This window comes from Nyctereutes procyonoides, unplaced genomic scaffold (assembly GCF_905146905.1).
Source record: "Nyctereutes procyonoides isolate TBG_1078 unplaced genomic scaffold, NYPRO_anot_genome, whole genome shotgun sequence".
NCBI classification, from domain to species: domain Eukaryota; kingdom Metazoa; phylum Chordata; class Mammalia; order Carnivora; family Canidae; genus Nyctereutes; species Nyctereutes procyonoides.
This window is the reverse complement of record NW_026575142.1, coordinates 72,976,179-73,120,357: the sequence shown is the minus strand read 5'-3', so window position 1 is coordinate 73,120,357 and position 144,179 is coordinate 72,976,179. Positions and strand designations below refer to the sequence as shown.

The 144,179-nt window shown below is 44.4% G+C and overlaps 1 protein-coding gene across 1 annotated transcript; it reads right to left on the bottom strand.

Moving 5' to 3' along the window:
- Positions 1–37,025: 37,025 nt before the first annotated feature.
- On the bottom strand, positions 37,026–127,712 carry KCNMB2 (potassium calcium-activated channel subfamily M regulatory beta subunit 2). The gene is made up of 5 exons (XM_055307696.1): positions 127,599–127,712; positions 66,034–66,156; positions 53,245–53,415; positions 50,703–50,898; positions 37,026–38,786 (listed from the first exon to the last, which is right to left on the bottom strand). The coding sequence occupies exons 2-5, from the start codon at positions 66,087–66,089 to the stop codon at positions 38,502–38,504; spliced, it is 708 nt and encodes a 235-aa protein (XP_055163671.1). The 5' UTR covers positions 66,090–66,156; positions 127,599–127,712; the 3' UTR covers positions 37,026–38,501.
- Between the last annotated feature and the right edge of the window lie 16,467 nt (positions 127,713–144,179).

The window sequence follows — 144,179 nt, the reverse complement described above, 5'->3', positions numbered from 1 at the left end:
CAGTTATTTATATGGCTGTATATAGGTGTACCAATTTTTAATTTGTTTACTGTCTGTCCCCTGTTTTCTATTTTTCTTTTCCTGACTTCGTTTGGATTATTTGAATTTTTTTTTTAATTTTTTTTTTAGTGCTTTCTTCAGTGATTACAATAGACAGGCTTACCTTTTCACAGTCTGCTTATAATTAATATTTAGCTGTGTGGTGGAAGTTGCCAAACAAATACTGGGGTTCCCTATTCTTCAAGAGACCTCTGCCCAGTCTGTAGGTGTGGGTGATAAAGAGCACACTTAGGAAGAGGTCTTTTATCCCCTCAAAACCATGGCTCTTCTAGCCCAGGGAGGCTGTGCCTCCAGGAAGCCCAGCGGTGAGCCCTTTGCTCCCCAGGTAGAGCAAATTCCTCCTTATATTTACTATAGTCTGGATCCCTTGTGAGGCCTGAAGACTAGAATCTCCTTATCCTGTTCTGAAAGCATGTCCAGAAGGAGTGTTTCTAAAATGTTCTAAGTAACTAGAAGGATTTTTAGAATAAGCAAATTGACTCCTAAGATGACAGCACTCATTTGCATGTAAATTTTCAGATCTATTTTTATTTTAAAGCCTCCTTACATCATAGTCATCAGGCATATGGCTCAGGGCTGCCTGTCATGCTTTTATTTTAGTCAGCTTAAGGAGGCTAATTGTCTCAATGTCTCTTACAACCTGTTATTTATTCAAAAGTGCATTTGCAATAATGCATTAAACGGTAGCCTGATGACCTGAAAGAGTTAATGCACCTCCCCTTTTGCTGAACTTCTACCTTAGAATCACTTAGGCACTTAGGGGATTTTATTCAGTGAATGTGAAATAATCATGTCTGACCCAGGTGCAGCAAGTATAAGCTTTTAAAACATGGTAAGACAGGGTTGTCTACTGACCTGTGACAAATATCAGAGAGTTACAGAATAACTGTGTGTTTTATCACAGCTGTGCTTGCCATCATGGAATATTTAAAGTCACATCAGAACCAAGGCTGGCGATGAACAAGTCAGGTATAAACAAGTAACAGAGTCAAGGCAGATTTAAAACTAACACACAAAATAAAGTTAAAAAACACAAACCGATCATGCCACTTTCCTGCTTAAAACCCTTCAATGGTTTAAGGATAAATCTTCAATTCCGCAGCATGACATCAAGATCCTTCACAAACTAGTTCCGGCCTGATTCTCTAGGCTCACTTCTTGTGTGTCCACACCTGTGTTAGTTTGCTGGGCTGCCATAACAAAGCACCACAGGCTGGGTGGTTTAAACAAGAGAAATTTTATTTTCTCACAATTCTGGAGGCCAGGAGTTCAAGAATGAAGTATCAGCAAGGTTGGTTTCTTCTGAGGCCCCTCTCCTTGGCCTGCAGATGGCTGTGTCTTCACCTGGTCTTCACTCTGTGTATTTAAATTTCCTCTTCTCATGAGGAAAGTTGTATTGGATTGAGGCCCACCTTAATGACCTCATTTTGCCTTAATTATCTCTTTAACGCCCTTATCTCTAAATACAATCCCATTCTGAGGTACTAGGGGTTAGAATGTCAACTTATGAATTTTGGGGGGACATAATTCAGCTCATGACAATCACACTAAACTTCTAGGCCTTGCTTGCTCTAACTTGACTGCACAGAATTGGGCCCTTTCCATATGTCCTTGCCTGGCCAGTGCCTATGTGGCTCAAGCATCACCTTTTTCACTGCTGGGCTGTGATCTAGACGGCTGACACTATGTCTCACTCATCCCTGCATTGATTAAAATCATGCTCAACAAACATCAACCTGAATTGACAATTATAGGACCTTAAAAAAGGAAATAAAGTGGAAATGTTATTGATACTTTTATCTGTCCCCTCCCCCATTTCCACATCTCTCCTCTTAATGACACTTGCCAATCCTGGCCCAATGAAGGCCACCTATCTGGGTCAACATATTAGAAAGGATGCCATGAGGACGTGAGGGTCCATGGAGTCATAAAAACTAATCTGCTTAATATGGTAGCAATTAGCTATATATGGTTAAATTTAAATAATTTAAAAGTAAGTAAAATGAAAAATTCAGTTCCTCAATTGTATTAGTTACATTTCAAGTGCCTGGTAGCCACATGTGGCTAGTGGCTACTGTACTGTAGCACAGATGTTCATTTCCATTATTGCAGAAAGGTCTATTGGGCATATCTGCGAGACCCCAAAAGGCCAGCTTGGTCTGTGTTTGTTCCTTCTCCCTCTACTCTGACCCATTTATCTGGGCTGAGGGCAATCCCAGGTGTACTGAAGTGAAATTTTTTGGCTCTCCTGAAGCAAATAAAATCTCGACCCCAGAATTTACTGGTTTTACTATGGTCCTTGTGTATGACTCACGGTTGATCTTCACACCCTGGTGCTACTTGGCAGCAAAATATATTTTTTGAACATAATTCTATTTATATCTATATCTAAAACTATAGATATGTTCAGAGCAAACTTGGGATAAAAGTGAAGGCTATCCTGGGTCCTCCAAGTTTCTTTTATATCTTTTTTTTTCTTTTATATCTTGAGACTAAACTACAGTCTACACTTATAGCCGCCAAATATTATTTCCTCTTTTATCCTATTAAGATGTAATCTTAGGGAAAAATGATATACAGTATTAGTCATTTCTTCCTTAGCATGGATTGATCACATCACCTTGCCCTACAGTGTAGGAGAAAGTTGCACAATAAATCTGGGATTAAGATCATTGATTCTATCCCTACCAGCTCTGTGAGCCTGGGAAAGCCTCCTGTCCCTTTGGAGCTTCCATTTCCTGTGCTGTACACTGAGGACAATGTACCTGCTCCCCACTGTTGTGAGGATTGCTATAGGAGGGTGTATGCTACCTTCCGCAGTATTCGCATACTGAACACTAGCCTTCTTTCATACTTTTTCTCTCTCAAAATTTTTTGTTATTGGCAAGAAGAAGCTTTTTTGGGGTGTGGTGGTATGTTGGGGGAGACATAACTCTCACAAAGCTCCTGATGAGTATTCCCAGGACCAGCCCTCTATTTTGCCTAAAGATTCCTTTGAGCCTGGGAGGGGTCATAAAAGGTGAAGCATTGTTTGGCCTCCTGGATTTCTTTTTTCCGCAGGTGGTACGGCTTTTGATCTAATTCCTCTTACAGTACTGTAGGGTTCTTCATCATGGACTGAAGCCTCACATCCTTTAAAAAGTGATTTCTGGAAGTTCAGGGAAAAGGTTCAGTGTGGCAGTTCATTATTTCCCGTGAGAACAAGTGGTGGTTTCCGCCCGGCAGCAGATTGCACCCACTGGATGGGCTCCGCACCTTTGCCTCTGGGAGAAAGCCCTACTGGCCTGGCCCAGTTACCTCAACGTCTGCTCACTGACCATGCTGCAGGGTCACGGGATAACAGGGCGAGGTGACAACTGCCTACTGCTGTTCAGTGAAGAGCACGGTACTGGTGAGACAAGTTTATTTTCTGAATTATGTTTGTTTGTTTGTTTGTTTGTAAGATTTTATTTACTTCATGAGGTTTTATTTGTCTTCATGAGAGACACAGAGAGAGACACACACACAGGCAGAGGGAGACACAGGCTCCACGCAGGGAGCCCGACATGGGACTCGATCCCAGGTCTCCAGGATCACGCCCTGGGTTGAAGGCAGGTGCCAAACCACTGAGCCACCCAGGGATCCCCTTAAAGTATGTTTTTGATGGATTTTTATAATTCTCAATTACTAGAAAGCAACTCCAGAAAGAAAATAGTTGGAATGCAGACTTCTAATTCCAGCATTCTGGATTTTAGCATTTAAAGGAATGCTTAACTTTTGAGGAGAATATTCCTCTTTTATAAGAACAAAATTTGTTTTTTAGAAGGGTCACCTGTTGTTGAAGGTCATCACTGCTAAAAAGAATGGAGTTCTTAGAAGTTATAAGATAAAGAGGTTTATCTTTTTCTGCTGAAAACAGAAGTTCTTCCTTTAATGACAAATCTTCTCCAACTTTCTCCCACACTGAACTAAATGTAATTGGTTCTACCAAAATTGCTTAAAATGGTTAAATTACTTTAGCTGTGTTTCTTTTCCATGTTGTATTTCAAGTTTGAAAAACGTATGAGAGTGTTACTATTGAAAGAGATTTACATGCCACTGTCTTGTTTATTTTTCTGTGTAGCAACTTCATCTATAATTAAAGACATTTTAGATCTGAGCTTTCTGACCTTGTGAGTAGCCATGGTGTCTGGGGTAGAATCAGGTCCTGAAGAGTTGACGGAGTTGGTACAGTAATGTGACAGTATTTTTACAGATTGCACAGTATTTAACTTATTTCTTGTATTCCCTAAGAGAAATGAGCCTTCCTTCCACTGCTTTTCTTTCCTTCCCTTCCTCCTTCCTTTTCCCCCCTCTTGCCTTTCTTCCTCCTTTTTCCTGATGAGTGCAAGGAGTCTCTAGTTTTATTACTTGTATGTAATATGAAACCTATGGAATCACTTTAACAGTATTTACTAAATACTCCTCTGTTCTAGGCATAGTTCTAGACATTAGGGGTACAGTGGATGAAAAAGGTATATAAATCTCTGTCTTCATGGAGCTTACATACTCGAAATAATTTCCAGATCTGTTTGGGGGTCCTCTGGAAATATTTTGGAGGATTTGTTATAAAGTGTAAAGGAGAATTCAGTTTCTCTGGTTTTCAGCAAACATTAAAAAGCCATTTCCACCTATTAAATGAATTCTAGATGGCCCATTACCTAAAATTTGGGATACTTGACCTTAAGGTTGCTATTATGGTCAAATACCTTCAATATCTCTATCCTTAAACCTCCCACTTAAATGAAACCCATCTGGAATATTCAATGGTTATAAGTCATTTATTAAAAATGAATATTGTTATTTTTACTTTTTCTCTTTTGTTTTTTAAATTAACCTTGATGGGTTGTCCTCTTTCCCTATTTCTACCGGAACATTTTCTTTTATATATATTTTTTTCTACTGGAACTTTTACAAGACAAATGCCACCCAGATATGAATTCATCTTATTCATTTAGTTTCTGAAATTTGCATCCCTTTTACTCTGACAAACAATAGATGGCAACATGTTCTGCATCAGGATCACAGCCTTATGCTTAACATATATTTGAATTCCTAAGCACGAACTCTCCAACTCTCAGACCATATGTTAACAAATTAGGTAGCGGGATTCAAAATACAAGCAAAAGAGAGAGCTCTCAGTGAGATCCATTTTACATAATCTAGCATTTTATGAATGAGAAAAGCCCGGCAAGTTTAAAACAATTCAGCTGAAGTGAATTGTTCTTTTCGAATTTTCTCCACTACATCACTCTCTACCGTAGCCTGCTGAACTACACCTGGCAATGCAAGCTGTGAATAAACTTAGCTAAGAACACACTCAAATGGTATCAGGAGAGGGGCCAATTTGTGTGGAAAGCCATTTTCATTTTTCGTACTCAATTTTCCCTTTCCCTAAAAAAGTGAGACAAATTATCCTTTAAGTTACATAAACTTGATTTCTGATACTCTAATTTAAATGATATTTCCTAAGTACAACCATTTTAAAGTTTGACTTCTCCTTCAGTGGGACTTATATTTTTGGAGGTAGTGTAGGGACTCTGGACTTAGTCATATTCCCTTTGTTTTAAAGATTGAGGTCTCAAAGTGGTGTCTGGTAGTACTTCTTTCCTGGAAAGTTTATATCTAAGGCAAGAAAAACCCTTGCTCCCTCTTCCCTCCTTTCTCCCCTTTCTCAAAATTTTATCTTCAAATATTTAATGAAATATTAGTTTGTATAAAGATAGGTTTTAGGGCAATATTCATGGGAGTAAGAATTAGTAGAAATAATATTATGTTGTTAATAATATCAGTAGATACCATTTAGTGCCTATTTTTGTTGTGTACTTTGCATAGTGTTTTCATGAATGTATTTCATAAACTCTGGCTTGGAACTCTAAAATTAGGAGCATAGTGTCCTGCTCATGACAGCGGGTGCATTGTAAATGTTAAATAGATTTAATCTCTACGTATTGTTAATAAGGAACTCCTTTCATTGTTCCCCTTTTATTTGACCTTGAAGCTTTATTTTTGAGGCGTATATTAAGTGGGTCCAAGGAAGTGATTTGGTCTCTGGCTTCAATAAGGGTATTTAGGAAGATGCTGATCAGTTGAAGTTCATGTCACCAGAAGACAGAAGCAGGAAGAAGGGCTTAAATTAAAAGAGATACATGAGATAAAGCAAGTGAAGGAATTGGCTCCTGGTGTGATGAAAAGATGGCGTGAGCTCCTTGAGGGGCTTGCGGTGTATTCTTTCCTGAGAAACCTTAAACAAAATAATTAATAATTGTCCACTTTTGTCACCAGAGACAAAAGGTCCATATATAATGATGAAAGGGTCAATCTACAGGAAGACATAGGAATTATAAATATACATGCACCCAACATCAGAACAGCTAAATATATAAGGTAAATATTGGCAGAAATGAAGGGAGAAATAACATAAAAATAGTAGAAGACTTCAAGACCTCACTTTCAATAAAGGATAAAACATCCAGGCAGAAGATCAGTAATGAAACAGAGGACTTGAACAACACTGTGGACTAAATGGCCCTAACAGACAGTACACGGAACATTCCACCCAACAACAGCATAGTACGCATTCTATTTAAACACACATGAATCTTTCTCTAGGATAGACCACGTGCTAGGTCAAAAAGCAAGTCTTTTAAAGAAGTTTTTAGTTCCAGTATCATTAATATACAGTCTTACATTAGTTTAGGTGTACAGTATAGTGACTCAACAATTCTGTACGTTACTCGGTGCTCATCATGATAAGTGCACTCTTCACCTATTTCACCCATCCCCTCACCCCTCTGGTAACCATCATTTTGTTCTCTACAGTTAAACATTTGTTTTTCGGTTTGTCTCTTTTTTCCTGTTTGTTTTGTTTCTTAAATTCCACATATGGGTGAAATTATTTGGTATTTCCCTTTCTCTGACTTATTTCCTTATACTCTCTAGATCCATCCATGTTGCTACAAATGGGAAGATTTCATTCTATTTATATGGCTGAGTAATATTTATATGGCTGAGTAATATAAATCACCTCTTCTTTGTCCATTCGTGGATTGATGGAGACCTGGGCTGCCCCCGTTACTTGGCTCTTGTAAATAACGCTGCAATAAACACGGGGGTGCATATGTCCCTTTGAATTAGTGCTTTCATATTCTTTGGTAAATACCCAGTAGAATTACTGGATCAAATGGTAATTCTCTTTTTGATTTTTTGAGGAACTTCCACACTATTTTCCAGACTGGCTGCTCCAGTTTGCATTCCCACTAGCAGTGCGTGAGGGTTCCTTCCCTCCTCATCCTTTTCTTGTGTTGTTGGTTTTGGCCATTCTGACAGGTGTGAGGTGATATTTCATTGGGGTTTTGAGTTGCATTTCCCTGATGATAAGTGATGATGAGCGTCTTTGCATGTGTCTGTTGGCCATCTGGACGTCTTCTTTGGAGAAATGTCTGTTCATGTCTTTTGCCTAATCTAAATTGGATTATTTGGATTTTGGTGTTGAGGTACTTAAGTTCATTATATATTTTGGGTACTAATGCTTTATTGCAAATACAGTCATTTACAATTATCTTCTTTCACTCAGTAGATTGTCTTTTAGTTTTGTTGTTTCCTTTACTGGGCAGAATTTTTATTTTGATGTGGTCCCAATAGTTCATTTTTGCTTTTGTTTCCCTTGCCTCAGGAGACACATTTAGAAAAATGTTGCTCTGGGGATGCCAGTGAAATTACTGCCTGTGTTCTTTTCTGGAATTTTCATGGTTTCAGGTCTCATTTAGATTCTTAATCCATTTTGAGTCTATTTTTGTGTATGTTGTAAGAAAGTGGTCAAGTTTCATTCTTTTGCATGTGGCTGCCAGTTTTCTCAACACCATTTGTTGAAGAGACTTTTTTCCGTTGTATATTTTTCCCTCCTTTCTTCTGGATTGATTGCGTATAAAAGCATGGGTTTATTTATACGCTTTCTATTCTGTTCCATTGATTCAACCATCTATTTTTGGGCTAATACTGTGCTGTTTCAATTACTGCAGCTTTGTAGTAAATCTTGAAATCTGAGATTGTGATACCTCCAGTTTTGTTCTTCTTTTAAAGTCTGCTTTGGCTTTTGGGGTCTTTTGTAATTCCATACAAATTTTAGCATTATTTGTTCCAGTTATGTGAAAAATGCTGTTGGTATTTTGGTAATGATTGCATCAAATATGTAGATTGCTTTGGGTAGTATAGAAATTTTAACACTATTTGTTCTTCCAATCCATGAGCATGGAATCTCTTCCCATTTGTTTGTGTCATCTTCAATTGCTTTTATCAGTGTTTTTTTTTTTTTAAAGATTTATTTATTTATTCATTCAGAGAGAGCAAGAGAGAGGCAGAGACATAGGCAGAGGGAGAAGCAGGCCCCATGCAGGAAGCCCGACGTGGGACTCGATCCCGAGGCTCCAGGGTCACACCCCAGGCTGCAGGCGGCACTAAACTGCTGCGCCACTGGGGCTGCCCTTTTCTCAGTGTTTTGTGGGATTCAGAGTATAGGTCTTATACCTCCTTGTTAAAATTTATTCCTAGATATTTTATTATTTTTGGTGCAATTGTAAATGGAATTGTTTCCCTTTACAATTCTCTTTTTGCTACCTCATTATTAGTGTATAGAAATGCAGATTTCTGTATACTGATTTTGTATCCTGTGAACTTACTGAATTCGTTTATCTGTTCTAGTAGTCTTTTGGTGTAATCTTTAGTTTTTTTTTTTTTTTTTTTTGGTATATAGTATCATGTCATCTGAAAATAGTGGAAGTTTTACTTCTTCCTTAACAATTTGGATGCCTTTTTTCCCCCATTGTCTGATTGCTAGCGGCTAGGATTTCTAGTACTATGTTGAATAAAAGTGGTGAGAGTGGACAGCCTTCTCTTGTTCCTGATTAATGGAAAAGCTCTCACGGTTTCCCCATTGAGGATGATATTAGTTGTGGGTTTTTCATAGATGGTCTATATTATGTTGAGCTGTGTTCCCTCTAAACCTACATTATTGAGGGCTTTTATAATGAATGGATGTTGTATTTTATTGGTTTTTCTGCATCTATTGAAATGATCATATGGTTTTTACCCTTTCTCTTATTAACATTATGTATAACATTCATTTGTGAATATTGAACCACCCTTGTATACTGAAAATAAATCCCACTTGATCATGGTGAATGATTTTTTAATCTATTGTTAGATTTTATTTATTAATATTTTGTTGAGGATTTTTGCATGTGTGTTCTTCAGAGATATTGGATCTAGTTCTCTTTCTGGTAGTATCTTTAGCTAGCTTTGGTATCAAAGTAATACTGGTCTCATAGAGTGAATTTGGAAGCTTTCCTTCCTCTTCTATTTTTTGGAATAGTTTGAGAAGAATAAGTATTTTTTAAAAAAACATCTTAGTTATTTATTCATGAGAGACACACAGAGAGAGAGGCAGAGACACAGGCAGAGGGAGAAGCAGGCTCCATGCAGGGAGCCCGACGTGGGACTCGATCCTAGGTCTCCAGGATCACACCCCAGGCTGCAGGTGGTGCTAAACTGCTGCACCACTGGGGCTACCTGAGAAGAATAGGTATTAACTCTTCTTTAAATGTTTGATAGAATTCATCTGTGAAGGCATCTGGTCCTGGATTTTTATTTCTTTGGAGCTTTTTGTTTACTAATTCAATTTAATTGCTGATAATCAGCCTCTTCAAATTTTCTATTTCTCCCTGATTCACTTTAGTGAGGTTATGTTTCTAGGGATGTATCCATTTCATCTAGGTTGTCCAATTTCTTGTCATATAATTTTTCATAATACTCTCTTATAATCTTCTGTATTTCTGTGGTGTTGGTTATTATTTCCCCTCTTTCATCTCTGATTTTGTTTGTTTGAGTCCTCTTTTTTTCTTGATGGGTCTGGCTAGAGGTTTATCAATTCTGTTGATCTTTTCAAAGAGTACCTGGTTTCATTGTTTTGTTCTATTTTTGTTTATTTGTTTGTATTTCATTTACTTCTTCTCTAATCTTTATCATTTCCTTCCTTCTGCTGGTTTTAGGTTTTGTTTGTTCTTCTTTTCCATCACCCTTAGGTGTAAGATTAGGTTGTTTGAGATTTTTCTTGCCTTTTGGAGTAGGCTTCTATTGTTCTCAACTTCCCTCTTACAACAGCTTTTGCTGCATCCCAAGATTTTGGATCATAGTGTTCATTTTCATTTGTCTTCATATATTTTTTTATTTCCTCTTAAGCAGGCTCCATGCAGGGAGCCTGACGTGGGACTCGAATCCCGGGTCTCCAGGATCACGCCCTGGGCTGAAGGTGGCGCTAAACCGCTGAGCCACCAGGGCTGCCCTCTTTCTTTCTTTCTTTTTTATTTTTTTAAGTCTATTTTGTCTGATAGACGTATTGCTACCCCTGTTTTTTTCACTCCCACTTGCATGACAAGTGTTTTTCCAAACCTTCACTTTCAATCTGCATGTGTCATTAGGTCTGAAATGAGCCTCTTGTATGCAGTATATAGATGGATTTTGTTCTTTATCCATTCCATCACTCTATATCTTTTTTTTTTAACATTTTATTTATTTATTCATGAGAGACACCCACAGAGAGAGGCAGAGACACAGTTAGCGGGAGAAGCAGGCTCCCTGCAGGGAGCCCAATGCGGGACTCGATCCCGGGACTCCAGGATCATGCCCTGGGCCAAAGGCAGGTGCTAAACCACTGAGCCACCCAGAGATCCCACTCTATGTCTTTTGATTGTACTCTGTAGTCCATTTACATTCAAAGTAATTAAAATAAGTATGTACTTATTGCCATTTTGGTACTTGTTTTGTGGTTGTTTTTGTAGTTCTTTTCTATTCCTTTCTTCTCTTGCTCTTTTTTCTCATAGTTTGCTGGCTTTCTTTAGTGATATACTTGGGTTCCTTTCTCTTTGTTTTTTTGCATATTAATGGCTAGTTTTTGATTTGTGGTTCCTATTGGGTTTGCATATAACATCTTATGTATATACTAGTCTATATTAAGTTGATGGTTGCTTAAGTTTGAACCGATTCTTTACTTCTTTCTTCCCCATGTTTTAGGTATATGGTGTCCTATTTTACATCCTTTTGTTTATCCTTTGACTGATTTTTACAGATATATTTAATTTTACTACTTCTGTGCTTTTCTTACTCCTACTTATGGTCTTTTCTTCCCATTCAAAGGGCTGGTTTAGTGGTCATGATTCCTTTAACTTTTGTTTGTCTGGGGAATTCTTTATCTCTCATGTATTTGAATGATAGCCTTTTCCCCACATCCCCTAGCATTTTGTATATATCATTCAACTCCCTTCCGGTCTGCTAAGTAGCTGCTGAAAAATCAGTTGCTAGCCTTATGGAGTTTCTCTTTCCCGTACCTGTTTTCTTGTCTCTTGCTGCTTTTAAGATTCTCTCTTAATCACTACTTTTTGCCATTTTAATTATTATGTGTCTTGGTTTAAACCTTTCTGGGTTGTGTTGGGGTCACTCTGTGCCTCCTGGATCTGGATTTCTGATTTATTCCCCAGGTTGGGGAAGGTTTCAGCTACTATTGCTTCAAATAAATTTTCAACCCCTTTTTTCTCTTCTACTTCTAGAATCCCTATAATTCAAATAATTATGATTCAAATCATAATTCAAATGTTCAAGCATAATTCAAATGTTATGCTTGATGGTGCTGCTGATTTCTCTCAGTCTATTTTCATTTTCATTTTTTTCTTTCTTATGTTTAACTTGATTGCTTTCCATTACTCTGTCCTCCGGGTCACTGACCCATTCTTCTAATATTTATTCCATCTAGTATTTTTAAATTTTAGTTATTGAGCTCTTCATCTCTGATTGGTCCCTTTTTATGTTTTCTATCTTTTTCTTAAGGGTCTCATTTTGTCCTTCCACTCTTTTCTCAAGTCCAAGGAGTACTTTGATGACCATTACTTTAAATTCTCTATCAGATATATTAACTATCTCCATTTCATTTATCTCTCATTGTGATTAGGCCTGTTCTTTCATTTGGGACATATTCATCTAATTCCTCATTTCATCTAACTCTCTGTGTCTGTTTCTGTGTGTTTGGAAAGTTAGCTATGTCTCCTGCTCTTGAAAGTAGTAGTGTTACAAAGAAGAGGTCCTGCAGTGCCCTACAATATAAAGTCTCCTGTTTGCCAGAACCTGGTGCTTCAAATTTGTCTCCTGTGCGTGTTGCGTGCATCCTACTTTAGTGGCTGAGATGTGTTTGCCTTGTCAGTCCAAACATCTACAATGGCTTTCTTTGCCTGTCATGGGCAGAATTGGTCTGTGTTGGTCTCTGTGTTGTTAGTGGGCTAGTCTGGGGCTGCCTTGGCTTGAGTTGAGTCAGAGAAGGCATTTGTCAGTGATACAGTAGCACTGAACTGTAGGGTGCTTTCCCAGTGTTTTGAGAAGCTTTTGTTGGTGATTAGGGCCTGCAGTCAGACCAGATATGTGCCCCCAACCCATTGCCCAGGGTGTAGTTGGACTGGTGTGCATTGTTATCTTCCCCTATCCCTGGGACATGAGTTATTTTCTAGTGGCGGTGGTCCCTGTTGATGCTGCTTGCACATTTTTCTGTTTGTGGAACCATTTGGGATGGGCTCTGATCAAGGTGTCTTGGAGGGGCAGGTCCACAGAATGTGGGGGTCTTGTGCCCAGTGCCAACAAGATCCATGCCAGGCTGCTGTGGAAGGGGACCTGCAGCTACCCAAAATCCTGCTGAGGCTGGCCAGGTTGGAGGGAACAGATCTGCAGAAATGTGCAGAGGCAGGGTGCACGATCAAACTAGATGGGAAGTTTTGGTGCTGCACTGGTTCCCACAAGTGACTGTGTATCTAGGCTAGGGGATCAGAGAGGGAAATCATGCTTGCCAGTTCTCTTGTTCTTGGGGAAGTCTCCCAATGATCCCTTCCCCTCCAGCACATGCTCTGAGATTAATAAATAAATCTTCCCTGCACCCTGGGCATTTTCCAAAGTGCTACTTTTATGCTGTATCTCACTGGGGCTGTTTGTTGTGCTTTCTCTAAGGGTGAGAACTCAGTTTCCTATTGCCTTCCTGACTCTGACCCCAGCCTGCTGATTTTTAAAGCTCCAGTTGCTAAGCCTCATGGATTATAAGACCTTGTGAATTCAGGCCCTTCTGGTTTACAAAACCAAATGTTATGGGGATTTCTCTTCATTGTGAGAGTTCCCTTGTGCCCAGGGTGTCTGGTGTGAGAGTTAGTTTCTTTGCTTTCTCCACACTCACAGTGTCCCTCCCTCCCATGGACAATTTCAGAAGTCTGTTTAGGTTTTTTTTTTTTTTCAGAGTCAATGATTATTTTTACTTTATTACTCATATGTCAGAATTAATCATTATATTAAATATTTATTTTTATAGTACTTTTATAGTGTACTTTTTAAAATTTAAATTCAATTAGCCTACATATAGTACATCATTAGTTTCAGATGTAGTGTTCAATAATTTATCAGTTGTGTATAACACCCAGTGTTCATCCCATCAAGTACCCTCCTTAATGCCTGTCATCTAATTACCCCATCCCCCCACATACCTCCCCTCCAGGAAGCCTCAGTTTGTTTCCCAGAGTTAAGAGTCTGTCATGGTTTTTCTCCTCTCTGATTTCTTCCCACTCAATTTCCCCTCCCTTCCCCTATAATCCTCTGCACTGTTTCTTATATTCCACATATGAGTGAAACCATGTGGTAGTTGCCTTTCTCCAATTGACTTATTTCAGTCAGCATAATACCCTCAGTTCCATCCATGTTGATGTAAATAGTAAGTATTCATCTTTTCTGATGGCTGAGCAATATTCCATTATATATATATAGTTTTGTTGACTGTTTCCTTTGCTGTGCAGGAGGGTTTTTTTTTTTCCTGTCTTTTTTTATCTTGATGAAGTCACAGTGATTCATTTTTGCCTTTATTTCTCTTGTCTTTTGAGATGTTTCTAACAAGAAGTTGCTGTGGCCAAGTTCAAAAAGGTTGCTGCCTGTGTTCTCCTCTAGAGTTTTGATAGATTCCTGTCTCACATTTAGGTCTTTCATCCCTTTTGAGTTTATCTATATGTAAGGGGTAAGAAAATGATCCAGTTTCATTCTTTTGCATGTGGCTGTCCAATTTTCACAGTACCATTTTTTAAAGAAACTGTCCTTTGCTTTGTTGAGTATTAGTTGATCATAGAGTTGAGGGTCTATTTATGGGTTCTCTATTCTGTTCCATTGATCTGTGTGTCTGTTTTTGAGCCAGGACCACACTGTTTTGATGATCACAGCTTTGCAGTATAGCTTAAAGTCAGGCATTGTGATGCCACTAGCTTTGGTTTTCTTTTTCAACATTCCGCTGGTTATTCAGGGTCTTTTCTGGTTCCATACAAATTCTGGAATTATTTGTTCCAGTTCTGTAAAAAATGTCAGTAGTATTTTGATAGGGGTTATATTGAATGTGTAGATTGCCCTAGGTAGCATAGTAATTTCAACAATATTTATTCTTCCAATCCATAAGCATGGAATGTTTTTTTCATCTCCTTGTATCTTCATCATTCTTTCATAAGTGTTCTGTAGTTTTTAGGGTATAGATCCTTTACCTCTTTGGTTAGGTTTATTCCTAGCTATCTTATGGGTTTTGGTGCAATTGGAAATGGGATCAATTTCTTAATTTCTCTTTCTTCTGTCTTAGTGTATAGAAATGCAACTGATTTCTGTGCATTGATTTTGTATCCTGACATGTTGCTTAATTCCTGTACGAGTTCTAGAAATTTTGCGGTGGAGTCTTTGGGTTTTCTACATAAATATCATGTTATCTGCAAAGAATGGAAGTTTTTCTTCTTCTTTGCCAATTTTGATGCCTTTTATTTATTTTTATTGTCTGATTGCTGAGACTAGAACTTCTAGTACTATGTTGAACAACAGTGGTGAGAATGGACATCATTGTCATGTTCCTGACCATAGGGGAGGTCTGTTTAGCTTTGATGCATCTCTGCCCTTCTTCTCTGATGTGACCTCTTCTCTACATTTATCTGTGGAGTCTGTTCTGCCAGTATTTTGGTAACTTTCTAGGTTATTTACACTGATGTGGATGTTATCTAGTTGTATCCATGAAAGGAGGTGAGTTTAGGATCCTCCTGATTCTCTGCCATCTTCCTCAGAAGTCCAAAAAGGAAGTCTTAATAAGTTTAAGAAGATTGACATTTTACCAACTATCTTTTCTGACTGCAACGGAACTAGAAATCAATAGCAGAGCAGAAGGAAAACTGGAACATTTGCAAACATGTGGAAATTAAAAACACACTCTTGAATAACTATTGGATCCAAGAAGAAATAACAATGAAATTAGAAAATACCTTAAGACAAATGAAAATTAAACCACAATATACCAAAATTTATGAAATGAAAAAAGCAGTTCAATTAACGCTACTAAAAAAGGAGAAAGATCTCAGATATACAACCTAACTTTACCCTTCAAAGAGCTAGAAAGAGAAGAACAAACTGAGACCAAAGTTAGTACAAAGAAGAACATAACAAAAGTTAGAGCAGAAATAAATAGAAAATAGAAAAACAATCAAGAAAAATCAATGGAACTTAAGAGTTGATATTTTAAAAAGATTTTTTTAAAGACACAAAATTGCCAAACACTTAGACTAAGAACAAAGGCTCAAGTAAATAAAATAAGAAATGAAAGATGTTACAAATTTTGCTACACAAATAAAAAGGATTTTGAATCCAAATGAACAATTACATGCCAATAAAAGGATAACCTAGAAGAAATGGATAAAAACTTCTAGAAATATACAACCTACCAAAACTAAATCATGAAAAAATATATAGTCTGAGCAGCCCTATAGTTGGTATGGAGATTAAATCAATAATCAAAAATCTCTCAAAACAGAAAATTTGGACCAGATGATTTTTCCTAAAGATTCAAGAAAGAATTAACAACAATCCTTCTCAAATGTTTCCCAAAAAATTGAAGAGGAGCGAATACTCCTAAACTCATTTTATAAGGCTAGCATTACTATGATCCCCAAACCAGACAAGGACACCACGAAACAAAACAAAACAAAACAAAACAAAACAAAACAAAACAAAAAACACCCCAGAGGCCAATATTCTTGAATAGATAGATGCAAAATCCTTAAGAAAATTCTAGAAAACTGAATCCAGTACTACATTAAAAAGATAATTCACCATGACCAAGTGGGATTTTATCTCTGGGATGCAAAGATGCTTCAACTTATGAAAATCAATCAATGTAATATACCTCATTAACAGAATAAAGGATAAAAATCACATGACCATCTTGGGCATCTGAGTGGCTTAGTCAGTTAACTGTCTGCCTTTGGCTCAGGTCATGATCCCAGGGTCCTGGGATTGAGCCTTGTGTGGGGTGGGGAGGGTCCCTGTTCAGTGGGGAGTCTCTCCTCCCTCTCCCTTTGCCCCTCCCCTCACTTGTGCTCTCTTGCTCACTCTCAGATAAATCTGTAAATAAGTAAAATCGTTTAAAAAAATCATATGACTATCTCAATAGACACAGAAAAGCATTTGTCAAAATTCAGCACATTTCATGATATAAACTTTTAACAAACTAGGAATAGAAGGAATTTACCTTTCAAAATAAGGGCCATGTATGAAAAACCTACAGCTGACATCACACTCAAAGGTGAAAACCAAAAGTTTTTCTTCTGGGATGAGGAACAAGACAAAGTTGCCCATTCTCATCACTTCTATTCAACTTTTAAAAAAGAATTACTTACTTACTTACTTAATTAATTAATTAATTAATGACAGAGAGAGTGAGGCAGAGACATAGGCAGAGGGAGGAGAAGCAGGATCCATGCAGGGAGCCCGACGTGGGACGCAATCCTGGGACTCTGAGATGCTCAGAGGTAGATGCTCAACCACTGAGCCACCCAGGTGTCCCAACTTCTATTCAACTTAATACTGATAGTCCATAGTCCTACCTAGAACAATTAGACAGGAAATAAAAGGTACCTGAATCAGAAAGGAAGAAGTAAAATTATCTGTTTGCAGATACATGATCTTATATGTAGAAAACTCTAAAGATTCTACCAACAAACTGCCAGAACTAACTCAGTAAAGTTGCAAGATTCAAAACCAGCTGTGAAAATCAGTTGCATTTCTGTATACTAACAATGAACTATCTGAAAAAGAAATTAGAAAACAATCCCATTTGTAATAAAACCAAAAAATATTTAGGAATCAATTCCTGAACAAGGATGATAGGCCTGTATACTGAAAACTACACAACATCGATTAAAGAATTAAGGAAGGCACAAACAAACGGAAAGACCTCTGTATTTAGGGATTGGAAGACTTATTATTGTCAAAGTGTCCATGCTACCTAAAGTGATCTATAGACTTGATGCAATCCCTATCAAAGTCCCAATGACATTCTTTATGAAATGGAAAAAAGAACTTCATAATCCATCTGGAACCACAGAAAATCACGGGTAGTCAAACAAATCCTGAGAAAGAAGAATAAAGCTGGTGGCATCACACTTCCTGGTTTCAAAGTACATTGTGATGTACCTTACAATATATGTTATAATATAGGGCACTAGCCAAAATTGTATGGTACTGGTAGGAAGAGAGACATACAGAACAGTGCAGCAGAATTGAGAGCCCAGGAATAAATCCACATATATGTGGTCAATTTAACTTTGACAAGTGGCTAAGAATACACAGTGGGGCAAGGATAGTCTATTCAACAAAAGATGCTATACAAACTGGGCATCTCTATGAAAAGAATGAAATTGGGGCCTTATGTTACACCATACTCAAAATGGTTAAAGGATTTGAGACCTGAAACTGTAAAACGCTGATATGAAAACAGGAGAAAAAGTTTATGATGTTGGTTGTGGCAAGGATTTAATGGACAGGACACTGACAACCCAGGGAAAAATAACACAGATAAACAAGTGGGACTACATCGAACCAAAAACTTCTGCACAGGAAAGGAGGAAACCAACAAAGTGAAAAGGCAACCAGTGGAATGGGTGAAATTATTTACAAACCATATATCTAATAAGGGGTTATTATCCAAAATATGTAAGGAAATCTTACAATTCAACAGCAAAAAACTTAAAAACCCAATTAAAGAAATAGGGTAAAGACTTAAATAGACACATTTCACCAGAGAAGACATAGAAATGACTAACGGCTCTATGAAATCTGCTCAATGTCACTAAGCATTTCAGAGAAATGCAGATCAAAGCCACAATGAGATATCACTTCACATCTGTCAAGACAGGTATTATCAAAAAACAAACAAACAAACAAACAAATGTTGGAGATGATGTGAAAAAATTGGAAATCGTGCAAACTGTTGGTGGAAATGCAAAATGGTGCAGCACTATGGGAAACAAAATGGAGGTTCATGAAGAAATTGAAAATGTCACTACTATGTGATCCAGCAATCTCCTTTCTGGGTATTTATCCAACAGAACTGCAATCAGGATCTTGGAGACAGCACTACAAGGTCACTTCAGTGTGACTCACAGAGCCAAGATGTGAAAACAAGCCAACGGTCCCACAGAATACTATTCAACCTTAAAGGACGTTCCATATTCCCAACGACGTGGATGAGCCTTGAGGACGTTTTGATGAGTGAAATGAGCCACTCACAGAAAGTCAAACAGCACGATCCTACTTATACAAGGTGACCAAATTCATGGAATCCGAGCATGTGGCTGCCAGGAACTACGGGGAAAGGGAAAAAAGAGTCACTAATCAACTGGCATGAAGTTTCTGTTAAGCAAAATGAATAAACTCTAGAGGTCTATTGTACATATGGTCTAAATAACGAATTATACCCTTAAAATTTTGTTAAAAATGTACTATATTAAGTGTTTTTACATCAATAAAATAAAACAAGAAAACTGATTTTCTTCAGATATTTTTGTGGTTCCATTTATTTTTTATTTTTATTTATTTTTATTTATTTTTTAAATTTTTATTTTTTTTTTAATTTATTTATGATAGTCACACACACACAGAGAGAGAGAGAGGCAGAGACAGGCAGAGGGAGAAGCAGGCTCCATGCACTGGGAGCCCGATGTGGGATTCGATCCCGGGTCTCCAGGATCGCGCCCTGGGCCAAAGGCAGGCTCCAAACCGCTGCACCACCCAGGGATCCCTTGTGGTTCCATTTAAATCATTGATTAATTTAAAATTTATTTAGATTTAAGTTTTGAAATAGTGATTTAACTATATTACCCTTCCAGAAATTGATAGCTAGTTATCCCAGTGCCATATGTTACACCCATTATTTTTCTGTTAATTTGAAACCCTCTCTTTGTCAAAGATTTGACATGTCTCAACTTTGTATTGCTTCAGTTTTTTATTTTTCTATTTCTGCCCTGGTGCTATGCTGGTTAATTGCTTTATCTTTATTATCTGGTAGGGCCAGCCGTCCTCTATTATTTCTTTTCAAATTTCTCTTGAATAGAATTTTAGTTTATTCTTTCAGAGGAAGCTCAGGATTATATTGTCAGATTCTCCAAAAGATTTTTTAATAGGTTGTTGGGAATTATATTAAATATATAGATTATTTTACTGGGACTTCTTTACAATATTAAGCCTTTTCATTCAGGGATGTGCTGTCTAACAAAATCTTTTGTGTCCTTTGGTTAAATTTTGTCATTTTCTTCATAGACATGGTATGCTTTTCTTTTTTACTACTGAGGAAGGTATTTTCCCCATTACATTTTATAACTAGATGTTGCTGGTATAAAATAAGCCATATCTTTTTGTTACATTTATTAGGTAATGGCCACTTACTAAACTTGCTTATTGTTTCTTATAGGTGAGATCATTGCTGGTATTTTTTTTTTTTTAAATGGTCAGGTTTGGTCGGTGTCAAATGACCTTTATTTATTTATTTTTTTAATTTTTATTTATTTATGATAGTCATCACAGAGAGAGAGGCAGAGGGAGAAGCAGGCTCCAAGCAGGGAGCCTGATGTGGGATTCGATCCTGGGTCTCCAGGATCGCGCCCGGGGCCAAAGGCAGGCGCCAAACCGATGCGCCACCCAGGGATCCCATTGCTGGTATTTTTAAGAGGAAAACAAGTGGCCTTGGATCCAGGGAGGGACAGGTAACGGGCCACTTTACGGGCCCCACAGATTGTGAATTTCAGGCTTGAAGTTAGAGAAACTGGACTTTCACCAATATACCCCATAGGTGGGGAAAAAACACACTAGGAGGGGACTAGATGGGTAAACCAGGATGGCAAGTTGGTTGTACACATGGAACGGGGTACGTTGTAGGAACGGCAGTGATATTATGCTTCAATCCAAGGCACTGTCATTTCTCATTATGAGGCTGGAGAATATACTAGACAACGCAAAGCTTGCTTGGGGAACAGGCTGATCAACGGTCTTGGAGTTCATTTCAGTGGGTCCTACTGGAATTGAATTTTCTCAAATCCTAAGCAGATGGTGAGTATTTCTTCAAGGTCTAGAATACAGGATTCTCCCAAAGCCGTCCTTGCTCTCCTGGCTAGTTCTGGGTGCGTGCTCCCAGGGGTTGCCTTCTGGACCCCGCATCTTTGTCTCGGCCACTGACTGCTGTTAGTACACTCTTTGTTTGGATGTGCTCTTACGACCAAAGAAGTTGCTGTTTTTATCTTTTTTAATTTTTACTTATTTATTTGAGAGTGAGTGAGTGTGTGAGACAGAGTGCGAGTGTGAGTGGGGGGAGGGGCAGAGGGACAGGGAGAGTCTCAAGCAGACTCCACCCTGAGCAGGGAGCCCAATGTGGGGCTCGATCTCACGACCAGAACGTAAACCCAGAGACTGATGCTTAACTGAATGAGTCACCCAGGTGGCCCAGAAAGTTGCTGTTTTTAGAAAAGTGAGACTTTCTATGGGATCAAAGACACTTTCTGTCTCTTACCATTATGTGTCTGTCAATTTAATTGGATTAGCTTTCAAAAGGTGGCCTTAATTTTCTGATCTCCAATTTAGAGAGAGTGTGGGGAAATTGCCTAAGAGGCCCTCCACCCCATGGTTCCCATAGCCATAGTGAAAAAACTGAAAGTTTTGTGGCCATGTTGGTTTCTGTAATTCTTTTGTGCAAATTAAGGTTACTACTGAGTGAGGAAAGGGTTAAGGTCTAGGCAGGGGAGCCAGGGGCCCCTGACTAGGCTCTGATACTTCCTGGCAGGCCAAAGCACTAGGCTGAAGGCAACAAGAGGGAAGGGAATGGACCAGACCACCTGGCCCTGATATCAGGGAGCAGTTTTCTTTGGTGGCTACAGTGTAATCACGGGAAATGACCTAAACCTCAAAGAGTTAAGTCATTAAGGGGGTGATCGATAGTCCTTGCTCAAACCAAGATGGCACAAGAATCTCAAGGCCACAGCTTGCCAGTCAGTGCTTGATAGAGACTGACACTGAAGGCCCTCAGGGGCGACCCACTCAGGACCCCTCACTCCTTTCTGTTCTCGCCTTCACTTAATAGACTTTACTCCCCTTCATCCCTTTATGTCAGCGAGTTTCATTCTTCGACTTCATGAGACAAGAACCCTGCCATCCTGTAACACTAATACACAAAGGTAAAGCTAAAAAACAAACAAACAAACAAACAAAAAAAAAAAAACAACAACAACAATTGATGACAGAGGGGACGTTGCCAAGCATGAGGAAGGATGGGGCGGACAAAGGTTGAATGTGCGAACCCGTGACCTGCCCCGGCTCCCTCCCCTGGCCAGCACCAGCTCCGCAGCTGCGGGCATCCCACCGACAGTTGAGGTAGGCCCTAGCGGAAAAAGCCTGGATACTTTTGAGAATGTTGTTGGATAATGGGCAAAGCTTCGCTTCCTGTCTGTGCCTCAGAAGAATTTGTTTTCTCTTGAACCAGAAGAAGGAGAATTAAGCCTCTTGGTAAAACAAAACAAAACACAACACAACACAAAAGCAAAACAACAACAAAACGGACAGATAAAACTGCTCACCAACTTAATAATCATCACCTCATTATAGTTTGGCTTAATACAGGTTTTTGGGGTCAGTCACTGGGTGTTGTCTGTAACATTTGCCAGAAAAAGTTTCCGCTAGGCCTGCTTTAGATGAAAAAGCACGCAGAGTGTCCACACACTCAGCAGAAATACAAAATGAAAGAGGAGCGGGATAGATAACAACACTTGGTGCCCAAGGAAGCTTATGACCAACGAAGACCTAATTGGCTTGAAAAGGTGCCCTTTTTTAAAATTAATTAATTAATTAATTAATTATAGACAGAGAGAGACAGAGAGAGGCAGAGGAGGAGGGAGAAGCAGGCTCCATGCAGGGAGCCCAATGCGGGACTCGATCCCGGATCTCCAGGATGGTGCCCTGGGCCAAAGGCAGGCGCCGAACCGCTAAGCCACTCGGGGATCCCGAAAGGGTGCCTTTAGTTGCTGTTTGAACTTATTGGTCCTTTGTTCCCTTTATGATTTACATGGTTGCTATTTATAAACCGGGCTCTGGTCTTCCCACATGCTGCCGAGATGGGTTGATGGTCTTGTTTCCACTTTACAAATAAAGAGGTTTCAGAGTGTGTCTTCCTCAATTGCAAGTGTAAAAGTGAGTCGCCTTCCCGGAGCCTTGCTTCATGAATCTTCTTTTCAGGCCCATCAAGCCTGTCACAGTGCATTTAGCTAGCGGACCTCCACCAGGTGGTGGTTGGCACCCGTAGCCATCTCCTGAAATAGCTTCCATGTCTCTCAGGATAAACATTTCAGGACTAGAAGAGGGAAAGCCTCAAAAAAAATCATTGAATTCCTAAAAGGAGCCCTGTAAATAGGGCTGATTCATTAATCTTCGGGATCGGCTGCCAGCCAAAGGTAAGCATCTACAGACTCAAGAGGAGAATCCGCGGAGCCCTGAGCGCCCGGAACCCAGCAGGGGCAGAGGAAGGGGAGTCAGAGAAGAAGGAAACACGACGTGCGGCGTCCCCGACAGCAAGAGAGAGTGACAGGGCCCTTGTGGGGGCACGTGGGAAAGGGCCACCGGACTTTGGACTCAGGAAGGAGTGGCCGTAGGGGGGCAGGCAGGGCGGGCTCAGGCTACGGGAGGCCGGAGGGCCGGGCACAGGGTCTGCAACTGGCCAGGGCGGCCACGTGTGCCTTCCCGACGGTCTAGCTCGGGCTTCTCAGCTCCCCAGGACAGGCTCCCCGGGGCGCAGGGGAGGTGAGGGCAGGGCCCACCCCAGGGCAATAAGCGGGAAAGTGCACACGAAGGCACGGGGCCCGCAGAGGCCTTTCCTAAGCATTGGTTGTCAGAAGAGGCAGAGGCAGGACATTCGGGTATTTTTGAGGAAGCTGGAAGGAAGAGAACAGGAGAGCTCGAGGATACTTGGTGCTGGAATAGAGGGTGGATAAGGCAGGTGTAGGGGTCAGGGGTCGGGGCCGAAGGCCGGGGCACGGCCAGGCTGGCAGAGGGGAAGGATGCTGGAGTGGGGCTGTGGGTAGGTGCAGGGCTGAGGGCGTGAGCTGTGGAGCGTGCCCAGCAGTGGGGGCCGAGTGTTGGGGCACCGCCACGCCCGGGCTGGCAAAAACTGTAACAAAAACGGGGGCCTCGGGCCTGGCCGCTGACCCTGCAACCTTGTGGTGGACCGGGCGTCAGAGGGGCCAGTCGCAGACCAGCTGGGCAGGCTGCGGCCGGGGCTGGGACAGGTAATAGGGCCCGGGACAGGCGCCAGGAGACAGGGCTTCCGGAGCAGCTGGGGGCAGCTGCTGAGCCACCAGAGGTCCAGGTGGAAAGAGGCCAAGCGATGCGTGAACTGAGCCGGCGGCCGAGGAGATGGGAGGGCAGCAGAGGCACAGGCTGCGAGCCGACGGTGTATCCCCGCACCTTCCTAGGGTTCACGATGCCTTGCATGCAGTTTGAGGGACACTGACTTCTTGGACAAAACTAAGGTAATTTTTACAATCAGGGAAGACTTGGCAAACCTTCACCAGAAAAACAAGCTTTGGGTCTGTCTCCTCTTGATAAAAACTAAGAACTGCATAGAGGTCATTCAGCTTCTTGGCCACATGCCGTCCTTACATGAGGACTTCAAGGTCAGGAAGCCAGGAAATTGAAGACTTCTCTCGAACACGTCTAATCCTATGGGGACACATGGGACGCATCCCACTCCACGTGTAGGGAACTGAATGCGAGAAATGAACTCTGTAGTTCAGACTTTTTGAAAATCTAAACAGTCGAAGAAAATATTTTTGGCTTACAGAGACAGTTTATGTATAGATGAGTCACATTTCAGAATATTTAAAAAACTAGCTGCTTCTAATAATAAGTATCATCACAATTGAGAGAACACTTTTAACCCTCCCAACAGCTCGGATGGGTTGGTTTATTCGCTTCCTACTGTTGCTGTAACAAATTATTACCTTCAGCGGCCCGAACAGCATAAATATCTTACCACGCTGGACGTCAGAAGAATGAAATGGGTTTAACTGGGCTGAAACCAAGGTGTTGGGTGGGGGGCTCCCCTCCTTGTGGACACCGTGGGGGAGAAGCCACGTCCCTGGCCTCCCGGGCTCCGAGGCTCGGGGCTGCCCGCCTTCCTGGCTGGCGCCCGCTCTTCCGTCTTTAGAGGCAGTAATACAGCATCTTCAAATCCGAGTCCCTCCCCCTGCCCTCTGTTTCCGTGGCCACTTAGCTCTCACCCTGACTCTTCTGTCTTCCTCTTCTAAGGAAGCTTGTGATTACTGGGCCAACCAGGAAAATCTAGAATAGTCATCCCATTTCAAGACCCTCCGTTTACTCCCCTGCAAAGTCCCCCTTGCCACCTATGGTAGCACATGCACAGGTTCTAGGGATTAGGACGTGGACATCTTTGGGGCCATCGCTTTGCCCACCACAGTGGGTGTTGTTACCTGATTTCAGGGATAAGGAAACAGACTCCGCATTTAAGAGGTTTTCCCAAAGCCATGTAGTTAGTGATGCAGCATGAATTAGGGCTCAAGCCTTTGCACTTGAAGACCCCATTCTTTCCATGACACCGTGGCTACTTCTCTGCTCATAAAAGGAACTTTGGATTTTTATGATTTTTAATACAAGTGCTACAGGAATACGTGCATGTTTTTGTCTCCCAGGAGCCATTGTAACACGTGACCAGAAACCTGATGGCTTAAAACAACCGACACACGTTTTTCTCACAGTTCTGGAGGCCAAAGGCTCAACAGCAGTGTCACTGGGACAAAATAAAAGTGTTGCAGGGTCATGTTCCCACTGGAGACTTCGGGGGTCACCTGTTTCTTGCCTCTTTCAGCCCCCTGTGGCTGCTGGTAGTCTTGGATTCGTGGCCACACAACTCCAGTCTCTGTCTGTGGGACGTGGCCGCCTTCTCTGTGGACACTGTCAAGGTTCCCTCTGCCTCTCCTGTGAGGACACTTGTGATGGCGTGTGGGGCCCAGCTGGATAATTCAGGGCGAGCTTCTTCTCTCAGATCCTTAATCACATCTGCAAAAGACCCCTTTTCCAAATAGGGTAATATTTATAGGTTCAGACAGTAGAATAAGCATCAGTGAGGGTTCTGCAGAGAAACAGAACCAATAGGACACCCCCCCCCTCAAGAAACTGGCTCAGGGGCGGGCTGGCTAATCAGAAATCTGTAAGTCAGGGGAGCAGGCTGGAAACTCAAGCAGATGCTCTTCTCCAGGAAACCTCAATTCTCACTATTAAGTCCTCTAAGTGATTAAAGAGGCCCACTTGCAGCCCTGAGGGCAACCCCGAGGGCAACCCCCTTTGCAGTCAACCATCCGGGGGCGCCTGGTGGCTCAGTCAGTTAGGGGTCCGCCCAGCGGGGACCCTGCTTCTCCCTCCGCCTCTGCCTACTGCTCCCCCAATGAATGAATGAAAATATCTTTAAAAAATAACAAAGTCAACCATCCAGATGTCAACTTCATCTAGAAAATATCTTCACAGCAACAACTAGATTAGCATAGAACTAAATATCTGAGTACTACAGTCTAGCCACCCCGACACCTAACACCTTCAAAAGGCACCCATCTTGGAGGGCGCTCCCTAGCGCAGTATACCATGTTCTAGAAATTAAGGTTTACGTGACAGAGAAGAACAGAGAGTAAAAGTGAAAGGCCCTCCCTCAATTTTTGTCCTTTATCCAAGTCTTCTCCCCAGAGGAAACCACCGTTAGCTGTTGGGTGTTTACCATTTCAGATCTGTAGAGTTGTATAATATACCTATCTGTGGTTTCATATATATCATATGGACTTTATATAAATCGTTGATATATATCATTGGACTTTTCGAATACTTGTCTTGCAAGTCTTTCTGCATCTGTACTTACAGGGCTACTTCAATTTTCGTAAACTACTATATAGATGGCCAAGGTATGGATGTGTGACATGTTTAACTACCTCCCCTGGTGATGCATCTTTCTTTTCTTTCTTTTTTTAATTTTTTAATTTTTGTTTTTGGTTACTATGAACAGGAGTATCGCAGTACACGATCCTTGACCATATATCCAAGTGCAATTACATCTGTAAGAGGTATTCTTAGATGTGGAATAGCTTTATCAGATGCGATTCACATTTTAGCATTTGATAATACTCTTAATTGTTCTCTATAAGGGCTATCATAATTTGTACTCACACAAACAGAAAGAGGACTTATCTTTACACAACGCTGATACGGGGAATCATACAGTTTTAATATTTTGCAATCTGAGAGGAAAGTGACACAAGAAGGTTTTAGTTTACTTTTTCTTGACTAAACATCTTTTCAAGCATTTACTGACCACTTTTATTTCCTTTTCTATGACTTGCTTAAGCCTATCTTTGCTCATCATCTGTTGCCATATCTTTTTCTTATTGATTTTTAGGAGGCTTTTGTTTATTAGACATATCATTTGAATGAATTATAAATATTTTACCTGTATCTTTTCACTTGCTTGTGAACTTCCTTTTTGTTTTGTTTTATGGATGTCTTTGAATTTGATATTTTCCTCTGGCTCCTAACATTTTGTTTGTTGCTTAGGAAAATCTTACCAATTTTCGATTAGCTATGAGTAGAAAACTTACTGATTTTATATTTTTGGCAGACTTTATATTTGACTGCCTAGCAAACCCAGATAACCGTACAGTGGCCTGAAAGTCGGCTACAGTTGTCATGATTTTCAATGGACTGTATATTCTTCAGGATGTTTGACGCACCTGAGTTCTAGATATCCTTTTTTAAAATAACTTTTTCATGTTTATTAACTAGCTGTTATTTTAATTAATTTCAATTTCTGAAAGCACCAGAAGCTAGTTTATTCATTTCTTTATTTCACACCTTGTAATTCACAGATATAGCATTTTTCTTACAATAAAATCAATGGCAAAGAAAGCAAGAAGTCAGTGGATAAACTCACAGTCTGATACCTCAGTGTCATGCTAGTGATGGGGCTGTTTCTTAGTTTCCTTGTGTATTATTTGTATATTAGCTTTTTATTTCTTGCCATTGGTGTTTTTATTCCTTGCCTTTGTATTGATGGAGAATTAGTTCAGTCTATCATAGTAAGGATCTGAACTGGAAGTGGTGTCTTATATGAATATTGTGTATTTTTTAAAAGATTTTATTTATTTATTTATGAGGGACACAGGCAGAGGGAGAAGCAGGCCCCCTGCAGGGGAGCCTGATGCAGGACTCGATCCCAAGACGCCAGGATCATGACCTGAGCTGAAGGCAGACGCTCAACCACTGAGCCACCTACGTGCTCCAAAAATATTTTACGTACAACACCAAGTTAACTAAAAATGCTCTCTATAGATGTTTATTTCCATTAATTCCCTTATCCTGCTCATGGCCCCAAAGTTTGGCAAATAGACTCTCTTGAACAACTTCAAACTCTCTTAAAACCATGTTGTCCATTGAAGCTTTCAAGGTGTAGTTAGTTTCTGAGTCACACTTTGAAACTTATGTGTTAAGAAGTTGACTGTGTTTCAGGTCAATCTACCTAAGAGGACATAGTTAAGACCTGAATATGTGGGAAAGGGGAGAGAAAGTCAGTGAGAATTAGAATTGCACTCTTTTAAAAAATTATATCTCTTTAAAGTAAAAAAAAAAAGCTTTTGAATAGGTGATAAATTCAAGTGGTTCAAAACTCAGGTGCTAAATGGTATAGAGTTAAAAATGTCTTTTGCTTTCCTATCTTCCAGCCACAAAATTTCTTCCCAGAAGGCATATAACCATACTGGTTGCTTGTGCATTTTGCAAAGATGGTCACGTGTAAGCAAGAGAAATCTATGTAGAGCAGGCTGTGGGGAGGGTCCAGCTGAAGGAGGGTCCCCCTCAGACACGGGCTATAGGTGCAGGCCATGGCAGCGTTTCTTCTTCAGGGAAACCTTGGTTCTGCTACAAAGGTCATCCTATTATAGAATCAGGCCCACTCAGATTATCTAGGAAAATATCCCTTATTTGGAGTCAATTGATTATAGACCCTAATCACACCTACAAAATACTTGAACTATAACATCTCCATTTGTTTGGATAAGTCTGTCCTATGGACTGTGTCCCAGCCAGGCCAGTACGTAAAAGTGACCCTTACAATCCATGGCTTGTCATCTTGGCCATCATGCTCATCTCCCTAAGCCATACCTAAATCTAAATTACAGTGATAGCCAAGTCATCCTTCCACCTGACATGACATAACTCTCCTGCACACAGCGGAAACATACTAATGAGGATACAAAGCCCTTGGGTGATGTTCACTCGTATTCTCAATGTTTTGTGACTTAACTGTTGTGATGTCCAGTTACCTATTACTGGTATATCTTATGTTAGATGATAAAGGGATAAGAAAGGGGAGAAAACAGATATATTTGTTTAAAATATATATAAACATTCCTAACAAAATAAGGAAGAAGTACCAATAATTATTATAGTCCTCATTTTTTTTAAGGATTTTATTTATTTATTCATGAGTGACAGAGAGAGAGAGAGAGGCAGAGACGCAGGCAGAGGGAGAAGCAGGCTCCATGCAGGGAGCCCGACATGGGACTCAGTCCTGGGTCTCCAGGATCAGGCCCTGGGCCGAAGGCAGGTGCTAGACCACTGAGCCACCCGGGCTGCCCTGTAGTCCTCATTTTTGCAACTGGTCAAGCAATCGTAGCTGGTATTTATAGCTACCTTCTTCCACTACCCATTTCATATTCTCTTTGCCCTCAGCAAGAACTTTAGCTTATTTTATTTCTTTGCTGACCCAAATTTCATTGCTGAGGGGTCTGTGCCATTAGCATTCCTGCCTGAACTGGGTTAGGGTACCTTTCCATTGACTCTAGTCAGAGGGGCATGGTAGTCCTAAGAGACACCCTAAGAGATCTCCTATATTCCAGACATACTGTTCCTTACCCTCATGGTGTAGCAACAATTCGGTTTCTCCCTGGTACTTAGGCTCAGTCTCCCCAGCCAGGAGAGTAACTCTCTCTTTACCTATTGATTCAGAGCCAGAAGGAGCAAGTAGCCGAGTGTCAGTCTTAACTTCCAGTTCAAAGGAATCATTGTTGTGTTTCCCGGTGAGAGTATTGCTCCTTGTGAAACTCAGACCTTGTGACTAGCAGAGCAGAGGTCTGCTGGGGATGGGAGGTAATGGGAATAAGAAGCAAAAATTTTGCTAGTGGAAAACTAGGGCTAACAGTGAGTGATGCCACTCCCACCTCCCTTCTCAGTTCCTGGACCCGTCAGTGCTGGCTCTGGGGGAAGAGAACCATATCCTGGGTGCTAAAGTAGAGCACAGATAGCCTCCTGGTGAACCTTGCCCCAGCCCTGCAAGGCACTGTGTCACGTAACTGCGTCTTCCAAAGGCAATTCCATTGCTCTATCAAATCAGATGCTTTAGGATGGTGGCAACTTGGTGAGACCAGTGAACTCCATGATCATGAGCCCATTGCTCAACCTCTTTTGCTGTGAAGTGAGTTCCTTCATGAGAAGCAAGTGGTGTGGAAGACCGTGGTGGTGGATACAGCATTCTAGAAGTGCAAGGGTGGAAGTTGGGCAGAAGCATCGCATGTGGGGATGGCAAGTCCATATCTAGGGTAAGCATCTGTTTCGGTAAGAACAAGTGCTGCCCCCTCCATTACGGACGGGGCCCGACGTACTCAACAGGCCCCTAGTTGGTTGATCTTTCTGGGGAATGGTGCCTGGTCAGGGTTCGTTGCTGGCTGCGGCTGCTGGCAGACTGGGTATCCAGCCGTGGTTAGAGCCAGGTCAGCCTTGGGGAGTGGGAGGCTGTGTTGCCGAGCCCGTGCGGGGCTGCCATCCTTGCCGCCACAGCCACTTTGTCCGTGAGCCCACTGGGTGATGATGGGGTGGCTGGGAGACGCGCGACCGGCATCCACAGAAGAGCTCTTCTTGTCTGCTTGAAGCACACCCTCCCCACCGGCCTCCCCCTTCCTTCCTTTCATTAAGTAAGTCCCTAACAGATATTCCTTATCAACGCACGAAGAGTCTTAAGAATATGCATCTTTCTAAGAGATTGTGTGTGTTTTTTTTTCTTTTGTTTTCTGTGGCCAGACTGGATTTACAGCGATGTGATTTAGTGGAAGTGAACGATGAGGAGCAAACTCCTTTCTAGACCCAAATTGTGTCGTATATCTGACGTGCTGAGTTGACCTCACAGAACTAAAAGTTCAGCAGGAAGCCAGGCCTGCAAGATGCCAGAGAAGTTCTCAGAGCTTCCGTGGAGACAAGTTTTGGGCATGACTGCTTAGCTTTGCGTAATGGCTAAAGAGCATTAACCTAAACTAGTGACTATTCTTGGCTATTGTCTCTTCCAAAGTTCTTTAACTTAATAATGTCTATTCCTTTTATTCATGAGTTTGTGTATCCCCTCTGCAATCTTTTTGTGCTCAGGGGCTTTGTTGTAATCATTGCTGAATTTCAAGTGCTTTGCATAATGCCTGATGCATAGCAGATACTCGTTTCATAATCACTTATTACTTTATTCAGCAAACATTAACTGAGTCCCTATTACTGATGCATCTTGAACTTACCGAAACAGAGCATGGAATGGAGGTTTTCAGGGGGTGAGGGGAATAGAGAGACACTGGTCAAAGGGCACAAACTTCCAGTTAAAAGATAAACAGCTTCTGGGGATCTGATGTACAGCAAGGCAACTACAGCTACCAGGAGTGTATCATATCGTTGACAATTTCCAGGAGAGTAGATCTTAAATACTCTCGCTACATACACACAAATGGTAATTACGTGAGGTGATGAGGCCGGTAACTATTGCGGTAACATTTCTCATTGCGCACAGGGTGAACTCCTTGCACCTACACCCTGTTATATGCCCGTTGTATCTAACAAAGCTAGAAGAGAACTGGGTGTTAGTAGCCCGGGAACCTTACCTCTCGGATGGGATGACTTGACGCAACAGCTGCTCAGTATTTCCCGGAGTTTCCCTGCGGGATGACACGTCTGCCACCCCCAGAGGTGGCTGCTTGGTGACGTTCTCTTTATTGGGTTCTCTCTTCCCTTTTTCACTTCCCGACTCCCCTGCTGGGATTTTCTGAACCTCCAGGTAAACTGCTGGCACTTGAATCCTTTTCTCAGGGTCTGCTTCTGTGTGAACCCAAACCAAGGCAAGTAACACACCAGGGTAGGGACAGGATTGGAACCCGGGCATTTAACCCCCGAGCCCATGGTGTTATCAGCTCCTCCACTGGCACGAGGAGGCAGGTCGGGTAAGAGCAGGGGAAAGACAGAGGCTTGAGAAAGTCGGGCGGGTCTGAAGGACTAGTCCAGCGCGGCCCGAACAGCAGGTGTGGGGGGGCCAGGAAGTGGGGGGCGGGGAGGCTGGGAGTGCAGCCCGGTGCGGCCACGGGCCAGTTAAGGCGCTTGAGCTCTCTCCCGAGGACGGGGGAAGCCGCTGTCCAGTTCTGTGCAGGCCGTGACAGCAGCACACATCGCTGGTCAAAGTTCCTTTTGGTACAAAGAGTGAGTCGAGGGTGAGAGGCAGTGCAGGGACTGGAGAGAAGATGGCTCTGAGCTGTAGGTCCTAGGAGGGTGACCGTGGGCAGAAAAGGAGGTGACGAGCAGACGCTTAGGGCAGGGGGCCCGCGCCACGTGGCTCTGGTGGTGCCAGGTACGGTTGCGGGTGTGTGCGGAGAACAGGAGGCTGCTTTTTCCCCCAGAGTGTGTCTCTGTGTGCATGTGTGCCTGTGTGCATATGTGTGTATCTGTGTGTGCGTGTGTGCCCCTGTGCATCTGTGTGCACATGTGTGTGCATGTCTGTGTGTGCCTGTGTGCATACGTGTCTGTGTGTGCCTGTGTGTTTCTGTGTGCATACAAGTGCACATATGTGCACATGTGTCTGTGTGTCTCTGTGCATGTATGTATATGTGCATATCTCCGTGTGTCTCTGTGTGTGCATGTGTGTGTGCGTATGTGTCAGTACACGTGTGTATCTCTGTGTGTGTGCATGTGTGTCTTTGTGTCTGTGTGTCTCCATGTATGAATGTGTATGTTGTGTGCACATTTGTGCCTGTGTGCATGTGTGTGTCTGTGTATGTGCATGTCTCCATGCATGCATGTGTATGTGTGTGTATGTGTGTGTCAGTGTGTCTGTCTGTGCGTGCATGTGTGTGTCTTGTGTGCACGTGCATGTCTGTGTGTATCCGTATGTGTACGTGTGTCTCTGTGTGCATGTGTGTGCATGCATGTCTGTGTGTGAATGTGTAAGCGTGTCTGTGCATGTGTGTGCATGTGTGTGCATGTGTCTGTGCATGTGTGTGCATGTGTACGTGTCTCCATGTGTGTATGTGTATGCATGTGTGTGTGCATGCCTGCGTGTGTGTGCCTGAGCATGCATGAGTGTATGTGTCTTCCTGTGTATACGTGTGTGTGCACATTTCTGTGTGTGCGTGTCCCCGTGTATGTGCATATGTGTATACATGTGTCCAGTTTGTGTCTGTGTGTATGTGTCTGTGTGCACACACGTATGTCTGTGTGTTTGCGTGTCTCCGTGCGCGTTTCTTCATGTGTGTGCGTGTGTCTCCGTGTGCGTGGGCACGTCTGTGTGCGCATGTCTCCATGCACGTGTCTCCGTGCATGTGCGTGTGTGCATGTGTGCACGTGTGTCCATGTCTCCATGCACGCTGGAGCCTGTGGGTCCCAGGGGCCCTGTAGCTGTGTGTCTGACGCAGGGCACCCCCCGCCGACGGCCGCCCTTCCCCACGGGACCGTGGAGCCGCTGGTGTGACGCTTTGGCCACTTGTGGGGTCATTTCCTCATTGCTCCTTCAGGCTCGGGGGCCGGGGCGGGGTGGCGGGGGTCGCCAGCCGGGTCTGCGGGGCGCTCGGGTGCGCAGCTGCCCGTCCTGGGCCCGCGTCCCCGTGCCCCCCCTCCCCACCCCCTGTGCCCGTGTCCCTCCCTCCGTGTCCCGTCAGTGACCACATAACAGCTTGAAGACAACAAAGTAGCACGTTTCCCCACCTCCCCCCTTGTGCTTCGCTGAAACCAGACTATCCCGCCCTCTCACTGAATCAAAATCAGAGACTTCTTTTTCTTTCAAATTTTATTAATAATGGGGAACCATAGAAAAGTCGCAGAGTGACTTCCGAGCACTAGTCCCCTCTCCGCCCTCTGAGCCCACGAGTCTCCTTGTCTCCGCAGCACTTGTCCTCGGGCCCAAATCCCGGTGCTGGAAGCCGGGGTGGGGGGCACCTGCTGCTCCTGTCGCCCAGCACCCTTTCTCCTCTTCTTTCACTCACACCCAGTTTCCTCCGGGGAATCACTTGACCCCCACCTCGTGGGGCTGCAAAGCACGTGCCCTGCATCGCTCGTGACAGGGGTGGCCCGGTCGGGGACAAGTGATACACAGACAGTTGGCATTTCTGAGGCTGAGAAGTGCTGGGTTGTTCTCCTCCTGCAAGTATAGACACAAGGGGTGTGGGGAACACGGGGCCATCTCCGCTGGTACATGAAGATGAAGGACACGACCAACAGGAGAAACAGCTGAGAGAGAGCGGGACTGCGAGAGAGACAGACAGACAGGCAAAGAGACGGAGGGAGACAGGAGATTTTTATAAAGAGAAATTGTGAATTCTACCAAAAGCAATTTCTAGCACTACGGCTCACAGTGCTAACAGGGGATGAGGCCGTGTAGAGCATCCTGAACCTCCTCCGTGTCCTGATGTCACTCCATGTCACACCACGTAGCAAGTACACTACAGGTTGTAGAGGCTTCGGGCCGTCAAGTGCCCCCCCTCAGTGCCTGTCACCCAGTCACCCCCTTTTAAAGCTGATGTCAGTCAGAAGTTCTCCTTTATGTCAATCCTGGCTGAACGTCTGACCTCCCTGTGGTTTTACACTTTAAACAAATGAAAGTGGGTCTTTTCCCATTCCCTCCTCTGTTTTTAAGTAAAAATAGCGCTACTAGGATAAGTTGGTGACCCAGGAGTACTGATGCGATTTGGTGTGGATTTAGTGTGTGGATCCTATGGGAGGCAGATTTCAAACCGGTATCAGCAGGGCTTCTCACGCTGCCTTGTTACCGGCGGCCTACCCCACCACCGGCAGGACGCCAGCAGCAGCCGTCCCCGTCACCGACTAACGACGCTGCAGGAAGGACTCAGGCTTTGCTGTGGATTCTGGGCAAAAAGGCGTTTTAGAGCTATTCTGGCTCCAGGAGGCCAGGTACTACTAGTGGTTGTCCTAAGACTGTTACTACTCCTTCTCCACTTTCTACTGATACTAATAAGTACCCCCCATAAGCAGCCGTTACCTGCTGTCTACGGTGCCGGGCGCCCCACACGTCGGACATCGCCCCTCCGAGGCCGTTGTGCTCCCGGCTCGGGCTCTCCGAGAGCTCTGCGTGCTCCATTGTTTTCTTCACGTGTGTCGTCTTGACCCCTGCAGTGCGCTACACACTCATGGTTGGGAGACCGGGCGGGGTCCCGCACTTTGCACTGTCCTGGCGGTTGCTGTACGGAAGCGAGGGACGGAGTCAACCTCACGGAGGCCTGCTCGGTTCTGTCGGACGTGTCACCCTGACAGGTTTTTCACAAGAGTCCTGACACTGCGTCCCTTGGGTCAGACTCCGAATGTGGTACAGACGTGGGGGGGGGGTCACTGCGGAACCGTGGGGTTGTTCTTACTGAACGTTTTACGAAGGGAAAGGGAAAAAAGCAGAAGTGGGGAAGAGAAGGAAGCATGTCCAAACTTTAACCACCTCCTCTTTCCCATCGGGGAAAAACATTCCCTTACTTGCTTGAACGTCGTTTACTGCCGTATTTTGGCCGAGTAGGGGAGGAAAATTTAATTATGTCTGTGAACAGCAGGTCATTGCTTTAAAATTATTGCTTTACCCCTCTTGGATCTGTCGCTCATGTTATCTTGCTGTCCTACACGTCTCTCTGTAACGTCAATGGAGTGATTATAGTGTCAGGATGCTTTGCCCACTGAAATGTGTTTATGGTTTGACATATTGAAAATAATATTTGCAGCAATGAGAAAAAGAGTAGCGTGCTGGATCGCTAACGTCATGTGGCGGACATGAGAGGTACTTTATGGTTGCCCGCTCCGTTATTACGACCGGTCAGCATTGCACCAGTGGCTTTCTACAGAATGAATTTGTTATTATGGCTATTTGCAAGCAATCATTGGTGTGTTTACTGTTGTCGGGGTTTTAATATAATTGTAACTCAGGGAATTTGAAATCAATAAGGTTTTAGATGGAATATGCCAATTGGCTACTGAAAGTGATTTGGAAGCACAGACACCCTGAGACAGAGACCGTCTTTGTGGAGTCATGTGGAGGTTCAGAGCTTTGCTTCTGGTGGGTGTAGATAAAGGTCTGCGTCCCGGAGAAGGGCACGTGGCCTATGGGGAGTATTAACAGGGAAGCCACTTTGTGATCCATGGACTAGTAGGTGTAGGTTCTGTTCGAGGATCAGACCTGTGCTGTGAAGGTTGGGGAGTGGTATTCATTCCTCCTTCCATATCTCTAGGATGAAAAGTTAACGTTAAAAAGGAGCTTAGTGGTCAACTCCCCTCATATTCTAATCTTACAATCAAAGAGGTCAAGAGACTAATCGAGAGGCCTGAAGGGCCCTAGTCACCATGTCTTGAATGACGTCCTTGACTTCTAGTTCAGCGGTCTTTCCTCTTTACCCTTTACCTCCATAATCCTTCCTAAACCGTAGCATTCCTCAGTGTTATCTTAAATACCCCAAAGCCACAGAGATGGTCACTACAGTGGAGAAGCCACAGGCTGGGTATTTTCTCACCCCTCTGCCATCTTGGTTTCTGTGTAGTCTTGGGGAAGTTAACACCTCTAAGCCTCAACATTCTCTTGTATAGAATGGGAAAATAATAGTGCTCTCTGCAATAGGGCTCTAATAAAAATTAAGTTAGTTAGCATGTGCAATGTATTTAAAACATTATCAATCCCAATTCATTTCCTTTAATAATGAGCATTTAATTGTCTATACATTTAAATTGCTTGAAGGGGCTGTTGCTTTACTGGAATTCAGAAAGTCACTAGTTAAGTTTTTTTGGGGGTTATTATTTTGAGATTTCTTAATTCTTTTTTTTGAGATTTCTTAAATCTTATTTGAAACAACAGTTGGGAATTTTTAAAGACAAATCTGAAAAAAAATAATAAGTAACTCATCTTCAGATTGCTTGAAGGGAAGCTCAAGGAACATTAAAGATCGCAGATTCTCAGCTCCCTAGTCACAAAGAGTTTTCTATCATCTTCAGAATTAGGTTTTTAAAGTAGGGTAGGAATCAAGCTTTCCATCATATTTTCAAACAATATTGTTTGAAAGTTATACATGTTTGGGTGTTAAAGGAACTTTCTTTATAATCTATTTAAATACCTTTAAAGATAGCGAATCCTAGGTTTTTGGATGACCATGGACTTGTTAGCTTAGAACGCAAGAAGTATATAAATCTTGCCGATGTAATGGATTTTGTTTTTTAAAGTTTTAATTACACATTTGAAGTCCCAATTACACCCTAAGAATTTACATCTTATGGAGAGTGAAACTATGAATTACAGTATTTCAGGAAACTCTCCACTTCATCAGATAAGTTTCACCATGCATTCCACAAATATGTTTTATAAAATTTCCCAATATCTAGAAAATTGCGATACTATGTTATAAAAGGATACTTAAATATAGATGAGAAAGATAGATGTTTGCCTTCTCCTTTTGATATTGATGTTAAGTAAAGGATGGAATGTTTTGTTTAAAACCAGTGCCTCATTCTTCCCCCTCCCCCCACAGGAGAAGCAAAGGGCAATGTGACAAAGTCTTCCTTTAGATCTGTTATTCATTTCGAGTGAGTGTTAGGAAAAAGGTCTGCTCTGTGTATAAAATCTAGCAGCAAAAAAGAGAATTGTAAATAGAAAAATAAAACATGTAGAGGAGACAAATATTCTGGGCATGTAGCTTTAAAATCCCAATGGGAACACTTGTCAGAAGGAGAGACTACACACTCATTAATTTAAACATAAATTCCCAAAGAGTAACATTCCAATACGTTAATTTGCCACAATCGATTTACCCATTGAAAAAGTCCACTTGTCTTTACTGGCAAGTAGGATCTTAATTTTACCCTCTAACAGTTCAGTTGAATAAAGATTTTCACATAAATATCTTGGTGACATAGACGTTCCTGGGTGGCCACGGTGCATCTACTCAACATTCAGTCAATTCACAGGTAATGAAACTCTTTGTAAGTGTTGTCTCCTCACACAGTAGCAGGGTCTTAAATGGAAAAGGGCTCTGTTCATTTTCTATTTAAATCACAGGAAGAGATTATAGAACTGGTTAATGAAAACAGCTTATTCTTGGAAATCAGTTAAAAAATCTTAAGTCATGAATAGAAAATAATAAAAGAGAAATAACTGTCTGGACGTCGCCCCCCCCCCTTCTTTACAGTGATATGGTAGAAATATAAGGAAAATGCTTAACATCCTTCAGTTAGGAAATCTGGTCCCTTCACCTGCTACAGGGCTCAGTTTTGAATAAGAAAAGAAAGAATATTTTTGGCTGCAGCTTTAGTAAACAATGAGTGATGAAAAATATTGCAGAAACATCTTCAAGATATCTGACAACTGAGAACACAGACGTTATCACGCTGATACCGTCTACGTCCCTCCCCAAAGCTTGGCAAATGAACAACTGAGCCCTGTCTTGGCGGAACGAGAGAAGGAAGTGCTAGTTCCAGCATCAAAACAAGATTGTGAAAACCAACCGACACAAAACAGTTATTTCTTCTCCTGAATAATAAAGACATCATGTTTGCATATAGAACAGCTTTTGCATTATTGCTCTACGTATAAGAATATATTAAGGAACTCATAACAGACTGCACGTTACAAACTTAAGGTTCTTTGGTGAGGAATGAAAGAAAACAGTATTTGAGCTTTAAAGAAAATGATCTCATCCATCTTGCTTTTATCTATTGATCCGCTGGATCCTCTCGCAGAGCAGGGAGAGGTACTGCGTGAGTTTCACCATGGCAACGATCACCACGCCCCCAGCCATCATGCACGTTGGCCAGAACAAGGAATGGAACAGCACGTTGGAACTGTAGAGCTTGGTTAGGATGACGCTCTTCTGGTTTCCCTCTGGGTCAGAGTAGCAAGAGAAGTGCTGGTACTTCCTGAAGTTTTCCATGACGACGTTCACCAGGGACATGGATTCTTCAAAATTTTTTCCACACTTAGGTATATAGGAGCACTGTGGGAAACGAGAGAAACCCATCAGGAGATCTTTTTGTTTGTGTGTGTGTGTGTCTGGTACTAGGAGGGGGTGGGATAGCAGGGTCACCTTCACGGTCTGTGAAATAACCTGGATGCTTATTCTTTTTTTTTTTTTTTAAGATTTTATTTATTTATTCATGAGAGAGAGACACAGAGAGAGAGAGAGAGAGAGAGAGAGAGAGAGGCAGAGACACAGGCGGAGGGAGAAGCAGGCTCCATGCAGGGAACCTGACGTGGGATTCGATCCCGGGTCTCCAGGATCACGTCCTGAGCCGAAGGCAGGCACTAAACCACTGGGCCACCCGGGCGTCCCTTATTCTTTCCATATTCAAACCAGAGTCTTCAGAAACCCTAAGACCTCACACGGCAATAAAAATAATGCTGATCTGCCCCACGTGTACCTACACAGGTCACCCGCGTACAACTTCATTATTGATTAGAATCGGAAGACTCAAGTGGAATCTTTTCACCACACCTAAGCACGGCGAGCTTTGATCATTCCCTCCTGAACACACTTTACCGTGGAACCGTGTCAGTCTTTCTGTCTTTGGTCTGCCCACAGCTGTCCACGTGACACCAGAAGCTACCGGTTCTCTCAGGGCAAGTAGTTTATTCTTCTCTTTTTGGCTTCCCTTCACTCGTTCAGCCACGTCACTGAGGTGACCTCGCTGCTGGAGTCGAGGGAACAGCGGTACCTCTGGTGAGTCGCTAGGAAAGAGTCCTGGGCGGTGTAGAGACACTGAGTACAGAGCTGCGATGAGCTGTTCACGCCCAGTGAGCGTGACAAAGTAGCTTTTTCCATAAACCAAGGAAAATAAAACAGAACCAAATGAGTTTCCACTCAACCAGCACTCGTCTGACAATTCACGCTATCTTTCCTTTGATCTTTTCCCCTCTTCTCCGTCTTGCTGTATCTCTTCCGTATGTGTCTCCTTTCTTCCTACTAAGTCCTTGGGTTTCTCTCTTTGTCTCTCTTTTCCCTCCTTGCCCTGCCCCAACCCCTCACCTCACTTTATATTTCCGCCCCTGTCCCTCTTCCTGTCCTTTCTCCTCCCCCTGCCCTCTCTTTTCTGGATACGGATGGGATCAAAGTTTTTGTTTGTTACTTATTGCATATCCTTTTGAATACATTTTTTTTCCCTAATTTAAAACGCGGTCTTTAAGGAGACGAGATCTTTGTGACCCTTTTTCCTTGGTCTGTAAATGGGCAGGGGCAAAACTGATTTTTTAAAAATGTTAGTTAGGGAGAAAGTGATATAAGTTGCTTTCCAGGGAGATGTGTGGGTCCTCAGCTGTTTCCCTTCTTTATGATAACTGACTCCCAGCAGGAAAAAGAAAATCCCTGTCCAGCGTTATACACATTATGAAATGGTTAATTTAACAGATTTATCTGAATCAAATTGGTTTGTGACGAGATCACTGCTGATCTATGTAATATTTTAGTATAAATTAGAAAACTATGCCCCCCTCCCTAGGACACTTATTTTCTGTTGAAAAATTATCACACAGGTTTTAGGAGAAAACCCACATATTTCACTGCTATTACCAATTTATAAGTTGTGCTTATAAATATTCACAGCTGTGACTTTTACCATGTGACTGGCACCCAAAAGTTGTGCAGTGCACAACTCCCACAACTGTTATGCGGAAACACAAATGAGGTGGGCTATTGTCGGACTTTGGGTACCTTGATGGAAGCTTTGGGGGTAAGATCCTGGAAGACCTGTAGATTCCACAGGAAGAAAATACATGAGTTTTGCTAGTGGAGTATGTTTGGGATTACTCTTTTCTGTGACTTTATTAGTGGCACGCAGGCACCTGCTCTAATCATTGGATTCTTGGGCTCTAAACAGCAGGAGGACCCTTACTTAGTTAAGAGTGGAGACTGAGCGTGCTGGTATTTATCATAAACGGGGCGTCAGTCATGTTCTATGGCAGGGCTGGTTGACACCCTCAGGTTTAATCAGCGGAGAGCGAATGTGAGCACGCTCGCAAATACGAGCGCGGCCGAGAGCTGGCACTGGCACAACAGTAAGGCCTGAAAGTATCTCCAAACGAGCAGAGTTTCTCAGGGAGTTACAACTTAGTATAAAATCAGCCTATGACTCCGTGAAATAAATTCTCTACCGGTTGGATATCTTTGGGATCAAAAGGGTTAAAAGCTTTCCTTTTTTCAAAGCTGTCTCATATCGTTTCACTTTTTTTTTTTTTAAAACTTTTATTTATGATAGTCACACACAGAGAGAGAGAGTGAGAGAGGCAGAGACACAGGCAGAGGGAGAAGCAGGCAGGCTCCATGCACCGGGAGCCCGACGTGGGACCCGATCCCGGGTCTCCAGGATCGCGCCCTGGGCCAAAGGCGGGCGCCCAACCACTGCACCACCCAGGGATCCCTCGTTTCACTTTTTAAAAATACTTTCTGAAGCAAAGCCCTGAAGAAACCACAGGCCAGCCGTCTGCGGCTGAGTTCCAATGGAGCCGGTTTAGGTCACAAAGGCACCGGGCTTCTGTATATTTTTGGGCCAAGACAGTTTATAGTAGTAGTTTCCGTGGCAAACAGTACTAAGTTACTGAAATGATCTCGATAAAGAGGACGTTCCATTAAAAATGGAGTGTTTTCTTCTCTTACGCTCTTGTGAACGGATCTGCCTTCCATATATTTTGGAGAAATGTTTGTCAAATGACAATAATTCTGCATTTGCTGAGTAAAATGAGCTAGAAAGTACGTCTGAGACTGTAGCAGCTCACAGGGCCGGGTCAGGGCTGCTTGTTAAGGTCTCAGGCCACCAGCGTGTCAAGTGTGTGCGTTGACTTGGCCGGGAGGGACCGAGCCCTGCACGACAGGATGGGCTGACTCGGGGCCCAGGGTGGGCGCTCGGGGTCGGGCCAGGCCAGGCGGGCTCAGGAGACCCCCTGCGGGTCCAGAGGGCGGCCTCCGGGGCTCCCCAGCACCCGCTTCCTTATGCCCGTGGCAGGGTTTGTGTGGAGGTTAACGGCTATTCACGAGGCCCCACAAATTCCCACTTCCACATTTTCTTCTTGGACTATCACGTCGTCCCTAGGATCTTCCAAAGTCGTTAACCTAAGCGCCACGTACAAGACTCGGGAACCTCTCCGGAGGGCGCGTGTGCAGGTACGTGGTGCCCACGGGCAGAGCTGAGCCGGCTCTAACCTTGGGTTCCTTGCTCTGTGTCCCGGGAGACTCGACGTGGTGCTGGACCCGGACCCGGGGTTCTAGGCTGCTGCTCCCACGGCTCAGGCGACGGCCGCGTGCGTGTTCTTGAGGCTCGCATGGATTTGGGGCCAAGACTCCACGGGCTCATGATTTTATCACATGCTTGGCGGATAATCTCATGTCAGTGGTTTAGAGTATACAGAGGGCATTTCAACAGCCGGAGGCTTCACTATCTATGCCCACTTGGAAAACGTATTGTGGACTGCGAGGTGACAGTCCGGGCGTTGGGCAGCCCCGGGCCCGGCGGGACCATACGTGTGTGTGCGCATGTTTGCCACAGCCTTTGATCATTCTTTCTTTTGTATTTTAACATATGAAAATACCTTGAAAGCCTCTGAGGCAGCCATTCAGTGGAAGAGTTAGTCTACATCCTTCTTCATCCTGAGTTTTGTTAATAAACCTCACGGCTTTCCCAAATCCCTTAAATCCTCCTTAGTATTGAAAACCATAGAGCAGCCCCCACAAGTATGACCTTTTCTCTTCCGGCTGGGGAAACCTGGCTTCTGGCAACTTCTTTTGTTCCCCTTCCATGACGGGGAAGGTCCGGCAATTGCATCTTTTCTACAGTTCTTTGAAAAAGTGGCTGAAAGTGTGATTTTCTTAGCCTGACTTCCTGAATCTTACGCCTCAGAATTATTTTTATTCTGACGGTGGACAGAATTTTGAGAAACTACCTGTTGGGCTTTGCTTAGACATGCTTTGCTAGGCATGTGTGAAGCCAGCAGTGACAGGCCCTCACCCGGGAAATAAAAGATGTGGGGAGAAGTGGGCGTAGGGGGAGGGGGTGCTTTGGCTGAATAACCCCACGTCAGCCTCTTTTCTCATGATGCTTGAAAGGGAGCTGTCAGTTCTCAGCATCACCTCAAGAAAAGGGTTTGTGCTTCATTTGTTCGTTTATAAAAAGAGGAGGATTTTATTTCAGAGAGGGGCTAGAATTTTCCTTTTGTTTTTGTTGAAGTTCGATTAATCTAATGAAATCCAATCGATGTTGAGTGTCCAGTGTGCCAGGTCGTGTGTAGACATAAGCTGAGAAACATAAACAATACGAGACCGGAAGATATTACAGAGCAAGGATGGGGTGATACAAGGAATGAAGCTAAAAAGGCTTTGAGGGAAGATCTACCCTTCAAGAGCTGGGCCCCAAATCTGCTCCCGGGACTCACTGGTAGCCGGGGCATCCTAAGCCCACCATGACTGTGAGATAAAAACAAAGACATTGCTCCGTGCAACATAGACGTGCTTGGTTCTAAAGTCCGATGGAACTCTTTAAAAGCGTCCTCAGACAATGAATATTGAGCACGTTTATTGCGCCTGTGCGGTGCGTGACGTGCCCAGGCTTGTGTTCTGTGCTAGAGAAGAAGACGGGATTCCCAGGTTCCGAGGCTGCAGAGGTCACCGGCTGGAAGCCTTGTCTCCTGCGGCACACAGGGAGCATTTTGAACTTTTGAGGTTTTGGGGTGTCGGTAATGGACAGGAGAGGCGAGAGAGTAAATTCAGATACTCTTCTCTTGCCCTTTTAAGACGTCTTGTTCCTTCTCCTCACCTCTAAAGAGAGCAAACCCCACAAAATTCGGTTTACATTTGTGTAGTTTGCACTTCTAGTGTCTGCTTGACTTTGGTGAATGGTTTGAAATGTTGGGGAGAGGGAAGGAAAACAGCTCACAGTCTGCTATGCGCTGGCGTTTCTCTCAGTATCGAGGCACAGGCCCCTCCAGGGGGGTGCGCGCCTTTCCAGAGTTTCCTGGAGCTTTCCCATCTGTTACGGCACTTCTGCCTGATCTGGACTAGAGACGGTAAAAGGGCCCCGGAAACCTACTTACTAAATACAAGCCAGCTGCAGCCTGGAGAGTAGTCAGTGCCCGGACGGCTCAACCTGGAGGCCACCCGCCTGGTTCATGACGTATCCAGTTAGGCCTAGAGAAGTCCCTCACCTCGCCTGCCCTTGCCCTTCGCCACGGTCCCCTTCTCAGCAACGGGAAAGGAGTAGAGTCCCTCCCCACGCTCTTCTTCTTGACGCTTAGCGCAGGCTTCTTTGGGGCACGCGCTTCCTCACACTTCTGCTCGAAGGTGCCTTGGGCTGTCCCAGAATTCAGTTTTGGTGAGCGATGATGACTAAACTTTGTCAATCCTAAGCATTTCTGAATCTCTGGTCCATAGGTGGTTTCAGCAAATGTCTAATGGACATCTTTCAATTTAAAGTGCTAATTATGGGGATTTCATATGCCACGTTTCTGGGCCTTTTTCCACTCCCACCCCTTTCCAGGGTGCGCTGCTTTCTGTTTAATCTCTATTCTGGGTAAACCGGCACTGGATACACAACTCTGGCCTTTCCTATGGATCCAGATAATTATATTCCTTATGCAACGGCCGTTTATCCTACGTGGCTCTTGGATGTGATGGAATCTCATGGATTCTCACCTGTTCACTAAAATATGTCATCAGAGGATAAATATTTCATGGAATTAGATTTTTTATCCTCTCAGGAGGATGCTCCATGTTTTTCTCTTTAAGTCATAGCAGGGTGAGATGGAAAGACTTAGATTTTTATTCAAACCTAATTAATTGGTGAATGTGTGGCCTTGGTAAAATCATTTCATTTTCTGGATTAGTTACATCATTTCAAAAGTGGAGATGATAGTGGTATCTAATACGTGGGATTGTTGTTGTAATTAAATAAGTGAGCTCATGTAAAATATTTAATATGATACAGTGGCTGGCACATTGTAAAACTCTTGGTAAAATTTGACTATTATTTTACGGGTGTGGTTTTAGGATTGAATGAGATGATTTTTATAAAGTTCTTAGCGTAGTGTTGGGGCCACAATATATAGCAGACACTTGATAAATATTTGATCCTTTTATTTCTTATCTAGGTTTTCAACTTGTCTTTCATTTCTTCCCTTTTCCCTTTACTCTATCAATGCAATGCAGAGGAATTAAGTGCTTCTAAGCCTTGCTTAGGATTTTGGTATCTCACAGCATCTAAACTCAAAATTAAATAAAATCTAGGGCAGTGGTTCCGCCGCTGTCTGGAGACATTTTCAGTTATCACAGTTGGACAGAGGAGGAAGTTAAACATCTGGTGGGTAAAGGCCAGGGATGCTGCTAGATATCCTACACCGTACAGGACAGAACCCACCCTCGTAGAACAACAATTATCCCACCCAAAATATCAGTAGTGCCCAGGCTGAGGAATGCTGGTCTAGACATGTATATTCTCTGCTTTTAGGAAACCCAGAAGGCTTCAGAATGGGTGACAAAGTGAGGGATGGTGGGGAGTCTGGATTTGCAAATGATCGGCTAATTTATAGAACTTATTCTTTACCAAAAATAGCTATCTTTCCCGTGACAATTATTATGGTACCATCCCACGTACCAGAGAATGGATGTGATATTGTGATTTATATAGTAAGAAATACATATTTATTCTTTGTCCCTGTTTCTGGAACAGAGTTCCTAAAACCATTGGAATTTCTAAGTGATAAGAGCTATAAAGGTGTCTTTTGTTAGGTTAATAAGGTTACTTTGGGAGCACACTTAAGGATGGGGCTGGCTGCCAGGAGAACCATCTATGTGATTAGAGGGTTAGAACTCTCAGTCTTAATCCCCTGAACTCCTGGGAGAAGGGCTGGAAATCGAATCAATTGCCAATGGCTGATGGCTTAATCAATGAAGCCAATATAATGAAGCCTCCATAAAAAACCCAAAGGACCGGGTTAGGAGAGCTTCCAGGTGCGTAAATGCAGGGAGATTTGGGGAGACTGGCTGCGTGCAGAGGGATCTGTGCCCTTCCCTGTACTTAGCCCTATATGGCTCTTCCATCCGGCCTCTCCTGAGTTCTATCATTTTAAAATAAACTGGGATTCTAATAAGCAAAGTGTGTCTCTGAGGCGGTGAGCTACTCTAGCAAATTAGTAGGGCTTAAGGAGGGGGCTTCTGGAAGCTCTGATAAGCAGAGCTTGTGCCTGGCATCTGAACTGCGGGTGGGGGTAGTCAGGGACCGCGCTCTTAAGGTACGCAACCTGATGCTTTCTCTGGGTGGACAGTATCCGATTTGGGCTGAGTTGTAGGATAACAAGCTGGTTTTGGAGATTTGCTTCATGGTGTGAGAAACAGCCCATCTTCCTGCCCCAGATGCATTGGAATTGGGTCCGGAACCCCTTTTTATTGGGTACATTTTCTTGTTTTATTTTATTTTATTTTTTTCATTTTCTTGTTTTATACCAAACTTCATTTTTTAATTTTTTTATTATCTTTTTTTCCAAACTTGATTTTAAATCAACTCTCAGACCAAATAGTCATGTTTTGAGAATCCCTGGTAGACAGAATAGGTTTTAACCTCCCAAAGGAGATCAGCATTGAAAAATTTAACAGCCACAGTGAATTAATACTCAGCCTCTATTTGTGATTCCTCCGATGGCCTTGTGGCCTTGAGAGGCCGAGGCCATTGAGCCCGCTGGTGGCTCCCTGGAGCGGTCAGCCAGTCGCTCTACGAGAGCCTGCCAGCTTATCAGCTTAAGCAGCTCCAGTTGTAATGTTGACAAGAGGCTGGGCACTGGGCTTAAAAGCTGAAAAAGGAAGAATATATGAGTGGGAGAATTTAAAAATAAAAACTCTTCTGGATATTTTCTGCAAACATAGAGCTCAAACATGGTCAGTAGTGCCTTATGCATCTCTAAAAAAACTCTGCCCATTTCTTGGTAATTCTTGGGAAGACTGTTATTTTTAGTGAGCCGGGGGGAGGGTAACAGGAAGGAGAGATCCACATAGAGATTATTTTTATGCTTCCCCCGGGAATATCCTGGATATGCCTCGTGTTGCATGAGGATTGTGGCTTCATGACCTTCAGGTGTGGAGGCAACTGTATTTTCAGTATATATATTTCTGATTAAAGACTTTCCAGGGTATGAAGAGCTGCGGGGCCGGGAAGGTGAACCGCCTTTGGTGCCGCCTTTGCCTTGGGAGTATATGCTGATTCTAGAAGGGGGCTGAGAGCCTAGAATGGCATTTTGGATAGCCTTGGAGGGCTGGGGGCAGGAGCCATCACTGAGGGCCTGTCAGGCAGGGGGCCTGACGACCCCCTATCCACTTTGTGTTGGGGCCCTACAGACTGTATCCTAGGAATAATGGCAACCTGAAGTAGGTCCTCAAAGGGGCTTCAATTCAGGCGAGTGTATCTCAGCCTGTGAAGTCAGCATGAGGTGATCATGTATGGCTCATACATTCAGGAACCTGGCAAAGCAAATGGAAGTACTTTCTGGAAAAGATGGCGTGATGACATCATCCTAGGCTTAAAATTATTTTTATAAATGAGTCTGCAAATACCATACCTAATGAAAAATAACCAGATACTGTAAGACAAACATGAAAACAAACAGGAGGAGAAAATAAAATAACATAGGCATATAGCAGCTCTGGATATTGAAGTCCTTGAGATAAACTTTAGATAAAATAACTATAATTTTGCATTTTATGTTGAAAGGTTTAAAAGACAAAAATGAGGATATTTCAGAAAACTAGAAGTGGTCGAACAGATTCCAATGAATATTCTGACAATGAAAAATACAAGATGAGAAATCAAGAATCCAATCAATGGTTTTAACCGTAGATTTGCCAGAGCTGAGGAATGAATTACAAATTACAAGATAAATCAGAATGCAGGATGCAGCACAGAGAGATTAAAAAGAGGAAAACAACAAAAGGGAGGGCAAGAGTAGGATACACAGGAGATATGCAGAGAAAGTCTAGCGTATGGCCAGTTTGAGTACAAAAAGGGGAAACAGGAGTGAATCAGAGCAGAGATGATATTTGATGAAATACTGAGTGAGAACTTTCCAAAATAGTTGAAGAGCATCAAGGAACAGCCAAAGAAGCCCTGGAAACACTAAGCAGGCAAATAAAAATTAATGCCCACTCTGCCACATAACAGTTAAACTGTGGAAAACCAAATAAAATGATCTTTAAAATAAACCAAGATTACCTTCAAAGACGCAGCAATTACATGGAGAGCCAATTTCTTTTTTTTTTTTGGAGAGCCAATTTCTAAATAGCATTAAAGCTCACCGGGAGACAATGAAAGTTTCTGAGGTGTAAAAACAAGTTGTAATCTCCAGGCTAAACCCTAAAAGAATAGTAATACAGCAGATAACTTCCCAGAAAAAAAGGGGGGGGGGAATGGGATTATAAAAATAATCCAGTGAAGAAAGGGAGATCTCTTCATAAGCGGACTTGGGCAAATGGCTGTTCACGTGAGAAAAAAAGAGCCCAAAACCCAAAAACTGAAACAACCATCACCACCTACACAATAGCAAAAAAAGATCAACAAAATCTAGCTGTATCGGAATTAGAAAGTTCTTTCATTCAAAGACATCATTAAGAGAGTGGAAAGGCCATGGAAGGAGAGAAGGTGTTTACAGCACGTATACCCAGCAGAGGTTCATATCTATGTAAAAAACTTCCTACAATGAATATGAAGAAGAAACAATCGGACAGAAAAATGGATGAGGGACTGGAACAATGTACAAAAGGGAATAACCAGACGGCCAATACATAAATGAGAGTCAGGTGGTGACATTAGTCCTCAGAATCGCAAGGAAATGTCACTACATCAGCTAAAATAACAATCACAGATGATACCAAGTGTGGGTAAGGACTTAAAATGGTAAAATCTCTCATTTCGGGGTGTGGGAGTTTGGAGAACCGTCTGGTGTCATCTGCTAAACCCCCAGGTAGGTGCACCCCGGGGTCTAGCTGTTTCATTCCCAGGTGTTCAGCCAACAGAAATGCGTGTGCTCGTGCACGGAGACACAAGGCAGGATCACTGGTAATACCCCCAAACCCTACAGGAGTCAAAATGTCCATCAACAGAGAATGAACACATTGGCACGTTCGTACAATAATGAAAATGAATGAACTGCCACCAAGTGGGATGGCTCTAAGCCCCCTTAGGGTGTGTGAAGGAGCCAGACACAAAGGGAAACGTCCTGCGTGATTCCACTTATGTGATGTTTACAAACCAAGCAAAACTCCAAGACACTGTTTAAGGACATATGCTTAGGCGGCAGCACTACCAAGGAGAAAACAGTAATTGCTGCACCGTCAGGGCAGCTGTCATCTTTGGCATATGGGGCAGAGCCTGTGGGTAATGGGAGGGGGCAAGAGGGGGGTTTTGTGTTGCAGGAAACGCTTTAGTTCTTTGCCCTCCGGTGGGCTCTGTAATAAACGCCTGAGCTGCACGTCCTTCCCTCGCTCGCGTGCTTCTGTGCACGCGTGTGTTTTAATTCACAGGTAAAAACCACGTAAGGGGGCAAATGAACCCAACAATGAGCTGGCGCCGTCCCGACGGCAGACAGATGCTGTCCTAGAGCCTGGCCGAGGCCTCCTGCGGTGGCCCCGCTCGCTGTCGCCGGCCGGTGCACTCACGGCTGCAGTGACAAATGGCCAAACGAGGAAACCGAGACCACCCGCCCACCCCGGGCCTGCTCAGCGCTGGCCGCCTGCCGAGTGTCCCCGGCGCCCAGCGTCCCAGGTCGGCTTCGAGGTGAAGCTCTGGCATCTCGGAAAGCAAGATGTGGGGGAGCCACGCTCCGTGTCTGCAGAACACGGTGAGGATCGGGGTCCCCCGGGGCGGTGGCGACGAGCGGAAATCAGGGCACCTTCCCACGAGGTCCCTGGCACGGCCATTGCCTCCATCCTCAGACGGACCTGGGGGGCTTCCTTCAAGTTGTGACCGACACGCGAGGGGAGTTTCCTCCTCTGCGTCACTGGGTCACAAGGCAAATGCCATGTCGTAGCATCTCGTTGCCCAGCCGCCGCGCTTCTTCCACGCATGTAACCTGTGTCGTGCAGGCGCTGGTGATTGTGGTGAGAGGAAATTCTTACGAAGAAGAGAGGGGCTCTCGAGGGTCGTAGCCTCGTGACAACGGCCGGTGGCCCCGGGGGCAGCACCGGGCTTTCGGGGCACCTCCGTCGCTACCCCAAGTCGCAAGCTCCAGAGACTTACCTGCCAGCCGCCGCCGCAGCCTGGCTCTGCCGGGGCCACCGGTCAGCCGGGCCCCAACCACAAGGCCCGCAGCTCTCGCCAGTGTTCGCTGAGCGTCCAGCCCGTGGCTGTGAACGTCGCGGTTCCAGACAACCGTGCTCCCGTGAGCATAGCGTGTGTCCAGGGGACGCAGGTGTGTGCGGGGGACCAGGCCTGCGGCCGCCCAGGCCAGCACCATGCTCTGCTCTGCACCTGCCCACCACCTCGGCCCGCAGGGACCTTGCAAGCACCTTGGAGACGAGGAAGCCGAAGCCCAGAGGTCAGGGCCCCATGGCCCCGGGGCTGAGACACAGTGACGAGGAAGCAGGGAGGTGTCCAAAAGCCTCAGCCCGGTGCTCTCAGGTGTACGGCGCATACCTGGGGGCTTGTATGACCTGCACAAGCTGCTCACTGGCTTGGAAGCCTCTGGGTCTGCACCACAGGTGTTTACGCTTCTGGATGGAGGTGCAGGGCCAGCCCGCCCCACACCGCGGGGGACGACCTGCCTAGGACACGCGACATGTGCACAGAGTGAGGCCTCCCGGGGCGGGGCCAGCAGCCCACGTGGGTGGGGCGGGCTGGGCGCAGGTGTGCTGGTGGGGGGGTGGGGGTGGGCGCAGGTGTGCCAGGCAGCCTACCTTCTGGTTGACCTTCATGGTCTCCTCCGTGTGGTAGAGAAGGAGCCTTTCACCGGACGACGTGAGGTTGACGTGCACCTGCAGGCAGGGGTACTGCGAGAGCTTCCAGCAGTCGGGCCCGCAGCTGAAGGAGCAGTTGAACGTGTCGGTGATGGTGGCATTGAGCAGGGTGCACTGCGACTCCTCGGTCCACACGCTGCAGAGACGAGACACGTGGGTCTGAGGCCGCCCCCCCTACCCCCACGCTCCCCGACTGGCCAAGCGACCCATGTGTCCCAGGTTGTGCCTTCGGGCACAGCGGCTTTGGGCGGGGCAGCTTGGGGGGGGACAGAGGCGACTCTGGCAGGTGGGCCACGGGCCTGGGGCCACGCGGAGGTCCGAACTGCGCCTGCTACCAGGGGCTGCTACACTAAGTCACCTGTGACCCCACAAGCCGCCCTTTGCTCTGCGGGCAGCTCCCCATGCCGGTCTGGGCCTCCCACACCTGTCCAGGACTCTGCACACCCGTCCCGGCCTCCCCGCGCCCGTCAGGCCTCCCCACACCCATCCAGGCCTCCCACAGCCATCTGGGCATCCCACACCCATCTGGGCATCTCACACCCATCCAGGCGTCCCACACCCGTCCAGGCCTCCTACACCCGTCCAGGCCTCCTACTCCCATCCAGGCCACCGACGACCGGGGACCCGGGGGCCAGAGCCGAGGGGCCCCGACAGGTGCAGGTGGCGACTCACTTCCCCACACCTCCCACGGGGCAGCGAGTGGCCACCGCCCTTCCCTGGGCCAAAAGAGGTGGCCCGAGCGCCTGTCATCCCCGTCGCTGTGCCGTAGACACTCCCGGACTTTGCAAGTCGGGTGTTAATTTTCCTAAAAGGTGAAGGTCAGAGCTCGGGAAAGGCCAGGGCTGGGCCGGTGGGGACAGCTGCGCTGACCACCCCGTGGCTCAGGCGGGCTCCTCAGCCACTGGCCCCCTGCCCCGCACCCGACGGCCTGTGCCAGGGCCCTGGGACCTCGACCCCTGGGACCTTGATTGGAAAGACTGAAAAAGACCCAACTGACCCCCAGCTGCCCACTGGCCGGTTTTTCGTTCCAAAATACTTGTAATTTTATGATCAAGGATAACAGTAATGATTACAAAGTGACACACGCACGACAAAGTGTCACTTGCGGGTCAAGCCCATCACTGTGTTCTCTGTGCTACTGACGTGCCCTCCTGCGGCAGCGGGTCGGCCTCCCTCTGCGGCCCAGCTGCACCCACGGAGGATGCCGGCCCCAACCCTCTGGGGTGGCAAAGTGTTCTCCGGGGCCCGGATGGTCGGGTGTCGCTTACACAAAGGGGACGAGTCCTAGATGGTTCTGAGCAGACGTGAGCATCTGCACGCGGCTTCGGAGCTGGTGAGCACGCAGGCCCGAGGCACCAGCGCTTCGTTGCTGAGGAGCGCGGCCCACGGCCCAGCCCACCAGCCAGCGGCCACAGATAGGAAAGCTGGGGCCTTAGTTCTAGAAAATTACTGTATTTCTGCTGGATTTTGCTTCTAAAATGAAAGTATTAGTTTAGGTGGAGAAATGAACGCCACACAACGGTTCGATTCTCTTTCAGACCAGAGTCTCAACTTCTCATTTGAAAGGGCTTCGCTCCCTAAGCCGAGCCACCGGGCCACGTTCCCGCTAGTGAGGCTGGGCCGGGCCCCCCCTGCTCGGAGTCCGGCTCCGGGCGCGGTCAGCTCGGGGGGCGGTGACACGGCTCACGCGGCTTGCTCAGGGGCGATGCCGTCGCGGTTCTGGTATTTAACTGCCTCCCTGTCTATTCGGTGATCTTAGGGCAAATAGCAAAATGGAAAGGGCTCAGACTCTGCGGTGGTTGAAAGCTGATGCACAGCAGTGTTTCCCGGTCTTGATAACACACTCAGGTCCCCGGGGGCGGGGACTTTGAAAGATGCTGGCGACCCAGTCCCACTGCAGACCCTCAAACCCGACCTTCGGGGGTCGACGGTGGGGGGCCCCGGGCATCAGTATTTTTTAACGATTCTCAGGAACTGTAAACGTGCAGTAGAGAACCACCGATATGTGGGGTGATGAAGAGGGCCGTGGGCAGGAAAGGAACGATGCTGGACAACAGAGGTGACAAGGGACAAGAAGAGGGACTGAGTGGGGAAGGAGTGGGGTGAATGAATGGGGTGTGGGTTTGAATCTTATCTCTGCCATATGCTACAGGTGTGTGATATTAGGCAAATCATCACTACCTTGAGCCTCAGTGTTGCCATTTTGATAATGAGTATACTCATCTCCTACTTCTCTTGTGAAGTATCTCCGTGAGCATTGAGCAAGTCACGTATGGAAGGTCCCTGCGCACAGTAGGCAGCGTATACGCAGAACTAGTTCCATCATTAGTATTCGATGACATTATTAAAAATATTATGTGCCAGGCACCGCTCAAAGTCCTTATTGGGAAAGAAGGTGGAGGAAGAGGACCTTAGGGCCGATAAGCTACAGGAGAGCAAGGAGAAGACCAGCGGCCGCGTCCCAACCACCCAAAGGCATTACCTCTGCATGTACGAGCGCAGGAGAGTGATTCCCAGCAGAAAGTACATCATGATGGAGCAGACCATCATGGCCAGTCCCAGGAGAATGGCCCGGTCCTCTCCTGCCTTCAGTGCTGTGACGGTTTTCCGTTTGTCCAGGAGGTCGTGGTCCCTGATTTTTTGGTAAATATTTCTGAGGTTGAAAATAATACAGTCTTACATGAAGTTCACAGTAAATCAGCACCTCCCGAAAGAGCGGGCAAGGCTCTGCCCGAGCCTTCCTCAGACAGAGGTGCCTAGACGAGCCCTCCCACCGACCCCGGTGCGGTCAGATCCTAGCCCGCGACTGACAGCTGCCCCCCAACACACGCAACGCACCACCCCTGAGCAGAGACAAGCCGCCCTGCTTTGCTTGGGGCCCGTGTCTAATTGGAAGTACTTTTCCTTCTCTTAAATCTGAGGAAAGAAAGCACTCCCTTCAACCCTTAAAATATTGCTTTGGATTTGCCATTTAACCTCCAGCTGGTCATCATTGATCTTTTTATACTCTCTGAATACCTAATGGAGCATTAGTTCATATAAATGGCGTTAGACATCAGAAATCTATCAACTTGATACCTGATTTCCCTTCAGTAGCAGTAGACAGAGGTTATTTTGGTTGACATTTTTCTCAAGCTCAGGGTTGCTTAGGGCTCCGCTGGCTTGAGAGTTATAAGCAATGTGAAAATGTGGGCCGGTGACCCAGGCTTTCTCCTTATAGGTGTAAACACTTGAGCGAATTTCAAAAAATGTCAGTCAGGGCCAGACTCCATAACTTTGGATAATTTTATTAGTATTTTTTAAATTTTATTTTGGAGAAGAAACATAAAGTAAGAAAGAACATGAGACTTGACCAAACTGACTCCTGAGTTCCCTGCTTAATACCTTGTGATCAATGCAAATTCCTCAGCCTTTCTGAATCTCAGTTTCCTGCCCAGTAGGAATAATGTTTAACTGCACTGTAATGGTTAAATGAGATGACAGAAGTAAATTATCCAGAATGACTGACATGAAGTGTCAAACAAATGTTCCTGTTAGAAAATGGGGTAGGAATAAGTCAATCGGAGAAGGACAAACATTATACAGTCTCATTCATTTGGGGAATATAAAAAATGATGAAAGGGAATAAAGGGGAAAGGAGAAAAAACGAGTGGGAAATATCAGAAAGGGAGACGGAACATGAGAGACTCCTAACTCTGGGAAACGAACAAGGGGTGGTGGAAGGGGAGGAGGGTGGGGGGTGGGGGCGACTGGGTGACGAGCACTGAGGGGGGCACTTGACTGGATGAGCACTGGGTGTTACACTATATGTTGGCAAATTGAACACTAATAAAAAATAAATGTATAAATTAAAAAAAAAAGAAAGAAAATGGGGTAGGGCGCTACAGCTCCATGACAGGAGTGTTAAAATATTCTAAAATTGCTACAGTTTTCCAAAGAATTTCTAAAGGACAGAATGGCATGGAAATGAATAATGTAGAAAGCTTATGAGTGGAAGACTGGATTTGAAAGAAGATTTGGAGGAGAGGACAGAAAAGAAGAGCTTGCTGGGGTGGGGGTGGGGTGCTGGATGCTTGGGGAGACACTTGAGAAGTGTGGGATTTGGGAAAGCAGATGACCAGGGAGGGAGCAGCTCACAACCTCCTGCGGTTTCTATTTTGAGAAAGGAGCTTTGGGTTGTAGGGGTCCAGGAGCAGGGGAGTCGCTGGCCTTCGGGGCCTGGGAACTGAGAGAAAGACAAATAGAAGCTGAAAATGGAGGAAGAAACTCTTCTCCGTTTTTTAGCTTTTAGGCAAGAAGCCCAAATACACATGATTTGCCTTTAAAATTTGCCTTTAAAATTTCTATCACTAGTCATTCTTGTTGCTTGAAAAAGGAACCAGAGTAGAATCCAGAATGGAACTTTGCAGGGGAGGGAAGAAGAGCCTGCTGTTTGTACAATCGTGTGTACAATCGTGTGTATATCCAGGCCTCTGTTGAGCCGTGTGCTCGGGGACGGGACGGCCTCCTGGAGCTAAGCAGGAGCCTAGGGGAGTCCTTCTGGGGCCGCGTCCTTTCTAGCTCCTCCCGCCCCTCCCTCCCTGCTGCTCACTATCCTCAATGCCAGAAGCCTGAGTCCCGAGTCCCTATCTTTCACTATTCTCTAGTTCCCGAGCCCAGGTTCTCCAGACGGGGGGCTCTGCTCTGCTTTTAACTTCCATAGAGAGGCCACCACCCACCCTCTAAGTTTTTCCATTCGTTTCCTGAGATTTCCTTTGGAAAATGTAAGATTTATAGCAAAGCTCTTTAGGCTTGACTCTTTATTAACTTGAATTAAAAAAAAAAAAAAACAAAAAAAGCAAAAAAGCTGTGCCCCTAGCTGCTAAAGCCAGTAGTAGGCAGGAAGAGCCGGGCTCGGTCTCCGACTGACTTCAAAGAGCTGTTGTAAAAGTAATGTGATGTTACTAGGCTATTATTTATCAAAGTGTATTTAATTCTGACGGCTGCCTCTGAGATTTGCATTTCCTGCAGATGGAAGCCAGCAAAGAGAGAGCAGTAGTCTCGCAGTTCCGGAGGATTAGGCTGTCGCTCCACATCATTTATGTCGGTCTACACTCATGAAAGATGCAGTGTAATCAGTCAGTTATGTCACCAGGACAAGAAGCATATAAAAACGATTCAAATGAGGAATTTAAAAACAAATCACAATTTGGAAGTAGTTAACAAATGTTCTTCGCATGCTCTGGAATTTTTAGAGAAGAAGGAAAATGATTGGTTTCCACACAGGCCGAAGGCATCTAGGAAATCAGGATATTACTCAGCAAAAAGAGTGGATGAGTGGGGTGGGACATACCCATGAAATTCATCAATAAATTACTAGGATTGAGTTCACAGATAAATTAAGGAATGGATGATTGGTAAGAACAAAGAGCTCAGGTTAAGTCTACGAACTTACCTTGAGTGCTGGTAACCTCTGATTCCTGGGGACAGGGCCTCTGCCCAAGATGGACATAAAAATAAATATCGACGTGGGGTAGGGAATTCAATGATGGCGTGACTCACAGAGTGAGTACAAAAGAGAAGTGACCTCCCAGCCTGAGAGCAGGACAGGAAGCAATGGGGCATTGAGGTTAGGGAAGGCTTCCCGGAGGTAACGCCTGGAGCAGAGTCTTCAAGGTGGAAGCAGCGATGAGATGGGGACTCAAGTGTCCTTCAGACAGAAGGACTCACGTGAAAGAAGGGATGAAGATTTGCAACGGTATGATGACCGTCAGAAACTACAGACATTTCAATATCACTGGATTGAGTGTGGGGCAGGGGGAAGGGGGCAGATGACTCTGGAAAGGAAGTAGGTCATGAAAGGTTCTATAAGTCATTGTAAAGGGCTTGGCCTTTATCCTGAGGTTAACAGGAGGCTGTCAGAGAGTGACACAATCAGAACCGAGTTGCAGAATGATCACTCGGGCTGCAGCGTGGAGATTAGGTTAGAAATGGGACGAGACAAATCAGAAAGAGTTAGGAAATTGTTACTGTAGTGTTGGCAGAGGATGATGAGGCCTGGATGTAGGATTGAGGTAGGATAGTTGGAGAGAAAAGGATGTATGGAGAAATATGTGGAGATAAAACTTTAGGGTTTGGTGATTGATAGAAGGTAGAGGATGTAGTTTAGATTTATGCCCAAGTACTTGGCTTGGATCACTGGGGAAATGGTAGAAAGCGTTAAACCTGGGATTCTTATGTCCTTACTCTTCAGGGTTTCCAAGAAGGGACTTTTGCTGCTCCGGCTAAGAAGGGAGAGGCTGATGGTGCCTCACAAGCATAGTGTCCTGAGCTCGGGTGAAGGAGTGAAGTGTGTAGATCTTCCTCCTTAGTCTTCCCTATTTAAATTCAGCAGATTATGAGCAGCCTGGGTGGCTCAGCGGTTTAGCGCCGCCTTCAGTCCAGGGCCTGATCCTGGAGGCCTGGGATTGAGTCCCACGTTGGGCTCCCTGCATGGAGCCTGCTTCTCCCTCTGCCTGTGTCTCTGCCTCTCTCTGTGTCTCTCATGAATAAATAAATAAAATCTTAATAAATAAATAAATTTGGCAGATTAGCAGTAGTAAACCATCCCAGGGCTATGCTTTATAAGCATGAAGGTGGTGTAGGAGTGTGCCCACCTGAAGGCCATAACTTGATTTCAGTGGCAAGGATAAAGGGTCCTATAACAGACTGAAGTGAGTTTCTGATGAGCAAACAATTGAGAAAGAGAAGAGTATCTAGGCAAGATGTGAGAGAGAATAGGAGTAGTTGAGTATGGTTGGATTCTAGGATCTGGTGGGTGGGGGGTAGCAGGCAGCAAGCTGGTGAGATACACAAGGGCCAGAGATAAAGGATCTTGTGTGTCTTCTGAGGTTAGAGGAGCCATGAAATTTAAGGACTGAAGTTCTACAATCACATTTGTACTTTAGAAAAATCACTCATGTTAGTGTGGCTGGTTGTTTAGAAAAGTTAACCTCTGGAGATAGAGGCAGATTCTGAAACTCCCGGTGTTTCATGTGTTTAATAAAGAGGAGTAGAAAAAAAAAGGAGTGGCAGGGGAGATGAAAATTTAGATCTAAGCATCATTTGTGTTCGGAACAAGTAACACTGTGGGCTTTAATGAGACTCTCTTATCAGAGGAACAAAAGGCAGCGAGAGTGCTAGAGCACAGAATGTGCAGGAAGATAGGTCGGCCAGTGGTCCTGGAACTGTGGGATTGGTGAGAGGGCCTGGGGCATGTGGGAAAGAGAAGTAGGGATGATATGAATAAAAGTAAAGAATTCTGTAAATCTGAAGTTACTTGGAGGAGATGCTCACATGATACTTAACACATTGAATATTTGTATTTATGCCATTTTGGCCTAACGAATACTGAGCTGCTTAAGAGTTAGAGCCAGGGATCCCTGGGTGGCGCAGTGGTTTGGCGCCTGCCTTTGGCCCAGGGCGCGATCCTGGAGACCCGGGATCGAATCCCACGTCGGGCTCCCGGTGCATGGAGCCTGCTTCTCCCTCTGCCTGTGTCTCTGCCTCTCTCTCTCTCTCTCTCTCTCTCTCTCTCTGTGTGTGACTATCATAAATAAGTAAAAATTAAAAAAAAAAAGAGTTAGAGCCAGACCACATTCATCCTTGTAGGCTCAGCTCAGTCTCTTGCATTTGTTAGGGTCACAAAATATGTTCCTTTTGTGTGGGCTAGAAATGGCTACGATGTGCTTAGGTTGTGAGGTAACCAGTGTAAGGAGGCTAAGTGGCCAAGTGAAACCAAGTAAGTCAGAGAACCAGGGTGGGAACAAGCTCCTGGTATTTTTTCCCTATCAGTCCCCAGTGGACTCTACCACTAACAAATTTACTAATCTTTCCAGAATAACTTCAAGCTTTCCTGGCACTAGGAAGTCTCATTTCTAGACTTCCAGGAAAAGAGTCTTCTGTGAGGTCCTTTGGGGGTGACTCTGTGGGGCAGTGGATGGCTGAGTGCAGCTGAGCTGAAATGAGCAGAGCACCTAGACATTTCTGCTCCAGGAACACCGAGCCTGTTCCCTCACACAGCAGAGCTGGGAGTGGCGCTGATTCAAGTAGCCATTGTTCTGCCTTTTGTCCAAAGCCATCCACGTTTTTGAGATGTGCTTCTTCTTAAAGTTCCAGATTTCATGTTTTTTTAATTTTTTCTCCATGAGTTAGTAGGCGTATTTTTATACAGTCCATTTTGATTAATCTAATTATTATTCTTTTTCCAATCTTTTAAAGTATACATACCATTGGGTGAAATGTGAATTTGAGAACAAATGACAGTAACATTTAATATAGTCATGGATATGAGAAGTTTTGTGCATGAACCTAATATTATTATAAACTTATTAATCTACAAGATTCCTGAGGAAGTCTTGTAAGATTGTTTTATGAATAATAGACAAAGGATGAGAGCAAAATTATGGAAACAGAAGTAGGAGTTAGTTCTTTTTTAGTTCTGCCTTTAACTTAACAGATTATACAGTTTCCCAAGGTTATCTTAATTTATAATTTTTATTTGTTTTTTTGCCTGATCTACCAGCATGTTAGAATTGATAGAAAGTTCTTAGTGAAAAATATAGAAGAGAAAATTATGTGAATCATTTAGATAAGTTAGGGTATCCTTATAACCTATAGCACCTTTGAGAAGTATTATCTTTATATTGACCACATCATTTGGCTCTAGTGTGATAATGGTATAAAAATAAGTAACAAAAAGTAACTAGAATGGCTATATATATGGAAATAAAAATTGAGTTCCAAAGAACTCATAGGTCATAGAATAAGACATGATAAATTAGGACTGAATGATAATAATTAGGACTGAATGATAATAAAAACACTATAGGGTGACTAATGGGATGTGACTAAAGCAATACATAGTTAGACATGTACAATATTAGATGCTTGTATAGATAAGAAAGGAGCCTGAAAATTAATATGCTAGGAATCTAACTTAGGGAGTTATAAAAAGGTGAAGAGAATATATTAAAAGAAAATGTAAGAGGGAAATAATAAAAGATAGAAGATAAATTATATTCAAGGATCAATGAATTCAAAATTCATTTTTTGAAAAAACTAATGAAATAGGCAAATCTCTGACAAGATTGATCAAGAGTAAAGTAGAGAAGGGTCAGATAAATATTAAGAAAAAACCATAAATACACAAACAGCATGGATTAGAAAGATAATAGAGGATACTTAAAGCAACTTAAAAACAAGAGTTGAGAACTTTGAAATAGGTAATTTATTGAAATATACAGCAAATTCTTATAAACACATGACTTATTGAAACTGATTCAGAAATAACTAGAAAATCTAAACAGTTCTAAATTATTAAAAAAATAGACTTGTAAATTTAAAATATCTTTATAATGGAAATAACAGGCTCTGATGTTTTATAGGGGAGTTCTACCTATGTTATACAAATCATTCTGGAGTATAGAAAAAGATAGAATGCTATCCAACCTATCAATGAGGTTAGCAAATTTTGATTCTGAAAGCAAATTAGACAACGTAAAAAGGGGAATTATGGGCCAATTTCATTCATAAACATAAATGCAAAAATTTAAAAAACAAGTTGGCTCACTAAATCTAGGAGTACATAAAAGTGAAAACACATCATGACCAATTTGGGATTATCCCAGGAATACAATAATGTTGGTCATCATTTCACTATCTATTGATGTTACAGATTAGATAAACATATTAAAGGGTTACCATCATATGAAGAGAAAAATAACATCCATTAATGATGAAAACCTTTATAGAATTAGAAATAGATGGGAACATTCTTAATGTGATGAATAATGTAGAGGAAACACATATAGTAAACCTGATACTTAATAGTGAAATGTTTAAAGGATCCTCTTTATGAACAGGAACAAAGTAAAGATTCATTATTATCTGTTTTATTTAATATATGGCATGGTATAATATGGCAAGAAAAATAAATAAGTGGTATATTTACTGATAAAAAAGAAGCAAAATGTATTATTCACTAATGATATGACTATGGAGAACATAGAAAAGAATCTATAGATACAATGCTAAAATTAATTAGAAAATTAGCATAGTTGAAACAAAAGTTGATATACCATTTCCCTTTCCATATGCCTATAAAAGGATACAATTTAACATTAAAAAATCAAAATAGGAATAAATTTAAAACTATATGCAAATTCTCTTTAGAGAAATTGTAAAAGTTCATTGAGAGATATTAGGGAAGACAAATCAATGTAGAGATTAATTATATTCAGAGAGAGATTTGATGACAGAAAGATGCAAATTTTCCACAAGTTAATGACTATTCATTCCAAAATTCCATTAAAATTTCAAGAAATTCCATAAACATTCCAAGCAGGGAAGGTATGACTTGACAAGCTGATTCTAAGATTTAAATGGAAGTACAACCATCTGAGGAGAACAAATACACTCCTGATGACAAAAGAACAGGCGTGTGAATTGTCCTGTTAGATATCAAGATTATCACAATGATAAAGTTCATAAGCTCAAGCGTGGTGCCTGTGTGAGGTAGACAAAGTTGCCTGGTGAAACAAAATGGAGATCCAGAAACATATCCCTGCATATGTGGAAGCCTAATAAATGACACCTGTGTGCCTTGAGATCCTTGGGGAAGGATATCCTATCTAATAAAAGGTGCTGGGTCGGGCAGCCCGGGTAGCTCAGTGGTTTAATGCCACTTTGGGTCCAGGGCTTGATCCTGGAGACCCGGGATCGAGTCCCACGTCAGGCTCCCTGCACGGAGCCTGCTTCTCCCTCTGCCTGTGTCTGTGCCCTCTCTCTCTCTCTCTCTCTCTCTCTCTCATAAATAAATAAAATCTTTTTTTTAAAAAAAAGGTGCCGGGTCAATTGGTTCTCCATAGAGGAAAAAAAACTGGATGCCTACTTCACAAAACTCAAAAGTCAACTCTGGATGATTAAGACCTAATTGTGAAAGACAAATGTACAAAATATGAAAGAGACTGCAAAAGAATAGGAAGGGATTTCAAAATATTAAAAAAAATCACTTAGAACACATTAAAACAAGAACGTATGTTTATAAAAAGATATCATAAAGAAAGCGAAAACAAGCATCAAACTGGGAGAAGCTACTTGCACACAATAAAAAGGGTTCATATAAATTTTTACAAAGAATTCCTATGAATCGATAAGAAAAAGGCAAAAAATTGACTATGTATTTGAACAGGCACTTCACAGAAAAGAACAAGAGAAATAGGCTAAGTCTTATTAGTAATCTGAGAAATGAGAATTGAAAGCACAGTGCCCTCTGGATTAATGAAATTGAGAATCTGAAAACCCCAGCAAGGTTGCAGAGCAATGCAGTCACATTGATGGCGGCTTTGGAAGCAATGGCATTACCCAATAGAGTGGAAGCTGTGCATACTTTTGAACCGAATAGTCCCAAGTTAGGCACATATCCCAAGAAATATTTGTACCAAGTATGCAAGGAGATACGGACAAGAGGGACCTAGCAGCATCGTTGGCACAAAAAAAAAAAACTAGAAATAATGCAAATGTCTAGTAGCGATAGACTGAATGGGTAAATGGTAGACGATTAATAGGCTATACAGCAGAGAAAAGGAGTTCCACTACTCACATCAGCATCGACAGGTCATAGAAACACAGCGTTTGGTGAAAAAAAGTTGCAGAATAATTCATAAGCCGTGATTCCCCTTTAGAGTCTCCAAACATTCAGGAGTAAACAGTATATAGTTTAAAGATTCAAATGTGATCAACTCATGAAGAAAAGGCAAGGGAGTGATAAACAGAAAATTCAGAAAGATGGTTATCTCTGGATAGGGTCTGGGATAGGGAGGAGGGTGCTATTAGGGCAGCATCTGAAGGGCTTAAAAAATTCTGATTCCTTTATATTTTTAGCGTCAATGAAGAGTACGCAGAGGCTTATTATATCATCATCCTCTGCGTGTTCACACGATAGTAAGTCCTTTATATCAGCTCGCTATTTAACAAAAACAATCCAGAGAATATTTGATAAAAACCGTAATGTCCTCAGCCGATAAACTGTCTCTTTAAATTCTGAATTAGTTACTGTCGATGCTGTTTTATTTTGCCACCTGCAGTTTGGGGATTAAACTAAGCTCACCTAACAAAGAAGTTTGTTCAGAGATGAAACAGTATTTCTTCCTACTGCTCGTGTGTGGAATGGAGGGTAAGCATAGAAATCAGTGTTTTGCATATAGTGGGTCAGAACAAGGACTGGTTTTGAATTCCACGAATGAATACAAAAAATGTAAAATTGACTTCAATTTCCCTTGAGCCAGAAGATGTTTGGCTTCAGAATGTGTGGGGGACTTTTCCTTCCACTTGTTTGCTCTGCCTGTCTGTAGCTGTTTCCTGATGTTCCTCCTCTTGACGAGCCCCAGGGAAGCCAGGGTCCCGACAGCTTGGCCGTGCTCCCGAGGTGTTTTGGAGAGGAGCTGAGGACGCCGGCTGCCCTGCCTCGGGGACTGCTGCAGAAGCACAGCTGGAGAAGCAGACACACAGAGGCCAGGTTTGCAGAATAAGAAAGTGAAGGTGGAGGAACTACCGGCAGATCCGGGCAGTGCTGCCAGACAACCTAGTTATTTTATTTCCAAATAATTAACTTGAGGACCTTAATTATCTAGATTCATTATCAGCCATCATCACCTTCATTATCACCATGATTACTGCCACTAAGAGCATCCTCAGCAGAGGAACAGACACTGTTCCAAGTCACTTTTAAAACCTGATCCTATTGCACAAGCGTCTGAATTCAGCAGCGAAGACAAAGGTGCGGCCAAGGGGAGGGTCCAGACAAATGAACCAACGCCACACCGAGGGTACCGCCTTAGTAGCAGATTCCGTGGCTGCATTCGTTGGCTGTTTTTCCACCTGTCTTTGACTTTCAAGGTTAAAGCCAAGCAGATTGATTTCGTAGACCCTGGCATTTCTACACCATAAATATAGCTTCCTGAAAATCATTTCTCGTAGTTAATATTTTAATTATTTTAAATCTCAGAGTTATTGAAATCATAATTTGAAAATTAAAAAATGAAAGCAGTCATTTAAGAGTTTCTTATCACTGTAATAGTGTGGAATATGAGGCTAAATACTGGCTCCCTTTAGCTGCACAAACATTGCCACTATATCATATCCACACGTTTACTACCTCCTTTGATATGCAATTTTGAGCTGTAAATTAACACGATCTCTCCCCGGCAGCTTGGCCGTTGACAGCTGCTTCGAGGGTCTCGTGTCTGAAAGAGCCTGTGTAACGTATGGGATGCGCGCGAGAGAATATGATCTTGAGTCCAGATTCCAGATCTTGAGCCATTCCATCACTGAATGGCTACTTGTTGGACCCTTGGAAGTTCTTTGAAATCTCTAAGCTTCAGCTTCCACATCTACAAAATGGACCCAGTTATCTCTATCTTATAAATTCAGGGAACAGCTTAGGTAAAACATATACAGTAATTGCTCCTTAGGTGTTAATCTTTATGTAAAATAAAAAAATATGTATATATACCAAAATATACTTAATTATTCAGAGAAGATAAATAGAAAGTCAAATAAATCACATTTCACCTGCTCTGATGAAGCCTTCAAGTCTCAGACAGGCTAGCCATTGAAAATCACGACATTGCTGTCAGGCAACAGAATCTCTGCCATTTTTCACCATCACTGTCAGTGGGCTTTATTTATTTATTTATTTATTTATTTTTATTTTAATTTAGGAAATGAGATTACACGCAAAATATGGAATTTTCAAATGGCATACCAAGTTTTGGTCTTAGGGTAAAGATGTTGCTGGAAGATTATTCACTTACTTGGCTTGAAAGCATATGAAAAATAACTTGATTAAACATTGGAAAAAGCATGTGGAAATCTTGAGATGAACAAAGATACAGAATTTTCAGTTGATTTTCTCTGCTGCGATGAGCACTAGGACTTTGTTCAAATGCTAGTTGCCTTCTGGGCTGTAATTTTACTTAAACATCATATCGTTATTTTCCCCATAATTAAGATGGTATAACATATTACAAAGGATTTGGAAAATGGAGAAGTGAAAACATGTTTTTCCTTTCAGGCCTTTTCCTATGTATATATATATATTTTTGTGGCTGCAATCATAGTTTGTAATTTTTCAACTTGACTTTTCAGTTAATATTTTGTCAAAGCATTTTTAAGTGCTAAGTGATATATTACATTCTATGATTTATTTAACAGATTTTCCATTATGAATACTGAAGTTGCTTCCAAGGTTTTTACTGCAATATATAGTTACTGTGAAGAACAATTTTGCCTTCAAAATTATTCAAAGGATTTCCTCTATAGGGTAAAATAGACTTTAAAAGGAAAAATAAAACCACCAGTTCTCAAAAGTGCATTCAGGTAAACCCCCCTCAGGTCCTTCCTTGTGCCCAGCCCCATTTATCAAGCCTGGTTTTATCAGATTCTGCAGGCAGGTGAGCCCCCCTTAAGTTGCAATATTGCAGTATGCTGGTGTTAAGTAGTGGGGTTTTAAACTTCACCAAACCTAAGAGATAGTGTAAGGGCAATGAGAAAAGAGAGAAGCAGAAGAAAACAAATGGAGAGAAAACACATATTTAAAAACGGCCAAAGAATTTTATGAATGGATTTACCCCCTCAACCCAAGTGGGGGTGCTGGACTGAGCTGTGTAATTGCCATTTTGTCTTTTATTAATATTGGCTTTGCCTTTCAATCTTCCTTCTCATTCCTCCATTCCTCTCCTACCCCAGGCTACTCTCCTAGGGACCTTGAGGGCTCCATGGACTTGACCATCGTCATCTCATCCCCTCGTGGTTTCTGCTTTCCTTTCCTCCCATGAGTCCTTGAAATGTAATTTTCATAATTTTGGATCAGTATTTATGGAGCGTTGTGTGCCAGGTACCGTGGGGGGTTCAATGGAGAGCAAACCACAAGATTTGTGCTGGTCAAGAGGGTGGCAGGAGGCTCTGATTGAGTGGACACCTGAAAGCAGAGCCGGAGCTAGCCAAGTGATGAGGGGGTACACGCGTGCACGGGCCGAGGGCGTTTCTGACAGGGAGCAGCCTTTGCAAAACCGCACAGAGAGTGCAAGGGGGGAGGCGAAAGGTCAGGAAGCCCGGTCCGAGGATGGAGAGCCCGCCCCACATCAGCACTTGTGGAACACAGTGCTCAGGTGCCTCATGCTCTCTTACTGGCATGGTCCCAGGCAGTCGGGTTAAATGATTCTGAGAAGCCCCCAGAGTCCCAGTGATTTACCTTTTCTCATCATGTCTGTAAGATGAAGAGGTCCGGCCGCTGGTCCATATAAACATCTTAGAGGATGTTGGTCCAGGGGCTCCTTTCCTTATGGTGGAAGTCCTGGAGGAATGGTGAAAAGACCTAGAAGGGGAACAAACACACTGAAGTTACCACCACCTGAAGTTTGGGAACTCCATGTCCGCAACAGTCAACGCTCCAGTGGACTGACGCTGCTACAGGGCCAGTGGCTCAGGGCAGTGTTCTCAGCCCCGGCTGCACGTTAAAATCAACCGGGAATCTCAAACACCATCACCATGCAGGCCTAGTCCCTTCCGCAGAAATGCACGTTCAACTTTTACAACAGCCCCTCATCTTCTCTCATGCACTGCCAGGGCTGAGAGCCCCTGCCATGGGAAGCGTGGCTTTCTAATCCACGTCAGCATCGTATTCCTTCCCCACTAATCTAATTTTGGTTGTTTCCACACTCTGTAGTACACTGTACTTTTCCAAAATTTTGGTTCAGATTTAGATACTAAAATTCTCTTTCTCTTTTCCTATTCAAACTGTTTTCCTTGATGCTGGCAGATGTGACATATCGGTGACAAAACATCTATTTATTTATTTATTTATTTATTTATTTATTATCTGTCATTTATTTATTTATTTATTATTATTATTAGTATTTATTTATTTATTTATTTTTATTTTTTGACAAAACATCTTTTAAATATGCTCGGCTGTTGCCACAGCTGTGGGTTTGTTCTGTGGCAGTCGAGTCTCTGAGAAATTCGCAGAAGCAGAGCAGACACCCTCTGGCTCCTGGAGGCTGGATTTATAGGATCCAGAGTCAGGATGTTAGAGGAACGTTGTGTTCTCCTGGATAGGATTTGGCTTACGGATTATGTTGTTTCATCTCCAAGCAAAGCACTAAAAGAAGTTAGCTCTTATTATTTATTTTCTACGTAATAGTCATTTTCTAGAGATTTAGAAATATGACATATCATAGAAATCATAACCACATATAAAAGTTAAAATAACATTGAGTCAATAGAACAAAATAAGGAAAGTGGTTTCTTCATGACGTACAATCACGTGTGGCTTTCCTTCTGGTTGAACGCTATATTAATGGAACGCGTGAGACTGGAAATATGGACTATTATATGATCTATTAGCTATTTGTATATATTATTTATGCATATATCATGAGGTGTATATGCATATATTTACGTTGTACTTATATTATGAAAAATGTAAGGTGGATGGTGCTATTATTTCCGGATTGCAAATGATGCTTCATTTGAGATATCTGTTCAGATTTAGAAAAAGTGAAGCCATGCTTCAAAACCAATGTCTGATTGGTTTTGAATCCAATTCTCATGCTCTCCACTGAAAGACATTTTATGATGTTAGCCCAGTGATTCTCAAACTGTGATGTGCATAGGAATTACCTGGGGGTCTTATAACAATGAGGAATCTGATTCCCTGGGACCTGGGTGGTGCCTGAGTTTCTGCATTTCTAGCAGCTCTCAGGTGATGCCGTGTGGAGGGTCTGCAGAGAACAGCGAGCGGCAAGGGCTCAGAGCACGGACTTCGAGTCACTGGTCGGCGAGAGGCCCAATTTTGTCACTCCCTCGCTGTGTGGTCTTTAAAAAGTCATTTAACTTTGGTTAATGGTTTTAACTTTGGTTAGACTTGTTTGTTTTTCATCCGTAATATAGAGAGTTTGAAACAGAGAACCTTTATGGTCGATCTCAGCTCCAACATTTTGTTACTACCTCTCCGGGACTAGGCCGGGGAATACATCTCATCCAGCAGCCCTGGGTCTTGCAGAGATGCAAGGAACCGAGGCCGTGGGGGCGGCGGGGGTTGGGTAACCAGTCTAGACGCAAGAAGTCATCCTCCCACCCCTGGTCTCCGCGGATAAACAGTGAGAATTAAAGGTGACACCTGAATGGATGGCTTTAGGAAGCCTTAGACTTTGAACCTGCTAGCTCTTTAAATTACATGGATCCTAAATAAATAAATAAATAAATAAATAAATAAATAAATAAATAACATGGATCCTAGATATTTCAAGTTAGTTGTGTTCCTTTTTGAAGATCTTTAAAGCATATCCAACAGGATGGAGATTGAATCCATTGTTAAAGCCAAGGAGCCCGCAGGAAATCAGAATGACTTGACTCTACGTTGGATGAACTACCCTCTAAGAATGAGGGTTGGCTTAATCTCCCAGGAAGTTATCTCATCCGTGACTCTGGTGGAGTCTTCTGCTCGTCTCAGTCACTCCCGAAGGTCTAGGCATGTGGAGTAGACGGAAAAGTGGCCCCTCTGTGTTAATGTAAAGCAGTGGATGGCTGAGCTCCTGCCCTGCTCCCGGTTACCACCGGCATTTCACAGACACACCCTCCGTATTGCAGATGCTCTGACATCACTCCAAGTGAGAGGAGCGAGTGATCTAACGAGCGTAGGACACTTCCAGACGCCGTGATCCTAGCGTGGCCCCCTGCTTGTTGTTTTAAGAGGATACGGAAAGGGGGAGACGGAAGATACATTCATCCTAATGAACCGTCTAAAGCTTGTTGGAAAGGACTTTCACTGACTCCTCGGGTTAGTCCAATAGGTGGATTTGGAGTTTCTCCAGCCCAGACAAACTGTTACTTAAACCCTGTGAGGTTTGCTGTTAATTAAAATGAAAGAGAGTAGCTGCTTTAAGGACAACAGCATAAAGGTTCTGCGGAAGTTGAAAAAATTTCCAGGCTTCAAAGAAACACCCAGGATATGTTAATGGAAGCAGGTTTGGAGGTTCCCTGAGCTCAAAGGCAGGCCTCCTGAGCTCCTAAATAATTACTTCAACTCTGCTCACTTTATAAGACAAGGAACATCTCATTTGAGTTGTGATTAGGAAAGTGATAAAGAGACAAAAAAAAAAAAAAAGCACTGTATGCTATTTTGTAATTTGGAGCCCTAGCATGAGCAGAGCGTGTGCCGGTCTGTGGGCCGTGGGAGCAGCCCGGTTCCCGCTCCATCACGAGGTCACCTGCTGCGGCATCTTCTCAGGCCGTGGTGAGGCCAGTGTGGCCCCTGGAGCGCGGAGATGCCTCCTGAGCCCCGGGCCCCGTGGGGAGGCCTTGGGCCTGGCCCGGAGAAGCTCGCCTGGCACTGCCTGGGGCTGCTCTTGGGGACCTGGTCCTGCAGCCACCACTGCCCACCCTGGCCTAGGGCTGCTGCTCTGATTGCTTACATAAAAAGAAAGTGGAACCGGAATGAAGAAGAAGAAGAAGAAGACGACAAAGAAGAAGAAGAAGAAGAAGAAGAAGAAGAAGAAGAAGAAGACAAAGAAGAAGAAGAAGAAGATGAAGACCAAGAAGAAGAAGAAGAAGAAGAAGATGACGACGACGAAGAAGACGAAGAAGCAGCAGCAGCGGCGGCGGCGGCGGTGGCGGCCTGGAAGAGCCATGCCTAAATGTCTGGGACGACTGTGGTCTGAGAACCAGCAACCCCCGAGCCGCAGCCTCCACCTGAATGAAAGCAAGTGGCCCGAGGATGCGCCCACCTGCCTCGGGAACTGGTGTGGGGCCTCTTCGGCCTCCCGCACACAGCCTGTGCCTTCCTACCTCCTTGACTCAGTCTACGTGTCCCCTCTGCCTCCCTCCCCTGCCTGGTGAGTGACAGCCTTTGCCTGCGGGCCCATCTCCGGGGTCACCGCTTCTGGGGAGCCTCACTTCGGCCATGTTAGCGGCTTCCTCGGCCCCGCTCCCAGCTCTGGGGTGGAACCCGTGGGAGAAAGCAAGCTCCCCGCTGCTGGGCTGCGACTCCCGGCTGGGCCAAGGCCACTTCAGGGCAGCGCTGTGTCTTACATGCCCTGACGGTGGTTTACACCTGCAGCTCACACCTGCAGCTCACATCTGCGGCTCACACCTGCGGCTCACACCTGTGGCTCACACCGGCGGCTCACACCAGCAGCTCACACCTGCAGCTCACACCTGCGGCTCACAGCTGCAGCTCACATCTGCAGCTCACACAAGGACACATTGGGTGCACTCACCGCCCAGCCCTCCACTATCCACTTGACATCGTGATGGTCACTGACTCCGGCCGCCAGCGCAGTGCCACTGCTGTGGCTCCCTCCTGATGCTTCCCGGGGTCAGGATGCTGTTCCTTCTCCCACTCCCACCTCCTCGGGCTCCTCCTCCTGACTGCCCTGCTCCCTCTGTCTTTGTCATTGACTCGGCAGGAAGTTTCCATTGCTCGCTGGATTATCATCCATAAGGTCTCCTTTAGAAGGGCAGCAGGACCCCAGGAGAGCAGACGGAGCCTATGCATTTGTGGGCCCCGGGCATCACCGTGCGCCAACTATGGGTCTTTGGACAAGTCACCTTAACACCCCTGTGTCTTAGTCTCCTCAGCTGTAAAAATGGGAATGGCAGCGTTTGTTTTTCTGGGTTGCTTGGAAGACGCATGAAGTAACAGATGCTCGATTCCTAACGTCGGATCAAGGCACACAGTAGGAACATACTGATCATTCGCGTCTTTCTTTTGTCCTCTGTTATTAGTTTTTACAGCAAATGGATGGATTTTATCTTTTTGTAAAGAAATCCAATTAAGTTGCTTTGTACTTGTACATTGAGACTATTGATTTTTTTTCCCCCTGTGGGCAGAGACACTCAAGAGAGGAAAAATAGTTTTCTGAGATACTGAGATAATAAAATCTGAAGTACTTACTCATTACGTTCCGATACCCATCCTGAGCCAGAAGAGCATAGAGAGGTCCCTGAACGCTGGCCACGCATCACCATTATCTGGGAAAAGGTCTAGAAAAATACTGGATCTCAGGCCAGACCAGCGAGAACCTTTTGGGTGGGGCTCGAGAAACATTGCTACAAACGCTCAAGTTCTGATTTTTCATTTAAGTTAAATCCTTTATGCAGACACCTCCTGTCTCTGGAAGTTTCGGCTGGAGAGCAACAGTTCTGAGTGCTACTCTATGCCGTGGCTTCTCCATGGGTACCAGCGCCGAGGCCTGGAGGTGACAGCTGCAAGGGCGAGGGGCGTACGAGGCAGGGAAAGAGCAAGTGGATGCAGTTTTCAGTCGGTGTCCGTGGCCTTGAGCTACGCATATGGGATGCGCCTAATGCACTCTGCTCTATTAAACAGCAAGTAGGAGCCAGAACTATTTAACACATAATTACACACCTAATCTTGCGTAAAATTGTGAACATTAATGACATCACAGCAGCAACTTAAAAGGTCACTCTAAGCACAGAAATATAGGAATGCTTCTAACGTGTGAGACTTCCTCTTTGCAGACGGCAAATTATATGTTCTCCATAGGAACGGAGTTGTTTTGGCTTCAGGGCCTTTGGAGGGAGAGGCCAAATGTATTGTGATAATTTTAGACCCAGTGATTTAATTTAGAAAACACTAGTACATCTTAAGAGCAGTTTTAAATGCCTTTGGAATTTTTTTTTTTTCCAAAATAAACTACTACGTCTTGTTTTCATTCATTTGGGCGTCCATCTGATGGCGCCTGTTACGTGCCTGGTGTGTGCCAGCCGCGTCCTGGGCGCTGCGGGCACCAAACGCCAGATCTGGGTCTAAGGAGGGGGTCACGATAATGAATCAACATTTGCGCCCTAGCAGACCTGCTCTTTCCGAAGGGCGCCGCGACTTCCCAGTGGGCATATCTAATAGCTACTTGTCTCTTCCCATCTTATTTAACTCTCTCGGCTTACTGAATTTGATACTAATATCATTGGTCATTTCCTACTTCTGAAAACGCTTTATAACCTTGACGTATGGACAACGCTCTCTCGTTTCTTTTTTCTCACCCCCTGGCTGCTCCTTCCATTTCTTTGTTGGGTTCCCGTGTCTCTATCTGCCCCCTAAATGTTCGTATCATTTGGGGGACTAGCAAGTGCCATGGAAAGGTCTCTTGACTATGTCACCTAACGTGGATGTGAAAGACCTTTCTTCCCCAGTTTAGCCCCAAGGACTGAGTGGCTCTGCTTGCTTCTCAGATGTAGAGGCAAAGAAGCGTACTGCTGGAAGCTAATGGCCTCTTTGGGAAGAACCAAGTAAGGGAAATTGGGTTCTGTGAATTTTTATTGTGGACTGCTCTTCAACAGCTGGGTTGCCAATGTCCGGGCTCCTCTGGCTGGAGATGGTTGTGGGAGTTACTTGCGACCTCTATCACGTATGTGGGCCAGCTGTTGTTCGAGTAATCAGGATGTGTTTGACATCTACTTCAGGAGGACGTAGCCCGAGCTAAATAATGTACCTGTCCTTTAGCCTGCTGGTGACTTGGCTTGTTGAGCTCAGCACTTTCAGAAGCTCTGGGCTTTTCATCTTCACTCTGGAGCCGAGTAAGCATATGAACAAAGGCAAAACACTCCTTTTTTCCCCCTCACTGTTGCCACCTGTGAAAGGATAACTGTGGAGCTAAACTCTATTCTTTTAGCTAATTCAGTATTCATTCCTTCCATTAACAGAAACTTGTTACTGAAGATGTAACACATGGCAGGCACCGAGCTGGGTCTTGGGGAGAAGTTGGTGAACACAGCACATGTGACCCCTCCTCTGTGGACCTTATGGGCTCATCAGACAGGTGTGCATGGAGATCTTTATTTTATTTATTTATTTTTTGGAGATCTTTAATATGAGATTGATATGCATGTGCATAGCGAAGTAGGTTTTGTAGCACATCTACATCAGAAATGGCTATCACAGGGCTCAGTTGAAAAAAGCTGTGAAATTACTTTCAGGTTGAAATCTCAGCTCTACAACGCAGTAATTATGTAACCTAAATACATTGTTAAACTTCCCTGAACCTCATTTTCCTCATCAAGAAAATCAGAATAATAACAGATATCATAAAGATTCACCATGCAGATAATTTGAAATAATGTATAGCATTGAGTAGGCACTCAGTAAATGTTAGTGTTTTTCATTTGGAGGAAATAGAATTTTTTTCCCCCAAATTGCCATACCAATACATCAAGCCCTTCTGTTTGAGTCATTTAAAAAAATATAACGTCTTATGCAGAAATGGAATACACATTTCTGCATGGGCTTAATTAGTCCACTATTCCATAATTCATTTCTTAATGAGCTTTTCAAGCAGATAATCACAACTGATGTTCAGTTTGATTCCTTCTATGCTACATATTTAAAACCAGTTTAATTGTTAAACATTCACTCTGTTGGGCATGCACATACACAGCTGGTGTGAGAAAACCTGCTCATAACTCACGTGTGCCTCAGATTGGTACAAATGACAGATTTATGCTGAAACCATCCATCTCTTCTCAGTGCATGTGGTTTAATTCTTCTATTTCAGTTGAAAATCAAGGACGCCAAACTATAATAAGAGCTTTTTTACAGAGAGGAGCTAGAAATGCCAATAATAAACATAAAGGTATGAGGTTCTTCTCCAGACCTATATAAATAATGCATTTATACGCACTGTTTCATTTAATTCTGTAACCCATATGAGAGCTCTCACTATTTACCAGAAGAGGAAAGTGATATTCAGAAAAGTAAGTAAATAGTCTCAAGTCACAGAGCTATTCAGTGATGATGTCAGATTTTCAATCCAAGACTGTCCAACCCCAAAACCCACGCTCTCTCAACTTCTTTTGAGGTTTTGAGAGCCCTTTGCCTCCTGGCCTCTAATTCTTCATACATAACACGAGGGAATTGAAAGAGATGAGTCTAAGGTTCCTTTCATCTGAAGAATTTTATTTCCTTCTGCTGTGGAAAATTTCAGCCAAGGTCTGTTCCTTCGACTTGACTTCTAATTTGTCTTTGGTTAGATATAATTTCTTTCTGTTTTACATTCTGTTAATTTCTTTTTTTTTAAAGATTTTATTTATTTATTCATGAGAGGCACAGAGAGGGAGAGAGGCAGAGACACAGGCAGAGGGAGAAGCAGAGTCCATGCAGGGAGCCCGACGTGGGACTCGATCCCGGGACCCCAGGATCACACCCTGGGCTGAAGGCGGGTGCTCAACCACTGCGCCACCAGGGCTGCCCACATTCTGTTAATTTCTTAAGTCTTAAGGCTCATGGGCAGTCTAGTAAAGCAGAGGGAGGAGAGATTAAGCGCCAAGCAGGAAGGCAACATGAAAGCACCCCAGTGATCCTTGAAAAGGATTTCTGTAGACTCAGGCATTGCTGTAGAGCTGGACATCTCGGGTGCAAACCTTGTTTTGATGTTAAGATTGCAACAGACTCTTCCATCTAATCTCTCCCACTCCCTGTGCTGCCCCCCCACCCCCACCCCCCTGCAGCCCAGCCCTAACCCAGTTGTTGAACCACCACTCTATCCCAAGGTGGAGCTGTGATAGTTGAAATTTTAGATGCTGTAGCAGATTAGTGAGATATTTTGGGGCAAAAACATATGGTTTGTGGGTCGAACTGTGGTGGTCACTGAATGAACTCTATTTGTCCATGGCCTCTCTCAGTAGGTGCTCTGACGGACTACTGATAATATGTGTAAAATTCTACTGCGAGAGGAAACCAGCTGAGCTTGCTATTCTTAGCCCCAAATTGAGTACCTCAGGTCTTTCTTTTTGCCAATGGGACTATTCCTTTGATTTATCCTTGTCTTTAATTGCTAAATGAAATAGAAACCATGAGCTCTGAAAGCAGAGAAAACCTGATTTCAAATTGCATTTCTGCCCTTTTTGCTATAATATTACATTGGCTATAAGCTAATTAACTTCTCTGAAACTCAATTTCCTTGTCTGTGAAATGGGAATATGATGTAACCTTCAAAATTTGTTGTGAGGATTAATTAAAATGAGGAACCCGACATTATCGGTAGCTTTTTATTTATATGTAAATGCTTATTTATATATCCTAATATACCTAATATACCAAATTAAGACCATTATCTCAATGAAGGGGTTTGAGACAGAATTCCAAAAAATCATTGAATACTAGCTGGAAGAGATATCAGAAATACTCTAGTGCAGACATATGCCAATATCGAGGGTTGGTGGTTTTGGGTTTTCTTGAATAGTTAAACTTTTTGAGACTGTAGATAAAAGGTAAAATGTCTTTAATTATAAAAATAGGTTTCCACAATGCAAAGGCACTAAGCAAGCAAAGGAAAATATTTTTAAAATTCTAAATTGTACTTTGATCCAGTGGAAGGAACTGTACTTAAAAATACGAGGAAAAGAAAAACAGCAACAGTAGTAGTGATTCCTTATTCTTTTTTGATGTTTACAAGTTGAAGAAAAACCCAGTCAACTACCTGGATTTTGTGGTGAATACTCTTGAGAAATATGAAATTATATATATATATTTTTTCCTTTTTTAAAATCTATGTTCTTGTTCTTGTCTGAAAAATGCCTAATGTGATAATTCTGTTGCTGAGGATAATTATAAAATAAGTAATTTAATTGCCTTGGAATATAATACCTCAAAGAGTTTCCACCTCCACACTTTGTAGCCTGTATGATTTTGGGTTCCACATTAAGGACTAAGAACCCAGGAGACTAAGAGAACCACATAAGAAGATGAGTGAGGGCCAGAAATTGGAATCCTAGCTATTCTTCAACCCACACATCTCCTCCTAACTGACCACTCAAATTGGAAAGAGGCAGCATGGGTCAAGGAGGCAGATAGGAATCATTTCTGCCCTCACTTTCATTTCTCCCTTGCTCTGTGACATGGGATGAGTTAATTAGCCTCACCGAACCTCAATTTCCTTATCTGTAAAAATGAAGGTTGTAATTGCCTCCAAAAATCGTTTCAATATTAAGTGAGAGGTCAAGTGTCTGGGACATGATAGGTACTAATCAATGTAAATCTCTCCCTGAAAGGGACTGATTTGGTTTTATTGTCAAACATCTGTTATCAAGACCCAGAAGACCTGCCTCTTTTCAAGGAGGGAAAAATAGCCAATGCATATGTATGGTTTCTTGAAAAAAAAAAAAAAAAGGACAGCTATCCATTAAGATGCATTGATTAAAAGTTGATTCATATTAGAAAATATTGAATATATGGGGATGAAAAAAGTGATTTTCCTGTCCCTCACACCTCATCCACTCAGTCTCCAAATTCTTGTATATAATTTCTTACCATCTCTAGAGAACCACTGTCCAATGAGTATAATATGAATCACATATGTAATTTTAAGTTTTCTAATAGTCACAATGGAAAGAATAAAAGAAGATATTGACTATAATAATACATTTTACTTAACCTAATATACCCCCAAATATCTTCAACATGTAATAAAATAAAAATCATTATTATTTTTTAAACATTTTATTTATTTGGCACAGAGAGAAAGAGAGAGAGTGCACAATCAGGGGCAGTGGGTGAGGGAGAAGCAGGCTCCCAGTTAAGCAGGAAGCCTGATGAGGGGCTTTCCTTATCCCAGGATCCTGGGATCCTGACCTGAGCCAAAGGCAGAAGTTTGATTGACTGAGCCATGCAGGCACCCCAAAATAAAAATTATTGATGGAATAATTTATATCTTTTTTTTAAAAAAAACTAAGATTTTAAATTTCAGAGCATATTTTATATTTATAACACATGGCAATGTAGACTAACCACATTTAAAGTGCTCAGTAGGCCCATGTGGCTAGTGGTGAGTGTTTTGGGTTATTTTAGAATCTTCTCTCTGTCACTACATCAATTTTTGCAACAATAATATATCATCAAAAACAATCATCATTTCCATTTATTGAGTACTTGCCGTGTGATGATGGGTGCTGTGTTTTATATGCATCACATTGACAAATACCCTATTTTATGGATGAGGAAGCTGAGGCTTAGAGAGATTAAATAATATGAAGGTCATACAACTTTTTAAATGGCAGATCTGGGGTTCACATCTAGGTCAGTTTGATTCCAGTGTCTATCATGCTGTCTGTCTAGATTCCTCGAATAGCCTCCCTACTGGTTAGCTGCCTCACAGCAGGACATTTTGATATGGCGATGTCAAAATAGCCACTTCAAATTTTAGTACCATTATTTTATTATTGCCAAGTAATTTTTGCCACAGACATTCTTTGAGCCTAAATTTGTCTGCACATTCATAAGGACCAGACCAGACCAGTCAGTTCATTCCCAAATCACTTAGAGTTGTAGGGCTGGGGGTGAGGTAGAGGGATATAATCGGTGTTCAGAGCAGGCCAAGATTGCTGGTGCAAATGCCAGCATTGTCCCCAAAAAGGATGAAGTTTCCTTAGCTGATTTCATATCTAGGGAAGATGCTATGCAAGCGGAATCATACCAAGTAGCAAGGCATCTGTCAAAGACCATCAGGATCCTTTCAAAAAGATTTAGGAACTGACTTGAAGATGCTAAGAAAGAACAATCTGACTATCAATTAGAATAACAGCTCAAATGGATGGAAATACAGCAAATATGTTTAATTTGTGATTTTATAGTATTATTTTTAAAACTAACTGATTACCATTAGAAGATGCTAGGAAATAAAGTTATTACATTGAAAATTGGTAAGAATAGGGAAAGCATATCCTACATTTTCTATATTAACTAAAGCACTGGGAAACCAAATGGTAGGTGAAGTGAAGTTTCTCTTTATAGAAGTAGTTCACCTAATTAAAGTGGAAATGATATTAGAATTAAACTATCATCATTTTTCAACTCTTAAGAAGCCAAAGTTCCTACACTTTGATCATCAATGACTGTTATCATCAAAAAAGAGAGCCAGTCACAATATCAAATATGAATTAGTCTTGTCAAACCCCTCCCCCCCCCGACTTGAATCTGATCAAGGCTCTGGAACCAATGAACAATTTATGGAAAACAAAGAGGACAGAACATGTTATAAAATATAGTGGGGATGCAATCAGTAAAATTCAGATTTTGAGGACAGATGACCTGGAGTCTTTAATAAATAATTGCTAAGATAAGATAGAGAAGGAACCTGTTTATTAAAGGAGACTTAAAAAAAACATTATTTACTAAATGTAATGTGTGAATTTTATTTGGATACTGATTTACAGACTGTGAAAGAAAAAGTCATGTTCTCTTCTATTTTTAATCTTTATTGCAATCCAGTTCCTCTAGGAGTATTTTTTCTTTTTTTTTTTAAAGATTTTATTTATTTATTTATTTATCTATTCATGATAGAGAGAGAGAGAGAGAGACAGGGAGAGAGAGAGAGGCAGAGACGCAGGCAGAGGGATAAGCAGGCTCCATGCAGGGAGCCCGACGCGGGACCCGATCCTGGGACTCCAGGACTGCGCCCTGGGCCAAAGGCAGGCGCTAAACCGCTGAGCCACCCAGGGATTCCCAGGAGTATTTTTTCTAAGCATACTTTTAGTCGGGTCACTTCCTTGCTTAACATCCATCGACGGCTTTCTATTCTTTGTAGGTGAACTCAAGGAAGACTTCACAGGCTTCACGTGCTCTACTTTAAGGAGGACGATACAACTTTAGGGAAGTGAACTTTAGGGAAGCCTTCCTAGATGAAGGGGAATTGATAGGAAAAGAAGGGGAAGAGTATTAGGCGGAGTTTCAAGGGAGAGCAATTGAATAAGCTCAATGATATGAGCATATTATGTGGGGATTGGGTGGGAGGTTGGAACTTCTTGAAATCGAAGGTCCATGTTGTGTAGCTGGAGACTGAAGAGCCATGAAAACCAAGTCTTGGAGAAGTCGATGCTTGTTCTAGTGGGAGTAATCATTGCACTTTCCTTTTGCTCCCTAAGTGTCAATATAAGATGAAACTCTTCTTGAAAGTAGTGATGCTCAATCTTTTCCCCTCATGACACACGTTTCCATGCACTCTACTCCATGAGCGTTACCGACTTCTGAAGGTTAGACTACAGCATAGGCCCCCAGTTATGCGCCAGCTTTACTGCGGTGGCCTTCATGACCAATCTCTGTGCAGTGTGTCTGGTTACCCCAGCTGAAAACCCCACTGGTGGTGGTGGTGGTGGTAAGGTAGTGTCCAGCAGCGGGCAGCAGGAGCTGGGGGCGAGAGTGCTAGAGCTCCAGGGAGGAGCATTCTCACCGACTAGTCCAGAGCCCCAGACAAATCCAGGTCCGAGAGTGAAGTATAAATACAAACACCGAGGATTACGGTCAGATGCAAAGACTGGCTTTACTGTGTTCCCAAGAGAGAGAAAGGTGGTTGAGGACCATGGAGAAGGACACACCGGCTTCCCCTCCTCTCAAGATTTGAAACAAGCTTGACTCAAGGATGCAAGGAGTCAGCCTGGAACAAGTGGGGAAATGGTCCTGGTACAAGTGAGGCAAGGCTTGGAGGCAAGAGCTTTCCATCTTTACTGGTGTGTTACTCTCTGCTCTCCCCCAATTTTGACTGTGTGGCCCTGAGTTGACAATTAAGCACACCTTAGCGTATTTCCTTATTTTTAAAAATGGAATTATTATTGGCACATGGAAGGAACTTAAGGATGGAGCTCTTTTTTTTTTTTAAGATTTTATTTATTTAATCATGATGAAAGAGAGAGGGAGAGACGCGGACTCAATCCTGGGACTCCAGGATTAGGCCCTGGGCCAAATGCAGGTGCTAAACTGCTGAGTCACCCAGGGATCCCTGGAGTGAGCTCTTTTTAATGGATTTATCTCAAAGTTATGTCAAGGTCAAAAGATGACCCATTTCTTCTTTCTGAACATTCTCACCTTACATAAACTGATATATAAGATCAAAATAAAGCTCTTCTCAAACTCATGTTTGCCATATTGCTTTCAAAACATGCAAAAAATGAAAATAAGCACTGCAAGCAAATTGTAGAGGAAAAAGATGATCATTGTTTCTTTCAAGGAACAGAATTCTGTAAGAAACAAAAAGAAACGCAGCTGCAATAGCCAAGGATAGTGGCCAGTTGAGTACATTTGGCTAGAATAGTCCATCGTGAATGAATTGTGGGGTTGGGGAGATTGTTTCCGATGCTGTGGTATATTATGGATCCAGAGTTTACACAGCACTGAGTAAGCAAGGTTATTGAGGGAAACTAAATGACAAACCAACCAAAGCTGGTATTAGTGACATGAATATTTTATGCTTTAAGGAATTTACCAAAAATAATCAATTATTATAAACCCCTATTCACGGCTAAGTGACACTGCTAAGGACATGTTATGCCCTTTGTCATCTGAAACTCAGAAGATCCTTGGAGGTCGTTCTCTGTGTATCTGATGATTCAATCCTTTAGAAAGTTCTAAATGAGGAGTCATCCAGCTATTGATTAAAAGACTCCAGTGGTGAGGAATCTACTTTCTCTGGACACAACACCCCCCCTCCCACACACACACACCCATTGTTGGACATTTATATTTGTTGGAAAGTGTTTCTATAATATGAGCTGGAGTCTGCCTTCCTAGAGTTCCACTATTGCTCCTGGGTCTACAGTTTGGGTTGCTTTCCAGATGTCTCATTCAGCTGTAATATCTGCCAAAACTCCTTTGCTATAAATTGAATGTTATCCAACTGTTCCTCACATAACATGATCTCAATTTCTTTTCTTAGTTTAGTCCCCTCCTCAGGCTGTACTCTATTGGTTAATATTTTTCCCAAAGTATCACAGGCAGAACAATACTAAAATTTATTATTGAATGGTGCTATATATTTTTAAATTAATTTAGTTGCCACAGAACCTCTATAAGAAAGGCACTCTTCTTATTCTTACCTTATTGATGAGGAAACAGAAGCATAGAGACCTTAAATAACCTGACCAAAGTCATGGAGCTGAAACGTGGAGGAGCTAGAAAATGAACTTCCAGCTGCCTGCATCCAAAATCTATGCTCTTAAACACAGCACAATTGTTATTTTTCTGAATATGGTGCTTGTAGTGTCATCTGCTTAGTGCTGAGAATAGCAAAACGATCCCCTCCTTCTGTGTATGTATCCTGGGAGACTGCATTCACTTCTGGCTGGTATGCCTGACCATGACACCTACAGGGGATCAAGTCAAGAGTCAGATCCTGAACTTCCACACCTGTCTTGGAAAGGCCGTGCAGAGGTCCTTATCCTGAAGATGATGGGGCCCTACTTTACATTTAGGATGATGGAGTCCTATTTTGCACTTTTTTTTTAAAGATTTTATTTATTTATTCATGATAGACATAGAGAGAGAGAGAGAGAGAGGCGGAGACACAGGCAGAGGCAGAAGCAGGCTCCATGCAGGGAGCCCAATGTGGGACTCGATCACAGGTCTTCAGGATCACGCCCTGGCCAAAGGCAGGCGCTCAACCACTGAGCCACCCAGGGGTCCCTATTTTGCACTTTTTATTTTGATATCTGTCACACATTTTTGAACAGGGGGACAGGCCGTGTGATCATATTTATATATTTGAAACATTACTGTGAAGTTAGTATTGAGGATCAATTAGAGCAGGATGAAATGATAAGCAGGGAATTAGAAGAGGATGAGGGCAATAATCCAGACAAAACCCAGAGGGAGTGGAGATGGTAAAGGATGGAGAGATCTAGGCATACCTGCTTGGATGGTATGAGGCGACTGAGTGGATTCAAGGAAGATAAGGCAATGGCAAGAAGATTTTTTTTTTTTTTTGTATTAAGATCTAAGAAGGATTTTCAGGGTCCCCTGAGGACGGTGTAGATGGTGGCATCATCTATCACAGTGGACAATGTAGTACAAGGAGGAGCACTTTGGGGCAGGGGTAGGGAGGGAGAGTTTGGGGGGGGGGTTCAGGGAGTGGTCAGGAAGGATCAAGAAAACACCAGGCAAAACCTCCAGGAGAGAGGGCTGCAGGCAGTGGACATGTGAGGAACTCAGACGAGGGGTCCAGCCTCGCTCAAGCAGGTGCAACAGCTTGGCTTTTGTTCTTGGGAACCCTGAGGATAAAGTCTCTGAGCTGCCCTTGACGTCTTCCTGTGTCAAAACCCCAGCAAAATGGCTTTCCTTATTGCCTTGTCAGTTGTAAATGAATTTACTTTTACATAAGAAATGATGTTTGACAAGAGCCGTATTCATCACTTCAAAATGTGCCCGAATGCTCTAGCAAGGTGACCAGTTGTATGAATGGTATGTCTGATGATGCTGCCTGGTTCTCTCTCAAGAAAATGAATTCCTATTGTAAGAATCTAACATTTTTAGTATAAAAATACAGGAAATTTAGGTCCCAGTAAAATAAGAATTAAGAGTCTATTTCGTCTAGAATACAAGTATTAAGTCATTCTTCAATTTCCTCTCTAAATATAGTATTCTCCTTTTTTTAAAAAAAATATTTTAAACATTTTCAGTGAATTTGTCGTTTATTGATGCATCCATTTTTGTGATATTTGTTAGAAACGTACTGGGTCAGATACCATACAGGGGATGAGCGATGAATTCCCTGGTTTAGGCCATTATCAGAAAAATGGGAATCAAAGGCTTAAGCACAACAGTGAATGTGGTGAACTGGCCGCAAATATTAACTGGTGAACTGCTGACCATTTTTTAACAGCCTGTTTATTCTTGTGGGAATCGAAGACTAATTCTTGCTCCAGAAAGTCAAAGATGAAACAGTGTGTCTCTGAACTTTGATGCATTTTCTGGAACCGGGCTGCAAATATTCCATGATTTAGAGAAACGTGAGCCTAGTTCAGAAACCGTTTCTGCCCCTGCATTTGCATGAAGATGGTTCTGTTAACCTCCGGGGAGGTGAAATCTTCTGCTAAGTTAAGAAGAGCTTCTAGCAAAATTAAGGTCAAAGGAAGGAAAATAGTGAGGCGCTGGTTAGAAGGAACACATGTCCTAGGCTTTCAGATGATGCTGGTATCGTTTTGTGCTACTGTCCAGCCGTCTGCTCTGACGCAGGGAAGAGGAAGACGTAACGTTGTGCCAAGGTTGGGCGGAGGAATGGAAGTTCCTGTACTTCTAGAAGCGTGTTCTTGGCAAGCCCAGTGCATGCGTCTCCTTTGTGGTCCAGACCCGGGTGGCGTGCTTTCCCCAGCGTCCGTGACACAGGTCTGGGCCCGGTGCCGGCACCTCCCCTGCATGTGAGTGAGAGCTGAGGACTCACTGAACCCCGAGGGTTTTCTTGCTCAACCCTTTTGGATGCAACCAAGGCCTCAAGACTGAGATGGAAATGAGATCTATGGCCCAGGGCCCGGGGACCCTGCAGCGACGGAAAGTTTGCAATCCCTGCCCACCAAGGGGGTGATAGTAGGAGGTGATTGCTGCTTAGGGCCCAAGGTGGAGCCTCCTGGATGAGATTACTGCCCTCACAAAAGGGACCCCAGAAAGCTCCTTCGGCCCCGGCCACGTGCGAACGCAGGGACGGGATGGCCCGTCCATGAATAAGGAGGTGAATCTTCCCCAGACGCCGAACCTGCTGGCCCTTGATCTTGGTCTTCCCAGGCCCCAAACCCGTAAGAAACACATCTCTGTGGCTTATAGGCCCCCCACTCCGAGGTACCGCGTTAGGGCGGGTGGCCCGCTTGGACCAAGGCGGATGTGCTCAGTGCCCTCTTCCTTATCTTGCTCACCCCTGTTTCTTGTAGCCTCTATCTCCCCAAGATCCAGGCTGAAGAAAGGGGTGGCACCGAGGGCTGGGCTATAATTGAAGCAGAAAGCCCTGTCCCAGAAAACCCCAAGTTCGTATGCTTGAATAGGGGACACCGAGTATTTTCAGCTCTGTGGCTGAAATGGAAATGTCGTGGCTTCTGTGTGTAGAGGACTCCTCGCCTGCGTGGTTTGGCGGTCACCGCAGCAGGCGACGCTGAGGTCGCGTAAACTTGCAGAGGAACGTGCCCGGCAAATTCCTCGAGTCCCCACGAGGGCCGTGGATCTGGAGGACATGGGCCCGGGAGGAGGGTGACAAGGGGTGAGGCACCTGCAGACGGGCCCTTTCTGAGCTGCTGCATCCCCCTCACTCGCTTCCAGGGAGGACCATGCTCTGCGTGTTCGCGTCCTGTCCTCTTAGACATTAGTCGGAACTAAGGGGCGACGCCAACTGGATTGTTTTGGACTCAGATTCAGGAAGGGGAGCGAGCTGGCCTGAGATCATTAGGCATCGCTGTGCAGGTGGTCACTGCAGGGACACGAGGGGCACGTGGAGTGGCAGGAAAGCGGGAAATGAGGGTCAGTGGCCGATGAACGAATGGGGAACGACGTGTGTCAGCGAGCGTTAGGGCGGGAAATCAGGGACCCTCAGCCTTGAGCCAAGGGAGCAGGCTGGGGCCTGGCCTCTTTTCCTTCTCGTGTCCCCAGGTCAGAAGAGCGGTCACGACGGGCTGCTGCGCAGGCCTCCCTGGGCCCGGAGGTGCCTGGCCTGGACCCTACTTCCCTCGGCAGGAAGGCGAGAGGTTGGGCAACCGGGGCAGAGAGCCCGGGCACTTGTCCTGGAGCTGCCCACGGCCCGGGGCCTTGTGGTGCATGAAGGGGCAGAGGCAGCCTCCAGGGAGGCCCACTCCGAGCCTCTCAGCCAGGTGATGCGCTGACGTCCGGGCAGGTGCTCGGGCGTGCGGAGGCCAAGGTGGGGGCACAGGCACCCCTGGGCCGGAGCCCGCAGCCCGGAGCCCGGTGTCCTCTGACGGCGGAGCCTGAGTCAGGACTCGCTGAGACCGGGTGGGGGGTGAGCAGGGGGACAGAGGGGTCGGGGGCGATTCTGCCGTCGTCAGGCAAACCCAGATGGACTGCCAGGCAAGCAGGTCCTCCTGATTCAGGGAGCGCCTGTGCTCCTAATGGTTTTCTGCGATTGTTTTTCCCAGGAAGCCGTGTTGCGGGACCTGCCCCGTGTTCACGGGCACTTCAGTCCTTTCGCTGGAAGGGTGCTCCCGGCACCCACAGGGCCTCGACAGCCATGCAAGGGCAACCCTGTTTATAGCTACGTAACCAGAGTCTGGAGGTGCATGGGACAGTCCAGTTTTTGGCTGCCGCTCCAGCATCCTATTGGCACTTCCTTACTCTTCAATTGTCACGATTTGAACAATAAATTGTATAACCCACCAACTGAGTTACAGAAATCTCCTGGGAGCAGATGTTCTTCCGTTAAATGGTAACTTTACTAGAGATCGAATTCCTACGTAATACATGCATCTGGGTCTAAGTTGTACTCTGGCCCATTTACATAATTTTCTTATTCTGGTATCAATAAAGCTATTATTACTATAGCTTCATGGTACATTTGAATACAGGAGAGAACTAGTCCATCCTTTCTTTTTCTACCAAAAATATCATGGCTATTCTTTAGTATTTATTCTTCTGGATGAATTTTAGATGTAGCTTGTCAAATTTTGTTTAAAAAAAAAATCTTAGGATTTGGATTGGAATTACTCTGATTTTTTTGGGTAAATTTGGAGAGAATTATCATATTTACCCAATTAATTGTTTCTGTACTTCCTGCCTTCCTGCCTGGACTTCTGAATATCGTTGCTGACTGTGGGTTTGCAATTCCTGTGTTCTATTCACCTTTTGGGATAGCCCACTGGTTGGATTTGTTGCCCGTTTCCATGGTTATTATTATTTACACGACATAGAGGGTCTAATGACTTGCATGTACTTGACCATTTTTCAGGGTCTTCCGCTGGTTCGGACCCTATTTCTGTCCCACCCCAGCAGGAAGGTGCTGTTTCCCATTTCATCCCGATCTGGTGCGAGAACTGGTCATGCAAGGGCAAACCCTAAGACATGATAAAACGTACTTTCATTAAGCAGCGTGAGCACTGCGTACTCTCGGGGAACTCGAAAGCGCATTTACGTGGTGCAAACTGCAATGGGGATATAATGGTTAAAAACATTGAATGGTTCCGGTGAAGTCAAGGTAAATTAGGGACCATACATATCAGGGTCGATGAGGTCAGTTAAGGGAGGCACCTTTGGAACCCCGAAGGAGTCTTTGCTTGCAAGCGGCAGGCTGCCTCTCAGCACCACCCGCGGGGCCTGCAACGTCCCCAGGTCTGTATGTGTAATGGCCTCTTCCTTGGGGTGGAGCAGGTGGTATTTGGGGGTTTGCTTTACTCTGAACATTAGACAGTCCCCTCTGGGTGAGTCGGCTCTTGCCGTCACGCTGCTGTTCAAGGTTAGTACATCACTGGGCGTCCTCTTTCAGGCTTCACTTGTGCAAAAATAAGAGAAATGTGAGAAAATTACAAACACCGGATTGATGAGTCTGGCTTAGATTTCTATTTGCTCTGCAAGCTAGAGATGGGGCTCTTTTATTATTCTCTTTGTTTAGGTGAAAGGAATTCCGATGGAGGTCAGGGGGATAAATGAGGAGAAAATGCAGACCTGCAGCCTGAGAAGTAAATGCTCATTGACCGACCCGACGGCTCCACTGAAGGCAGGGCTCCGCCAGAGAAGTGAAATGGCAAAGCAGGGATGCTGAGGGCCGTGCCTCTTGACCTTTTAAAATCCACGCCTCCCACGGTGCTTTTCATTCTGCTTCTGACCAGTCTTGTGTGATGCTGTGACTTATAATATGAAATACGTATTTGGTCTTCTTCCTGAGTCTGGCATCAAGCTCCTAAAACCCTCGGAATTTCCAAAGTGAGGAAAGCAGCAAACGTGTCTTTTGTTATGTTAATGAGGTGAGGTTTGGAAAGCACCCTTGGGTGGGGGCTGGTTGCCGGAGAATCAACCTTGTGGGTCAGAGAGTTGGAACTTCTGCACCCTCTACCTCTGGGGAGAAGGTAAAGACTGGAGCTTCCATTAACCACCAACGGCCAATGATTTAATCAATCCTGCCTGTATAAGGCAGCCTTCAAAAAACACCAAAAGGACGGGGTTCGGAGATCTTAGGGTTGGTGAACACAGAGATTTGGGGAGGAGGGTGTGCCTGGCGAGGGCCTGGAAGCTCAGAGCCCTTTCCCCACACCTTGCCCTACGCATCTCTTCCCTCCGGCCGTTCCTGCGTTACATCCTTTTACAATACCTGGGTAGTCTAGTAACTAAAACGTTTCTTTGAGTTCTGTGTTCTAGCCACTCTGGCAAATTAATTGAATCTTGGAGGGGGCTGGTTTGGGAACCTCTGATTTCTAGCCAGTAGGTGAAAAGCACAGGTAACAGCCTGGAACTTGTGATCGACATGGTGGAAGCAGAGGGCGGCCTTGTAAGACTGACCCCGGAACCTCTGGAACCTGATGCTGTCTCCAGGTAGTGTTGTAGGATATCCTGCCGGTGCCTGAGAAATGCTTGATATCCTATGGGAATCACTCCATACCCCCACCCCCAACACATGCACCCAAAAAAGAGGAAATCGGGCTGGGCAGAGACCCTCAGCCGAGGAGCACAGCACCGGGGGGCGGGGGGGGGGCACTGGCTTTAGGCTTCTGCACCACCCAGGAGGCAGATGGTCCAGGAATCAAGGTCTGAGGTCCAGGGCAGAGCAGGTGCTTAATAAAGCGTCACTGAAAGAATCTTCTGGGGGAATCCGTACTCAACTTCCTTTCTGCATGGACTGGATGATGGAGGAGGATCATCTCTGGGAAAAGAGACTCGTCAAGAGCCAGTCAAATGAGACGCGCACACGGAAGCCCCTGGTGATGCAAATGGTCAGATCAAAGGGAAAAGTGTCTGCACAGAAGTCCTCTCCGGAGGATCGGCCCCGCGTGGGGCCCGTGTGGGTAGGAGTGCTCCATCGCAGGGCTAACGAGGCGTAAACCTGCCTAAGACCTCGGGCATTGGGCTGTACATGACAGCTGGGTCTTGACTGAGTGATGGGCGAGGAGAGAGAGAAGATGGATGGGGAACCGCGGGCATAACTGTGGCGCCTCATCCTAAATCTGCAACTAAAACCTAATCCCTGGTTCCCCTCACAGGGGTTGTAGGTGGACGAGAGGACGTTTTGAAGTGCTGGCTCCCTTGTACAGTGAGTTCCTATCTTTGGCATTTATTCAAGAGTTTTACACAAATTATTATTTTTAAGAGTTTGGCTTATGTTTCTGTTTGCAACACATGAAGAGATATGGTGTAAATAACATAACAAACTATGAAAATAAAATAACAAAACTAAGAAAATATGAAGATAAAGAAATTTAAGCTAAGAGTGCAGTTGTCACAAGACAGTGAAATGAATGACCAAATCACTTGACTAGAAGATATTTTTCATAGGAATCTGGAAGGTGGAGATATCTCTTTTTCTGGGGAAGTGAGGGGAGCTTTTATATATGAGGTGGGATTTGAGGTGCATTTTATATGTTTTAATAAAATCTGGAGAGGCAGAGAGGAATGGGGATGTACAGAAGCAGATGCAGAGAGGAAGACAAGCAGCAGGTGTATTGCAGAGACGATGTGTTGGAAAACAAAGTCTTAGGCCAAGAATGAAGGAGGGGGAAGGGGACAGAGGAAGGTTGGGTGTAGAACAGAATGTCTGGAGTAGGAGAGAGGATAGTCTGTGTCTTGCAATTACCATCTTCTTGGCAGAAGCAGGAGAAAGGGCATTTAATCAAATGTGAGGGGAGCAGAGATAAGCTTGAGGGTGTGATAAAGAGGGGGAAAGTCTAGATATCAATTTCTGAGGGTTCCGGGGACTGGGGAGCAGACAAGTGGTCAATAAAAGCCTTGCCTTGTACAAAACCAGAAACGACAAGGCTCCCCTCCCCGCCTCCCCAGCAAATACACACACACACACACACACACACACACACACACACACGAACACGCAGCCGAGCGATGGTAGCAGAGCTGACCTAGAAGCCTGACTGGCAGGTGCTGAAGAGGACGTTGGTGGGTGTTACAGGAGGAGAGCTGGTGACAGTTGTGCAGGAGGCGAGCTGAAACATGTTCACTAAAGGGAATGTCCTTTTCTTATCGCCTCTCACGCTCCCTTTAGGAAAATAAGAAAAAGGTAGAACGAAAAGCTGAACAAGAAAAGGGAGGTAGTTTTATTTCATAAAACAGAAAATGGGCAGGGCTTTGGCGTCTCCTCCCTCCTCATCTCCTAGGGAGAGGGCTAGCGTAGTTGGCCGCCTTCCTTCTCTAGCGTGCAGGTGATGAAAAACACGTGGAGTGGAGAAGCCACAGAAGTGCCCTTTGGGAAAGAGAGAGCGGGCCCAGGAGCCCGTGCCCAGCGCCACCCTCTGGGACGCGTATGTCGTTGGCGCCTACTGTGCAAGAGGGCACAACTAACGTATTTTGAGCAGAGGGGTACAGCTTTGGTTGGATGGGCTCACACGTCAGGATTGCTGTACTTCGTTATTGCAGACATGAAAGAGGAGCAATAAATGTACCATTTCTTTTTCTTGCAGCTCTGAATTCAGCTCACTGTTCGCATTGATTGGTTTTCACAGGGTCTTGCCAAGCATCATGATGTGCTTAGGCTGGGGCGGGTATCTGGGGTGAAGAACTGTTTAAATACCATTGTGGTTAATTCAACTCTAGGCCAGGAGAGAGATTTTGTCCTTTGTTTTGTTTTTTTCCTTTTTTGAGGTAACGTTCAGTTTTAATATGTGCATATCATTCTGGGTAATGCAAACCCAGGCAAACGCTCCACATTCACATCAGTCTTATGATAGTTTGCACCGGGCATCAAAGCTGAGAATAATTAGTTGTCCCGATTCTCACTCCTTGATGCCAGGGGGTAACGTGTTGTAATGGTAGGGTATTAAGGACATCTGTGTTTTGAGTGGCAATTTATGAAAAATCAGTTTATGATTCAGTGTACCACCATGCTTCTTGTTATAATGAGTTTATTCGCATAAAGGTCAAAATACGCAAAAGCATTTGATTTTAACAAATAGGGGTTAGATTTTATGTTAGATTGGCAAAATGACAAATGGTGTGAAGGAAAGAACACCGGACTATAAATCAAATCATGGGGGTTTAATTCTGGCTCCTTCATGTACTGTCTAACCTTGATCATTTAACTTTCCTGAGCCTTGGTTTCCTTTCCTATAAGATAATCCGAGTCATGACTTGCATTCCAAAGTGGTTTCCTGGTTTAAAATGTCTAACAATAGTGACAATAACTCTGTGAGTGTGGATTTAATTATGAACAGTCCCATTTCTCAGATGATGAAACAGAAGCCACTAAGGCGTTTTTGAAGCCACTAGAAAGTGGTAGAAGTAGGACATGACCCACTGCTTCCTGCTCCCAAACTGAAGATTGGACCCACCACTCCCCAGTGTGTTTTTGGCTTGATTTCTTTACAAAGAAATGCTGAGGATCAAAAGGTACCATACAACCTTCCTCTCCACCCAGCCACATGCGACCACGGTCACAACCTGCAATCTATCATCACCAGTAACTGTGCCCTCTCAGGCATCTTGATTCGAGCATCCTGGTCCCTGGTCAACAAGCACAGTTTCAGAATTCCTTTATTCCCAGATTGCCTCTGCTGCAATTTTTTTATCTTATCGAGTCCCCGAACCCAATGCCACTGCTTCTTCTCATTATCCATCAACCTGTCACCTCCTCTTTTTACTTTTGTCGTCACCCAAATTGATTTCATGGTCTTTTACCATATCCCTCCCTCGCAGACACCCTTAACTCTCCCGCCTCACTTTTCTGTCATTGTTTTTGTTGGACTAAACCCCGACCTTGGGTAAAAACAGCCATCCATCTTCACTGTTCCCGTATGGTGGCGGCCAAACTTTACTGAAGAAAATCACAAAGCCTGACTTACTGGTTTTACATTAAATGATGACTGTAAATTTCAAATGGCATTCGGCCATCGCCTACAGTTCTCCAGTGAGTTCCATCTCTCTCTCTGAAACAATTAATCTATCCCTTCACCTTTCCTGTCAAACATCCCACGGTTTCTAATTCCCTAACTGATGACCTTTCTTTCTCCACCACAGATCTATATGAAGTCCCCCCAGTTCTGTGGGGGAAATGTCACAGGACCCCCAGGGGATGACTGAAACCCTCAGTAGTACCAAACCCCAGATGTGTAGGTTTTTTCCTACATAGGCCTACTTCAGAGATGTGGCGGGTCTGGTTCTAGGCCACCACAATAAAATGAATATCACAATCAAGTCAGTTAAATGAATTTTCTGGTTTCCTAGTGCACATAAAAGTTATATTTACACTATATTGTAGTCTATTAAATGTGCAATAGCATTATGTTAAAAAAGTAAGTACCTTAAGCAGAAATACTCTATTGCTGAAAAATGATAACTATCATCTGAGCTTTCAGTGATCTCTGGTCACAGAACATCATAAGAAATATAGTAATAATAATAAAATTGAAATATTGTGAGAATCCCCAAAATCTGACACAGAGACACGAAGTGAGCAAATGCTTGGACAAATGGTACCAACAGATTTGCTCATCGCAGGGTTGCCATGGCTCTTCCATTTGTTTAAAAAAAAAAAAGCAGTATCGTAAAGTGTAATAAAATGAAGTATACCTGTACACACATGCCTATGGTAAAGTTTAACTCCTAAATTAGTCACAGTAAGAAATTAACAATAAAAACTTATAAAATAGAACAATTAACAAAATACTGTAATAAAAGTTATGTGAATGTGCTCTCTCGAAATATCTTCTTATACTGTACTCACTCTTCCTGTGATGTGAGAGATGATAGCCTGCGTGTGATTAGACGAGGTGGGATGAATGACACAGGCGTTGGGACACAGCGTCAGGCTGCTACTGACTTTCCGACTACACGTCAGGAGGAGGAACATGAGTAACTGAAACTGCAGAAAGAAAACTGAGGAAAGGACTGGACTCCTGTACATCTGCTGGCATCTGTTCTCATGTTTCCTGTGTTTCCTCATAGAATGCCCTCCCCGTGTGCCCATCCAAGATCTTTCCCTTTATTCTCAACTCAGGATCCTGTTCTCTCCTATTTCTCAAAGTTTTCTCTCCTTCAGTTGCTCTCCTCCTCCCTTCCTCTTTATTGATTTAGTGATTATGATCCTTAAATTAGCAGGATTCTCAAATATTCCATGTTTTTAAAAAAGCAAAAAAAAAAAAAGTTCCTTGATCTTGCATCTCCCATTCATTACCTCCTTGTTTTTCTGCTCATCTTTACAGCAAAACTTTTCAAATGAGTTGCGTGTATCTATTGTCTTCTCTTCCTCACTCTCCACTCAATCGCCATAGATTTCAATAGGATGTTAATCCCCGTCTCTCACTAAAACCTCTTTTCGGGACGCCTGGGTGGCTCAGTGGTTGAGTTTCTGCCTTTGGCTCAGGGCATGATGCTGGAGACCCGGGATCGAGTCCCATGTTGGGCTCCCCACATGGAGCCTGCTTCTCCCTCTGCCTGTGTCTCTGCCTTTCTCTCTGTGTCTCTCATGAATAAATAAATAAATAAAATCTTTAAAAAAATTTAAAACCTCTCTTTTCAAGATCAATAATGATTTCTAAGGTGCCAGAACCAATGGGCAGGTCTTTATTCTAAATTTACCTGAACTCTCGTCAGCATTCAATATAGTGGACTACTTATCTCTTGAGCAACTCTCCTCTTTTGGATTCCATAATAGCCTGCTGTCTTGTTTTTTTTCCTTCCATGTCTCCAATTATTTATTCTCAATTTCCTTGGGTGGCTTCTCAATCTCTGCCTGTTCTCCAAATGTTGAAGTGATTTCTCTCCTTAGTCTATGCTTCCTTGATGGCCTCAACCAATTCCATCACATTAAATACCATCTATAGGTAAGTGACTCCCAAATTTTATCTCCAGACTTACCTCCTGAACCCCAGACTCCAGTTTCTCAAGTCATAAATTTAAGAATAACTTTTGATTGCTTTCTGTACTTTGCCGTGCTTTCCCACATCCAGATAATCTCTATACTTTGTTGTTTATTATCTCTAATATATCTCTCTTTTCTTTGTTGGTGTGACTACAGCCCTGGTTTGAACTACCAACATTTCTCCTATCTGTACCTCAGTAATTGCCTCATATCTGGTGTCTCTGCTTCCTTGATTTTTTTCCCCTTATTGTCTATACCTTACAGCAGTTAGAGAGGTATTTTAAAAGGGGAAATTAGACTGGACCTTTCCTTGATCTAAATCTGTTAATAGATTTCCATTACTCTTGATATTTGAACTCTTGTTGGGCCCCATGTGGTTTCACTGACATTATTATGTCCTGTTCTTTTCCATCCAGCCGCACTGGACATGGTAAGTCTCCTCAGGACCTTTGCACATTCTCTTCCTAGAATGCTTTGCTCCTAGCTCTTGGCTTAGGTAGATCCTTCTGATCTTTTTGCATTTAGCTCAAGATCATGCATCCAGAGAGACTTTGAATTGCCACCTTTTCTAAGAGTCCCACTTGCTTTTCTTTTTTTCCCTAATTACTTTTTAGCATTCACATTTTTTCTTTATAATCCTTCTCACAACTGAAATTACTTTATATATTTGTTTACTTGTTTACTATGTGTCTCTCTCAAGCAGACATTAGGAAACTTGCTTATATTTTTTCAACTTTTCTCCAGTGCTTGGTATTTCCCGTCCCCTAGTATGCTCTTACTAAGAATATTCGTTGAATGAATGCACATGCATAAGGGATGTGAACTGTTCATTGTGCACTACTGGCGTAACACATTCTATTTTTCACAGATGAGCTGGATTGGTTTAGGGGATCAGTAACACAAGTGGTCTGTTTTGGGCACTAAAAGGGAAAATCATAAGCCATATTGGCTATTTTTGCCGCACAACAGCTCTCTTTCCCATATGAAGGGCTATCTTTTGTTTTGCAGAATCAAAACTGGGCTAATAGGATATGGGCGAACTGTAAGGAAATGTTGACTCAGGTAAATAAGGTCTATTAAGAAAAGTTTATGGGAAATGACATTGCATAAGATGAATATAATTTTAGTTCTTCTATGCTTTAAAAAACAACATTGAGTTTCTATGGCTTATTCGAGATGAAGGTCTGAAAAGAATACACAGTAGTACTCGGGCACTGCAGGAAATAGTCTTAAAACACTGATGTTATAGAGGTAAGAGATGGGAATCCAAGAATATCACTCACCATGATTCATTCCTAGCTTTTTTGTCCATTCCTGAAGGTTTTCTTTAAAAGTAAGTTAAAGCCCATTCAGACTGAGAGTTAACACAGACTCAGAGAAACTGCCCATATATCACCTTAAGTATCTTGGTAATTAGAACTATGCTGCTTTGAAGGTCTCATACCTTTCCATTTTCATTGAATTCAAGGGATTAAAGAAATATCCAATATCTTGATGTCAAAGCTCTAAAACTCAGGATTTCAACTGGTACACATCCTGATTAGTAAGCCAAACTATTAGCTCCTATGTTGATCCAAAAATGGTATAAGTAGAAAAGTAAACCCTAAATATGTTTTTTTATAAACATTCTTTCGTTTCATGACCAATTTTGCATCTTTTTCCATTTGATAGTAATCTCAGAGGAATTGTTTGGCTGATAAACATTTTTATTTAGAGATCATATTTGTTATTTAAATCCCATTTCAAAGCCTCGTATAGCCACCCTTGCTTGGCAACTCTACACTTTCTGCCAGTGTGTTTATTTCTCTTTTTCCCTTAAGTTTATTTCTTTCTTATAGAAGGTTAATTCAGCAAATGCTGTTAGATACAAAGAAAATCCAAGGAAGAAAGGAAAATTACCAGCCAGAATCAACTGTAGTTACATTTTGAAATATGATACTTTAGGCATGAGGCTAATTTTGAGGAGTGCTTCTAGCTTTGACAACAGTGTTGTGTGAAAACTTGGAAGAAGGCTGTATCGTAGATGTGAATTAATTAATTTTTGAAATAGTTTGGGTAGGTAAGGAAAACAAAGGCAAAAATGATCTATTGGGACTTCATCAAGATAAAAACCTTTTGCACTGGGGCAGCGGTTTAGCACCTCCTCCAGCCCAGGGCGCAATCCTGGAGTCCCGGGATCGAGTCCCGCCTCGGGCTCCCCGCATGGAGCCTGCTTCTCCCTCTGCCTGTGTCTCTGCCTCTCTCTCTCTCTCTCTCTCTCTCTCTCTCTCTCTCCCTCTCTGTGTCTCTCATGAATAAATGAATAAAATTTTTTAAAAAAACAAAACAAAACCTTTTGCACAACAAAGGAAACAGTTGACAAAAACCAAAAGGCAATTGGCAAAATACAAGAAGATATTTGCAAATGGCACACCAGATGAAGGGTTAGTATCCAAAATCTATAAATAAGTCAGAATAATTATTTAAGAGTAAATAAGTCAATCAAGAAATGGACGGAAGACATGAACAGACCCTTCTCCAAAGAAGACATACACATGGCCAACAGACACATGAGAAAATGCTCCGCAGCACTCGGCACCAGGGAAACAAAAATCAAAACCACAAAAAGACCCCCCCTCACACCTGTCAGAATGGATAAAATTAACAAGACAGGAAACAACAGATGTTGGCAAGGATCTGGTGAAGGGGGAGCCTCTTGCACTGTTGGTGGCAACGCAAGCTGGTGCAGCCGCTCTGGAGAACAGTATGGAGACGCCTCAGAAAGATGAAACTAGAGCTACCTTATGACCCAGCACTGCCGGGGATTTACCCCAAAGATACAGATGCAGTGAAACACTGGGACGCCTGCACCCCAATGTTCACAGCAGCCATGTCCACAACAGCCCAACTGTGGGAGGAACCTCGATGACCTTGGACAGATGGATGGATAAGGAAGATGTGGTCTATCTATATATACAATGGAATATCACCCAGCCACAAAAAAAGAAAGAAAGAAAGAAAGAAAGAAAGAAAGAAAGAAAGAAAGAAGAAAAAAAAGAAATCTTGCCATTTGCAATGATGTAGGACTTGGGGATATTATGCTAAGCAAAATAAGTTAATCAGAAAAAGACAATTATATGATCCCACTCATATGTGGAATTTAATAAACAAAACAGAGGATCATAGGGGAAGAGAAAGAAAAATAAAGGTGAAATCATGGAGGAAGACAAACTATAAGAGACTCTTAATCATAGGAAACAAACCGAGGGTTGCTGGACCGGGAGCAGGGTGGGGGGAAGGGGCAACTGGGGGATGGGCCTGAAGGAGGCACGTGATGTGATGAGCACTGGGTGTTACGTGGACCTATGAGTCACTGAGCTCTACCTCTGAAACCAATTACACATTATGTGTTAATTAATTGAGTTTAAATAAAATTTAAAATAACAGAAATCAAAAATTTTTAAAGTCTAAATCACAATAACTTATGTAAAAAATGAAATAGTTTGAGCAAATCCAAAAATAGCACAGCAATAACACTGACATTTTGCTATACTTGCTTGATAGAAAAGGTGGCAGTAATCCAACTTTTGAGGTTAAGATTTTTTATTTTTTGTTATTTCAATGACCTCAACAAAAGAACATTTCTTAGATAAAATATCGTACTTTTAGAGTTTCCAAACCTGAAATGATGATGGTCCTTTTCCCCCTATTATGTAATGGAGAAGAAAAATAATGCTAAACTGCAAAATAAGTATGAGAAAATCCATAAAGTGACATTTGTCGTAAGAACTGTTTTTGAAACATTTTTATTTTTTTAAATACCAGATTCTTTCATGGAGCACTTTTTGAGCATGCAGGTGCCCAGGCGTGTCTCCTGTCATTGCCACCCCGGATGGATGAGTTGCTGACGTTGCCGCAGCAACGGGGCTCTCTGAGCCGTTGGTCATGCTTCCCCTCCTCTCGTGCTGACGTTAGCATCCGGGTGCAGGGGCGCCTACTGCGTGCCAGCTAGAGAGGGGAATGGCCCATCTGCTCTGGGCCGGGCTGTAATTCCACCCCCGGGGATGGCTGCAAAGCGGGTGCGCAGTGGCCATTTACTCACAGGCCACGGTCGAGGAACTTTAGTCAGTTAATAGCCCATAACTCAGAACGGGGCCAAACAGGCTAAACAGCTGTCTCTGCAGTTTCCAGGTCTTCATGAGTTTAAGCCATTACTACCGCTTTTGCTCCACAGGACCATGCTTGACAGTGTATAGCGTTCTGGGAGAAAGAAATCTTAGATTCCACTTTTGATGTTGGAGCTCAAGCACAGATAGGGAGCAAGCACCTGATCACAAACTTAGTATAAGAGAGATATTCAGCTGTAGGAGAACTAGAGAAAAATGAACCTAATTTCTTATCTTTACCAACGTGGCCACGACGTTTAGGCCAATTCTGGGTGACGTCGGGTTATAGGCACAGCCTGCAGTAACCTCTTCCCCAAAAGACTGTATGAGTTCGTCTTTTGCACCCCAAGTGATTCTTCACTGACATTTTTTTTTTTTACCCTCAATGTACCCTTTCTAGTTCCTAAGCGAGATATTGCGGCCTCGTCTTCAGTTTGCCCTCTCCTTCACCTTGTGGTTAAATCTTGCCCATTAAGTGTTTCTCAAAGATACTCCTCTCCATTACACTCTGACTGCCGTTAATTTCAGTATCTCAAATTATACCACTCTATAAGGTTCCTGAGTAGCATCCCAGGCTCTGGTCTGCATTTTCCCCAATATTTCCTCTGGCTCACCGTTCTCTAATTCATGTTGATCAAAGGCACATCTGACAATATCCCTCTCTGTTTAAAAGGCATTAATGGCACCTAATTGCCTCTAGGATAGACGATAAGCTTCTTAGCGTGATGTCAAGGCATTCCATAATTGAGCCTCACCCTGCTCTTTGGATATCATTTCCCATTGTATGTCCTTATTTTTTTAAATTTTATTTATTTAAGTAATCTCTACACTCAACGTGGGGTTTGAACACATGACCCCAAGATCAAAAGTTGCATGCCCGTGTAACGGAGTCAGCCAGGCAACGCCTCCCTGCCCCCCCGCCCCATCATACTTCCTTATTAATCCATTACACTGTAGCTACACTGGAGTATTTACTGTTCTTAAGATGGATCACATGCTCCCATGTCCCCATGACCTAAACCCTACCTTCTTAAAGAATTCCTTTTCCTTCTCCACCTGTTAAAATATTTGATCTTCTTCAAGGCAAGCTTAAATGTCATTTCCTGATTATCCCAAGATAGAATTCATTGCTATTCCTAACAATCCTGTGTTTATAGTTACCTTCAGACCTTCTTTTTGTTACAGAGTGGTTAATATGCCTTCTCCCTAATAGATTGGAAGATCCTTGAACTTTGAAGAACTTCACCTTTGTAGCTACACATCACCTAGCACGGTTGTACTGTAATTTTTGCTTTCTGAATGTGTAGGGTTCTACTCCCCATATAGACTGTAGGCTTTTGACAGGCAGTGATCATTTACAATATGAGCTGGCTTCTGGGGCATTAGTTGACTTTATATTTGCTTTTACCAGTGAACATGCATGTGTAGGGGATCAGAAGGAAGCTATTAACTCTGATTCCCACTTCCAGTGATTTCTGGGAGGGCTAAGAGAAGTAACACCTGCAAAGCATTGGATGCATAGTAGAAGCTCAGTAGAGGGGATGATTTGTTGGCTTTATGGTTGAACTCCTTGGCGTATCATTTTATATGACTGAGCTTTGGCCTGAGCCATCTAATCTCAGGACTGATTGTCTCCCATAATAAAACACATGTGCAGTTTAATTCTAGAATACTCTCCAAAAGAACATTTCTCTTCCCTTCTCCCACGTTGTACCTTCAGGCACTTTTACCGTGAAGCCAGTTGCTCTAGAACAGATGATCTCTTTAATAGTACCTTGTAAATGCTTTTAATTTTGAAGAGTTTTATTACCATTATTGTTATTATTTTTATCTGTTTGTCTCTAAACTATTTCTTTGCAACCTCTTGCTTTGGTCTTTATGCAATATGGAAGGAAGTCTCACTTTTGCAGATTACCATGCCGGAAGCATCGTAGGCAACGAATATTTGTTGACTCAATGAATGAAGAATAAGTGAATAACCTCCATGCTCCTTAAGCAAAAAAGGACAAACTATTTACATGAGTTGTCCAAGTCAGTGCTGCAAAACTCACTTGGGCTTCTAGGCAGCATTCCTGGGAATGGTTTTCTATCCTGGGGCAGATGGATCTACGTCTCCCTCAAATAACAAGTAGACCCATTGAAAGAACAGTGTCATCGTGGTGGATGCAGGAACAATTGAAAAGAACATGAGGCAAGAAATTAATTTGTCTGCTGGAGTTGATGAGGAAGTTACAGTGGAGAATAAATGACTGTTAATCTCTACAGGATCCCTCCCTCTCTCATGACTTAATGAAGCTCTGTCAAGCAGGAAATCCATAAACTCTTGCAGCCTGAAGAACAGTGTGGAATCAGGGTTCTTACTGGAAAACTCAACTCAGGTCTGCGTGGATTCGGAAGTCTGTCCGAGTCCTTCTGGGCAGTGTGTGCTGAATGGCAAGGCAAACCTTCACAGCGACTCCTGAAACCCAAATGGGATTGGGGTGGGGAGTGGGGGACAAAGTTTATGAGGAAACCCCTTCATGTGTCAGGTCCTGGAATACAGTGTTGTTGGATTTTAACATCAGATTGAAACAGATGACTGGCCAATCTACTGCCCTCATCAACGGAGAACGTTCAGAAACTGAGTTGGTTGAGAAGTGTGTCTTTTGTAGACGGCCACTACAGGTTGGAATGATACCATGAGGTCATAACATTAGCTACCTTATGTGCCTTTTTTAAGAAAAAACAGTACCAACACTCTACCCTTTTTCCCCTCCTCATGATCCCTGTCTCCATGTCCTATTTTCCAAACTATTTTTTGTTGTTGTCGGGGTCACTAATGAATAAGACTATGAGATCTTAATGGCAGAATGGATTATTTTAATTTTCATTTGACCTCCTTTCTAAGTGATTTCCTCAGCAATGAGTGAGTTCCCATCTCTGCACTCTCAAAGTGGTTAATGGGGTGTATCTCTCACTATTCGTTTAGTGCAGATTGTCCCTTCCCACTTATTTTTTCATAAGAAAATGTCTAATCTGCTCTTTGTACTCCTGCATCAACATTTGTTGACTAACATTTGAGAGTTTAACAGCTAATATTTATTTGGACACGTATTAAAACACATGTGCTGGGACTATCCAAGATCCATTGGCACTCAAAGACCCATGTCATATTTAGAGGAATCTCTGCTATAATTCTACTGTGATTTTCATGTCTGTGCCCTTGAGAAAGAGCTCATGTCTACAGTCTTACATAGTTACTCTGAATGCCATCACCAAATTAAAGGCAGAACAAAATGCTGAGATGATAAATTTAATCAGATTTCCCAGTGGTTAGAAACGTTTCTCAGACATCTCTGCCCTGACACATCTATACTCCAATCTGTTCAATTCGGCTGTCACAATTTCACCCCAATTTACCCATTGCAAACTCTTGAAATGCTGCCTTTAATTAATTCTCTGCACTCAGAACTTTGAGCAATGCCAAGTGAGTTAATTACCCAAGTTTATGGCTTTAAGCATTTCTTAGATGCAAATGATGAAAATTCTTAGTGAGTGCCAGAACCCAATCTTCAAAGACTTCAGCCTCCCCCCTCCATAGCACTGTTCAGAGGAGCGAGAAGTGAGTGTGCTGGGTTCAAAATGACCAGATGGCACAGAATAGTATCCAGATGAAATTTGCACCGTCAACTAGCAGATAGTTGTTTTTAGAAACATCCTCACTTACTTTATTGAAAAGGTGGGAAGGTTCAAAGGAAAGGTGTAATCTGCTTTTGAGTAAATTGGATTAGAATTGTTGTTATATACATTCTCTTAGGATAAATTGCTTATTGCCTTGTGCTAGGTGTCACAGTTGGAGGTCAGGAAGCAATCATGGATGCCAAAGTCTCCTGTTTTGGTGAAAATTTGTTTTATAAGGAGGCCTTTGTGCAATATAGGGAGGGAAGGAAGGAAAGAAATAACCTTTTTCTTCTCTGCAGGCATTCTAACGCATCATGTGCATTCCTCACGATAACTGTGTGATAGGTATTAATATCCCCATACTTACAGATAAAGAAACTAAAGTTGAGAAAAAGAAACTAAATTAAAGATAGTTGAAGGATTTGAACTCAGGTTTGTCAGACTCTTGGGGCCATGCTTTCTCCATTAGACCACACCGTCCCTGTGGGTAATTTGATAAACAGTGTTCAACCCATAGGAAACTCGTTAGTTAAGTTTTTGTTGCTCCCCCTGAGACCACTGGGAACCCTCTGTTTGTTAAATTGAGATCCCGTTGTGTTACAATCACTACTACTCATAAGTAAGAGTTGGGTTTCTTCAGTTTCTTAAATACAAGCACTTGTCTTGCCTCTCCTGGTAGAAGACAAGTCTCTGTGAATATTTCAGCATAATGGACGTGATGTCAGCAAGACACATGGCCTCAGGATAGCTAAGGGGTAGTTTGTGTTCCAAGGTGACTTCAAATACAATGGCCCATTCTCAATTTTCTAGTTTCCATTTGTGGACATTAACCCCAAACTGTTAAAAGCAGAAAGCTGACAGTATTTCCTGCGGGTCTGGGAGAAAGGGTATGGACAAAAGTTGAAACTCGTAATGGAGAATCAATTAGTATAAATGAACTTTCTACTGAGCAGTAGAAAAAGGATTTATTTAGTCTGATGCTGCCCAATTTTCTACCGCCACGCATGTCATCATTTTTCTTTTCTAAACATTGAATTCTTGCAGATTATTCTGGGAGTCTTAGTTTCCCTCAAACTCACCTTCCCTCCCCAAAATGGCATCTGGCAACATTTGAACTGGTAAAAATTGTGTGTTGAGAGAACTGTGAAAGTTTTATCACTCCTTAGCACATAAGCTGGAAATCTTGATGTAAGGATCAGGAGAGAAAAGGAGCAAATGTTTACTAGAGAGAATTTATTGTATTAGGTGAGCAAGGTACTTTTACAATAGACTAAGCTCCATAGAATGGACGTAGCTGAAATAGTCTCCGGTTTTTTACTTCTCACTTCCATTGTTGAATACAGTGTTGGCAGTAGTTAACTTTTGAGTGAAGTGATGGCTCCAAAATCCCAGATTGGAGTCCTACCTCGGGCAACAATTAACAGAATGAGCTTGGGTTAGGCACCAGACTTTTTAAAACCTCAACTGGAGGGTATGATGGTGAGTGAAATAAGTCAGTCGGAGAAGGACAAACATTATATGGTCTCATTCATCTGGGGAATATAAAAAATAGTGAAAGGGAATAAAGGGGAAAGGAGAGAAAATGAGTGGGAAATATCAGAAAGGGAGACAGAACATGAGAGACTCCTAACTCTGGGAGATGAACTAGGGGTGGTGGAGGGGGAGGTGGGCCGGGGGTGGGGGTGACTGGGTGACGGGCACTGAGGTGGGCACTTGACGAGAAGAACACTGGGTGTTATGCTATATGTTGGCAAATTGAACACCAATAAAAAATAAATTTATATGTCAAAAAATTTTAAAAAAATAAAACCTCAACTGTCGTATGTGCAGAATGAGTACATTAGAAATGTCAATCATATGCCTGCCAGGCCTACAGGCCCTTTTGTCTGTTTTTACTTAAAATGAGTAAGCTCACTGCCAATAGCCCCAGGAAACCGACCCTGGGCCGATGCTGACATAAGGTGGGCCAGCCAACTTTGAGGGGATTTGTCATGAAAAGGTGAGCTGGGATTTGAAATAGGAGTGGCACCAAGAGAGGTCATGGTGAGTAGATGTTAGGAGTACTTCAATGAAGCAACACTGAGACTGAGAAAAGATTTACAGATTCAAGGACAAGCCTGAGTCAGTTATTATGTTAACACAGTCATTAGGACCCTGGGTTTTGGAGTTTGTGGACTCCTACCAGCTACATAATTATCAGCGATCTATATAACTTCTCTAAGGCCCTAAGGTTTCCTTTCAGTGAAATGAAGATAATAATAGTACTTTGGTCAAAGGACTGTTGCGACGATTGCATGAATTAGCCCACGGAAAGCCTTTAGAACACTATTTGGCACTTACTAAATCCTCTATCAGTGTTGTTACGACTGTTACTGCCTGAGAAACACCATGCCACGTGCTGTGTATCGATCGATGTCAGGGAACCCGCCAACAACTTTGGGAGGTAGCTTCTAGTCATATCTCCACTTAAAGATGTGGAAAATACGACACGGAGAGGTTAATTAACATCTTTGTGGTCACACAAGTAGTAAGTAACAGAGCTGGCATTCAGACTTGAGGTCTTTGGCCCCAGAGCCTGTTTGTTGGCTTCTACTTTCACCTGCTTGTCTGCAATCGATGTGTCCCCACAAGAGAACAGAGCAGAGAGATGGTTGAAAGAAGAGCAAAATCAGCCCGGGGAGACTTACAGCTGCCCTGGTCCAATTACAGGTTCGGGGAGGCCTGGCCATGCTTGGAGTCTGGTCTGGGAGTCCCGCAAGGTCCTTGGTTACCCCTCCAGAGGTATCCCTCTTCGTGAGAGGGCGCCCGGGAGCCTCTGCTCTGAGCAGAACAGCAACAAAGAGGAATCGATGAGCTGAGCCAGTGGGTACCCATCCTAGCTCTAGGGAGGATGAGAAGGTTTTGTTCTGATGAAACAGGGGATGCTTCGTTTTGGCCTTTGCCGTCTACCTGACATTTAGCGTAGCACAGAGTAGGGGCCCTTGAAATACTCACCAAGTGAAAGAGTAAAAGCCTGTGATGCATTAACAAATGTAGAGTATCACTACTTCCTTCTTCTTTTTTTTTTTTAAAGATTTTATTTATTTATTCATGAGAGACGCAGAGACAGAGAGAGAGGCAGAGACGCAGGCAGAGGGAGAAGCTGGCTCCATGCAGGGAGCCCGACGCGGGACTCGATCCCGGGACCCCAGGGTCACGCCCTGAGCCGGAGGCAGGCGCCAAACCACTGGGCCCCCCGGGCTGCCCTCCTTCTAATCATCGATATCACTATTCCCACTATTCCCTTTCTTCCAAAGACTAATCCCTCTCGTACCAGGCTACACAGTTACAGAAAAGGACCTTCTGCTAGAAAACTGAGAATTCGTATTATAGTCATAAAACTGAGTGGTTCAGATTTCTTTTACTTGAAGGACTCAGAGAGCAAAAAGGCATTTCAGGTTATTGTTCCATATTCATCATGTCAACAGTTTACCAGGCATGCCGAACTGTAAAAGGCCCATTATAGCTTCATTTAATGTGAAATACTGTGTTGTTAACTTGCTGTATTAAGTGTATTTCATCCTAACCATAGTAATTTCAGAGATCGCAGTCTCTTTCCATCTCTGCTAGTAGTTAAAAGAAGATCTAACTTCTATCACTACGCACATCACATGCCAGTGAATATTGACCTTCTTGAGGGTCACACGTCTGTCCACTCTAAATTAGGATCTGTTAATGATACCATGTCCCGGGTCCCCAGAAATAGATGTTTTTACGCTCTGACTAATGTTGCGTTCTCTTCAAGCAATGCCCTTCTTTTTCTGGCCCCAAAATTCGCAGTAAGACCGGTGGTCGATGAATCTGAACACTTCTCCAGCTTCCCCTTGATCCTCCTGCATTAAATACTTAAAATTTAATGCTGGAGCTTACAGCGCCACAAGCTCCAGGGAGAGAAGTAAATGAAAAGCCAATCTTTGGGCTGTGGCCCTCGCAGGCTTTCGGTCGGAGCCCCCCCCGCCCCCCGCCCCTCGTGGCTGCTGGACAGTTTGCCGCCTGGACGCTCGTCAGAACTTTGTGGTCGACACGATGCAGAGATCGGAAAACGTCGCTATTAAAGAACTGCAGTGAGCAGGGCTCTTTCGGGCCAAGTCCGTGTGCACCTGCAGAATTGTGTCAACACAGCAGGAGCCTGGGGTTCCCGTCATCTGTGGCAGCACTTGAGAGGCTATGTTTGCTTTTTCTTGGGGAAAATTCAGAAGATAAAAAAGCTCAGCTGTTGTGAGAAGTTCTGAGCCTCTGTAGCCTTGGAGGATGGAGCCATAGAGGAGACGGGGAGGGGGGGCATGGGGCGGAGGCGGGGGATGAACATAGTCTGCTACCCCACGCGGCTGACAGGTTGCCATCAGAATTTATTTTTTTGTTTTTGTGCTTATAAAAACTTAGAGATTAAAAACTTGATTTATCATTCTGACACGTTTAGACGCGTACTGTAACTGCTATACTGTGACTATGACTAGACGGGCTGTAGCTTTGGGGAGAGGCCGTGTGTCCGTTTAGGCCGCAGCCCCCGCCCTGCCCCTTTGCACAGCCTGCTGCCCTGCTCCGCAGCACACAGTGGCCCCATCTTAAGGCCTCTCTTCTCTTTACTTTCCACCCAGGAATCTCACTCACTTTGCAGACCAGACTTGGTCCTAGTACTTCCTCAAGACCCCACTCCAATGAATAGGTGGCCTCCCCTGCCCCGAGCCCTGCACGGCCAAGACTGGGTGCCCTCAGCTCAAGCGCCGGTCCCCACCTGGCAGGGCAGGGTGGCTACCTTCCGGCCAGCACATGCCAGCTCATGCCACATGCCGTGATGGGAGACGTGGTGCCCCTCAGCCGTATTGAAACAATATTGCAAAGGCCATCAGCTCAGGCCCTTTTGGGGGAATCTCCCATCCCCAGCCATATGCCTGGTACTCAGGTAGGTTTGTCTTCCTGCACACGGAGGGCATCTTTTGACAGTTCCTGCATCATACTCCGAGCTGCTCCCTCCTCAAGGGCTTTCCATGCACGCCTCGTTGCTGTTTAGGGAGGCAGAGAGAAGAGCCTCGGGTTCAACTGAGAATATGTTAATTATGATGCTGACAAACCTGCCTTAATGGGGCGATGGGGCTTTACTGGCTTTACTTAGAAAACTCAAACAAAGCAGACAATTAAAATTTTACTTGCATTTTCACCTTGACCAGAGAATGATTATTATCATTATTATTATTGCTATGAGTTGAATAATGACACATTAGGGGACAGATGGGTGTAGATTTTGAGGAGCATCCAATGTCATTCCAGTTATTTGTTTTGCCACAGTCACGACTCCAGAAGCATGGAATGAGCATCAGATCAGAGAGATTTTACCGTAGCCCAGACCTGGGCGTGCAGGTGCAGAACCCGCCTGACGGACGCCCCGGCCTGTGGGAAGGGAACGCTGTGCCACTGGAGTTTTATGAATGTGAGTAGCATTTGAATCTTCCTAAACGAATGAACCTAATTTTCCTAATCGTTTACTGCAAAGTAATTTTAACGGCTGCACCCCATGAAATATATACTGACAGTGAAATCGCCTTGAGAAGGTGTTCTATGACTTCCAATGCTATGATCCCTTGGTGGAAGGTAGTTTTATGATGGATATTAATAGTTGGCCCGACTCTCCTTACCAGCCCATTATGTCCATAAATCGGTGCATCTGCAATATTTAAGAAAGGTGAATTTGTTAAAACTTAGGTTTATTCTTTCACATAATGATCTTTAGTGCTGGGCAGGTGTTTATTAATTATGCAGTCGTGCTGAGCGTCTCCGCCACGCCTGGACAACCCTCAGTGTAGGCCATGAGCCTCGGGTCAGCTGTGAGTTGGGATTTACAGGAGAGAGATTTAAATCACTTGTAAGGCAAGTTCACTCTCTCAGCAGGCACCGACTGGCGGTTGGCTGTCAGCCTGACCCCAGCTAGGCTGGAGGGCGGCCAGCAGGAGGAGGATGCAGGCTGGCTCTTAAAGGTTTTGCGTTCTCAAAGTTGAATGGAGGGTGTGGACCCTTTGTCCCAAATCAGAAGCCGCAGAGAATATCAACACCTTCCCTTTTCAACCCCAGCCCAGAAGCAAACAAAGCCTTGGAGGGAGAAGAGCCTTCATGGGAGAAACGGGAAAGAAAGCCCCGTTCTGAGGGGCAAACCGGAGTCCATTCAGGAGGGGAACGTGGAGCAGGAAGAATGGATGGGGATAGATTTGATGCGGGTTAAGAGGCCCTTACAGAAAACGAATACAATCAAGGGGAAAAGAAAAACAAGGGTTGTCTCCTTGTTTCGTCCTTCCTTACTCCCTGGGAGGGCAAGTGAGCCTGCACTGAGTTTTTACCATGCGCCATGCACTGTGCGAGTTTTGCACACGTGCTGCTCCGATTACTTCTTAAGATGGCCCGCTAAGTTGAGACCATTTTTAGGGAACGGCTTGTGACTAGAATGGGTGCATAACGACCAGAACACCAGGATGCAGTGAAGAGGGTGTTATACAAATACAGCTTATCTGGCTCCAGACACAGACGCCGACACCTCGACTGCAAATTCACAAGCAGGTTCACTCATTTGTTTAGCAAATATGGAGACCCCAAGATGCGTCCGGCACTCAAGACTATTGCTCTCTCATTTCTTTGTTTTTGGGCTTTAGCATTAAAGCCCAAAAACAAAAACTCTCTCTCCTTGCCTTTTGCTTCGTATCCTTGTAAGTTCCCCTAAACGTGTCACTCGTGAAGGACTGAGGATGATGTTGCATCCCAGGTCCACTGTTTGGGAAGTGAAACGTTTTGTTACGCTGAGCCTCGGATTTTCCTCCTATAAAGTGGAGAATAGTAAGACTCTGACCTCGCGGTGTTGGGTGGTTTAAACGAGGTAACACTTCTGAGAGGATCCGCTGGGCAGATGGTAGGTGCTTAGCATAGGCGCGCCCGTTAATGTGCCCGCAAGATTCTTTTTGTGCAGCAGAAGCTGATCCGGACACGTCTCTGGAGAACAATAGTCCTGCTGATGGTGATGATGATGGTGAATAACGATGAGGAAAATCCTTAAAAACAGAAGGGCCAAGCTGGCTGCCTAATCATGTGTTTTGTGTGGTTCACCCAAGGTCGAGAAAAAGTAGTTGCCGATATTTAAAACGAGACGACTTTGTATAAAAACCACGATTTTTTGATTCTCTTGGAAAGTGGGAAGACCTGGAGGAAAGTGGGAAGACCTCAGGAGGAGGCTGGTGTTGCCACATTAACGGGGGCCGAGCAGTGACCTATGTCCTGGTGCGGGTGGGATAGTCTGGCTTATCCCTGTTTCCTTAGGATAATTAGTGCTAACACACCCTTTCTTTCTGGTTGGAAACCATATTTTATGTGCTCCCCTCGCCTCCAGTGTGCTATAGTGTCTGTCCACTTACCTCGACTGTCTGTCACTTTATGTGACCCGCCTGCCCCGCTGAGCATTTGAATTTGTGACCTTTTTCTAAGGGCATCTTACTCCTCTTGACTTTGTTCCAATAGCATACTGCTTTCCAAAGGCTGCGTCAGTTTGGAGGTCGGGAAGATTTAGCTTCTCTCCCTCCAGAAACTACATTCACCAATCACTCTTGAATGCAAGAAAAGGGTAATGTCCTGTGAAGTGGCACCTGCCCTACGGAGAGCTTCCTCCGGCCTTGGTAATTCACTGGAAAATTTGGTCAGACCCAGACTGTCCAACTAGACAATTCATTTAGCTCTGCAAGGAAAAAAAAAATCTGGAGTCATCCCCAGAGGCAAATTCATTGAAACATTTAAGCAGTGGAAATAAAATATTATTTCCATGGCAATCCAATAATGGCCGGGTACTGTTATAGAGCTCCTTTCCTTTGACATAGGAGTCTCTCCTTCAACATGCCGCGTGGGGTGGGCAGAGATGTGTTTTTATGTCTAGTTTTAAAGGTAAAAAAGCTGACTGAGAGGTTAAGCAACAGAGCCTGACGTCACATAGCCCCTGGGTACAGAAACGGGCCTGATCTTCAGTTCTAATGAAGCTCCTGCATCCCCTCTGCTGCAAAATGCATGTGTGCACACACTGCTTTTCGTTTTCTAAGGATATTTCTGTAATCTAGAGGCCCCTTTTACACACACACACCACTTATGGCCTAGTTACATATCAGTTGGTCCCTGGGATACAAACTATATGACCTCGCCATTACCCTCTGCATGTTGAGAGCTGGGGCAGCTCAGTAAATACTCATTGTAGGCACACCATGGGCTGCATGCGGTCGCTGACCCCAAGACACTTACAGGTGAGGAGGGGAAAGGGACATTAGTCAAATAATCACAAAATATGTAATTAGAAGTTGTAACTGGGTGGCTCAGCAGTTGAGTATCTGCCTTTGGCCCAGGGCGTGACCCTGGGGTCCCGGGATTGAGTCCCGCATCGGAGTCCCCACATGGAGCCTGCTTCTCCCTCTGCCTGGGTCTTTGCCTCTCTCTCTCATCTCTCATGGATAAATAAAAGAAATATTAAAAAAAAAAAAGAAGTTGTAGCCGAATGGACATTATGGACAGTGCCTGCCCATGGAGGATTTTGCATTCCAGTGAAGGAAAAGGACTAGGAGTGGTAAGAGGGCACAGGGCAGGGGGTGGGATGGGGGGGCCAGTAGGGTAGATCTACTCTGAAAAGAAAGCTGTTCTTAGCAATTGAAATGTGACTTAAGAGCTAAAGTGGGGCTGGGGGTTCTAAGCAGAGGAAAGAGGATGTGAAAAGGTCCTGAGGCAGGAAGAAGCCTGTCTTATTGGGAGAAGTTGTAGATAGAGCTCCGACAGGGAAGGGGAGGGTGTTTCAACCCGAAGCTGCCGGCCCATATCCAGATCACATGGGACTTTGGGGCCGTGTTAGGATCCTGGTCCGTGTTCTGAAGGCAAAGAAGAATGAGTAGTAGTTAAGCAAGGGAGCAGCAGGATGAGATTGGAATTTTGAGAACCTCAGTGTTGTTGATATTTTAAAGTACAAGAGACTGAGGGGGCAGGGCCAAAGTGCATGTGCACGTGTTATAACGCTGGAGGGGCTGGTGGCTGGACTGGGGTGGGGGGGTAAGGCTGGAGCGCAGACTTGGGGTGGGGCTAGAGGCAGTGTCAGGGGGACTCCAGGCTTCTGCCTTGGGTGGTGTTGGTGTCATTCATGGAGTGTGGGGGTGGAGAGGGGAGGAGCTGTGGGGAAGGCGGGATTAACACTGAAGAGTTGATACCAGTGGTTTGTCAGCAGGCGAACGTACCAACAGAAACACGTGTCTTCTGATCTCACGGGGCGGGGCGGGGGGCATGTTGCTGCCAATTTGTGGCCATTGAGTAGATAAACATGTACTGGCACCTACTTGGGGTTTTACTAAATATCAGTATTGTCAGCAGCTTGTTATTTCCTATTAACAGCGTCTTCAAGGTGAGCATCTTGGGTTTCGCTGGCAAAAGTCATGGCACTGGGGATCCACTTAAAAGAATTTTAATCTAATTCTGAATAATCCTCTCATGTCCGAGCTGCCTTTCCCGACATTACCCTCCACGCACATCTTATGTGCGGCTCCCTTAAACCATTATGCAGAAATCTGTATTTTTTCCCCCTCGTATTAAACCGTCATTGTTTTCTGTTTCCATCACTACTTTGAAGGCTTCATGAGGGCAGGGACCAAGCCATACCCACGTTTGTTTCCTAGCGTCCGGGACATGCCTGCACGTGGGATTCACACCGCAAAGGGTTGTTGAGTGAATGTCTCAGCTCGTGGACAAGTTTTATATTTGTCACTCATTTGTCGCAGTTTTGTCCCCACTTTGTCCCCACCGCAGTGACTGCAGGAGCACTTTCTAGGAAGTGGCGAGGAGGAGGTCTGAGACCTACACTGAAATATTTCAAGAGGCAGCTCAGTGAGCGCAAGGAGAAGCTGTGTTAGCAGCTTGCGGCGTGCACGGGTGCTCAGAACCATTAGCGGCCTGACGCGGGGAAGGGGTGCAGGTGAGGTCCCCACGGTGCCGCCGCGACGCTTTGGGACTTGGGGCGGGAGAGACTGGGCCCGGGTCTTACCTGAGCTCTGCCCTTCGATGGAGCAGGGAGACAGTCTCCTGTGATTGTCCTACAGGCCCCTTTTAACCTACCTCGGCAGGGCTCATTCGCCACAGGGCGTGGTTTGGCACCTCAAAGAATTCAAAAGATGAAACATGCTTGTTTAGTTTGTTTTTTAAAAAAAATACTCAGTATTGTTCCTCTCCCTGACTTTCCAGCTTATCCTTGACCATATGCTTGCCGAAGTTCCACGAGGGACCTGCAGAGTGTGGATATCCAAGGGGCTCCCGAGAGGCCCTTCCTCCGAGAGCGGGCGCTATGAATGTCGCGTGGAGCCACCGCCCGCGGGCGGCCCGTGGGCAGAGGTGAGGGGCCTCCGGGGCTGGCTCGGGCTCGGGCGGCTCGCGGGGCTTGGTCCTAGACATTGGTCTTCAGCCGCAGAATGGCCAAGTCCAGAAAGGAGACTACAGGCTCTGACAGGAAAGACAAGAAAGCCCAAGTGGCCGTGATCGACGGAGCCTCAGTCTAGCGAAACAAGAGCAGAATTTAGAAGCGGCCCCTTCTAAGACGCCGGCATCCGCTGTGGCCCTGTGGCCTTTGACATGGTGGGTTCTTTTGGATAAGCCATCTTTTACGTAACACTGAGTTTTCCTATGTGGCATGAAATGGATATTTCTACTTAATTGCTTTTATTAAATGAACGCTACCGTCTTTGCCGTACTTAAAGATTTTCAAGTTACTGTGCTATTCTGGAAAAGGCATTTGTTTGGTGTCGAGAGCAATGTCGGGTTTGCAGCCAAGCCCTGTTATTCACTGGTCTTGCACCCTCAGGTACATCGTGAGTATTACGAGGGGATTGTGGAACGTGTCAAATGTGCAATAGATTTTATTTGTACTCACGTAAACATCTTCTTGGCCATAATTGGATCATCCTTAATGGCGGATACAGCAGTATTTTGCAAGTATTTTCTCCCCCGTGTGAGTCATTAAAAACTCCTTCCTTGCAGTTGCTGAGGTCTAAAACCTTGACCCTTAATTTCTCTCAGATCCCACACTCAGCTGGTCAAGACATCCCCCTGGCTCTACTTTCAAAATAAAACCGGAATCAACCACTTATTACTGCCTCTCCTGCTACCACTCCTGACCGCAGCTACCATCACTTTTTATTTGGATTACCACAGTGCTCTGGGGCTCTGATTTCATTCCAGAATCATCCACAGAAGCCGGATGATCACTTAAAAATTGAAATCAGATCGTATCACCCCTCTTCTCAAACCTTCCATTGACCACCTATATAATCCAGAATAAAGGTCAAAGCACTTAAAAGGGCTGACGAGGCCCAGTGTGATTTGGCTTCTCATGACCTCTCTGACATCCTCTCCTCTTGATCACTGTTCACATCAAGTGCCTTGAGTATTTAAGGTTCCGGTCCAAGTGCCTTGAGTATTTAAGATATGCCTTGTCTCAGGGCACGGACTGTTCCTTCTACTGAAATTACTTTTGTTTCGGCTCTTTATACGGACAACTTTGTTATCTGCTTCTAAAATGTCACCTTCTCAGCAAGACTTGTCCTGACCGTCTTCATAGAAATTACAAACTTCTGATGCAAGCCTCCTCAACTCCCTAATTTACTCTTGCTCTATTTTTATGACTTTTTGTTATGGAAAATTCCAAACATATACAGGAATATAGTACAATGAAACTCCAAATATCACCCAGCTTCAACGATGATCAACTATGGCCAATCCTGTTTCATTTACCCATATCCACAACTTCTTACTTTACATTATTTTGAAGCAAATCCAAAATCCTATAATTTCACTTGTTATACAGTCCCTTGTCATTTTTTATTATTCAGAATTTTATTTTTAAGCACTATATGTATTTTAATATGTGCACATGTGACATATTTTATGCACATAGATTAGGTGGGTGTTTAAGGACAACACAAAGTGTCTACTAGAAAATTATAAAGTGCAGAACTCCAAAACTCATGTGATTACATTTGTTATACCGTCAATTCTCATTAGTTGTGGTAGTTTTGTTCTACAACGTTGCTACAAATACTGAATTAGCAAAAACTGAACCATTGCTTTTAAGGGAAACACAAGATTAGGATTCTAAGAGCACCTGGTCACGTTTTTGCCAAGCAGTCAACACACAACTTTGTTTATGTGTGTTTCTATTTAGAGACACCTTTTTAAATATATGTTGTTGACTCGTTAACATTGAACTCACAGCCCACGGTGCTGTAACTCATGCCCGAATGAAGGAAGCTTAATAAGATACATATTTTTTCTCCATACGGTACATCACAACCTTCTTGTGCTTAGGAACACTACACAGGGCATCAGCACTATGCTTGGGGGCCATTTAAAACTGTAAAATCACTCATAAACGGTACAAAAATATGAAAAATGTGGCACTAAATCATGAAAAGGACACTTGTTTATAGTTATGAAAGTTGAGACAAGAAAGCAGATCTTTGCCTTGACTTTAGTGAAAAGCTCGTGTGCATGTGACTCAACTATCTTGCCATGGTGTGCACGTCTGTGAGTGACTGAAAAAACATTGTGAGGGTTGACTTTGGGGTTCCAAATAAACTGTGCCGTGTAAGAGAAACTGCAAATACGGAATTTGCAAATAATGAAGATTATGTTTTAATATTAACAGAAAGAGCTTCTTCAAAAACCATATCGCAATATTATTTCACCAAAATTTTAACAATTACTTAATATCACCAAATATGCCGTCATTGTTGCACTTGCCCAATTTTTGCTAAGTCTCGTTTAATCTATAGATTCCTTCTCTACTACTCCTTTTTCTTTCTTTTTCTCCTCCTTACCTTTTTTTTTTCCCTTGCAACCTTTTGCTAAAGAACAGATTGTTTTCCCATGGCCTGGGTTTTGCTGATTGTCCTTTGGTGTTGTTTAATATGGTCCTTTGTGTCCTGTACTTCCTGCATATTTGTAGTTAGATGTATAGGCTTAATCCGTTTCAGGTTTTGTTTGTTTCTCTTTTTTGAAGAGATTATTTTATGAGTCGTATTTTGTACTTCCATCAGAGAACACATAATGCCTGCCTCTCGTTTTGTCATGCAAAGAGCCATTGATGCTCATTTCTTAGATCATTGGTTCTTAAGTAGGGTTCTTAAGTGATTTTTCCTCCCAGGGGATATTTGGCAATGTCTAGAGACAATTACCAGCATCTGGTGGGTAGAGCTGGGGATGCTGCTAAATATTGCATAATGCACAGGACAGTCCCCCACCCCAAAGAATTATCCAGACCAAAATTTTAGAAAATGGTGACACTCTTATTCTATCATTTCTGCTTTTTTGATTAACTGAAATACTTTTATAGAGAGAAACTTCCCTTCAAAGCTTAATCATGAGCTTCAGTTATGCTAAGATACAAATCATACAGAAATGGCAGGATTTAAGCACAGTGGGCTCAATCTTGTCCCATTTTCAGCCAGTAGGCACCTACTCAAGTAAGTACCTGTTGTGCTCTGTTTTCCTTCCCTCCCTCCTTTTAATGAAATATATAACTTATTTAATATATTTATTATATATTATATCTCCCCCCCCTTGGAACAGGCATATTTCTTTCTTTTTATGCTATATTTAAAATAGCATATCTAAAATAGTCTCTGGCGCCTAGTTGATGCTTAAATATGTGTTCAATGAATAAAGAACATTGAGAGAGGAGAGTACTGTTTTAGATTGTGTGATCAGGGCTAGTTTCCCTAGAGAGCACATTAATGTAAAACATGAATGACAGGGGATGCCAGCCATGTGAAGAACTGGGGACAGAGTGATCCAGGCAGAGGAAAGGTTTGACACAAAGGCTCTGCTGCATGCGTTAGCTTGGCTTAGCTGAGGATCGAAAAGAAGACCACTGCGGCTAGAACAGAGTGGGTAAGGAGAAATAGTGCCAGGAAGAGTTGAAGAGGTAGGCAGGGTGAAGATCTTTATAGGCCATGGTGAAGAGTTCGTATTTTATTGTTTGATGGTAAGAGATTGGAAGGTCTTAAGTAGGAGAAGCCTTCATGCCTTCATTTGACTTCCCTTTTGAAAAGAAACGGTCTGGGCGCTGTGTGAAGGAATGGCCTTTGGGGGGCAAGGGTGGAGACAAGGAAACCAGTTAGGAAGCTGTTGGTGTCCTTGAGAACTAGGTGAGCCGGGGGTGGCAGTGTTAGGGGAAAGAGAGAAATAGTGCAAATATGAAAAACTGAAACACGCATGGATTCTCACTTAATAAGTGCAATGACCTAAAATGTCTAGTAGGTTATTACAATAATAAGCAACTGCGCAATGGGCAAGGTGTGCAGCTTAATCATTTGTGGATCAAATGGCACATGAAAACACAGTTTTACAGCAGCACATGATTGCCATTTGTGTTTTCAAATTTTTTTTCAGTCTCTAAAAATGGTTGGGTTGTACTTCCCCATTTCCTTGTGGTTGGTTGGGCCAGTGAGTTGTGAATGGAGGTGGTGATGTGTGTCACACTGGGCTATAGCATTTCCATATGTGTCAGCGTAAGAGTGTCTAGAGGATTCATTTTCACTGAGATGGTGAGATTGTGGCTATTTTGTCGGTTTGGGGCCCCCTTCCCAGTGGCCACAGTGGGACCCACCCCCACCCCCTGCCAACAGGCAGGGGACATGTGGCACGAATGAAGAATAAACTCCTGCTGTTGGAAGCCACTGAGATTTTGTTTTGTTTCTGTTTTAATTGCAGCATAATTTAGCCTCCTATGACTAATACATGGCGTCAAAGGCAAAAATCTTGAAGACAGAAAAACCAAACCATCTTCCCGGAACTATACGAGAATGCCCACTATTTACAGACAATCTCTACAGCCTGTTGAAATGTACATAATAAGCTGAGATGAAGAAGAGTAGAAAGTATGCCTGGAAATGGGGTCTTAAAAGTGCAACATTCTGCTGAGTGGTCATTTTATCAGTTTATTTAATAGGAAAAAGCACTTTCTGAAAGAATCTTTGACCTGGCTGAGGTCAGCCCGGCACTGGGCTAATTGAAAATCCTACCACATAAAATACAGAAGTCAGGAGAGCTGGAATCCAAAAGAAAATGACTTGAAGAAAGAAGAGATTTCAAGATCATAGGTGGTACTGGAGATTAAACAAACAAATGCAATAGAAGAAGAGGTGGGGAATTAATAAAATACCTGTCTGGACTTTGGTCGGCTTCCAGCTGCTGAACCTGACTCTGGAAGATACAATCATCCCAGTCATCTTTCTAATCAATACTGTGAGCTGGGGCCAAATTGCTTGTAGGGCACATGAAACACAGTCCAGGAGAAGCTGACGAGGCCTAGACACCGGGATGCATTTACGGTCACTTACATTGTGCCACGCTTTGGTCAGTTTCAGTACAAATAGAGTCCTAAGGAATTTTCTTTTTTCTTTTCCTAATGTCCTAGTGTCCCCTTGGTTAACAAAGCTGACTAGAATGTGGATTTTTGTTTTTGTTTTTGCTTTTTTTTTTTTTTTTTTGCAATGATTGCTCAAGATTTGCTAACCTGGCACCAAATAGATAGCTTCTTTGCTTGTTGGTTTTTCCTACATTTAATTTCTGGGAAATAATGTGATAGGCTAGAGTAAAACACAAGCCTCTCTTTTAAAGAGTTAACCAGACGGTGCCTGATGGTTCGGTCATTCAGGTCAAAATCCTGGAGTCCAGGGATCAGGTTCTCTTTGGGCTCCCTGCTCAGTGGGGAAGGGGGGAGTCTACTTCTCTCCCTCTCCCCTTCCCCGCTCATGCTTGTGTGTCCACTTGAAGCTCTCTCTCTCCCTCAAATAAATAAATAAAATCTTAAAAAAAATAAAAACCAGGCCTAAATATGCACTTACCAACACTCAGCCCCTGGATTCTCAGCCTCAAGAACAGAACAGGAGGCTAGGTAAACTTGCAGGAGATTGAGTTAGGTGCACATGATGAAACAGGCATTGCATGCCTGGGGAGCTTTCCAGAAGTGGAGAAGTTTGGTAGAAGTTGAGATCCCAAGTTTGAAGCGCATTTGACCTTTTTTTTTTTTTTTTTTTTTTAAGGTAGAGGGTATCCCTATATAAAATGTCATTTCAAGGAGCAAAATTGCCCCTGGGGGTGGAGGCAGGCATCCTCCTACTGTTAAAGTATAGCCAGTGGAGAGGGAGAACTCAGCTGAGGGATTGCTGAGCCCCCCACACCTGGTGTGATAGAGGCTGCTGGTCGATGCCGCTTGCACGGAGCCGACAAGCACACAAATTCATCCCAAAGTCAACCTCATCTCTTTTGCTTCTTAAACAGACGGCACCAGCATGATTCATAACTTGGCTTAGAAATAGTCATTCATCTGATGGTGTCATGGGAAACATTGCTTGATGCCTTCTCCCCGACACTCTTTGGTGAAAAATAAGCAGTTGCATTTCCTTTCTGCAATTTCTCCCCTTCTCCTTGGCCTATCATATTTCCCAAAATAACTTCACTGATTCACTGGAAAGATTTTGTGGATACAAACATGTCTTTAATGTGCTTTGACTGCTGGATCTAAAGATACGCATGCCGTGAGGGTCCACGTCTGGGTGAAGTCACCCATCTTCATTATGCCTGATTCTCATTCCATCTCTTTAATGAAAAATCACAGGCAGGAGACCGAGTGGAATGAAAGCGCAACGTTAATATGCATCGTCAGGGTCAAAGCCTGTCCCAGAGCCAGGTGTGAAGTGATGGCCCAACGGCCGTTCCGTGGGGCGTGTGAGTGAATCCATCAACAAGCACACTCACGGAAGAGTCATTCCTACTTTCAAGGCACTCACAGTCTGTTGCAAGAAATAGGCGAGGAAGCAGATGGTGTCGTGCTTCTGAGCAGCGGGATGTACCTGTTGTCAGCGCGCCGTGCGGAACGTGGCGGGGACTCACAGAAGGGGCATTTAACATCGGTGCCCCACTGGGCTATAACCGAGCGCTGCTAAGTGGCTTGAAATGACACCAAGCATTATCTTACGGTTCTGTAGGTTGAAAGTCTGACACAGGTGTCATCAAGTCAAGTCTAAGGTGTGTCCGTGGGGCTTCTGGAGAGAAACGGGTGAACCGTTTGTCCTTTCCAGCGTCCAGAGTTCGTTCGCATTTCTTGGCTCGTGGCTCCCTTCCTCCACCTCTGAAGCCGGCGATGGTGCATCTCTCTGACCCTCCTCCCTCGGTCACATCTACTTCTGACTGCAGCCAGGAAAGGTTCTCTACTTTTAAAACCTTATGTGATTAAATTGGGCCAACCTGAATCATTCAGGACCATCTCTCGCATCTCTATTAACTATCACATCTGCAAAGTTGCTTTTACCTCATGTAAGGTGACCTATTTTCTGGGTTCCAGGGATTAGAACACGGGCATCTTTGGAGAGCTACTATTCTTCCTATTACAGTGGAGAAAGAGAAAGTGAAGGAAAGCCTCCTAAAAGAGGTGATATTTGATTTGGGTTCCAAAGGCCAAATTGAATTGTCAAGGTGAATATGAGGGATCGGGGGAGAGGAGGAAAAAAGGAGAGAAGGGAGACATGAGGAAAGGATTCTAGGCTGGATGGAACCTCAGCTTAGGTGGGGGAAACACGTCCTGGCGTGGATTCAAGGTATCGTGAAAGCTGTAATTGATATTCCCTTGGTCTTTCAAAAAGGTATGGGACTATTTCCTATTACCTCAATAAACCCCTAAACAGTTAAGGGTTTTGCTATTATTAAATTACTAATTATTGTTTAATTAGCAGCCCAATGAGGGAGGTAGATACTAGATATTTTTAAATGAATATTGTTTGGTTTTAACTTGCAAACCAGTGGTCCCTGGCCAGGACAACAATGAAGGGGTAATCACAACCGGATGAGAAAATCGAATAAAAAGAGAACTAGAGCTGCAATATGAGAGACAGATAATATGCCTTTTCCGTTAATTGTGGGAGAAAGACTAATTATTAAAAATAGTGACAGGCTATCGTCTTGTGCTATGTTGTCTCACTATCTCATATCGTCGTCAGCATCCATTTTATGTTTGTGTAGCAGCTTCTACCTGCAGGCAACTGTAGAAGTGTTAACCAGTAATATATTTGAAACTCTATTTCATAAGAAGACAAGATAGAACAGACTCTCATCCATTAAAATAACATCAATGTTCTTCAGATCCAATGTAAATGATTAGAAAATATCTAGAGAAATATTTGAAGAAAAAAAATCCTGTGAACCCAGAGTTCTATAACCATTGAAAATACCCTTCAGGAATGAAAGTGAAATAAAAAAAAAAAGTTTCAGGCAAAGAAAAACCAAAAGAATTAGAAAATTAAATTATTCAGAGAAAAGAGAATATATACCAGAAGGAAACTTGGGACATCTGGAATGAGGAAAGAACAACAGAAATGGTAGGTAAAGTAGTCAAATGATATAGGTAGGTTAAAAGCAAAAGATTAGGAGATGATGCACCATGCAATTATTAATAAAAAAAACCTAGAATGGCTATATTCATATCTGGAAATGTAGCTCTTTGAGCAAAATAAGTTACCAGCATAAGAAGCAGCGCATTACATCATAATAAGAGTCAATTCACTAAGAAGGAATAACGGTTCTAAAAGTCACATACTTAACCACCAAGTTCAAAATACATGAGGCAAAACTGAGATAGCCAAGAGGAGAAATGGAGAAATTCACAATCATAGTTAGAAATCTCAAACTTTCTCTCTCAGTAATCCACAGAAAGAAGAGACAAGAAATCAATAAGGACATAAAATATCTAAACAATATTATCAACCAGTTCAATCCAATTGATGTTTATAGAACATTCCATCCAACAACAGCACACGAAGTGTTCTTTTCTAAGTGCACAGGAGAAATTCACCAAGATAGATCCTACTTTGGGCCAAAACAAACCTTAAGAAATTGGGAGAAATGGAAATAATACAAAGGATGTTATCTGACCATAATAAAATTAAACTAGAAGTCAAATATCAGGAAAATATCAGGAGAATCTCCAAATACCTCAAAATTTTAATTTTTAAAATTTTAAATTCTCTAAATTTCCTCTTCTAAGTAACACCCATCTGTATGCTAAAAACAATAAACCACTGATGAATGGAACCAAAGAAGATAGAACTAGATGGAGAGATGTACTGAGCTTATGTATGTATATATTAATACATAATATTATATAGTAGATACAATTATGTATATGTGTAATATAGTAAAAATATCAATTATCTCCAAATCGATCCAAAGATTTGGTGCAATTCCACTCAAAATCCTGGAGGAGTATCTTAAAGGGACAGGAGGTCTGCTGCTAAGTGTTGTATGAAAAGGGAAGGGAATTAGAATAACCACAACACTCAGGAAAGTGAAAAACAAAGTCGGAGGAATAATACTACTGATTTTGAGATTTACTATATAAAACTATAGTAGTCGGGGCTCCTGGGTGGCTCAGTGGTTGAGCATCTGCCTTCGGTTCAGGCCATGACCCTGGGGACCCTGAATCGAGTCCCACGTCGGACTCCCCACAGGGAACCTGCTTCTCCCTCTGCCTGTGTCTCTGCCTCTCTCTCCGGGTCTCTCATGAATAAATAAATAAAATATTTTAAAAAAACTATAGTAGTCAATCCACTGTGGTATCAGTGGAAGCATAGACACATAGATAAATGGAACTAATTAGAGTTCAGAAATTGTTCCACACAAATACAGTTAACTGATTTTTTTTGTTTATAAAAAGTGCAGACACTTCAATGGAGAAAGGATTGTCCTTTCAACAGAGATGTTGAAACAAGTAGACATATAGATGGGAAAAAAAAAAAAAAGACCTTGCTGAAACCTTATACCATCTTATACAAAAATTAACATAAAATGAATGATAAGCCTGAACTTACAGCATTAAACTAACAAAATTTTAGAAAAACACAGGAATAAATCTTTGTCGCCTAAAATTAAGCAAAGAGTTCTTGCACAGGACACCAAAATTCATCAAAATTCATCATTTTTGCTTTGCAAAAGATTGTTACGAGAGTGAAAATACAAGCTATAGATTAGGAAAAAAATATTTGCAAATTATGTATCTGATAAAGGGCTTGTATCCAGAATATATAAAGAGCTTTCAAAATTCAACAGTAAGAAAAGAAAGAACTTTTAAAACGAGCAAAATCTTAATATATAACCAAAGTAGATCTGAAGATGGAAATTAGCATATGAAAAGATTCAAACATCGTTAGCCATTTGTGAAATTTGAACTAAAAGTAAGACAAGAGAGCACTACACCCCCATAATGAGGCTAAAACTGACAATTCATGCTCTGTGCTTTACAGGATATAGGAAAATTGGAATTTTCATACATTGTTGGTGGGAATGAAAAATGGTACGGCCACTCTCCCCCGGTACGGCAGGTCCTTATAAAGTCATGTACACTCAGCGTATGCCCTAGTCATTTTGTTCTAGGACATTTATCTCAAAATTTATCTCAAAAATGAAAACTTAGGTCCACACAAAAACCTATACACAAATGTGTAGCAGATTGGTATAATCCCCATAAATGGGAAACTCCCCAAATACCCTCCAGGCGATGAGGGGATAAACAGCTACTGTATGTGCCGACAGTGGGATACGACTTGTCCGTAAGAAGGAACAGACCATGCCCATGACGTAAATGAATCTCAAATAAATGCATCGTGCTGTGCTCATGGAAATAAGCCAGACTCAAAAGACGACAAACTGCATGATTCCACTTAAATGTCATCCTAGAGAAGACACAACCACAAAACGGTGGTTGCCGGAGGCCAGAGGTGGGGCAAGGATTTGAGTGCAAAGGAGCATCGAGGGAACCCTGACCGTGGGGCAGGTCCCAGGAATCTGTACATTCGTTAAGATTCATGGAGCCGAAGGCCAAACAGCCATAGTCACTGTGTGATCATTTTGAAACAGGAGAAAAAGGAAATAATTTGAATATCAAGATGACAGAAGGTGAGAATCCGCTGCACGTCCCCCAGTTTACATCACATTTTTTATGTTGAACAGGAGAAAAAACATAAAAACGGTGAACGTGTTGGAAATCATACGCATTCCCAGGCCACTGGAGGAAAACGGGTTTTGGAAGGTAAAAAAAAAAAAAAAATCGAAAAGAAAAAGAAATCCACCTTTGGGATGGAACAGAAGGAAGACAAACGCTGTGCGCTGCCCTCTGAGAGCAGGCGACTCCCTCCCGAGGGCCCGGAGCAGGGCCTCGCTCTGGCCGTCACCGTCACCCGGGCCAGGCTGCAAGGCCCCTCCCTGCCCACGGGCGCCAAGGGCGACGGGCTCCACCGCGGCCTCACCAGGATGATCTTGACCGAGAGCTCGCTGGACGTGCAAAGGTCCTCCCTCCCTCGTGCTGAGCGGCCCCCGTGGGTGCAGCTCGGAGCCACGCAGCACCCCCCCCCCCCTTGCAGGCCTCAGCTGCTGGAGGGAGACGCCAACACTCCACAATCACAGGGGAAAGACTAGGGCGCATGTTAGGGGTGCAAGAAACTGGGCTGGGGTGGCACGCGTGTGCTCTGTGGGCAGCCCCGACGGGGAGAACTGGGTGGGCCCACCTGGTGTCGGTGCTCCTGGGGAGTTCACGGTGCTTGCCAGAGCCGTGGAAGCTATCGGTCGGGGTTCGTCCTGCCGTTGGGGGCCCGCGGCCTGAGGCCAATGCACTTCCCCGCCCCCAGGAGCCCCGCTATTCTGGAAGGGACAGACCTTTACATTCCCTGGTCTGGGAAGTGCCTAGCACACAGCAGGTGCTCAATAAGTGCTCGCCGAGGAGGCTGATGGTGCAGACCTCATAAGCCTATAGGACCACATAAGTTGAAGGTGTTGCTGCGTTGGTGGAGGAGCTGCCTCCCCGAAGCCACCTTCTCTCCCACATGGAGAGGCTGGTTGTAGGCCCGAGGGGGTGGGCGAGGGGCGGGGGGGCGGCGGGTAGAAGCCCCAGGCCGGGGCGGGGAGCTCAGGAGCCCGGGACGCGCGGCACCAGGCGGCCCGACCGGGACGGCTCCTGAACACGCTGCCGCTGGGGCCGGGCTGCGGAGCAGCTGCCTCGCCTGAGAACCCAGGTCCGACTAGATAAACGAGAAGAAAAGACATAATGGAAACACCAGTCTCCTCCCCTTCACGTTTCCATTTATATCCGACACATCGTGATGTTGACACAGATGTATTTTAGGTTAGACACGTCGGAACTCGAACGGCTCATCTTTTTTTCTTTCTTAAATTGCTGAAATTTGCCCAAATGTAACACCCGTCCCGTAATCCTGGCAAGCGGATCATTTACCTTACTCCGAAAAAGTAGTGTTTCATGTTCTTAAAAGCGATGCCTAACGACAAGCACTGACTCTACTGCTGTCTGTAGGGGATTTCAAGTGGGTCGCTCAGGAGGCCGCCAGCCCGGGGCTCGCCACCGCTCGAGCTCCTGCCCGCAAGGCGGCCTTCACGCCAGCCCCGGACTCTCTTTTAAAATCCCCTGCAACTGAAGAGAGCAGGCTGGACCCTTCACAATCTCTCTGTAATCACCTCCGGAATCAGCAAAGTGGTCGGAGGTGTGTGTCCTCTCTTGTCGGTGCCGCAGAAGCGCCGGGCAGACGTGCAAAGTCCCAGGACCAGGGAGGAGCTGGGTCAGGAGGCAGCACACGCGCGATTCCTCCACGGGATGGTGCCTCCCTGGCCACCCCGAGGGCACAGCTCCGTCTCACGCGGACGCGGCCGGTGCGGCCTCTGCAGCAGCAACACGGGCCACCTGCAGGCCGACAGGTGCAGACCCTGCTGGCCCGACCGAGGGGGCGTCCTGATCCCCAGCTGGGCTCAATCCCTGGTCTCTGCTCTTCCCCGCCCATGAGCACACGAGGCCTCCCCATGTCCCCGCGGGCGTGCTCCCCCTCTGCCCCGGTACCACCCCGTCTCCCGCGCCAACATGCCCCCGGGCCCCAGGACCCAGTCCGAAGCCACCTCCTCCGTGACTCCTTCTGTGCTTGTCCCCGGGGAGAAGCCGCCCCTTCCAGGCCCTCGCGCGACCTCCAGGACACCCCGGGCCACGCCCGACAGTCTTGCTCTGCAGTGACCCCTCCAGGGAAGGACCGCGACTCATCGGAACAAACACCGGCGAGCCTGAGGAATATTTGCTGAATAAATATTGAAAGAAAATGCTTTTGGGTGAGCCTGGAGGAGCGAGGGAGAAGGTCACATCCGCCACATGCCCCTGCGTGCGCCACCAAGGTCGGGACAGTGCAATTCAACCACAATCGGGAATCTTTTCCTTGGAAAACTAACATCAAGTTTTCCTGGCTAGGAGCTATCCCGTAGGGCTCCAGGTCCTCATGGATGATAGAAAAGTGTGTGGGGACCTGCAGGGCCGACCAAAGTAATCGTAAGATCGTAATACGTAGAGGGAATTTCTAGGTTTCTTTTTCTTTTTTTTTCTTTTTTTTTTTAAAAAAAGCAGACTAAGGAGGTGGTAGAGACAAACGCCCTCCAAGGCCAGGGCTCGGGGTCTAGGGCCCGGGCTGTCTACTTGGGGTCACCCTGCAGCGCTGCCGTCTCCTCCCGGTGGCCCATTGGAGGGCACCGTGGGGTGAGGCCATGGGAGGACGTGACCTCTGGGGCCTGCAGGCTGTGGGAGCGCCCGCTGCCTCCTTCCTGGCCGGTGGCTTCCACGGCGGAGCCCCCGAGGACGCTGCTCTTGGCGGCAAGGCGTCCCTGGGAGCACCTGGAAGGGGTGGCGAGCGGCTGAGGCCCCTCGAGAGCCCCGGAGGCGGGCGGCCCAGGGAGCCCAGGGACCCCATGGCTGCCAGGGTCAGGCCGGGCTGTCCTGCTGGCGGGGCCTGGAGCCCCCCGATGCCCTGTCCCCTGCCCTGTGCACGGGGCCCGTCTGCAAGCCCATCGAGGCCGCGGCCTCCCTGCAGCTGTAGCCGGAGGGTCCCCCGGGGGCAGCTTGGTCTGGGCAGCTCAGAACAGGGGGGCTGGGGCACCCTGGGGTCGGGGGAACATCCCTGGGGCGGTGGCTGTGCCACTCTGTAGGACACCCTTCCTGTCTCAGTTTAGGGTTCCAGATTTGCCGGCCTGGAGCCCTAAGGCGGCCTCGGAGGACCGCGTTTGCAGCAAGCGTGGGTGACATCGGGAGCACGTGAGTCCTCGTCTTCGTCCTCAGCTACGATGTCACTTTTATTTTGCGCACTCGTTCCACATCCAGGCGGACCAGCGTCATGGCACCTGCGGACCTTGACTTGTAGCTCTATAACCTCCAGTGACCCGAGTCCAGGACGCACCCGGGACCGAGGTGCAGTGTGTGTCGGGCGTCGGCCTACGTCCGACAGGGAAGAAGGATAATATAGACTCAGGCGACAGGACAGAGAGGCCCTGACATTTGCAGAGTGATCCTCACGAGCCGAGCCGAGCGCCGGACGAGCTTCCTCCAAACATGCCCTGAGGACGAGGCGTCCCAAGGCTCCAGTGTTGCCCTGATTGCTGCGGGGAGGCCAAGCGTTGTCTGAGACCGAGGGGCGCAGCTCATGCGAGCAACCACCTCCCTCCCCGTGGGAAAGATCCAACGGAACGTGTGTATATAGTAAAAGGAGCACTAAAGATGAAGAATATTTAAAAACGAGGGCCCGTCTGTGCTCCCTCCCACTCTGCAGCTGCCTTTTCCCCTCTGGTTGCTTTTAATTTCAAACACGGTGATTATTATTATTATTATTATTATTATTATTATTATTAATTTTTGCCACTTGCTAGCTCGCAGGATAAAATGTGGAATTTCTTTAAATAATATAAAATACCACTTGGAACTCCAGATTGGAGAGGCAGCCTGTGCAATGGCCACGGCAGCAAGCTCTGCCCCCGGTGTTTACGGGGCGAACCTGAATCCCGGCTGCGACCCTTATCCCGCGTGTGACCTCGAGCGCGTCATTTGCCCGAGATCCCCTTCTCTGGGGTGGAGATGCAGCGGCGGGGGCCCACGGGCTCTCATCAAGCAGCGAGCGTGTGCACACCTGACCTCGCAGCCCGGCTGCGGCGCGCGGTCCTCAACGTCTGCCGACAGTGGTGTCTCCCCGTGCAAACGCCGCGAGCCCAGAGCCCCCGCTTCTCCACCTCGTGTCCCCCCCAGACCAGTGGCAGCGCCTGAGAAACGTCTAATGGACATTCGTTGAGCCAGGGTGACACCCACGGCCTCTCCGGTTACTGTGGCCTCCTCCCCTGGACTGTGCACGCTATTAATTAACACTCCGTCTCCTGGGCTAAGTTTCCAAAATAACAGGTGGATTTTTAATCAGTCCTGAGTTACACCCATTATCCACGGCATCTACGGATTACGGCACCTGAGTGGTTGGGCCCCCTGATAAATAGGCTATCTTACGATTTCCTGTTGGAGAAGAGGCCCGGCGCCAGCAGGTGTACCATCGATCTCCGGGACTGGACGGGTGCTGGGGCGGGAGCACTTTATTTTTATTTATTTTTATTTTATTTATTTTATTTATTTTATTTTATTTTATTTTATTTTATTTATTTTATTTTATTTTATTATTTTATTTTATTTTTTGTAGCACTTTAGAACTCAGAGGCGCAGCAGAAGAATTACTGTCCCAGCAGTGACGTGGGGAGCGGACGAGAACAATCCCTGCTCATGGACACACTGGCGAGCGTCTCCTCTGGTCCCCCCGACCGGGGAGCCGATCTGCCCTGGTCCCCGTCACTACGCTGCGTGTCCAGGCGTGGAGCCAGGGGTTCAGGGAAGCTAAGTTTCCTAGGGAACCCTAACACGATCTGAAAAGACATCCTCTTATTCCCAAACCTGCGCTGTCTCTGTTAAATCTAGCCTGGCGCATAGAAAATTTTCAGTAAAAAAATAAATAAATAAATAAAAATAAAATAAAAATTAAAAAAAATAAAATTTTCAGTAAATGGCAAATATTAAAAAAGAAATAAAATAATAGACTTCACTTCTTTTGACTGGCCAGAGATGATTGTGGACGTGATGCTGGGCCTGTTTTTCATTTTAAGTGGAATTTTAGAACTTTTCTGAGGGTTCGGTCTTCTCTGGCTTTTGGGGGGTGAAACTAGGTTCCTGGGAAGAAAGGGCTTTATCGGCCGGGGGATTTCCCGCGGCACCGAGTGAAGCTAATTGTGCCGCTGGGCTATACTGTGTCCTTCCCACAACCCGCGCCAGAAGCCCCCGGACGCCCGACGGGAGGCTGCACGGCGGTCCTGCCCCGACCAGCAGTTCACCCCTTAAGGGTCAGGTCTGCAGCGGAGGAGATGGTTTTGGCTCTAAGTTTGCTGTTTCCTTTTAACAATTATTTCAGACACGCTATATCTAAGCAACAGTCCAAAAAGCATAGGAATGAATAATTTTTTTTAAATTTTTTTAAATTTTTTTTTTAGGAATGAATAATTTTTAAAAGGAAAAAATAAAAAAAAACCCTACTACAGAGAACTATAAAAAGCTCTTTTTTATTTTTTTATTTTTTGGTCTTTCCTTAAATATAACCCGGAGCCCTTCTGGGGCCTGTGCGGGCTACGCGGGCGTGTGTATCTGGAATGATGCTCAGACACGTGGCCAGTGGATTGTTTCCCCAGAACTGGTTGGATTGGGACTCCGCTTGCGGGCTCAGACTGGGGACTGGCATTCTCTTAGACCTGGGACCTTGGCCACATGGGAAAGGGCCTCCGTGTCGGATTAAGGACTTTGGAGACGTGGCCCAAGGGGAGTTTGTGCTACCTCGGATCTGAATTTGAAGAAGGGAAAAGGGTGGTGGCCGTCGGTCCCCGGAGTGGAGCTCCAAAGCGGAAGAGGCCTGAAACGAATATAAGGGAAGGGAGGAGAAGGGGGTAGGAAATATCAGAAAGGGAGACAGAACATGAAGACTCCTGACTCTGGGAAAGGAACTAGGGGTGATGGAAGGGGAGGAGGGCGGGGGGTGGAGGTGACTGGGTGACAGACAAGGTATTTTTAAGTAAAAGTTCTCACTTTTGTGAAAGGAGAATGTTTGTTTAGAGCAGCTCTTTGCAAGAGAATTTTTTTTTTCGAGAATGATGGCGATGCTGTATAACCCGGGACCAATCGGCACGTAGCCCCAAAAGGCTCCAATTGGACACTTGAAATATGGCTAGAGAGTCTAGGCTGCAGAATTTTAAATGTAATTAAATCCATTTAGCCTCACCTTTGGGTGATGCCCAAAACATTTTGTGAAAGGCAGAAACCAGGGAAGAGATGATGTCTTATTAGGTGAACTTTCTCCCCCAGGACGGCCACCGCTGTTCGGAACCCACAGAGATCATTGTTTGAGACTGTAATTTATATAGAAAATTAAACAATTATAGAAAATTATAGAAAAAAAGGGCATGCCATTTTTTAAAATTATAATTATACATTTTAAATTATAAATTATAGAAAAACGGGCATGCCATTTTTTAAATTATAATTATAAATTTTAAATTATAGAATAAAGGGCATGCCATTTTTTTAAATTATAATTATAAATTTTAAATCATAGAAAAAAAGGGCATGCCATTTTTTTTAACCATGGTACTTGAAATCTAAGTGTTTCCCATGGAGGATGGAGATTTTAAATAAAATTACCTAAGTGTTGAAACCTAACTGTTTCCCATGGAGGATGGAGATTTTAAATAAAATTACCTAAACATAAAAGCACTTCATCAACTACTAACGCTGTATTTCTCAAATTCCAGCATTATAAATTGAAAGGATTCTCTTCTCCAGGGGATGACATTCATTAGTCGATAAAGAAAAGCATTTCTTTTATTGTTGAGGAAATACACCTTAGACCCTCCTCCTGAATATTCCTTGGGCCTTTAACACTCTGGGAACGGTGTTGATTTATGCCATCAGTCAAACCACCCAATTTCTCACTTTAATATCTTATAATAAATGCTTGAAATTACTCACAGATTACTTCCTTTTGAATTATTCAGTATTTGAAAAAGAGCTTGGGTCTCAAGCCAGCAGTGGCTCACGTGGTAGAGCCAGGATCTCCACATTCACGTAATAAACACACGGTCGCAGGAACAAGGCCGGCGGAGGACGTTTATGCCGTTCGCGTGACTCTCAGAGCTAGCGTGACCCACGTATGCTATGTTTTCCCGCAACTTTTGGCCCAACATTAACTGAGTAGCATTAAAGGATAAGGCTCTTCCCTCCGCCCCACCCCCATGATGAAAACACTTGTATTCTTCGTAATTTTCAACCTGAATAATGGGCTTGAATGGCTGTTGTTTTTCTGGGCATCTGAAAGGGATTTTTGGGGTCTCCACATGACCACCTGACTGAGGTGACGAGCTGGAAGACAAAGGGGCACAAATGGAGAGCTAAAATATCTCCCTGTCCTTTCTCTCTTTCTTTTTATTTATTTATTTTTCCTCCCAAGCCACATCCTCTCTGTTTTCCGAGAGCTTTAGGAATAGTGGAATGGCGGAAAGCACGTAGGCCAATCCCAACTTCAAAAACATCTTGGCCCCGGGGCCCTGTGCTCAAGTCCAGCTTCCTCTTCTACAAAACAAGAATACGGAGCATCCGGTAGACACGGAAACATCAAGGCTTTGGTACCCAGCAAACGGGAGCCCCGTAATAAATGGTTATCTATGTTATTGGTCAGACTTCACGGTCATTCTCTTTATCTTCTGATCCTCTATCCATTTTTGTTTTCCTTCCTTTTTTCCTTATTTCTTTCCTGTTAATGTTAGTCATCCGTTTCATATTCCTCTTGTCTATCTTAAAACTTTATTTTTATTTTTTTTAAAGATTTTATTTGTTTATTCACGAGAATACAGAGAGAGGAGAGAGAGAGAGAGGCAGAGACACAGGCAGAGGGAGAAGCAGGCTCCATGCACCGGGAGCCCGACGCGAGACTCGATCCCGGGTCTCCAGGATCACGCCCTGGGCTGAAGGCGACGCTAAACGGCTGAGCCACCTGGGCTGCCCTATCTTAAAACTTTAAAGGAATAAGGCTATTTGAATAATTAAGTAACCTTCATCCCTTTCTTTGTCTAGATTTCCTTCTTCAGTTTGCTAATAGTCCTCCCTACTAACTAGCCCATCTCTATATTATATATTTTAATATAATATATATTATATATTTTATATTATATATTTATATTTTAAAAATATTATAAATTTTAAAAAGATGGTAAATTTGAAGATACCACTAGGATGAAGGTATTTAATATTTTTTTTTCCCTTTACTCTTGCTGAAGTATCCACTTTATGTCAGGCCCTGGGAATGGACACCTGCAGTAAGGAAGGGGTGTGAGGGCTGGGCGCCCTATCTCCGCTGGCTTCTGTGAACAGAGCTTTGACAGTGATGGGCTCAGACTAGGTTCCTATCCCTTGATTAACAGTTTTCAGCACTGGTACTTATACGGAAGTGAATGCTATTAGAAGTGTAAAGAATATCACCGACTAGATCTATTTTTGCTTTGAAAAAAAAAATCACCTGGGACGTAAGCAGCCTTTTTTTTTTTTAATTTTCTTTTTTTTTAATATTTTTTTATTTATTTATGAGAGAGAGAGAGGCAGAGACACAGGCAGAGGGAGAAGCAGGCTCCACGCACCAGGAGCCCGACGTGGGATTCGATCCCGGGTCTCCAGGATCGCGCCCTGGGCCAAAGGCAGGCACTAAACCGCTGCGCCACCCAGGGATCCCATAAGCAGCCTTAATTGCGTTTAGATTGGTTGTTCTGGTAAAGTCTTAGAAGGGGAGGACGCTTGCCTCATGTACTATAGTTGAGTGGGGCTCGGCCTCACATTCATGCAGGCAGACTCTCTAACCTTTAGGAATCTATTTTAAGAGTATTTAAAAAATATGAGCAACTTCTTGGGCTCCTTTTTAAACATTCCTTTTCAAGAGGACATGGTGATTGAGGGTGAGTTGGAAAGAGAGATGAGCTCTTGTTTCTCCTATTTAGTGCTTTGCTGAAGTATCTCCTCTGTCTCTTTTTACATCTGCTACATTAGGATTGGAAGAGTATCGAGAATTCTCAAGTCCTTGAAGGAAGTGGTCACGTAACGACACAGAAAATTTCTTCACGTCTTTGGATCCGCGTTTCCTCTTTTGAGAAAGAAGGGCATTGGGCTAGCAACGTAGGGTCTGAAAAGTCCTTTCAAGGAATTGGAGTCCCAGGGCTTAGGAGATTTAACTAAGCATCCTGGTTAAGGGGTGAGAAGCTGGGGGAGAGCTTGTCCACACACTTTCCAAAGTATCTGTCTACTTTTTAAGGGGTTACACCCAAAGTAGAATTTTAAATAAATTAGATAAATGTTTTAGACAGTAAAGTGGGATTCCTCGGTTGATAGGAGACAAGTCCTGAATGGGTGTACCAGGAGATCTGGCGTTTTTCTACCTACCGGGGCATCCGTAAGCAGTCAATATGAACTTTTGGGCTTTAGTTTTCCCACTGTAAGATTACTTACGTCTGCACAGATTTATTGTGAAGATTGAAGAGGATTGTGCACATGAAAGCACTTTGCAAACTCAAAGGCTTCAACAGATATTTATATCTCTGGATCACTTTGGTCACTTTCGGGGTATGTTTCAGAAATTTGATGTACTGCCCTTAAGTTGGCTGAAGCAGTGGCCTTTAAGCTCCACTCCAACAGTTAGGCTCCCACAAGAGGACCTTCCTGTTGTAAACTATCCCCAGGACTGAATGTTAACACATTTTTTTTTTTCCTAATGGGAAACATATTTTATGTCAGTGGTATGTTCTTAAAACTTTGCACAGTATTTAATTTGAATAACTGAAGACTAATTTCCCCAAATGAGTGTAAAAGGGAATGCACTGGCAGGACACAGAAATCCACAGGCCCTATGGCAGTTCCCCCCTCACTTCTTTCTTTCTCTTCCTCCCTTATTTCTCCTGTTCTGTCCATTTCCCTTTTCCTCTTCTTTTTCTTCTTTCCGTTTTCCTCCTTTTTCTTCTCTCTCCCTCGTCCAGAGGTGCTTTTATAGATCTAGAATCAGAATTAACTATTATTTTTAGCTTTCTCTCCTAAATCAGCAGCTCGTTGTTTCTTTAGGTACTTGTTTGGCCTTCTTTAAAGTATTTTAGCATATCTAATCTCTCTTCCAAAGTTATTTATTTTGGGATTCTGTTTTTTGCACTGGCGACATGATTTGATTAATGATTAGAAACTTTGTTACGGTATTTAAAAAGGAGCATATAATCGTAACAGTGACTGCTACAGATTTCCATTTCCATTATTCATGGAAACTCAGTTTAGCTAAGTTTAATAATTCAAAAATAATAATTCAAGTGCAATGGCCGATAGGAAAGCGACAAAGAATGAAAACACTTGAATGTTTCCAACCTCTTTCAACATGTGGGTTTTCTTTATGAAATCCAGCTACCTATGACCACTGCTGGAGTCCATGATAGACCCCCTGTCCCTTGGGTGAGGTTTCCATAGTAATATTCGGTAACAATATTTCATCTCTTCAGTGGAGATTCTGTGGCGTGATGGTAAGCGTAAGGCTGGAGAAGGCTCAAGTTCAAGTCCTGGCCCCAGGACTCAACTAACTTAGGGACCCCGGAGGGACAACTAATCGTTCAGTCTATATTTCTTTCTTTAGACAAAAAGAAGGGGAAAGAAGTATTTCTCGGAGTGTTTGGGTGTCAAATGAGATCATTTAGACGACTGTGTCTTATAACTACTAAAGTGTTACACAGGCAGCATGTTATTACTGGTAAAACATCTTTGAACGCTACTCAAAGCACAACAAAATGGGAGAAAAATAATCTTAAAAATCTGTGATTACCAAGGTGCTTGCACGATCAAGTCAATCTATATTTTCTTACTATCCTTTCAGAGGAGAGACTATCACAGATTCATTGTAATAACAAATTTACACTATAATACGCAACACAATATTTTCTCTATATTAGGATTTTCTGAATGTTATTTCATTTAAAATTTTGTGAGACATACTAACGCTCCGAAGGCTTTTGTTCGGTTTCAGCCCAAACTAATAAGTTCAAAGTTCATTTCTCTGTTTCTTGTATTTTCTCTGTTTCTTGTATTTTTAATACTTACAGACACTTTTCAATAGGTAAAAGACATGGAAACATTTGTTCAAAATAGGAATATTCATTGATAGCAAAGCTGATAGACATTGGTATTCACATTTTTTTGATGGGAATATGAAGGTAGTTCACCATATTTATTAAAATCTTACTTTTTTTTCATATTTGCCAACTTCCTTTTTTCCTTCAAGAATCAAAGAATATACAAATATAAACAAATCTACAAAGACGTGAAATTTGAGCTAGAAGTTCAGTAGTTATAAAAAATCAAAATTCCAAATGCCACTTTTAGGAAATTTTTTTTTGGGGGGGTCATCTCCTTTTATTGTCCTTGGAATTGTAGACAGGACAATAGCTATACCTCTGAGACAGGTGCTCTCCAGGTATAGTGTAACAAGTTCTGAATGAAAAAGCATCTTTAGAGAGCTTTCAGCCTCGGAGTTTTTTAATGCTGCATGAGTTCTACTTCTGTGTGTCCTTATTATAAATTAATCATTATCTTTTTTATTAAAATAGTTATTTAGTGCCTTTTCACTTGACGCCTAAGGTGACAGAGATCAATAAGATTTGATGACAAATCTTAGAAAAGTTGTCAGAAAAATATGGTCATATGCTTGAATTTTAAAAATTCATGCTGTAGTGGCTAGCCACCAGTTTTATTCTGGAGATGAAGAAGCAAGCAAAATTTATGTCGTAAGACTAAACCTCAAATTACTGTCCTATAAAATACCTTTCACCTGAGCACTAAAAAATCTCAGTTTCTTTTATCATTTCAAAACTGCTAATTCTGAGAATTCTTATCTGAGATATCAAAAGCAAAGGAGAGAGTTGTTGTAGCCCACTTCATTCTTTGGGTCCCAATTTTGCTTATCCTAAACCCAATTTCTTTTCTCCCCTCCTACATCATTAATCAATTCAGGAATATTACCCAAACTTTAATTAATAATAATCTTAGCAACAGTAACATGAAGTTTTCAGTAAGATTTCAATTGCATCAGGTAAAAGTATTTTTCCTTCCAGTTACATTCATGTGTAGTTTAACCTTTAGGGGGAGGGAAAAAAGCCTATTTTAAAAAAGGCAGTTTATTAGAAATCTTCTGATTCCAAGGATTGTTGGATTTTCCCCTTTATCTTCATCTAGATTTTCAGAGAAGACAAAAGTAATGTAAATACTGGAATTTTCAAAATTGCGGGTTTTCCTCATGTTCTGTTGGTTGCCCAGGAACAGAGACAGCAGTCATAAACATAAAAAAAAAATAAATTGAATAATAAAGATTGAGGTTCTGTATCAAACTTTGTTACAAACCCCTGGTCACTTCCAGTTTCTGAAACTTCCTCCCTGGCCTGTAGTGCGGTCTGTGTCCCTCCTGTAATTGTTTCACCCACATGATTCCTGAGCATTACTCTAATCCTCACAAGCAGCATCGAGCGTCCCGCCGGAGATGTGTCTTGCCTTCCACATTCTCTTTGCAGAAACCTTCCTTCAGCAATAACTACTGGGTCCCCACTGTGCAGCCACACAGAAACTCCAGACTCACAAACCGAGGCTTATTACAAAGATATGATGAGAACCAACGAAGGAACTTTTGGACGTGGACGTTGATCTTCCCTTTATCAAGCCACGAACCAAAAAACCTGATCTGACTTTCCAAATTATCCATGCCGTTCACCCTCCTCATGAGAGGTAAATCAAGAGTCAACCCTTTTTTAGTGGCCCTGCCGTTATTTTGGAAACTGTCACTGCTGCAGTCGCAGATGTAAAATTTTCCTTAGTTCCTACCTCCAAGAGCATCCTCGTGCAGATCCCTGGGTGGATGCAGAGCTCTTCGTGCTACTCTTAGTCTCCTCCACTGGGCCATTTTGCCCTTGGATGGTATTGGTTTTCCTAAATCAAACATGCTCCAGAGACGTTCCCCATCTATCTAAATCTGTTCAGAGATTTCCTGTAAGAGGCACCTGCTAATTTGCTTCCATAGTTAAAAAAATAAAAAATGATTAAAGCTGTCTGTACTTCTTGCCAGAAGACATTCGCGATCCAGAATAGCTTGGGATGTGATTTGTTTCTCTTTTAAACAGAAGGTTTTCTGAACTAAGCAGCTACAGTATGTCTAGCTCTCACTCTGATTCATCAGGGAGTCTCCTTGGCAACTAGCTTTCTTCCTCTTTGTGTTTTGGGAAAGTTCTTTCAATTAAAAATGAACAAATTAGGGTGTTATTCTGTATGTTGGCAAATTGAACACCAATAAAAAATAAATTTATTTAAAAAATGAACAAATTAAAAGTCATATACCATATACAGATATGAACCTAGAGACGTATACGAAACGGTATTACTAAGAAGTGATAGTTTCCTATTTGCAAAAATGTGGGAATAGCAAAGTTTCTGTCTCTAACACAACGAAATGGGAATTGGTTATAGAACATTAGTTAGGGTTACAGGTCTTTAAAACGGCATTTTAAACCATATATCATCATAAATTCACAACGACATGTGGTTGTGGTGGTCAGTGTTTTTTCACGAAGCTTGGGGGAGTTTTCACTTTAACCAGAATTTAAGTTGACTTGCAACTTGAGTGGCACTTATCTCTGATTTAAGAGAGTAAAGGATAATTTACTCAGAAAATATTGACTGGATTATTTTTTTAAAGGTTTTATTTATTTATTCATGAGAGACGCAGAGAGAGAGGCAGAGACCCAGGCAGAGGGAGAAGCAGGCTCCCTGCAGGGAGCCCAACGTGGGACTCGATCCCGGGACCCCGGGGTCACGCCCTGGGCTGGAGGCAGGTGCTCAACCCCTGGGCCCCCAGGCGCCCCCGTGACTGGACTATTAAAGGTTAATTAAGTTTTCTTCGTTCAGTTTCTACCTGTCATAGCTATTGCCGCAGACTGACGCCGATGTAAGGAGGCGGCAGTTGGCCCAGCAGGAGACCGTGGCTGGCGGCCGCCAGAAGCAGAGGTAGGAGCTGCCGCAGGAGGCACCCGATGGCTGTGCCGGAGCTCCTCTCGCCTGGTGCCAGTCGCTCTGCACGGCAGTGTGATGATGTCGTGCCCGAGTGAGCTACTGGGGTAGCAAATATTAATTTCTTAGTTTAGAAGTAGGACTGGGGGGGACGCGGCGGGTGGCCCGGCTCGCAGGAGCAAGAACTGCTTGGGGTCTCGCTGCCGTGGGGGCACGGACACCGCAGGCCCATCCCCCGGGGCTCCGCCTGCGCCTCGGGGTCACAGACAGCAGTCACCTCTGGGCTATGACGGGTTAGAGTGTCACTATTGACAACTGGGGCCTGTTCAACGAGCGTTCAGATGCCGACAGCTACTGGACTGAGCTCCGCCCGCGGCTGCATCTGCCAAGGGCAGTGCGTGCAGGGCCGAGGAGCCAATGTGACCCGGGCCCAGGCCTCTGCATCACACCCTTGCTCTCCACCCGGGTCACTCCACCTGTGGCTCAAAGGGCATCTCTTCAGTAGTCTGTGCCTCTGCTCCGGTGGCCCGAGGCAGCACCCTTGCAGCAGCTGTCCCGTGTGCAAAGTCCTGAAGAAGAGGAAGAGGAAGGAGCAAGCCTTCCAGATGGATGAAGGATTTATCTATTTGTTTAGGGAAGAAAAGGGGGGAATACGGCAGGTGCATGTTTTTGATCAGTGCTCGATAAGCCTTCTATGAAGTCGGGGTCATTAGTAAAGAGAAGCAGTTGATGGGTGAAGGTTAAACTGAGGTCCAGGCTGTCCCATATGGTCGTCACCAGCCACATATGGCCACTATGTACTCGAGATGTGGCTGGTCCAAAGTAAGATGCAGGGTAAGGACAAAATGCACACCTGAATTTTAACACTTAGTATAAAACAGATTGCACTATATCTCATTAATTTTTACATGGTAATGTAACATCTTAGATATATTAAAATCATCAAAATTGGTTTTAGCTCTTATTTTTACTTTGCTTTAATGTGACCATTAGAAAACTTAAAATTATGTACACGGCTCACTTTCGTGGCCTGCACTGTATTCCTACTGGACAATGTTAATGCAGAGTTTGAGCTTGAGGGGGATATTGCTTAGGAGATGCTGAAGGAAAGATATGAGTCGGTAAGTGATAAAATTATACTCGAAGGTTGTGTTCTTCTACCTATTGCAGAATAGAAAAGTTTTCGGGGAGAAGACAACAGAGGAGAGGAAGAGATGGCCGATACCATCATCGTGCAAGTACTTATGTGCCAGTCATGCTGCTCAGTTATCTTTCTTAATTCTCACAACAACGTTCATATGTAACTATTTCTGTTTCAATATGAGAAAATTAAAGGGTAGAACTGCTAAGTAATTTGCTCCAAATCTACAGAGAAGAGATTGAGGATCCAAATTCAGACCTTTTCTGCATCCTTCTACTTGCCCAGGGAGATGGAGAATCGTGACTATACACACGGCGAACAGCAAGGAAACACCGCAACAGAAAGCTTAGCAGGCCTCGAAAAGACACCCGTGTAGATGATTGGGAAAAGGGGACTTGAGCAAACCTTAGGATCAAGAGCCCTGGAGATGCAGAGTGACGTGAAATACATTTCCAAGCCCCAACTTGGGGGTTATGATGATGGAAAAAGGACTGATCTCTGCAAAATCCATTGCACGAGTTAATTGCAGAATCAGAGGCAAGACAGGGATTGGGTCCATACTGTAAGTAAGACACTGTCCAGCTGGGTGAGAGGCAGAAAGAACCACAAAAAATAAATAAATAAATAAATAAATAAATAAATAAATAAATAAATTAATTAATTAATTAATTAATTAAAAAAAAAGAACCACAAAATAGAGTCTCTAGTCTTCTCTACTTGGGAAGGTGAGAAATACGCCTCTGAAACTGGTAACACACTTTGGGGTAGAGCAAATAAGGGCACCCGTCCAGGGGGTAGGAGGCGCAAGTTGGTTCTCCCCAGGTTATTGGATAACCAGTAGCGTGACATTGTATATGTTACTTAACCCTTCTATGCTCAAGTTTTTTATCTGTAAAGTTGGCATGACATTATCTTTTCATGGCCGTTAAGAGGACTAAAATCCAAATAAGTGAGAAGTAATATCCACATGCACACACCTTATGGATTGTAAAGTACTATAACTGCCTTGAAAATCCATCCATTAGCTACTAATGGGTTAGACAGATCTAGGACCAGTGTTTTTGGGGACCTTTGTTAAATCTCCAGACGTCGTCAGGCTTCTGGCTCATTCCCAGTACCGACTGAATGTGAATTCCGGGATCCCTGGGTGGCGCAGCGGTTTGGCGCCTGCCTTTGGCCCAGGGCGCGATCCTGGAGACCCAGGATCGAATCCCACATCGGGCTCCCTGCATGGAGCCTGCTTCTCCCTCTGCCTGTGTCTCTGCCTCTCTCTCTCTCTCTGTGACTATCATAAATAAATAAAAATTAAAAAAAAAAAAGAATGTGAATTCCATTGACCTTGTCAGCTGTTTTATTTTTTTTAAATTTTTTTAATTGGAGTTCAATTTGCCAACTATAGCATAACACCCAGTGCTCATCCCATCAAGTCCCCCCCCAGTGTCAGCTGTTTTAAAAACTAACATTTATTAAGTTAGTTATTAACTTAATAAGTTATTAACATATAACTAATTTTTACTTCTTATAGCAACTCTGTAAGGTTGGCAAGTTCTGAGTTTTAGCAATTCTAGTATGTGTGAGGGGACGGCCTTAAATCTAGATTCTCTCACACAGGTTCTGTGCCCTTGCCTCCAATTCCCAGAGTCTGATCCTTTTGTTTTTGGAGTGGGGCCCGGGTCTGCATATTTTAAAAAAAAAATCTAGAGACTGCAATAGGCATCGAGGCTCAGGAACCACCGCTCAGGGAAGCTCTTTGAGCTGAGGGTCTTGTGGGGAGCTGGGAACTTGGACTGTTAGGGCTGTTTCAGTCTGACCCCTGAGGAAGCTACCGATTCCCATCCTGCAGGAACACACAGGTGCCTGAAAATCCGCCAACGAAAGCCCTTCAGACAGTGCGGGTGTCCTCTGGAGTCACCTGCTGAGGCATCTGGGGCCTAAGAGATGGTCTAACAAAGTTTTCGGGCTGCAAGTCTGTTACTTTTTTCTTTCCTGGGACACTTTTTGCTGAAAGCATAGGGGTGAGAATTAGAGGCAAGACTCTGACGAGGTAGTTGGATGAGGGGGTGTGGGTCTGTTCCGGAGACTACGCGTGTATCCATGCCAGGAGGGAGAGAGGCCCAGGGGGTGTCCATCATCGCGCCAGCAGCTTCGAGAGCCAGAAAGAGAAATTCCTGGTATGAGAACTGAATTCTAATATTTTTTCAGTAAAGTGTACTATTGAGTATTTTAGCTATGCTTCTGTTTCCCTGCCTTTTAGATTTCCCAAGGGATGAAACAAAAACCCCTCAAAAATAAAGACGGGGTGGGGGGGCAGAGATTTGGATCAAGGAGAGCCAACGTGAGTGGCAGCAGCCTCCAGCCAGCCCGGCCAGGGGCGCAGAAGCTGTCAGCGCAGCGGGAGGACGCGGGCAGTCCTGGGGCCCGCGCTTCTAGCCAGACGGGCCTTGAGGAGACCCCGGGGCCCCACAGGCACCGGCAGAGTCAGTCCAAGGAGAGGCTCGACCTTCTCCCGTCTCCACTCCCTCACCTGATGTCCTTCCCACAGGCTTTGCTCCGACGGTTCTGGGCTTGGGGGAGCCACGCCGTGGCCTCTACAAGGAGGGGGGCAGGGGGCAGCTGCTGGCTTGTGGGCAGGGGCTCCGGCGGGGCCTTGGGGTCCTGTGCTGGGGTAGACCTGCTGCATCCTCCCCACGCTCCCGTGCCGAGGTCTGACCCTCTGCTCTCCTCCATCTCCTTCGGGGGAACCGGCCAACAGATAAGCAAGTTGCTGAGTGAACAGAACAGTCACAGCTTGGTGAGGGTCAGGAGGGGCGTGAACAGGGCGCGATTAGGCGGGTGGAAGGGTGCGAGGGACGGCTCTGGGTCCCACGTGACCGAGTCCTGTAGGTGGTGAGGAGGCCGGTGGTGCCAGTGACTGAGGGGACGCTGTGGCGATGGGACGCTGCCGGTCCCCGTCCATCTCTTCCCAGTCCCTCCGGTTCCGAGGCCGTCCTCCGAGTCTCGCCTGCTGGTGGCTCCGTGCGTCCGGGTGTCCGCGGGAGGCGAGGCGGTCAGCCGACGTGACATGCTCCCGGGCCATCCTACGCCTCGGCCGCTGCCATCAGGCTGCCACATCCGTGAGGAGAAGAAAACCTGCAGACTCTGTTTCCAGTAGTCCTGCCGGGTTTCCCTCTCTCCCACTGTCCTCGGGAGAGGTGGTCGGTGACGCGGAGCTGCTGGTGGGAACACCAAACCCACGGGGCCGGGGCCACGGGCAGTGGGGGAGACCGGGCGTGTGCTCCACCCAGGTCCCCGGGCCACCCGGGAGGATGTGGCCCAAGTCCCGGCCCAGCCTCCCCGCAGGTGTGGGCTCCTGGGTGGGCTCCTGCATGGGCTCCTGGGTGGGCTCCTGGGTGGGCTCCTGCGTGGGCTCCTGGGTGGGTTCCTGGGTGGGCTCCTGGGTGGGCTCCTGGGTGGGCTCCTGCGTGGGCTCCTGGGTGGGCTCCTGGGTGGGCGTCCCAGGCCTTGGCTTTGTCCCTCCCGCGGTCCGCACTCTGCCAATCCTTTCATCGCTTGCAGTGTAAAGCTGTCCTTTGTGTTCATGGTCTTCTTTATGGCTCCCAGGGGTTTTCACAGGAAGAGTGTTGTCATTTATAAAAGTACAAATACGTGAGGACGGAGAGAAAGCCCCGAGCCAGGGTCTGTCTGTAGATCGACGCCAGCGCAAGGCCAGCGCCCTGGGGGAGCCGCCTGCCCACTCGGGGTTCGGCGGGGTGATGCTGCTGGGGTGTTTGGTCACATCCCAGACCAACGGGCCAGGAGCTCAGATGGGCCCCGACAGGTGGTGTGGACGCAGAGCTCGGCCTTTGGGCCTGGGTCAGCCTCAACCCCAGGGCCACTGCCGGGCGCAGGGACTGTGCCTTGGGGGGCTCCCTGCACCCCCGGCCAGGCCCTCTTGCCTGCCACCCGAGAGACCCTCGCGGCCTGGAGGACGGTGCCGGGCCTCAGGGCCACCAGAGGCCTGGACGGAGGCGCCGGGACATGCCGCCTCTTTGAAGAGGTGAAAGGCCGAGCTTGGAGGGAAGGACGGGGCTGAGGAGGAGGCGCGGCCGAGGCCGAGGCCGGGAGGAAGGAGCCCGACGGAGGGGCCTGCTGGTGGCCGGCCGCCCTCACCCTGTGCGGGCCTGCCCGGGCCGGGGCCCGAGTCCCCCGTGATGCCGCCTGCCTGCCCTGGCCTCCCTCTCTAGGCCCGAGCACCTCGTCCAAACGGCTGCTTCAGCCTGGTACCGGCCGTTAACATGGGTCTGGGGTCAAAAGATTGGACCTTGAATCCGGAGCCTACCACGTACCAGCTGGGTGAGTTTAGGAGCTGCTCCCCCTTGCTGAGCCTCAGCATCCGTATCTGTCGAAAGGGGATACTGTGGGTATTTTGAACATTTGTGAGATACTTCGTGTAAAGAACCCAATGGACTTGACGTAATACGTGGTCAAGAAGCCCTCAGCCTCCCGTGATTCCGCATGGAGAGGCCTCAGGGGACCGGCAGGTGACAGGAGGCCACGACTCTCCACTCACTGAAACTGTCAAGACGAGTCTTGATCCTGTGATCGCGCCGCGGCCGCTCTAATTGATCATCCAGCCTTTGCCCATGGCGTGCCCCAAACCGAGCCCGTTCTCTTGTCCCCAGGAGGGGCCTAGAGCACACAGTTCCACCTTTAGATGTACTTTTCTAAGGAAATGTGTAAGCACTAATCAAAGATTATGTAAATTTACCAAAGCAAACACTTTTAAAAGGAAAAACCTAAGGAAAAAAATGCTCAGATGCTAACTCGCGGTCCTACCCACAGTTGCCCTTAGTCAGGTGTTGTCCTGAGTCTACCCCGAGCAGGTGTGGCTGGACTTCTGACATCTACAGAATCAGTCCCAGCGGGGGGCGGGCAGGTCATCCTTCTAAACTTAACTTCACCTCGGTCTCCTTGGAGTGACCTCGGGAGCACGGCGGCCGGTTCCGAGCTTGATTCCACTTAGAAGAATAAACCCCATTATTTTAGACCTCATCAGGTTCTCGAAGTCTAGGTGGTGTTTACTAGTAGGTGATTTAAATATACCACGTTTTCACGAATGGTTATGAAAAGGCTCATTAGGCTTTTAAATAATAATAACTTTTACAATAGCACATGACGAGTGAATTAAAAATGTATCGAAATCCTATTTTAAAATTACATCATCCTTCATTCAACATTTAAGAAATAGTTGCTGAACACCTACCGATGCCAGACCCGTGGTGCTGAGGACTCAAAGCAAATAAAAGTGTCTGCCCTCATGGAGATTCTCTTCTACAGCCACAATTAGTACAGCTAGAAATGTGTATTTTTTAAAAAGTTTTTTAAAGATTTCATTTATTTATTCATGAGAGACACAGAGAGAGAGGCAGAGACACAGGCAGAGAGAGAAGCAGGCTCCGTGCAGGGAGCCCGATGTGGGACTCGATCCTGGGACTCCAGGATCCTGCCCTGGGCCAAAGGCAGATGCTCAACCGCTGAGCCACCCCGGGATCCCTAGAAACGTGTATTATTGGAAGATGATTGTTCAAGGCACACGTTGGGTCGGAAAGGGGGGTAGGAAGGGCAGGACCTGCAGTCACAGCTGTGGTCGTCTTGCGGAGAACAGGTGAGCCACGTGGAATTCTGGAAGAAGAAGGTTCTTGGCAAGGGGAGCAGTAGATGAGAAAGGCCCTGAAGCCAGAGCAAGCCCACTGTATCCTAGGAATGGTGAGGAAGCCACGGTGGCTCACTGGCTGAGCAAGTAGAGAGCAGGAGAGGAAGCCAGGCTGCGGCAGAAGACGGGGAGGCCATGTAGGGCCCGAGGCTTCTACTCTATGAGAGGTGGGTCGTGAGAAAAGGGGGATCGTAAGCTGACTGCTTTCGCCAGGGTCACTCTGCCGTCTCATTGGGAATAGACTGTAGTGGGACAGAAGGTAGACCCTGGGAGCCTGCATTGACGGGTGAGGGACGCAGCAGTTAGCACGGTAGGACTGGTGGCATCAAGTTCTGGGATCTTGTTTAAGATCACCTGGTCTTGCTGATGGACTAGATGCAGGGACTGAGGACAGTTGGACTTGAGCAGCTGAAGAGGTCTTGAGATGAAACGAGCATGGACGAAACGGGTTTGGAGAAGAGCAGGCGTTTGCCTTAAAATGTTCAGTTTAAGATACATCTTAGGTACCAGGTGGAGATATGGAGAAGGCAGTAAGATCGAGGAGTCTGGAGTCCAGGGTAGAAACGTAAGGAGCTGTGAGGTCACGAGAGGTGTGGAAAGTTGCAATATTAGGTTAAGTCATCCAGAGAGTAGATGGAGGGAGAGTGAAGGAGAGACGAGGAGCCAACCCGGGGGGGGGGGGCTGGAAAAGAGTGGTCGGTGCCACGAAGAGGAGCTAAGGAGAGAGTGGTGTCAAGTAAGCGAAGAAAGGAGGCGGGAGGGATGAAATCATGTCGAATACTCCCGACCTGTTAGCAAATCGAGGCCCGAGAATTTATATTTTTGATCTAACAAATAGATCAAGAGTCAATTGGTGGAGTTATGTGGGCAAAGTCTAAGTGAAGTGGATTTAAGAAAGAAAGGAAAGGAAATCACTGGAGAGAGGGAATACAGACCTTGAAAGGAGCTTTACGGTAAAGGAAGGGAAGAAAAATGAGGCAGTTCCTGTAGAAAAGTGGAATTAAAGAAAGGTTCTTGAAGGATCAGAGGAGACCAACCTGCCTTTAGGGTGATGATGATGGAACCTAATGCTGCAGGGGTGAGCACTGTCCTGGGAGGTTCTGGAATCCAGTGCCCATGGGTGGGGCTGGCCTGTCACAGAAGCCTAGACCAGGGAAGGTGGGACCTAGGAGCGCCTAGGGGTGGGGAGTATGGTGGCGGGAGCTTGAAGAAGTTCTCTTGTGGCTGTTTCTGTGTTTTTTTTTTTTTTTTTTTTTTTTTTTTTTTTTTAGTTTTTCACATTAAGATCATCATCTGAAAGTGAAGATGCAGCCATAGGGACTGGAGATTTCGAGAAATAAGATGGAATAGAAGATCATACTTGGCCACAGACGAGGGAGACCTAACGGGCTTGCCCTAACGCCCATTTGAGGTTTACAGCCATGGAGGAAAGGGGGGCTGTCTTCTGTTGCATGTTTGTATTGAGCTCTTTCCGAGCACGTGGGTACAAGTGCAGGATCAGTGGAAAGCTACATCTAACCAGGGTGAAGCCTGGGTTGAGGTTTTGCCAAGCATGGGCGAGGTGTTGAGCATGGGCGATGGAATTGAGGAGGCAGCGAAGGAATCATCGGAAATCATAGTTGGTTATGGACTTGCAGCTGGGCAAGGGAGAAGGTGAAGTAGGGACAAAGAGGAGGCAAGAGACAGCAAAGGGGTAGTATGGCCTGTGCCTGGGAGACCTTGGGGTCACCAGCACTCGTTGGCAAGGTGCGAGAGGAAATGAGCTAGGGAGCTGGGAGGTGGTGAGGGAATGGGGCTTCGGGTTGGAGCATGGGTGCCTCGCGGGTTTGGGGAAAGACAAGCCTGGAGCTGGGGCCCTAGGCATTGGGCGGCTGAGACAGGAAGGGGGACCGTATCACGGGAGGGGAAGTTTC

What these genes read in the sequence shown, in the direction of transcription:
- KCNMB2 (XM_055307696.1), bottom strand. Translation starts at nt 66,089, where the DNA reads ATGTTTATATGGACCAGCGGCCGGACCTCTTCATCTTACAGACATGAT. An exon ending in CTGCGCTCGTACATGCAGAG is followed by an intron (nt 50,899 to 53,244) that starts GTAATGCCTTTG and finishes TCGTCTCTGCAG; the next exon opens with CGTGTGGACCGAGGAGTCGC. An exon ending in CCATGAAGGTCAACCAGAAG is followed by an intron (nt 38,787 to 50,702) that starts GTAGGCTGCCTG and finishes CGTTTCCCACAG; the next exon opens with TGCTCCTATATACCTAAGTG.